This window comes from Hibiscus syriacus, unplaced genomic scaffold (assembly GCF_006381635.1).
Source record: "Hibiscus syriacus cultivar Baekdansim isolate YM2019G1 unplaced genomic scaffold, ASM638163v2 tig00110328_pilon, whole genome shotgun sequence".
NCBI lineage: Eukaryota > Viridiplantae > Streptophyta > Magnoliopsida > Malvales > Malvaceae > Hibiscus > Hibiscus syriacus.
Window position 1 is genome coordinate 6127593 of NW_024062685.1, and position 144179 is coordinate 6271771.

Sequence of the window (144179 nt, forward strand, 5' to 3'; positions counted from 1 at the left end):
ATAAAATAGGGACATATACATAGTTCATTTAGATTTTATTGATATGACTTATTTATGCCTAATTGCTAATGATGAACATGATAGTTGGTTTTGGCATAGGAGACTAGGATGAGTGTTTTGCAACAGTTAATTCAAGGAGACTTAGTAAGAGGGTTGCCAAAGCTAAAATTTGATAATGATAAAATTTGTGATGCTTGTGCTAAAGGAAAACAAAAGTGAATTTGTTTTAAATCCATTAATGACGTATCAACTAGTATAGTATTACAATTGATCCATATAGATCTTTTTTTGGCCAATTAAGACTACTAGCTTGGGTGGAAAACAATATGCGTTTGTATTGGTAGATGACTATTCTAGATAAACTTGGGTTTTATTCTTAAGTATTAAAGATGAAGCATTAGAAAAATTCATCACGTTTTCAAAAGTAATCCAAAACGAAAAAGGTTACTCTATAACTAGTGTTATGAGTGATCATGGAACTAAATTTGAAAATCTTGGATTTACTGAATTTTGTAATTCTAATGGTATTAGCCATAATTTTTCAGCACCTAGATCCCCTCAACAACATGGAGTTTTTGAGAGGAAAATCGAACTTTAGAAGAAATGGCTAGAACCATGCTTTGTGAAAACAATTTGCCAAAATATTTTTGGGCGAAAACCACAAATATTGCTTGTTATGTTATTAATCGAGTAATGATTAGGCCTATTTTGAAGAAAACTCCATATGAACTTTTTAAAAATAAAAAGTCTAACATTAGCTATTTTCATCCTTTTGGATGTAAATGTTTTGTTTTAAACAACGGTAAAGACAATCTTGAAAAATTTGATACTAAAAGTGATGAAGGAATTTTTCTGGGTTATTCCTTAAATTCTAAAGCTTATCGAGTATTTAATAAAAGAACTTTAGTTGTAGAAGAGTCTATACATGTTGTTTTCGATGATAATCTTCTTCGGAGGAAGGATTCTTGTGTTGATGATGATATAGGCATTATACAAGGAAATGAAGTTAGAAATGATGTTGGAGAACCATCATTAAAGGAAGAAACAAAAGATGAGGAAATTCATGATCCCCTCGAGAATCCAACCATTGAAGAAAGGGAAGTATCTTACCAAGAGAGTACAACTATGTCAAGGATGGTGAGATTATAGGTGATCCATCCAAAGGGGTAACAACTCGATCTTCTCTTAGAAATATTTGTAATTATGTTGCATTTATCTCATGCATAGAGCCTAAGAATATTAAAGAAGCATTAAGGTGGTGTTTGTTTTTGCAGAGGTAAAAGGTCTGCAGTCTGCGGACCACATCTGCAGCAAAAGAGGTGGACCAAAAGTTTAAGTCTGCAAGAAGAAGACTGTTTGTTTTTTAACGTCTGCAGACAGCTAAAATGAACTGAAATATAAATAAACTGATTTTTTAAACTTAAAAGAGTTTTGCAATACTGAGATTTAAATAATTTTTGTTTTACAATACTGAAATTTAAATAATCCATACAACTACAATAATAAATTATTTAAAATAAATCAATCCATATTTTAAAATAAATCATCCATACTAATAAATTATTTAAAATAAATCAATCCATACAACTACAATAATAAATCAATCCATATTTTAAAATAAATCAATCAATCCATACAAATAAATTATTTAAAATAAATCAATTCATACTAATACATTATTTAAAATAAATCAATCCATATTTTAAAATAAATCAATCCATAATAATAAATTATTTAAAATAAATCAATCCATATTTTAAAATAAATCAATCCATACTAATAAATTATTTAAAATAAATCAATCCATACAACTACAATAATAAATCAATCCATATTTTAAAATAAATCAATCAATCCATACAAATAAATTATTTAAAATAAATCAATCCATACTAATAAATTATTTAAAATCAATCAATCTATATTTTAAAATAAATAAATCCATACTAATAAATTATTTAAAATAAATCAATCTATATTTTAAAATAAATCAATCCATATTTTAAAATAAATCAATTCATACTAATAAATTATTTAAAATAAATCAATCCATATTTTAAAATAAATCAATCTATACTAATAAATTATTTAAAATAAATCAATCTATACAACTACAATAATAAATTAATCCATATTTTAAAATAAATCAATCCATACTAATAAATTATTTAAAATGAATCAATCCATATTTTAAAATAAATCAATTCATACTAATAAATTATTTAAAATAAATCAATCCATATTTTAAAATAAATCAATACATACTAATAAATTATTTAAAATAAATCAATCATACAACTACAATAATAAATCAATCCATATTTTAAAATAAATCAATTCATACTAATAAATTATTTAAAATAAATCAATCCATACTAATAAATTATTTAAAATAAATTATTTTAAAATAAATTATTTTAAAATAAATTATTTTAAAATAAATAACCTTATTAAATTATTTAAAATTATTTTAATAAATAACTATATTTTATAATTGTTCTTGAAGAAGTTTGAAGACCTTTGAAGACATAAAACCATGTCTGCACCAAGAAGAGCTCGCGCAGACGTTTGAAGAGCTTCTGTCTTCTAAAAACAAACAGTTTGCGAAGCCTAATGTCTGCGCGTGGTCTGCGTGACGCAGACATAAGTGGTTTGAAGAGCTTGCACAGTGAAAAAAACACCACCTAAATGATGAACATTGAATTATGGCTATGCAAGAAGAGTTAAATCAATTTGAGAGAAGTAAAGTATGAACATTAGTTGAAAGGCCTAGTAATAAGTCTACTATAGGTACTAGATGAGTATTTAGGAATAAGCTTGATGAAAATGGTAATATAGTGAGAAACAAGGCTAGACTTGTTGCTCAAGGCTATACTCAAGAAGAATGCATAGACTATGATGAAACATATGCTCCGTAGCTAGAATGGAAGCAATGAGAATGTTATTAGCATTTGCATGTTTCAATGAATTTAAATTATATCAAATGGATGTTAAAAGTGCATTTTTAAATGGTTTTATAAAATAAGAAGTGTATGCGGAACAACCTCCTGGTTTTGAAGATTAAAAATTTCCAAATCATGTTCTTAAATTGACAAAAGCGCTTTATGGTTTAAAACAAGCTCCTAGAGCTTAGTATGAAAGATTGCCAAACTTTTTAATTAAAAAAGGTTTTTCAAAAGGGAAGGTTGACACTACATTGTTTTTAAAGCATGAAGGTAAAGATTTATTAGTAGTTCAAATTTATGTTGATGATATAATATTTTGTTCTACTAATAATGTTCTTTGCCAAGAATTTTCTAAACTAATGCAAAGTGAATTCGAGATGAGCATGATGGGGGAGCTCTCATTTTTCTTGGGACTCTAAATCAAGCAAAGAAAAGATGACATCTTCATCAATCAAGCTAAGTACGTCAAAGATATGCTCAAGAAGTTTGGACTGGAAAATAGGAAACCTCATGACACTCCAATGAGCTCATCTATAAAGCTTGACAAAGATGAAGGAGGTAAATGTGTGGATGTTAAATTATATAGGTCAATGATTGGCTCTTTGCTTTATTTAATCGCAAGTAGACCAGACATTATGTTTAGTGTTTGCTTATGTGCTAGATTTCAATCATGTCCTAAGGAATCACATTTACTAACTGTTAAGAGAATCTTTAGATACCTTAAGGACACTCCTAGTTTGGGACTTTGGTATCCTAGAGACTCTAGCTTTAGCTTGCATGCCTTCTCTGATGCGGATTATGGAGGATGCAAATTAGATAGGAAAAGCACCTCCGGTACTTGCCAATTCCTTGGAAATATGCTAATTTCTTGGTTTTCAAAGAAACAAAATTGTGTTGCATTATCTACCACTGAAGCGGAATACATTTCAGCCAGTAGTTATTGTGCACAAGTTTTATGGATGAAACAACAACTTTTTGATTATGGAATTGAAGTAGGTACCATTCCTATCAAGTGTGACAATACTAGTGCTATTTGTCTCACTAAAAATCCCATTCAATATCTAGAACTAAGCATATTGAAATTAGACATCACTTCATTAGAGACCATGTCACTAAGGAAGATGTAATTCTAGAATTTGTTGATACTTTGCACCAATTAGCGGATATCTTTACAAAACCTTTAGACAAAGAAAGATTTTGGACACTCAGGAGAGAATTAGGTTTAACTAACCTATCTTCACTTAGTGTTTGAATTAATTTTAGAACTTTTAAGAATAAATAAAAAATGCTTATAATAATAAATAATTTTTATTGTATTCTTTGCTATTAGTTAGGGGGAGTTTATGATTCTTAGTGAAAATTAATTTTATGTTCAAATGTAGTTTAAGGATAAAATTGATTGATTGAACGTGATTAATTTTCAATATATGAGTTACTAATACCACTAGAGCAGATTAATTTAACATTTTGAGTGTTTAAAATACAGATTTTTGAGTTTTAGTGCAGGAGGAATCGATACCCCCTTGAAGGGGAATCGATTCCCCCTTTGAATGGGAATCGATTCCCCCTGGAGGGAATCGATACCCCCATGGGATTTGTTAATATATGCCAAAATAAACCCTTTTTGCCTCAAACTCTTTATTCTCTCTTTGTCGCCGTTAACTCTCTCCATCTCCCTGAATCTTTACATTGCTTCAAAACATCGATTTCTAGTCGGAATCAATTCATATTTCATCTCCTAAACCTGCTAGAATCATTAAAATCATGCAAACTTCATCCAATCTCACTCAAATCCGAAAATATTCAAGATATTTTTCTAAAACTTCTATTTTATCAATTTTTGATTTTAGGACTAGTTTTAATTAGTTCTAGGTTGAACATTATATCGGACATTGATTGTTTAGTGTTTAGAAACTAGATTTTACAAAAAATTGTAGGTTATTCTTTCCATTCCGACTATCTTACGTCATGTCTCACAAACGTTCTAGACCTTCCTCTAGTCGATCAAACCAACCACCAAACTCACCTCTAAATCCACCTCCTATCCAACAATTTCCTAATCCTAATCCCGATGATCCAAATATGACCATTCGTAATTCATGCTTCAATGAACCCGATCGTAGACAAAATCTTTTCTTTAGTGAGTTATCATAAACACCGTTCCTTCCAAGAATATAGAAACTTTGGTTTATAGTTGTCTCCTTAGTAATTTGTTTATCAAACCCGGTCTTAGGATCTCTCCTGATATTCTTATCCCTCTCCAAAACCAAATCAATCTTACTTCCTTAAAGAAAACGAGGTGAAAAAAGGATAAGGAAACGGGCCAATGGGTTTATCGTCCCGAACTCAGAACTTTGAATTGTGAAATATTTTAATGTTCATGGATTGTTTTATTTTGGATGTTTGAATTTGTTGGATGATTGGATATTTGAATTACATGCTTATATATTTGTTTTGGTTTTTAACTTTCATTTTGAGCTTAATTTTTATTAATTTTTGCATTATTTCCATATTAGTTGCATTATGACCAATTTACCATGTGACATTGATTATGAATATTGATTATGAAACTAATGGCTAACATTTCTCTTGATCTTTGATCTTAGCAGCTTAAGCTATATTTCTTTATAATCAATTGGCTATGCTTTTCAAAACCTTGTTTAAAAATGTTTTAGTCTTTTTGGTTTAACAAAAAGGGGAGAAGTGTTAAAGTAAGGGGGAGTAATTTCAAAACTTGATTTTAAAATTCATTTTCAATTATAAAATCTTAAAATTACTAAAATGTTTTGTTATATCAAAAAGGGGGAGACTGTTGAAAACATTTTGATGTTTCGATATAACAAATTAAGTTAAATGAATTTTAATATTTTACAAAAGATTTTCTAAGTATATTCGATATAATTATTCGAATATCAAAATATTACTCCAAGTCTTTCAAAGTTCATTTTAATCCTTACTAAAGTGTAAAATTGTGTTTTATACTTAAACTATTTTTGAAATAATTTCACAAAGTATTTCGAACCAAAATAAGCCAAAAATTACATATTGTCCAGAGGGAACTGATTCCCCCCAAAGAGGGAACCGATTCCCCCTGAATGGTTTTAGCTCCGAGAAATAACAGATTACTCGGAGGGAACCGATTCCCCCTATGTAACGATCAAATATTTGAATTTTACACTACATGAACCGATTCCCTATGAGGGGGTACCGATTCCCCCCACGCTCCAAGTTGTTTTATTAATTGTTTTCACACAATAACGACTCTATTGACTCCACCAATGATCCCCCAACGTTTAGAATTGATCCAAGGAGTATTTAAACAATCTTAGAAGCCATTGATCAACAACAAGAAACAAGAATTGAGAGAGAATCAAAGAGAAAGCATCAAACTCATTTTTTGAGCACTTCAAGCCTATTTTTCATTCAATATTCATTTTGCTTTCAAGAACACCACTTGTACTCAATTGTATTCATTCTTGGGTGTTCTTTATTTTTTCTAGAATTGTGCAAACAATCTACCTTGTGAGGTTTTCCGTGTAAGTTTCCAAATTTGTGTATTTCTCTTTGAAAAAGAGTGTGCTCAAGAATTTGGGGTATAATTCTTGAGGGAGTTGTAAGGTTACTCTTTGTCCTCAAAAGAAAGAACAAATTAGTGAATTTTTTGGGAAATCCTTAGTGTGGATAGCTAAGGTAGTGGACATAGACTTTGGTTGAGAAAGTCGAACCACTCTAAATCGTTGTGCAAATATTTTCAATTTTCTGCAGAAGCTTCCACCAAAATTTTAATTGCCAATTCACCCCCCTTCTTGGCTATTTCGTCGATCAATTAACTCAACAATTTGGTCTCCCTTGAGACAGTTTCTCTTGAAACATAAACTTTGAAAACATTTCCCTTGAAACACCCACATTTGAGATTGTTTCCCTTGAAACATGTTTTGTCTAATGAGACAGTTTCTCTTGAAACACCAACCTTTGAGATTGTTTCCCTTGAAACAAATTTCGTCTCACTTGAGACAATTTTCCCTTGAAACAAGAAATTTTATCTCACTCGAGATAGCTTTTCTTAAAACAGATTTCTTATTCATTTTCATCCAGATGTTGAATATTTGACAGGAATTCTAAAGGTAGCAGAAGTTTCATTACACAATTCCATGTTGAAGTAGAAGATTTCAGCAAAGAATCAATTCACATCTTCATTTTTTTTAAAGAAGTGGATCTCAACAAAGATTCGAGAACCTTCGGGTCAATACCTTCGGCTGCTTCAAACACAATTATTACTGACACATGATAATCTTTTGCATGTTTGAAAATCTTTAGAGAGAAGATAAACCGATCAACATTCCCAGTAGAGAATTCATAATGAAGAAGATTGTTTAACTTTTGCTTGATTGCATCACCGAAGGAGTTGGATCAACATCAACTACTTGCTTGATTCATCACATATGGAGTTGAATCAGTAACACCTCTCTTGAAGGATCAACCATTTCTGGAAGAAAGATCACGATGAGAAAAAACCTGCTACTTGAAGAATTGAAGATGAAGACTCAACCAAGAGAACGAAGCAAAGATGACATCATTTGCAGCAAAGAATCCACGATTTTAACTTCACGACGAAGGATATCGTGCTCACCAGCAACATTTATCTTTAGATTGGATTTCAACTTCACAACGAAGGATATCCAATTCATGGCTCAACTTCATAGCGAATGAGCCATCCTACGATTTAAACTTCACAACGAAGTATATCGTACCCAAAAGATGGAATCGACTTCGCGACGGAGGAGTCATCCACAACTCAATTCAACAAGGAGTTGTTTTAATTGAAATATCAGAGTCAATTTTTAACTCCACCGAACGAAAATTCGTGTCTTTTTATCTTTGTCCTATTTTTCGTTCCACGAAAAATGACAAAGAGGGGCAGCTGTAGACATATATTTTTGTCCCACTTACTTAATTAGATTGGTTTATTATATTATATAGTATTAATAAACATGTTATATATACATAAATATATTATACTATATATTATAAGATTACACATATATTACATATAAGTATTAACTTGTTTTTTTCGTTTACAGGGCCCAATACACAACAGTGAACCATTACAAGCCCAACAACGTACCCAAAACTATCCAAAGCAAACGCGAACCAGGTCACTGAAACCAAGACCCGACCAGTGAACAATTAGGGTTTATAAACCCTAACTTTCTCATCCTCAAGCATCAGCCACCTCAACCGTTTCATCCCTCCAACAGCGCTGCACGTCCTATTCCCGGAGAGCACCCTTCACGCAGTCAACATCAAATTTCTCGACAACCAACGCCGACCGTTTCTATCAAGACAACAAACAACAAACGTGTTAGGAGTTTCATTCGGGATTAAACTCCCAAAAATAGGTTTTTGTACACACTATAAATAAATCAAAAGATTCGAAACATGACACGATTACACGCACACAAAGCCACAAGAAAATCACACGAAACACTTAGAGAGATACACAAAAAATCACACTGAAAATACAAAAAACACAAAGGCATTACACAAAACCGAACATTTGTAACACTTCGAAGAAAAATAAAAAGGGTAAAGGCCCTACCTTTTTCTTTTTATTTCAGTACTTGCATGTTGTTTGGGCTTTCGATTTTCTTTTTTTGATTCGAAAAACAATGATTTTTTCAAGCCGAAGACATAGGGGGAAGATCTTTCGAACTTTCGATCTTAGATCTACACCCCGAGGCTTGTTTTCCTAAAAAACTATTTTGGTTTTCGTAACGTGGAGGAGATAAGTTCTTGAAAAGCAAAAAATATATATATTATGCTGCCGGTCAACGATGGCCGGCGAGGTGGCGATGACCGTGATCTGGGTTTCGTGCGGTGGAAGAACAACCTAAGAACATTTCAGAGAAAAGAGGGGGCGTTTTGATCTAGTTTGGGGCAAATGAAATTGTGTTGGATTGTTTGTGAGTGTTGGGCTATATACCCAACTCAATGGGTGATCCATAACCCGACCCGTCCATTACACGACCCGCGTGTTTCTGCTTTAAAGTGGGTTAATGCCCATTTCGGTCCCTCTGATTTCAAGTACAAGCAGAGTTGCATTTTTCTCTTCGATTGGCTTTCAATTTCGACCCCTAATTTATTTTTCATTCCAATTTAGTCCCTAGTGTTTAGGTTTTAATTATTATTATTTCATTTATCTATTTTATTTTATTTATACGTATATATTTCCTTTATTATTTATATTTTTTTATTTTCTTTTATTTTTTATATAATATTTTTTTAGATTTTACTATTTTTAGAAGTTATACATATGTGGTATTTTTTTATTTATCTATTTATTAATATTCTAATATATATATATATATTGTATTTATTTATTTATTTATTAATTATATATATTATTATTTTGACTATTATTTTCTTTATTCCATTTATTTATTTTGCTTATCTTTATTTTTATTTTCTTTATATTGTCTTTTTATTTTCTTTTCTTTTGCCTTTTCTTATTTATTTTTACCTTTTTTTACTTTATTTATCTTACCTACCAGTTTATCTTTGTTTCACTCTAATTTTTTTACCAGTTTATCTTTGCTTCACTCTCCTTTTTTTTCTTTTATTATTTTCTTTATTTTATTTTTATTTAGTTATTTCCTACCCCTTTTTTATCTAACACGTTTCTTGATATCCTAAAGGGTACACTTTTAAAACTGTCAGAGGTGAGTAGTTAGGATCATTATTTTACCTTTTAATTTGAAGTTACAATTTTTTTAATTAAAGAAAATTGGAAATTACGTAGTATCGAAAGGGCAGTTCAAGGGTGCTAACCCTTCCTTGATTGTAACTGACTCCCGAATCCGACACATCTTTGGAAAGACGCAGATCAAGTAAGAAATAAGGTATCCGGTCAACCTATTTATTTTTACATGAATGATCGGTGGCGACTCCAATCCATTTTTTCATAAGTCGAAGCCCAATTCCGAATCCATTCGAAAGACGGTTCCGACATCTGCTCGACCATCTGTTTTAGCATAAATCTCAACATTTGCTCTCTCATGTCCTTCACCTGCATATCCTTTTTAGATATATTAAGCTTTGCATCCTCTCTTTTATGGCTTTATTTTTATTATGCATGTTACAAAGAAGGTCACTCCATTAGAACCTCTCATATAGGGATGGACCGAGTGGGGAGGGTGGAGGCAATTGTCCATGAAAATTTAAAATTATCATATATTTTAAATTTTTTTATGTATTTCCTATTGAAAATCTGTTTCGCCTCCCCCTAAAATTTTAGTAATCCTGAAATTTTAGTTCATATCTCTTAAGTTTATATTCACCCCTAATATAAAATCATATGTCCGTTCTGCTCGTGATTTGGACCCTCATGCAAATAAGTGTTTACTGTGAGAATGTGATACAGGAATACATAAGAAACTGATACGCGAAACGACCCCAGAAAACAGTTTTTTATTACAATAACCTTTTATTTAAAACGATCGTTTGTACATTTGTCATTTCTCATTATATACCATGAATTTCAACTTATTGCATGGAAAAGTAATCAACCGGGTACCCATAACATCTGGGTCGGTGATTTCTCGGCCTGTGTCTCGACACGGATGTTACGGGTACCCGGTAATCAGGTATCCGGATTTTGAGGGTACCCGGTAATTGGGTACCCAGTACTCGGTTTTTTTTTTTCATTTTAAATTATTAATTTAAAAAAATATACACAAATTTAAATGTTCGAAACTGCGAATTACATACTCCAATATCTAAACATAAAATTTAAAAATTTAAAATATAAAATCTAATAACCCATAATATAAATAATTCATTATATATTATATATTATATATATAAATTAAAAAATAAAAACTAACCGGTACCCGGAAAAACTAGATTTTGTGACCCGGGCCTGACCCGGAAAATATCAGGCCGGGTACCCGACCTGACAGGGTATTTTTTTTAAAAAATTATTTGGTTTTTTTAGGCCCGGGTTCGGCGGGTCGGATAATTTTGCATACCTCTAGTAAGAAGATAGGAAGCACTGTAATGTTATTTTCATTATATTCATATTAGAATACAAGAGTATTTGACCTACGTGAACAGCACATCAAGAGTCCATGACTAAGTCACATTACTAACTCTAGTTATTTATCTGCGTAATTTAGGCTTAGTTTAACTTACCAAAATTGATTTAATTCACATAAGATGAGATTTTTTTCAAATAAAAGAATTCAAAAAATCGAAAAGTTATTTCAAATAAAAAATTAAGAAATCAACCAATAGACAAGAAACACTGTCCTTGGTGGAAAAAAACATCATGAGATGAGATTAACCTAATTCAAAACATATCTTGAAACAAGACATATAATGTTGTTTATTAGTATGAGATTTAATTTTATGCGAGGACATCTCGTGAGTGTGTCAAACATTATTCATTGAACCTTTCTTAAGAGCAATTTATGGCTTTATATACTTTTTTCGTAAAAATAAATACATATTTTTAATTCATTAATTTTTTTATCAATCTAAGATAATTACAAGATAATATTTATGTTAAATATTTTTAACAATTTGATAATAAAAACTTATCATCCTTGCAGTGATATAAAATATGAATAAAATAAAAATCATATAGAATTAATAAAAATTTAGGTTTATATATATATATATATATATTAAGGAAATTGAGGTGGGTAAGTTAGAATTGTGTAGATGTTTTAAAGTGAGTGGTGGTGGATTTAAAGGAGGTTAAAAGAAGTGAAATGAAAAGGAAATAAATAATTTTTAATCCCTACTTTATTCAGATTAGAAACCATTTATCCACAACTTGGGAGGTAACAGCCAAACAATGTTTTGAACGTGATATTAATCCTTAAGAACCATTTCTTTAATCATTCAAATAATTTAATTCGTACATATTTTTTTACAGAAACGGAACCAGAATTAAATATTAGAAGGGATAAGATATTTAATTTTAAAATAATAACTTATTATTATTTAATTTAAAATTTAGAAGAGACTTCATTTTACTTAAATTCAAATTGATAAAGACCTAAAATACTATTAAACTAAAAATTTGGAAGAGTTTAAAACTATCGTCGTAAACTAAATATATAATTTGATTTTCTTATAACATATAAGGACCATACATGGAAAAGATTGAAAACACAATCAAAAGACTTGAACAAAAATAGATACGAATAATCTGGTTGCATCGACAAACGAACCAAAAAGAAAATTAAACTAATGAAAGACCACCGAAAACAGCAAATCAGAGCCGAGCGCCGTGAGAAACTATCTACAAACGCATCCAAATTCAATATGAAGGTCTATAACAGGGAATATCAACAAGATTCAAAATAAGTGTCATCTTGAACATTCGTGGTGTCGTCAAATCCAACCCTGATAAACTATAAATAAAAGAAGGAAAACAATCACAAAGGCAGATATAAACATGCCACAAAGGCATAGTTAAACGTGCAATAAAACAAAATTATTCTTATTAAATAAAAAGAAAAAAGAATCGACGGTTGGCAATCAATATCAAAACCGATACTACTAAACAAAATCAAAGAATAAAAAGTTAATATGATGTATAAAAAATAATACAAACTCAACGAAAAAAATAAAGGGGAGAGCGGCTACGACTAGGGTTTTGGGGTCCTCTTTTTTGTTTTGTGGTTGTAAACACCGTCTAGCACCGTTTATTTTTTATTTATTAATAATAAGAACAGAAAAAATTACTTAAAATCAAATCCAAAATCTATATTTTATTAGAAAAGATAATAAATAACAATATTTATTTTTCATTTCTACCCTTATGCATCACACTCATTTATATTTATTAAAACAAATCTGTCAAATCTATTAATCGCCTTTTATGAATAATTTTATCATTTTTTGATTAAATATTTCTCTTAAAACTATGTGCATAATCAACGTAGACATAAATTATGAAACAAAGAAACATCAATTCATACTAAGATAATTTCTTTTATTTGACTCGTCATAAATTAAATTTAAAAATAAAGATAAACATCTTTAACAATCAATTTATATAATTATATAAATGAGTAACGCACGAATTCACACAACCCCCCAACAAAACTCGTAAAGAATATAAGGAGAGGAGATCCTGAGTTGGGATAAAACGCCATCCTCTTTTCTAAACGAAAAAAAAGTAATATGTCAACAATTTCTAGAACATATGATTAAAAATTTTCTGTTAATATATTTTTTCTCTTTTAAATTTTGAGTTCACTAATGTTTGTAAATGAAATAAGTACGTGTGATTAAAATTGATTATTTGCAAAATAAAGTTTGTCTGATTGATATTGGCAGTAGTACATGAAAAAAGTGAGCAATTATATATAACAGTTGTCCGATTCTAATATTCTAAGGTTTTGTCCGAAGATGTTGGAAAAGTTCGATTTCCTATGTTGCAAATGTTAAAATGTTTTATATCTAAAAGAATCTTATAATTAAATTAAATTGAAAGCGTTCTATATGTTAAATAATAATTTATCCTTAATATCGATATGAATTTAGGAAATATTTATTTTAAACTAAATTTTATTTGGATAAAATGTATAAAATCAAGTGCATAATGTGTATATTAATAGATGAAGTGCGAGGTGTTGGTCCTGTTGGATAACCACTTATTGTGGTTGGTGGTGGCAATTCCACTAAGGGGTTCCTGATGGAATCGCTTCAGCATTTGAAAATCAATCATATGTAAACACTTTTTCGTCGTCTCAAGTTATGACAAGTTTATGATTTTATGGGAAATTATCGTCATTATAAGTATCATTTAGTCATTCGATTTTTAAACATAAAAAAAACACAAATAATTTAAAAAATAGCATAATAATTTTATAAATTTAGGAATAGTAAAAAAAGCCTAACACCTTTCTTCCTCCTCCTCCTCCTCTTTCTCTTTCCTTTTTTTTTCTTCTTTACAATTTATATCAATTTTATTGGTCAATCCAACTTTTTATTCTTTAATTTTGTTTAACATGCGATGACATTGGTTTTGATGCTGGTTGCCTCCCACCAGTTATCTTTTTTTTTAGTTTTTTAATAAGAATAATTATGTCTTTGTGACATGTTCTTTGTCTTTATGATACTTTTATCTGTGTCTTTATGGCACGTTTTTCTATACCTTTTGGTAGCTTACGATTTTTTGTCCTTTTTTCGTTTATCTTTTTTCACAAGGGTTGTATTTGACATCGCCAAGACTGATCAAGATGCGCTTATTTGTTATCTTGCTGGTCTTCCCTGCTTTGGACCATCGGATTGATTTGGATACGCGTTTTGCGCTCGTGGATAGTTTTTTCATGTCGCTTGACTCTGATTTGCGATTTTTCGGTGGTCTTTCAGTAGTTCCATCCCCTTTTGTAATTCGTTTGCGAATGCAGTCAGATTTGTTCGCATTTTTATTTTATTTGAGCATTGTTTAGGTTTTTTAAAATTTTCCTTTTATGGTACATGTGTGATCTAGGTGGCTAGTTTTTGTGTTAATGATTATAGAAAAATATCTTAATTATAATTTAATTTACGTTTACGATTATGCTAGTAAATCTTCATTATAATTCTGGATATTTTCTATTTTTAATAAAACTAGTGACTTTCTATAAAAAAACACACACAAATAATTTCATTTATTGAAATTTTGTATTGTTTGATGAAAACTTCTAGTATTTAAAAAGATGGTATAATATTAAAATTAACCTTCAATATTTATTAAAATATTTATTTTAGTTTATACTTTTTAGAATATTTTGACATTAATATTTTATTTTAGTGTAAAAAATATCTAATATTTGATCGAATAATCACTTTAACATTTATTCTTTATTTCTAGAGTATTTTGGTCCTCAATGTTTTATTTTAGGATAAAAAACCCTCTATTTTTTAGATAAGCCAATTTTATTTATCCAAAAGAAGCAATAAAAATTGCTACAACCATCATAGTACACAACCCCAAAATGGGTGGTCTTAGTGAGAAAGACTTGATGAATTTATCGATTTTAGCTGAATATCTATTCTTAATAAGTTCATAGCCTAGAGTTGAGTAGTTAGTCCTAATTGAGAATGACAATATGAACTTACCGTTAGAAAAAAGGTTGAGTTTTATGAAAAACTCTTAATGAATTCAAATCCAAAGTTTGGATGTCCTAGTGAGAAGGACATATTGAATTCGCCGACTAAAGAGGCTGAATATTTATTCTTAATGACTTCTTATCCCAAAGTTTGAGTGATTCATTTATAATGAACTTGAAGAGAGTCATCATACCCTCTGTGAGGTTGAGTTGTTGTATAAGCTATTAGTTGTTTCATAGTCTTGTTAAGGGTAGTTTATATCGAGATAAACTTGATGAAATTACCTGCATAAGTGAGAAGGGTTAGCCACCTTCTATGAAAAATGTTGGGCTATTTTTCTAGCACACTTACTAGAATCTTGAGGTAAGATGGCCAAATATATACTTTTGTATATATATCTTAGAGGACTCAGGTGGATGAAGGGGTTAGTTGTGTGTTATGAGTTTACCCCTGTCTTAGAAAGTTCAAGACTAGTTTTACTTGTCTAAGAGAATGATTGTTCATTATCACTATGTACTAGTTCAAGATACGTTCACTAGTGCTTAAGCAACTAATCTCGCTATTGCTCTTCTGGAAGATTGTTTTTGAGTTTCAGAAGAATTTTTTCGTATTAGTGGAGGAATGTTAGCAATGCTCAATCCCACATAGAGTGGGAAATACATTGGGATTGAGTATTTAAGATTTTCATTCTCCACTCCCTTGTTGAGTGATATAGAACAAGGGGATTTCTCGTGCACCGCCGCCGCTAGCGTCCGTCCGTCTGTCCACTCGATTTGGCTCGACTCGTGCTCGAGGATGTGATCATGCCATGGCTCGTATATCTGTTTATAGGCTACTAAGCCAGATTCCTATGTTTAATTCAGCAGTTTCATTTGATTAAAGATGACAATTACATAAATCAGATTTATTTCTGATTTGTGTTGGACAAAAATTCTCCTATATCTAGCCTATAAATAGAGAGCTCATTTGGCTTCTCAACTCATCTCACAACTCTCTCAAAGCTTATGAGTCTTTTCGACGATCAGAGGAGTTGTACCACCAGTAGTCCACTCCAATTTTGGGTGTATGGAATTTGGAACGGCCGTGTTAACCTCGAGGGACAATCCGCCTATAGGAGTAATTACACAGATCAGGGCGAATTTATTTCTAAGGAAGTGGTTTTTACCACGACATGATTTCAGTTGATCAATATTTATTTTTATTTATTTTTCTAGCCAGTGCTAACGGTGTGATTTTGCAGTCAACTTTACCAACATATATTACATTTAATTCAATATATCCAATAACACTAAATTTAATTTTTTTAAGTTATTTTTCAAAATTTTGATTGCACCGTTTTTTAGCCTTATATTAGTCTACATTTCCTTTGACCGACGCATCTCTATATAATTGCAGCCATTAATCATGATTCATGACTAATAACATTTGGTTGTCCTTTTGCCCCAAAAAGCATTCCTCCTCAACACACATCTCATTTAAAAGAAGCAATTTTGTTTTCGACAATGAAATTATAAATATCACTTAAAAATCATTTTAAGATACTATTTTTAAATTAATTCTATAAAATTAATATATTAATCTAATGTTTATATCGCGGTTACCTTCCATTGCCCATCCCTCCACTCTTCAACTTATATATAAACCCTCCTTCCATTATTGCATGCACTTCACACTCCATAACTCTCTCTCTTGAAGAAGAAGAAATTAAGAAAGAAAAATGGAGAAAAAGAAGCCGTACCTTGCAGTAATTCTGGTACAAGGTATTTATGCAGGCATGTTCTTGGTCTCCAAGGCTGCATTCAATGGCGGTATGAACAATTTCGTCTTCGTTTTCTACAGACAAGCTGCTGCTACCCTTTTATTGGTCCCTCTCGCCTTCTTCTTCGAATGGTATTTCTCAAACTCACTATATTCTTCAATTTTCTCTGATAATATAATTATTGCTAGTTTCTTTTCAAACTCAAGGAAAACCGCGCCACCTCTATCATGCCGGACTTTCTGCAAGATTTTTATGCTATCTTTAATCGGGCAAGTCTACTTGAAATCACACTCCAAGTTATCGTTATATAGATATGATAGCATGAGATTAGGGTTTTCGCTTTAATTATGTGTTTTCTGGAAATATTTTAGGATAACTTTGAGCTTGGATATCAATGGCGTCGCCCTGGTTTATACATCTGCAACTCTAGGTGCTGCAACAACGAATTGCCTGCCCCTCATCACTTTTTTCATTGCTGTCTTACTACGGTAAAATATATTATAAATCCGTCCTTTTACATAAAATCTTATGTGGTACTGGGGAATTTGGTTGTATGACAGAACCTGAACTATATACCGCACTAAATTTATAAGAACATTGGAATCTGTGTTGCAGAATGGAGGCATTGAGACTGAAGACAACTGCTGGGATGTCAAAGCTTGTAGGAATATTAATTTGCTTGGCTGGTGCATTGACCCTTGCCTTTTACAAGGGTCCCCATTTCAAACTCTTTTGCATCCATCACCTGATGGAGGACCGCCGTAGCCGGACGCTTCCGAGCCCAACATCCTCCGTTGGGGAGACATGGATAAAGGGTTGTCTCCTCATGTTGCTTTCCAACATTTTTTGGGGCTTATGGCTGGTTTTACAGGTAACCAGCCATTTATCCACCTTAATCAGCACATGCAATACAATATATGATAAAAGAGGGACAACATTTGTTTGTGACACAGGGTCTGGTTTTGAGGAGTTACCCTTCGAAGCTTCTCTTCACAGCTCTTCAATGCCTTTTAAGCACGTTCCAATCATTTGCTATTGCTATCGGTGTGGAACGAGACCCTTACCAATGGAGACTGGGCTGGAATCTCAGACTTCTTGCTGTAGCCTATTGTGTAAACATCTAGCACAACTACCATTGTTATCAATATCCTACATAGAAACGCACTTTAAACCATATATTGGTAGGATTGTGCAGGGGATAGTGGTGACAGGCGTCACATATTACCTACAAGCATGGGTTATTGAGCAGAAGGGGCCAGTGTTCTTGGCCATGTCCACGCCATTGAATCTCATCTTCACCGTCCTCTGTTCTGCCATTCTCTTATGCCAGATTATAACTGCAGGAAGGCCAGATTCTCTTCTCTTCCTTGTTATTGATATTATAAGTTCAAACCATCTGATCAATTCTTAATTAATCTTTGCAGTCTGTTAGGGGGGCTTTTATTGATCGTAGGGCTATATAGTGTGTTGTGGGGGAAAATCAGAGAGCAAAGAATTATGGAAGATGAACATCGTTTACCAGCGCATCATGTAGACAAAGGTTGCACGGACTTGGTTGTTTAGGGCTAGTTTGATATTATTATTATTATTTTGTGAAAAAATTCGTACATTGTTTTTTTTAGTTAAGTGATTATAAAATAATATTTATTTTAAATATTCTCAATCATTTAACAATGAACTCTCAAACACTCTTTTACAATCGTTGTTGCTTAAACTCATAACTTCTAAAAATAATAATATTTATTTTTAACCACTGAAGTATGGTCGGTGCAATTCATACAAGTTTATTCATATAAACCTGTGTAGAGTATTTCTCACTCGTGTACCTCATGTTCATTTGGACGTGGGTGGAGTAATAAAATAATCTTTGTAATTTTCATTATAAGCAGGGACGGACACATAAAATTATGTCGAGTGCGAACAGAAAATATTATATTAAAATTTTATAGATGCAATATTATAAAATCTCAAGAGGTGTAAAATTAAATAATTCATATAAAATACAAAGAAAATATATAAAAAATTAAGTTTCTAGGAAATGCGACCAAACCCCCTAGCACCTCCTCCATCCATCCCTAATTACAAATATCTTTTATTTCAAGCACTCATTCGTATATCTACATCTTTCCATTATATGTCGACATGAATATGATGCATAATGAAAATCACATTAGTACGGAAATAATATAAAAACGGACAAAATTGTAAACATGAGTCCTACTATAGAGAAAGTGGAAAACACGTGTATTTTGAATGTTCTTCATTGCTCAATAACTGGAAGTACAAGTGTTTATATACAAAGTATCTAAGCTGCTAGTAACATTGACAAACTAACTACCAATCATAACAGAACTAATTACAAACTAGCTTTGTACACCGACCATTTCACATTTTTCAACATGTCATGTTTTAAAAACTCCTACCCATTCATGCATCACTATCTATCATGACCACTGGTCAAACGAAGAAGGAAATAAAACAATCGTGCTTAGTTTACATAATGGAATATAAAAATGAGCAAAGACGAATAAGAGTTAGAGGTGTTCTCTACGTGTACTTGTATTAGTAACCATTAACGGGTAAAATTCAACATAGCTCTAATAAGATGGACTCTTATTGTATACTACATGAGGTTTTGTTCTAAAAGAGGATATCTGAGTTGTTTTTACTATCGATTATCAAGGCTAGTAAGACTCTCAGTCCTCACCCGTTAAATGTTTATGTAGTGTGAGTTTAATCTGGGATGATATATTTCTCTATGCTTACATTGAGGTTTACATCTCAAATACATAAGACATATGTGTCCCAGAAATAACTTATTATCTTGCAGGAAGGTTCACCTCACGAATGTATAGTGTTTACTCATACCTAAAAAAAGGAACATGGTTTGGGTAGGAACCTCGTGTTACGTGTGCACAATGAATGTTGATACGAGAACTTACAACTATAAAACAACTTTCATAACTTGTATATTATAAGAACCTTTTATTTATGGATGAACTTCCTTCTATAAAGATATCAAGTGAGAGAGTAGGTCGGGTTATTGTGACTGTTGTCTGGAAAGTCTAAGTAGTTGATTGCCGAGGCAACTCGATTACCATGACAACTGAAAATGATTCAATTGGAGAAGCAACTGGGTTTCCTCCTTCAAAGCCCGACAGAGCATTCTTTAATGCCTTCTTGTTATTCCTAACTTCAAAGGAATGATCAATTGTGCATGCCTTGATGATACATCCCTACGTTAATCATGAGTGAACAACAACTGATATTGCACTCATTTTAGCCGTTGAAATCCAAATCTTATCCCTAAGATGGATTAACCTTCACCAACGTTCGTTCAAATGAATATCATGTTCATTCGTTTAATGAATCTAACTCTTCCGATATTAGATAAATGGATAAACTCTCGAGATCCTCTCCCAATTCACTCGAAGTCAATTAAAGAACCAAGAATGAACAAACTTTGAATTAAAAAGACAATCAAGAACTTAAACAAATCCAAAAGTTTCACAACCACAAAATCCTAATAACCCAAGGCAAATTAATTCCGTCTATGGGTGGGTGCAAAAAGATTACAAGATAAAGATTTCCCAATCCCATGAAAAGAAAAATAAAGAAGAAATAAAGAAGAAGAAGATCATGCTCCTTTTTCTCTCTCTAGCCGCCTCCCCCAACGTATCTTTTCTTGTGCTTCTTCTCTTCTCTTTTATAGGAGATACGTCAGTTTGGTTCTTGTTGGATTAGAGTTTTAATTCTAATAAAAGAACTATTTACTCTCTTTTAAATAAAGAGATAATAAATCTCTTTTAATAAAATAATTAAATCTCTTTTATCTTTATCCTTAAATCTTTTACAATTAAGATTTCTTTCCTTCTTTAAACTCTTCTTGGAAATCCAAACTTTTAGGAATTATCTCCTTGTGTTATGATTATCTCTAATGAGATGAATTATCCTGTCAACATTATCGTGCACAAAATAATACACACCAACAACATTTTTTCACAAAGTAACAGTTAAATTAACTAGTGTTGAGCCAAGAAAGATCCACTGAGTAAGAAACCAAAAGTGTTGGACCCAATTCGGGTCGAATCAGGTACAACAAATACATGCTTATAAATTGAATCTAATAAAAGCACACATGTCCATGTGAACAAAATATAGAAAGCAAAAAATCACAAACTCAGATGAAAGAAAATAAAGATTTTAAGAGCAACAAAAATACGTCGCTTAAAAGCCCTGAACACTTGATTTCTATAGGCAAAATGTGTTTGAACATAAACGTTGCAGCTTCACTTTGCTGTTTCATCTTCGCCTGCTGCTGATGTTTCCTTCTTTTCTGTCTCAGTCACATCCACTGCTGCCGTGGCTACCGCCTCAACTGGTTTTGTTTCTGTCAGCTTCAACGGCGGTTGATCATCGGTCTCAGCCTCGGTCTCACCGGCTCCCTTCTTTTCAGTCTGCAAATGATGCTTTCGTTTATGGTCCTTATTGTGTACCGATTATTAATGCAAAATCAATAGGAAAACATATGTGGAATTATTATTTATTCTTTTCGAATCTTTCCCTTTAGTTTCACTCCCTTGCCAACCAAAAGGTAAAAGACAAAAGCAGTCATGATCCATTGAAACATACAAATGATATTGCAAAGACGGGTATGAAAGTGATTAATCCCTTTATTTCTGGAAGATTTTAATACCATCAAAATGCATTTAAACGTAAACAGTGTTGTCACGGATTCAGAAAGTGATACCCCGTTCAACAAGTTACCAAGAGATTCTCCCTTGTTGGTTGCTTCATCGTCGACGGCTACATCAGCACCCTCCTTTGCTTCGGGAGCCGCCGACGCAGAAGGTACGCCGCCGTCGTCACCCTTTAAAACCTTCGGTTTGGTGGCACAACCTCCCATATTTCCTGAGCTTTCAGAAACCAGAGAGAACCGAATCTAAACAATTTGTGGTGAAGAACAGTAGAAAGACATAAAAATTTATATAAACCGACGACGGGAACTAATTGACAAAATTTCCATAAATGTTTGTAACAATATCGATAAGAAGAACAGGTGGCTCAAGCTGTAAAGCTTTCGAATCATCTAACGTTGATTAAGAGAATTATTTTGTTTTTGGATTTATTTGTGGACAATTAAGAAGTTATTAAATGGCCATGAATATTGGAGCCGAGTGGGACATGTCAATGCACGTTACATAGTCCACTATCTTGTTGTAAAATAGGAATTATTATGCAAAATGAAGAAGAAAATCTCTTGATTTCAATTATCAAATGCATATGGATCTCAAGGAATAAAGAAAATGAGAGCCAATGACAACTCACGTTAAATAATTCAAATAAAATAAAAATTAATATTTCTGAAATGAGACTTGTTTCGATGCGCTGAAATTATTTATTTTATGTGTATAAAATTTAGAAGACTGGACAACATATACTTTCGAAATTATATTGATCCAAACAAAGTTACTTCTAAAACAATGATTTACTCTGTTATTTTTATTTATTATTATTTACTAGTAAATGCTAACATTTTTATTTTACTAATGGATTATTGTAGTTTCATAAAAATAAATATGTTTCTCTTCATGAAAAGGGTCAAGTTATAATCGATTATCGATCGTCTTCCTAAGCGTAACTTGTAAGTTTGAGCCGTAATTTATTTTTTTTATCCTTTTACTTGTTTTTGAAATTATTTACATATAAATAGTTGTACTCATGTGTGCTTTCAATGATTTTAAGAATTCTTTTTTTGAAACAAAAGAACACTCGTATTTTATTTCATAAGCTTTATACCTAAGCTATGTTCCCATTAAATAGGGTAAAGTGACGCATTCGTGAGAATCTATTCTTCGTGTCAGGCTCAACGAAGTAGTTTCAAAATTTACATACCCTATATATTTTTTAATAATTTTTCTATTGTACAAATATAAGAGAATGTATTATCTCGAGTTTAACAACCCTATGTAATTTATGACCTAATATTGCGTTAAGTTCAGGCTTGCATGTTTTAGTATATGCTTATGAGAATGGATTATTTAACTACAAAGCCCAACTAATATTTTCTCTCAAATTCTTAAATCTACACTTTTAGAACCATCAATCAACAATCACTTAATCTTTTATTCGAATGAATTCAAAATATAACCACTAGATGATTTATCGTTTCACTTATTGTTGACTGTCGTAATCAGCAATAGATTCTCTTTAAGGAAAACATTGCATTGACTATTCAAAACATCTAAAACAACGAAATGACATCTGAAACAAACCAAATATGAGCAACACAACTAAATTCCCCATTGAGCTAAAGAATAAGCTACAACATTATCAGCTCTCCTTTGAAAGTTAACCTTAAAAAATGGGATTTTCACCAAGTAAACGACGAGCTTAACCATATGGTTGACAACAGTTGAGTTCATTGCAGGGTTAACCAGTCTATTACCAATGGTACAAGCATCACCCTCAATAAACATCTTTTTCCAACCATTTCAGCATTAACAGAAATGTCCTTAAGAATAGCTCGAGCCTCAGTCTATTCAGCCTAAGGGAGACTTCTAATCTGCCAGTGTGGCCTCCAATGACTAAATTGTTTGATCTCTAGTCACAACTCCAATTGATTATAATCATCAAACATAAATAAATAAAATTAAAAAACAAAAAAATTCAGTAGTTGAAGTTATTTTTAATTTCTTTAACAAAACATAATCACAAAATTGAAAGAGTTGTGTTTTTAACCTTCATTTTGATGTGTTATCATCACATCAGTTTTTTATTAATGGTGGAATGACTAAGACACGAATAATGTCAAAGTTAACGATCAAATTAAAATGTTTTATACTTTAGTGAAAATTTAGGAGTGAGAGGAAACCTCAGTGTTGAAAAAGATAATTTATCCTTAAAACGTACACGACTTCTTACCGTCCCTGTCGAATAGAAGAGAAGACGAGGAAGAGACCCTCTCGGCCTTTTTTCTGTTTCACCGCAAAAAGGAATCTCCTTTTTGTCATTTAAAAATAGTTAAAAATCAGTTTTCTTAACTGAAAAAGTAAAAAAAAAACCAGAGCTTTGATCGGTGTGTGTTGGAAGAATGATCGAGTGCAAACTTAAGCATGGCGTGCATGGAGAAGATTCAAGAAGTTGTAATTAAGCTCATAGTTAGTAGCGTACACTGTGTTGCAGGAAATCAAATCTGTAGGCTGTTAGGGTGCTGTTATACGATTAAATTTTTGTTAAGCATATTACTTCTTAGCTCAGCAATCAAATGCTATATAAGTCATGTATACTTGCACTGAGAAATATATGAAATGGCAGTAATCGTTTTTGAGTATATACTAAATTCTTAACATGGTATCATTCGTCGAAGGTCCCGAAGCCGCTGCTTCCGTCACAATTATCATCTGCTTTTAGTTTTCTTTGCAAAGAAAAATAACAGAAAAAATGTTAGCAATTTTCGAGAAATCGATTGCCAAGAGCCCCGATGCTCTTAATGTTCCCAGCGACTCTGGAACAGATTTAGCACTCAACAATGGCTATTTAGCTGCCCCTTTTGCCTCTATTCATCCTGGCTCCGTCACTGACAATCTTGGTTCTTCGGGTTTTATGGCCTACTCTCTCGAAAAGCAAAACCCACTTCTCCCCAGAATCTTTGTTGTTGTGGATGACATTTTCTGCTTGTTTCAAGGCCACATCGAGAATGTTGTTGTTCTTAAGTAACAATATGGCTTGAACATGACTGCAAACAAGGGAATCATCATCATTGAAGCTTACCGAACACTCTGAGACAGAGGTCATTACCCTCCTAATCAGGTTGTAAGAGATATCCAAGAGAAGTTTGCTTTCGTTATCTACGATAGCTCTTCAAAAGCCACATTTATAGTTTCAGATGCTGATGTAAGTGTACCTTTCTTCTGGGGAACTGACGCTGAAGGCCATCTTGTTCTTGCGAATGATACGGAGACCCTCAAGAAAGCTTGTGGGAAGTCTTTTGCTCCATTCCCGAAAGGGTGCTTTTTCACATCCTCCGGAGGGTTAAGGAGCTACGAGCATCCTCTGAACGAGTTGAAGCCGGTGTCGAGGGTGGACAGTTCAGGTCATGTATGCGGTGCAACTTTCAGCGTCGATGTAGAGGCGAATAAGGAATCTACTGGTATGAAAAAAAGTCAGAAGTGTTGCAGATTGGTCTGCAAACTACTGAGCATCGAAACTTCTCCTGCTCGGCACAATGCTTGCTATTGCTTATCGAGCATTTAATCGGGTTCCCAGTCGACAATCCCTTCAATTATTTCATTGTCCTCTGTCTAGTTGCTACTATTTTGTTGGTTATGCATTTTTCGTTCGGTTCTCAAATCATACAGAAGCTTTAAGGTGTTCATAGAGTATCTTTCATCACTTGTTACTTCTTCTCCAAAGTTTGACATGGAACTTTGAGGCTTAATAGCCAAGTTACCATAGAAGAAAATCTCTGGGGAGGGTTAAGAGTTTAACAATCTTGCCTTCCTTAACCAGACAAAATAGGATGTTTTCTTGCCCAATAGAGGCTTCAGATTGCATCCGGGAGCTCGTAGCTTAACCGCCTTGCTTCCAACAAAAAGAAAGTCCTAATAAGGGAAGAGGAAGAACAGTGAAGATGAAAAATAACTCTTGAAGTAGAAGAAAAGCCGAGGAAAGTTGAAGAAAGAAGATGTTTTAGGTGAAAGAGAATTTGTCCGACAAAATGTTCATCGAGACGGCAACTGTTGAATTCCAGCTTATTAAGTTTGCATTCTTTGTTTGATCAACTCTCTAATAGCAAGTTCATTTTGAAGAAAATTAAAAGGTGGAAAAGTAGAGTGAATATTAGAGTGTTATTAGTTGTTATTAGTTTGTTATGGTTGTTGGTTACTTGGACTATATAAGTCATACTTGTATTAGATTGTATGCAAATTATTTCTTCAATGTGCAATAAAAGCTTCATTATGTCATCTCTCTATCTTTAAGCCTCCTCCTTCATTTGTTATCTTAGTCCATCAGCTTTCATCACTCCCAGCCTCCATGACAGCATTCTCACATGGTATCAGAGCATGATGAAGGCAACTTCTACCAGTACACCAATGGTGGTTTCAAATAAACTTCAAAAGGATGCTGGAAAACTTATTGAAGATGCTCGAGAATTTCGAAGTATGGTTGGTGCACTGCTTTATGCATGTCACACAAGACCTAACATAGTGTATAGCGTGAGCAAGGTTGCTCAATTTATGCACAAACCACACGAGACTCATATACAGGCTGCCAAGCGTATTCTAAGATACTTAGCTGACACATTTGAGTATGGTTTGCTCTTCAAGCCCTCAAGGGAAGCGCTAAGAATCGTTGCTTCTGCTGATGCGGATTGGGTGGTTGTGTCGATGATCGCATATCGATGTCAGGACATTGCGTTCTACTTGGTGGTAACCTGGAGTACAAATAAACAGAAGGTTGTCTCCAGGTCGACCATGGAAGCGAATATCGCAGCCTTGCAGATGATATTGCAGAGGTTACCTGGATAGATGCATTGTTGAATGATATTGGAGTAACTCAGCAGGAAAAACCAATCATTTGGTGTGATAACACGAGTGCCATATCGTTAAGTGCGAATCCGATTCATCATGCACAATCTAAACATGTTGATTTAGATGTGCACTTTGTCAGGGAAAAAATTGCTAGAAATCAATTATGTGTTAGTTATGTCCCTGTTGAACATCAGCTAGCAGATGGATTTACAAAGCCCTTGTCAAAGATAGCCTTTGCAATTTTTCGAGAACAGGTGAATGTGTCTTAAAAAGGAATGAGGAGAGGAAAAGCAGGAGGAATGTTGGAAGAATGATCGAGTGCAGACTTAAGCATGGCGTGCATGGAGAAGATTCAAAAAGATGTAATTAAGCTCATAGTTAGTAGCGTACATTGTATTGCATGAAATCAAATTTGTAGGTTGTTAGGGTGCTGTTATACGGTTATATTTTTTGTTAAGTAGATTACTGCTTAGCTCAGCAATCAAATGCTATATAAGTCATGTATACTTGCACTGAAAAATATATGAAATGGTTGTAATCGTTTTCTGAGTATATACTACTAAATTCTTAACAGTGTGCCACTTCTTAGGGCAGGTGGTTTGACATTTTTTTATTCGATTATGCAAATTTTCAGATGCCGAAACTCCTTTCTACTCAAGAATTCGTTGATTCCACCTTTCTTAGCTGCAAAACAAACTGCTGCTGCTACTACAGATGTAGGTTCATTTCATTCCACGCCTTTTACCTGTGAAAATGGAAGAACAAATGGAATTTTGTGTCTTTTCTTCTTCTTCTTCTTTACCTTGATTTTTTTTTATGTTTTAAATGCCACGGGTGAGCTTGAACTTGGGTTTTTATTTTCATCGAATAGCAAGTTCATGAAATTGTATTAGAAATATTGATGGGATCTCTTCAATGGAAAATGTAATCTTTTTAACAAGTGCTCTGTGAATGACTGTGATAACATCAAAATTAGACATGTTAAAAATGTCTGCTCGGTTATTTCTAGTATTTAGTGAAAGAGAACCTCAAATCATCTAAGGCTGAATCAATTGATATGTTCAGCCAATGGAGCAATTTTCAACCTTATTCCCCAAATTATTTATTCCTAGTTCTGATCAAAGTAAGTTGTTTTCTCTGAGAACGATTATTTCTACTCTTTCTCCCCTCTGGACTGGGAACATAGAATTGAGCTTTGGATTTTAGTAATGTGGTAAGGAATTTCGGATAAATCTGTACTTTTCCAAGAAATTTTGACAATCAACACCGTCTTTTACAGGATAAAAGAAGCACTCAACAACCAACTAAGGTATGCAGCTTTCCTGGCTTTCTCAATTGCATATGAATCTCTTGAATGTTGATCCTGTTATACGAGATAGGTGTGTCTTAAGATTGATGTTATTCTAGGCCTGGCATTTTTGGCTCAGTCTGTTGGTGCATGATCTTCATGTTCTAAGAGCATTGTTCGAATCCTCCTTTCCCCAAATGAAATAATAAAAAGAAGATTGGTACTTCTACAATACTTTCGGACTCTTGGTAGACTAAATGCAAGTCCGATTCTGAAAACTGAGCTATACTCGTCGGATTTCAAGGTTTATTCTTTCGGTAGACTGGGAACTTTTCTATAATCATTTAGTGTAAATAGAACCCTAATGCATCTCAAGAAATTATTCACCATGGTTAATTTTAATGTTTACAGTTGGTCAGGGACTCATCTGCTAATAGGTTAAAATACTGGCTATTTGTTAATTTCATTCTTCCTAAGTAGCTTTGTACGAACATTTTGCCTTCTTCTGTCGGTTTACTTTCTTACTTTATTTGTAGTTTTCAAAAATAGAACTTGTGTGGTATTTCAAATATGAATGCAGAGTTACGAAAGGTATGCAGTACGCCAAAGGCGTGCTGAAACAAAGAGAGCTTTGAGAAACCTTTTCTCTAGTGACCGTGCCTCGAATATTTCATTTCAGGTAAGCTTTTCCTGGACTCTTGTTTGATTTAGAACACTTAACTTATTGGAAGTGTACACTTACATTGTCCTCATGCACTGTTTACGTTACCGAAATTCGAATAAGTAAAGCAAGCTGGAACATTGCTTGTTTTTCAACAAAAGTTCATGCCTTGGAATTAATATTCGATTTTTCATTAATATTCGACACTTTTGGAGGTGGCTATTGACAACTTCGATCTCACTTTGTTAAGACTAAAGGTCATTTATTTCCCAAATAAACTAGTGGTCTCAAGTGTACGGCATCGATACCTTTATCCTGCTTCTCAATTACATTATACCGGAGATTGGGCTTGTGCTTTTCATTAGTAGCTGAAATGACATTATTGACTTACGCATGCCTTTGGCTTCTACGTAGGATGAAGATCCAATATGGAAATTTGATGGGACAGGTGGCCGGGATTTGGATGGCTCTGTTAAGAAGAATCGGTTGAGGTTTTCTGGACGACGTGCTGGGAAAATCTAACGGGAGGAAAAGTAAGCGTGGGCTTCAACATTTTCTCTCTTTAAATGATTTTTTAAAATTAACAATTCCGTATTTTCTGCACTATTTTCATAGCTGAACCGGATATCTTTTGATGACCTGAATTATCTGCAACGTTAACTTGAGTTTCATGCATGGTTTTCAGAACCGGACCGGTTAGCGAACCGGTCATGCTACCGATTCACTGGTTCAACCGGTCGAACCGGACGACGTCATAATTATTTAAAAAATTAAATAAAAATACCAAAAATATTTAATAAAAAATAATTTTTTATATCACAAGTCATATTCAAAGCAAGTCATAACATATAATTAAAAACCATAAAATCAAGTGAAACAAAATGATTCAAATTAACTACAACAATATTTAAGGTAAAAATATTAAATAATAAATATAATTATATAACTATATTAAAAAATAAATTTGGAGTAAAAAAATCATAACAAAATGATATTGTTTGGTTTAATTTTTTTTTTAAAACAATCCCACATGGCTAAGAAACATAGAAGAGCATCCCAAAAGTCTAAAGAGTAAAAATATGAGAACAAAACAATCACACATTACTAAGAAACATAGAAGAGCATCACAACTAACTTCTATAAATAATAGAGGTAATTTGGCATTCAAAATCATGGAGCCTTTTGGTGAGCATTGAGTGAACTATTATTTCACTTCAATCAAGCTCGAATTTTAGGCTTCAATTGAGCTTCTAATTTTTTTTTAGTTCAAGCCTTTTTGAGTTCAAGTTTCAATATTATATTTCGAGTTTTGAACTTTTGTCAAGTTCGAGTCGACCTCAGCAATACTCGAGTTCGACTTGGCTCGTTTAACAAACGACGTTTGGTTTAATTTTTTTTTTAAAATAAAATTTTGTTTTTTCCGATTTTCAGCCGGTCCGGTTCGAACGGTTCAACGGTTCTGGCCGGTTCACTAGTAGTTCAACCGGTTTAAATTGAACCGGATTAGACAACGGTTCCCGATTGAACCGGCCGGGCCGGTCCGGTCCGGTTTTCAAAACAGAGGTTTCATGTTTATATAATCTTCGTGCAGTGTACAGTGCCTGATTTCAACCAATTGTTTGAGTGCTTTCCCTCATGTGTGATTAACGAGTTAGATGTCTTTCTTTTACATGCACAGGACGGTTTAGAAGAGAGTTTCTCGGAGTACTTTGATAATCCCGAGACTATATTTGAATCTGCATTTGGGAACAAGTGGTATACTCGGTCTTTCAGGGACGATTTTACTTTCCGAAACTCAGAACCTGGATTTGAACTGGAGAGCAAGACACTCCTAGTGAAAGTGAGTCCGAGGACGAGGCATATGCAGGAGTGGGATCATTTTCTGATAGAGTGATCCTTGGACTACCACCGACTGGCCGTTTAAAGCTCGAAGATGTTAAAAAGGCGTTAGTATTCAAGTGCCTTCATGTTCAGTTTTTCCTTTCCTCCACAGGTTAGTTATATCCTTTTCAAGAACAATAAGCTAATGCACTTGACTTAGTCGTGCCGATCAGTTGCGGCAAGTCCCATGATATCAATATATTTACGCAGGCAATTGCTGAAGAGAGATTTAAAGCATGTGTTGCTGCATACGAATCATTATGTCATGCTTTATCCTGAGGTGATTAGTGATTAGTGATTTAGCGTTCCTTCAAATTTAAGCTCCAAGTAGAGAACAACTACAACAATAATGGATACTTTTTTTTTGTAATCTTTTTCATAAGCAATTCTCATCCACCCACGTTGTCTCTTCCAAAGCTATAGCTTTTGGCCTCATAATTAACAATGGGCCATATACATGTATTTGTAAGAAGGGAACAGAGATCTTATAACTTAAATAAAATATATGCATTTTGCTATTGCAGGCGCACGAGTATATTAATTACTACTACATCAAAAATTTCAAACCTTGTTAAATGCTGAGGTAATTCTACACTGAGTCATGCATTACAATCACAAGCAAACCAATCAAACCAAACCATTTCCCACTTTGTTTAGGGTTTAAAACAAGTTTGTTTTAAAAACACAGTTTATTCCACTCACTTTGTCCCACATAGTTTATTCAAAACAAATGATGTTGAACCTATACATTTATGGCCATGCTGTATCAAAAGAAACTTCTCAAAACTCAAATATGCCCTCCACACAACTATTTTACAGACGCTACACTATGGACCCTGACTCACTATAACAAAATTTAAGCAATCGGAAAAGGAAATTTCACTATTTGTCTAACTATCAACCAATATTTGCCATTGGAGAAGGATCATTACCTAGGACTCGATAAGCATCTCCTTCTCCTCCTACTCCATCGGTGTTTCTGGTTTCATCCCGAGTTGATCGCGTTCGCTTTCACCATCCCTGTTGTGATTCTTGATGCGGCGTCTTCTTGGGCACCATCATGTGCATCAAAAGTTCCTCGGGCTTTAAATCATAATTAACTGGCCATCAATCCTTTTAGTTTTTTCTGTATAGAGCATCTAGCTGGTCAAAGTAAGGACATGTCTTGGAATCCTCGGGGCGTTTCTTATTGCTTTCTTTCACTCTTTGAAGTACTTCATATTCTCCCATTTCTCTTTACATTTCTTAGCACTTCGGTTGTAGCCGTTTTTCATAGCTGTTGATATCTCCCCCAAGGGCTTTGGGACCATTGATACTGCAAAGCAAGAGTAGTCGTCAATCTTATCAAAGCCTCAACTTCTCTTGGGCCAACGAGAATTACTAGGTGCATATAACTCTCGCTACCATTGCTATTTCTTGCCTATCAACGGCTTCTCGACAGGTAATGTGGTCTCGGGCAATTGCACAGGGGTTGATTGATCAGAAAACTTCTGTAGGAATGCTAGCACGGCAGCATCTTTAGCCGCTGCAATCGATCTCTCTTGCACCAAAAACTCGCGCTCCCTCTTAATCCGAGCCAATTCTTGTTCCTTCCATGCTCCTCTAGCCATCCTATCCTGTTCAATCTTCTCTATTGCCTCTAAAACTTCTTCTGCAAATTCTCTTGCTTCTCCATCATCTCCCTCATAACCCTCGAAAGTCGGTCAGTTTCCTCTTTTCTTTTAGTCCCTTCCGATTCATCCGGCTCCTTACCGGAAGAATAAGTCATAGAGGTAGAGGTTTCATTGAAATTCATAGCCGGGTTCTGGACCGAAAACGGAATAGCATCATGGATAACATTCAAAGGCTCTACTGGGGTGTTGAAATTCCCACAGGCAGGTGGGAGCAAAGAAGGTTGATGATCCAATGCTTCTAATTGCTCAAAAAACCTATAATTCTTCCCGTTTGATTTCCCGGACCGACCTCCTTTGGTTCTCCGGTGGTATTTGTAGATATTCTCAAATTTCTCTTTACATTTCTTGGCACTTCTAATATATCCCAGCTCAGCCATTTTCCTGATCAAAAAAATCCCATTGTTGCACCTCAGGGTTAATTACTTTAACTTCACAAATTAATGCAATAAACTAAATTGAAGTAACTAAAAATTTTAAAGATAGTTAAGATTATTGAACCTAAGAGTGAAATTAAAACAAAATACAATAAAAAAAACTTTTTTAACCCATAAAACTTTTTTACTGTATTTACAGCTCTCTGAGTTCTTTCAAACCAGTGTAATTAAACTAGATGGAATTCAATATCGCAACAAAAGTAAACCCCAAATGTTTCCACATTTTCCGTGTAAAACCCTGCATTTCCCAGTAAATTTTCTCAGAGAAAAAAAATAAAGAAAGCAAACCTGGAAATTTCTTCCCATAGAGGAGACTTTACACTGGAGTCTCTAAAAGCGACGTCCATTTCAGACCTTATCTTCAGCAGAGCTAAAGTCTCTTGCCTCGGCCAACGGCTGCCTGAAGAAAAATTCCGTCACTCTCTTCATTCTCTAAGCTGACGTTGTCAGCGACTGTATTATTTTCTGGGAAACTTGAATTTTCCATCATCACTAAACAGAGCACTTCAGTAAATTAGTTTACAGCTCCCCAAGGCAAAAAAAATTGTGAAATTTTAATTGGGTTTTGCTTGAAGGTGTTGAAAAAGTAAATATTTTTAGATTTAAGGGATGGGTTTTTCATTTTCTTCTGCCTTAAGAATTCTACCATTTTATTGGGTTAAGTAGGTAAGAAGGGTAGAGGTGAATTAGGGTTTTTTTTTTTTTTACGATAAGATAAGATGGAGAGTTGTGTGTGGGGCTGAAACCAAGCTGACATTTTTATTATTGTTTATAATTATGTTAAAAAGGGTAATAATTCATAACTTTTGATTTAATAATATTTTTATATTTTTAAAACATTTATATTGTTTTTAATGTATTTTAAATATATTTATATATATATATATATATATATATCTTAACATTGTCATTTGTTTAATTTTATCTACCATTTTGTCTTTGACTTTTTGAATGGTTGGATTCAAATGATTCTGAAATTTTTGGTCAACGTTTGTGTGCTTTGGGCAATTTGAGCACGATTAGATACTTGGACTCTTGGCAAGCCATTTGTAAAATTGAAAATTTTCATTAAATTGAAGATTTAAATATTTGAAAGGAACATTTTGTCATTAAATTTTCATTAAACAATTGCGTTTGTGGGTGTATAATCGTTATCGATAGCTAAAAATATTTTAATATAATACTACCTTATAACCATGCTATACCATTCAAGAAAAAAAACTTCGATTGATACTTAACGCGGAATTCATATTATAAATAATTTTTATCCCTTTTATAATTATACAAAAAGTAAAATAAAATTGAGGCAAAAATAATAAAATTAAGGATTGGTTGTAAGAAAAAGCTAAAAAAAATAAGATAGCTTTGAACCTACTAATGGTCTCGTTAATAAAAGGAAATATTATTTTTCTCGGGATTCTAAGTTCAAACAAATATATTGTATGTTATTTATCAATTAAAAAAATTATAAACAAATATCACCGCTCGTAATTACTCAAATTATTACGAAATCGTCTGGTATATGGAGATGTACTAGCTAGCATTATTTTTTTAATGCAAAAGTCTGAGCTTTCAAGCATGGTTAAAAATTCATAATGTGGTCTTAAACTAACCAACGCATCTGCATGGGACCGATTTGATTGCGACCGACGCCATTCATAAAACTTACCTTATTGTTTAATGAAACAATGCTGTATTTTTATTATTATTATACCATAAAACTTCATTCATAAGATGTAGGTTTTAATTAAGCCACCTCATATGTTTTAATCAGTAATTAAACCAAGTTTGTAGTAAAATACAAGTAACGCAACACATTATTGGTTCACTGCTGGAGGGACAAATAAACCTTACCTTAGATCAACTCTCCATCTCTAATTAATTACATTTCGTTCAAATTTTAGTTTTTTTTACTAGTAATTGCAATTCGGATAAATCTACCGGCTCGGAGTACCGCTGAACACTATTAAAATAAAACATTAATTATATTTTCAGACCTTTTTTAACAATAAAAAATATAATTATCTTTAAAAATATTTAATTTTTTATTAAAATTATGGAAAATAATATAATTAACGTTTTATTTTAAATAATTTCTCTTTAAAATTTTTACTAATTTATAATTATGTTGATCCTACACCATTTTAATTACGAAAGACTTTTTTTCAAATAATGTAATTAATATTTTATTTAGAATTTATATTTTATTTTAAATGTCTTGCAATCTTTGGATCGTAGTAAATGTTTATTATTACGAAAGACCTTTTTTAAAAAACAAAAATCTTCAAGTCTTGTATAAAAAAGATAAATTAAAAAACTTTTTCAAGAACCATGTTAATATTAAAAACTTTTTCAAGTACTATGTTAATGGTGATATCGGATGTAATATTTTGAATGAAACTTTTATCACAAGTACAACTAAAGTAAAAAAAATGGATTAAATATACGATTGTTTCACATTAAGAGAAGGTTGTGAGAGGGACATGAAGTATTATTTACTATTGGTCTAATGTATCTAATGGAGAACAAAAGAGAGATTACGCGTTTAAATTCATCAGTGCATATACTATTATAAACATTCCATAGATTTCATACTTCGTGAAGATTTCACAGACATATTACTTGTTTTTTGTATAAAAGATGTTTTATTATTTGGAGTCCGAGCTCAAACAGGGCCATTCATTGGGTAAAGTGGGATGTCTTTGTAGACCAAAGATGCTTGGTGGATTAGGTTTCTATGATCTAAAGCTCAAAAACCTAGCCTTGTTGAATAAGTGGACTTGGAGATACGGTAACGAGCCAGATAGCTTATGGAGGAAAGTGGTAGACGCCAAATATGGTTTTGATCGAAGATCATTGCTACCAAGTCGCACTCAACCGAGGAATTCATCATGGGTATAGAGGAACATAATTGAGCCGTTGTCTAAGGAAGAGGACCAATTCTTTAAAAATATTTCTTGTGTGGTAGATGATGGGTTGGAATTGGTGTGCTCTTGGAATATAAATTTTATTATGTCTGATAACTCAAAATCGCTAATCATCAGTTGGAATTCTTTATTGACAAAGAAAACTCTCAAACCAATGTGGGCATTGGCGTTTTTCGGGATAGCATGGACGCTATGGTTATTGAGAAACGAGGCGCTGTTTAACAACAAAGTTTGGGAGAAGGAAGTAATTTTCGAGTTGGCTCTTCTAAGAATCGGTCACTGGTGCAAGAGCAAGCGGCCTCATTCTGTTATCTCAAATCAGGATTTCATGAGACTTCCTTCGGGTTTTGTTAGGTTGGCTTTATTCCAGTCATACAGGGAGTTCGGATTTGTTTTAGGGACATGGGTTGCTGGCACGGTCTATTGCAGGTGAGATGTTTATCTGAGCAGGTGCTTGGTGTGGGGGCGGCATTGGTGGTCAGAAATTGTTATGCACCTAACAACCGTTCCAGAGGTGGAGAAAGTGCTAGAATCGGATCCAGTATTTCTGGGTTTGGTTCTAGTGGTTTCGGCCTGTCTTTCCCGTAGGCTCTTGCTTTCGGTAGTCAGCTAATGGCGTCGGATCAGTTGTTGTCTCGGATGCTTAGTTAAGAAGACCGGAGTCCACTCGTTTTGGTTTTGAAAAGGGAGGTGGTCAAAGAGTGATATCAACCCTTGAGTTTTGATAGGGGTTTCGAATGGTTAACCGTCTGGGTTTGGCATTGTTTATAGCGTGTGCTATTTGTGGAGATTGGCGAGTAGAAATGGGAGATTGATCCCTGGATGATGTAGTGATGTTGAAAGGGTGGTTTTGGTTATTTGATGCGGCAGTTTTGGTTTCAATGTTGGGTGTCTATAAGTCATTTCCTGTGCAGCAGATGAGTGCTCTTATGCCACCAAGTTGAGTAGCTTTCACCTTAATCTGTGCTTTGCATTATGCATTCGCTGCATTTTTGAGGTGGAGGTATTGCAAATTTGGGCAGCGAAGGCCCCAGGGGTGATTGGACTGGCTTTGGGCGGCAGTGGTAGTGAACAACTGTGGAAGGGGTCTTCAGTTGGTTCCTATACGAGATGGAATGGGTTATGGTAGTCGGTCAAGTGATTTGGCAGACTTTTGACTGGTGAATAGTTTGTACCAGCTAACAATTGTTCTTGTTACGCACTGATACTATAAATAAAATGACAGGATACTCTTTTCCCCTTCCGCTGTCTTGATTAAGTTTCGACTCAATTGAATTATGAGGGAGGTTTAACGAAACCAGATTCTCTTTTCAAAAAAAAAAGTACATTAAAACTAATTGTACATAAAACAGATAAAAATTAACAGTAAAATAGGTCATCGCATGTGTTTCTTTTTCAATAATTTTCTGAACTACTTAGAGTTGGGATCAAATTGATAAAATTTATAAAGATTGAAGTCTAAATGCATAAATGTGGAAAGCCAAACTGATCGAATTTATCAATGTGAGACGAAATTTGTTGGATTATTTGGAATTAAGATAAAATTAATAAAAATTTTAATGTCAAGATTAAATTGATTGAATTATTTTTAAAAAAGTAAAATTGGTAAAATATGTAAATATAAAAACTAAATTTTTTAACTATTTAGAATAGGAACAAAATTGATAGAATTTATAAGTATAGAAGATTAAATGAATAAATGCGAAGATCAAATTGTAAAAATTTATAAATGGGAGGGCTAAATTTGTTGAATAATTGAAAATTAATATCAATAAGTGTTGAGGATTAAACACAGAATTATATAAGACAAACAAGGTACCTGATAAAGTCACAAAGCTAGCTCAAAAAGACGATTTTGTTGGGAGGAATTTTCAAGAAGCCCCAACAGCAATACAGATGCTCCTCTACGAAGATAGTGTAGGATTACGATGACGATGACGATCAGGATCATAGGATAGTTTGCTTTTACTTACCCAAAAAAAATGGATTTTGTTACCAGCTCAACGAGGACTAAAATGTATCATTAGTGACTAAATTTATAAGATTTTTAGTTTGTTGATCAAAACAGGCCACACTTGGTAGTTTGATGACTTAAATTAAAATTATTAAATTTGGCCAGCTAAAAAAAGCATATTTCTAATGGCATCCCATAACAATCACAACTTTGAAGCAGACATGTTGCCATTTTTGTGGCAACCACAATTACAGCAGACGAATTCAGATAAAATGCATTCCCCATAAGATTTCAAAACCAGGTATCAAATATAATTTCCATCAAAAGTTTATGACCACAAGATTGACACTAATTCAAATCTTACAACAGCTATTAACATTAATGTTCTCAGGAGCATCACAATCACCCTACTACGCAACATGTTTGAAGGATGCATGGAAAGGAAGGACCAGAGAACCAATTCTCTGCCCTCCAAAACATATCCGGAAGGCCTGCCATCTCGAAGCATCACAAGTCGCAACAGATGGAAGGCCTGTATAATACATTAATTCCAGAGAACTCCCTCGAAATATCCCCGCTTTCAATGCTTCCCCACATGAACCAGACACAGGACACGAAAAAGCCAACTAAACCGAAAATGTAACTGACCATTAAAGCACTTACAAAGCCTTTAGAAACACTTCCTGTGGACAATGGATGGACCAGACTCATCGTACTCGCCCTTGGAAATCCACATCTGATGCAACGGGTAAAGCAAGATATGTCAGTCTCGGGCAACCAAAGTAAATGGAAAGAAAAATAGAAGCCATTTATATGCAAAATTATATTTCACCTGCTGGAAGGTGCTGAGTGATGCCAAGATAGATCCTCCAATCCAGACACTGTACTTTCTCTCTGGTGGTGCAACGACCTTGATCTTCATGCTGCTTGGAGCAAGGGCGGTGATTTCCTTGCTCATACGGTCCGCAATGCCAGGGAACATAGTTGAACCACCACTCAGCACAATATTGCCGTAGATCCTTCCTGATATCCACATCACATTTCATGATAGAGTTGTATGTAGTTTCATGGATTCCAGCAGCTTCCATTCCAATGAGAGATGGCTGGAACAGGACCTCAGGACAACGGAATCTCTCAGCACCAATAGTAACGACTTGTCCATCAGGTAACTCGTAGTTCTTCTCTACAGAAGAGCTGCTTTTGGCAGTCTCCAATTCCTGCTCGTAGTCCAGAGCAACATATGCAAGCTTCTCTTTCATGTCACGGACAATTTCCCGTTCGGCGGTGGTGGTGAACATGTAACCTCTCTCAGTAAGGATCTTCATCAAAGCATCGGTAAGATCACGACCAGCAAGATCTAGACGGAGAATGGCATGTGGAAGGGCATATCCTTCATAAATTGGCACAGTGTGAGAGACACCATCACCGGAATCCAGCACAATACCTGTTCCAATAGGTAGATAGTTCACTATATTGTGGTGGATTGATTCAAAACAATCTATAGAACTATGAAACATTTAGAGGGATTTAATGAACCTGTTGTACGACCACTGGCATACAGAGAGAGAACGGCCTGGATGGCAACGTACATGGCAGGTACATTGAAGGTCTCAAACATGATCTGGGTCATCTTTTCTCTGTTGGCCTTGGGATTCAGAGGTGCCTCAGTGAGAAGAACAGGGTGCTCCTCTGGAGCAACACGGAGCTCGTTGTAGAATGTATGATGCCAGATCTTTTCCATATCATCCCAGTTGCTGACAATACCATGCTCGATGGGATATTTCAAAGTAAGGATACCTCTTTTAGATTGTGCCTCATCTCCTACATAGGCATCCTTCTGACCCATCCCAACCATGACACCAGTGTGACGTGGTCGACCAACAATGCTGGGAAAAACTGCCCTGGGAGCATCATCACCAGCAAAACCAGCCTGAATGATGAACAAAATCAGCTCAACCAAGACAAAGTTAAGCTCTTCATCAAAGAAATAAACAATAATTGAGAGAATAACTTAGGTCTACAAGTCAACTAACCTTCACCATTCCAGTTCCATTGTCACAGACAAGGGGTTGAATATCCTCGGTATCGGCCATCCTTTAAAATTCTACAAACAAGAATGAGATAGCAACTTGAGTTCAAGAAAATAACTATCAACCAGGAATCTTTCATTTCAACTAATTAGAAACATAACCCAACCCAGAATCATAATTTACAATTAGTTAACTAAAAACCCAACCAAAAATCTAAACCACCGTGATGTAAAACGTTTCTATCAATATCAGTTTGAGTTTACTCAACCCCCTCCCCTTACAAAATCAGCCGCAACCCAGAGCCACCTATCCCGTCGTACGGAATATCTAGCTTTAGATAAAAAGAAAAAATCTGACCGAACCGAACGAAGGATTATCTCGGTTATGACAATGGTGGACCGGATAGGTCAATTTTGATATATTGATCGACTGATTCAGTTTTTTATATATAAGAATTTAATTGACCAATTTACACCCCTTTAAGAAAGAAAAAGTTTTGTTAGCCCACCAAATTCAAAATTCTAAACTAAGACAACATTCATGAACGGTTAAGCAAGCTATGGACAAGAAACATAATCACTCGTTCAAAGTAATAAAAATAAAAATCAGAGCCTCCAAATAACTTCAGAATAAAACTCGGGAAATTAATTAAAATTACAACATGAAAATATTTACCAGAACAAGTTGGAAACCAACATGAATTTTCTCATGAAGATCTACAAAGAAATCGAAAATGCAATGCAGCAAACCTAGCTAAGTAAAGATCCAATAAAACAGAGAAGCGGAATCTATATCAAACTCTCTGGAAACTAAAATCACTTTAGATCTCAGTTTCATCATCGGCAAAACATCAAAATCTACAGATCGGTTGATTTTTAAAGTAAAATATAAGCAAACTAAAAGATTTACCTGAATGAGAACGGAAGCAAGGAGAAGTACTAGATGGAGAAAGAGGGAGACGAAGACGGAAATGAAGACTGAATGGAGAGAAAGACGTATATATTAGGGATGGCAACTCAACCCGAATCCGACGGGTTCCGACCCGATCCGACCGATCGGGTCGGATTTTTTAAAAAATTTCGGGTTCGGGTCGGGTCGGGTTTTTTTTTAAATGTACTGTTCGGGTCGGGTCGGGTCGGGTTTAGGGTGAAAAAAATCCGACTCGACCCGACCCGAAAAATATATATAATTTTATCCTATATATTTAGGGATAATTACAATAATGTCCCTCCATATATAATTTTTTCAATTAAGTCACTGTTTTCATTGAATAAAATTTTTTTATTATTATTTCGGGTCGAGTCGGGTCGGGTCGGGTTTCTAAGTCATATATTCGGGTCGGGTCGGGTCGGGTGAAACCTTAATTTTGTCGGGTCGGGTCGGTGGCCCAAAACCCGACCGACCGACCCATTGCCATCCCTAATATATTATATATTATATATATATATATATATATATATATATGAATAAAAATTAATAGACAATAAGAAATGTAACCTAAGGACTAAACTTAAAATGAAAATTCTAATATTCACCTAATTGATTTTTACTAGTTATTGAACGAATAATCGAAATGGTCCCTCGGGTATGTTAATGCGAGAGCCAATTCAGATTACTTCCTAAATTAAAGGACTAGATTGGAATCTAACCTAAAGTGAAGGCTCTAATTAATAACCTAATTAATTATGTCAAATGAATATCTAATTAAAGTTTTGGGACTAAATGTGAAAAGTCTAAAGTTAAGGGACTAAATAAGTTAAGGTTCTAATTATTAATCAGATTAATTATTTTGATCGGAAAGTCAATTTTAATACTTGGGCTTAAAAGCAAGGACCAAATTAAAAATTCCTCTAATCTTGAATTTAAGGACTAATGTGTGAAGAAACTAAGTCTAAAGAACTAAAATAAACTCAAAGTGTTAACATGCTAAAGTAGAATAAATTAAATTGAACTTTAAGGTAACATAATAATTTACCTCCGTGAACATACCTGAAAAAATAAAATTAGAATATTACTAAAATAATCTAAAAAAATTAAAAGAAAAATAAATAATTAAGAAAATAAAATAAAATAGACAAAAATAAATAATTAAATGAGAATAGCAATATAAAATAAATAAGTGTATTGTCAGAAGTTTGATTCGAATAACCTGATAATAAGATAAAATATTGATGTTAGTTAGATAATTTAAAATAAAGACCAAATTGAAATAAAATAAAATAAAAATCAAGGACTGAATCCCAATAAAATGAATCAATTAAAATTAGGGACTAAATTAAGATATATAGAAATGTTTAGGGGTTAAATAGTAATTAATCATATCTATTAAAGTTAGTGACTAAATTAAAACAATTATCAAATTAAGCATAAAATTAAATAAATAAACATGAATTAAAATATAAAAACATGGCTAATGTTGAAGGAACTGAAAAGAAATAAACCAAAATGTTAGTATTGAAAAATAAAAATTGTGAATAACAAAATCAAGACAAAAATCGAAATAAATAAGGAATTAAAAGAAAACATGTGACCAATTTGAAATTTATGAAACATATGATGGTTGAGGAGAGGATTTGACCCTTCGTCCAAAACACTTTAAATTCAATCGCTTTAAATTCAAAAACATATGTATTAAAAGAAAACTCTTGTTTATGAATTAAAGAATGAAATATTGTGATAGAATTGATCTTAAATGACGTGTGCGTCTAACCCTTTAGGCTTGACGGCGAGGGTGAGTAGTATTTGTAAACAGTAACTATCTAGTAAAGATTCAAGTGTTGATTTTACGACTTGATAGAATTATCTTTCAAAAATAAATTTAAAAAATGGATTGATTTCCCCTGCAATCATGATGTATCGCTTAAATATTGGCCCACAATTACATATCTCCTAATTAGTTTCTTAATGTCCATGTTTGATTTGAAATTAGACTTTTTCGATGCTGTTTATCATCGTAATCGAATCCTTTTGGAAATATCTTTGCAAACAATGGTTTCCAATTCTAGCCAAATTACCCGGACAAAATTAGGGTATGGCATTATTGAAGTAATATTATTTTTTAAATTTTTTTAATTAGTAGATTGTATGTTATAGTTAATTTTATTTCGTATTAATTTTTTATATGTTTTTAATTTTATGCATATAATTTGGGTAGATTTAGATAAAAGAAAAAGAAGGAAACAAGATTTAGAGCTTTAGTGGAATTTTTTAGAGCAAACAAGTCAGTTGATATAGTTTTTAATTAAAATGTTTGATATTATATGTATCCATTATTTTTATGATATTTAGAATCTTGAATTTAAATTATATATTTTATTTTTTGTTTAGAATATTTTTAGTGGTTTTTAAGCAAATGTCAAAACAAATATAGTGATATAATATAATTAGTATTTTCTATAATACGATGATGCTAATTCATTTAAGAAAAAATATATTATTTTGTTAAAATGAAGGGAAAAATATATTTTTAAGGGTATGTTTGTTTGTAAGTAGTTTATTGTTTTACAAATTAGTATATTTTATAGTATATGGTAATGAAAGAAAAAATAATTTTATAAGTAATATTATATTTTAAATTCATTGTTATTTATTAGTTAAAATTATGAATAAGATGTAAGTTAGTAGTATATTTATTTTGATTTGTGTGTTCTGATTCAAAATATATATGTTTTTGATCATGCATATAAAATGAGCAACAAGTTTTTGATGATTATCCATTGTAATGGACAAATTGTGAAAACTAATGTTGGGGTTGTATTGCAATCTAAAAGCCCTATAAACATGGTGTTTAAAAGGGGCATCACACTTCAAAAAATGAAGGAGAAGATAAAAATGAAAATTGGAGGTGAGATTGATTGTTTACGGTAAAGATGGAAGACATTTCACAATCCATCAGATATTATGCAATATGTAACACCCTAAATCCGATTGGGCCTAAAGTGTCACACCGGGCCACCAAAGCGACCCTTGATTTTCAAATTGATCATTTCTTTTCAAATGTACTGAAGGTATCATAAATACGACATAAAATAATTGTTATAAAATCATTTTACAAAACTAGAGCTCCGTGACACATAATTTAAAACAAATAGTACATTTGGAAGATTACAACTCAATTACATAAGTAAGATCCTATGAATTCACATGCCTACTAAGCTGCAAACAGTACTCTGTCGGAGATGCTGGAAGTCCTGCTATGATGGTGTTGCCGAACCGCGGATGCTAAAGATATGCCCACGAAAACATTTGAAGGCTGAGCTTACAAAGCCCAACAATTCAATTGCTAATCTAGAGTAGCATAAGAACTTCATAATCATAAGCATGCTGAAGACATGGTACTAAGCAACAGGTACATGCATTTCTTTCTTGGACCTACTGGTGTATGATGTCACAGGTATGCAAACATGTATCAAACAAACATAAGGTAGGTCTATTGATGTGGTCAGAGGAATTTTACATACCTTAGGACAACACACTAGCCTACCTTGTATACCCAAGAGATTATGGGTAAGATCCATAATTTACATGTATGGGAACTTATATCCCTAGCTTAGGGTAAAAACTGAAATCTATGTGCACCAAAACTTATAGCCTTAGTCTATTTTGGTTACTCGAGAGGTCGGGGTGATGACCAAAATTTATGTGCATCGAAAGCTCCATTCCGAACCTAGTCAAGCATAAGGTACGATTTCAAAATTTATGTGCATCAGAATTCGTACTAGTATGACCCATAATTTACGTGCATCAGATGCGTACCATTAGACATTATCCGGATATTTACAAACGAAGGGTGATCATCAAAATGCTAAAGTAACTCGGGTGTCCTAACTGTTTCCTGAGCGTCACACAAAGGCTAGTTTTAAGAATTCTTATCTATAACGTTCATATGGTTATCATACATGTATTATCTTATCATTATTATCTTTATACCAAGCTTAACATATCAGACGTACCAGATTGATGGGACTAAACATGCATGACTGACACAAACGAACATGGGATAGGTCTGGTGGTGTGGTCAGAGGAATTTACGTGCATCTAGGAGCAACACCCCAGCCTACCTTGAATATGAAATAGTACAATTTACGTGCATCGAAAACTTACCCAGTAAACTGACCTGACATATTAACCCACTTCTCGTGAATGTTTGGGTCTCGCACCCTAGTTAGCCCCTGAAGTGCCTCGCGCACTGGTAATGCCCCACTAGGAAATTAAGGTAACCTGGGTATACCTTAACATACTGGACTCACTAAGGTAAAGTCAATGTCATACTAGCTGATATCTCCCTCGTTCTCTCATCTAGAACATTAGACATAGGCTTACTTATTATCTGAGGAACTGGATAGCCCGATATCTATCGCGGGTTCGTTTCTGAAGTATCGATACCCTATGAGTTTCGGGTACCAAAAATGCATTCTGCCACGAAATTGGGGCCTCAGTATCGATACTGACACCTGAGTATCGATATTGGCCCTGCAGTATTGATACTCCACTTGGCAGTATCAATACTCTTCCCCTATAACCATAATATTTGCCCTAATTTAACCAGTATCGATACTGTTCATCCCAATATCGATACTTGAACCCTGAAACTAATATTTGAGTCTCGAGAAACACTTGAAAATCATCCTAAAGGCCATAGTTTGATTCTAAACCATGTACCAATGTTATGGGTAGTTATCTAGGGTCTTAAGGTGTAATAAAACATATATTAAACAACAAATTTGTGATTTAAGGCATGAATCAAATATGAAACCCTAAATGCTCAACTACACAAATCTTAGTAATTTCTTGTGATTTATACAAACTTAATACTCCAAATGATTAAAAATACACTACCTTGATGTTAGAAACCAGAAATGAACCTCCTTGCTTAGCCATAATCCTTTTATTGGGTGATTTGGATGAAAACACTCACTTTTCTTGCAAAAACAAAACCCAAAGCTTGAATCTTAAAAATGATTTTGTTGGGGGGCATTTAGGACGAAAATGTAATAAGAAAAAGGTTCAAGACCTTACCTTAAAGCTATAGTTACTTGGAGGAAATGACAGAAGAAGAAAAAAAAGAAGATGGAGAGGAAAATTGAAGGCTCACGTCCAAAATGGTATAAAACCCCAAATCTTATTTTCAAAATCCAACAATGTTCTAATTACACTTCTAGTCCTTGGTCTTTTATCTCATATTTAAAAAACTCCTTTTTATGGCTAATTGGGCCCAAATCCAAACCCAATTAAGACCAATGACTTTACTTATGAATTTAACTATGTCCACTTACCTCTCGAGTAAACCCGAAACTACTAACCTGAAATTTGGGGTGTTACAATATCTCTTCGAGATGATAGTGAAGTTGGAAGCATAATTGCACATGAATTAACAAATACTCGAACTATTGAGTTTATATGTTGAGGTGAGCGGAATATATGATGTTCTCGACTCATCTAGAAACGTTTTTAAAAATTCATCTCAATTAGTTTTGGTAGTGGGATTGAGGGCCTAACATATCAGTTCAAAGATAGTTTTGTCACAATTCCATAATAAAAAACTAATAACTTAATAGTTTAGGGGTATAAAACTAAATATGTTCCTTATCCAGTACCTATGCTCAAAACTCTACTTTTAAGACAAAAAAGGGTATTTTCTCTATTGAAAACAAGATTGATATCTATATGCTTACAGATAAATAAAAGAAATGGCATATACTATAATGTATTATAGTATTGTTTTCACATTTGATAATTTCATCGAACAACAATATGAACTGTCATTACAGTTATTTCACGAATTAATCTACCTCAGTGATTAAAGAAATGTTTGTAATTCCTAGAGGTTTTAGGTTCGAACACTAGAGATTATAAGGTAATTGAGCGTTCATTATTAAATGATTGAGACTACCATAAATTAATAGAAAAAGTTATCATTATAATTGGGGTATATCTTATCTGATAGGTCCAACTTATATTTAGGAATTGCAAATTCTCTATTTTTATTTTAGAATCAAATTAAGTTTGAATATGAATCTACGTAAGTAATTATATTGATTAGGACAATGAATATTCAAGAGTATTTATATGCATTTACTCTAAATTCATAAGAAATAATAACTCGAATATTTAACTAAAAGAACGAATCGAATATCCGAACATCTAATCCTCAATTTATATGCATTTACTCGTCTCGTTGCTCGTGAAGCTCGTTGCTAATCAAGCTCGTTATCTGTTAAGCTTGATGCTCATTGCTCATCAAGCTCGTTATCTGTTAAGCTTGATGCTCATTGCTTGCCTCGTTGTTCATTAAACTTACTGAATTTTTTCCTTATCTTCTTAATTATAAGTAAAATCTATTGATACGACATTAATTAATATAAACATAAATTAATAATTTAATCAAAAAAATTCAAAAGAGTATGAAGTAAATTTAAAGGTTAAACTCTAAATTAACAATCCACAAATATATTAAAATAAATAAAAAAATGTTTGATTTTCTAGTGTATGAAATAATTTTTTAAGATAACTAGTAAAAAATTATATAAAAAAATTAACGAGCTGTTTGCGAACTTATCGAGTCAAGTTAACTTTACTCGGCTCAACTCATTAAGATCTTGAGTCAAGCTCGAGTTTGAGTCGAGTCAATCCGAATCGAATTTTTACTGAACTTTAACTAAATCGAGTTTGAATTATTCACAAGTTGTTCTGCTCATTAATCACCCCGAGGATGGCCTATGGACATTGGAAGACAATTTGAAAGGTGAATATCCCACAAGTGTGTGTTCCTATGGTTTAATCCTGATTCTTTATATCTATATCGAAAGCGAAAAAATTATTATTATTATTATTATTTTAAATTTGGACTTTGGGTTATAAAAAAATTCAATTGTAATCCACTATTACCCGGAAAAAATTAAATTTTTTGACTCGACTCAACTCAAATTGAATTCGAGTTATAATTTCATAAACTCGATCAGAATTAAAAAAGAAAAACTCAAATTCAATCAATTATAAATACAAATCGAATAACTCAAATTTTTTTAAAATTAATTATTGATTTTCAAGTGAATTATATCCCTCAACTCTGTATAACATATCGCATATGAAAAAAATAAATTATACGATTATAAAAAATTTTCAATTGAAATCAAATATATTAAAATATTTATCAAATTAAATAAAACTTGAAAACTCAATTCAAATTTTATAAACTCAACTCAACTCGAAAAATTTCAAATCAAGTTTGAGTTAAAATAGGACTTATCAACTTGAATAACTCAAAATTTGTAGACTCGATTCATAGAACACCTATCCCTATGACGGACTGATAAAACATACCAAAACCAGTCATTCGTTCATATGAAGCAGCAAGCAACTGATAGCCTATTGGATGGGCTTAACTAATTAAGCACACACATCAACTAATTCGTGCATTCCCACCCAAAAATCAAGAAAATCATGGCACCGTCAAATCACTCCACTAAAACGAGACAACGTTTTTGGAAGGTGCAGCTTAAAATAATGCCGCAACAATACTTGAGATGCAGGTAACCCCTGAAGCTCAATGTTAATCATATCAATTCCAAAATGCATTATTATTATGATGTCCCAATCAGCTCGGCCTGAAATCTGATCAGACATTACAGATAATTACCAAAACAAAAATTAAAATCCTCCCTGTCTCGATGCTTTGATGACCAAACTTGCAAATCATTCAGGCGAATCCGTGCGGAGCTGATATTAAACCAAGAAAGATACAAACAAAACATTATTCTGAGAAGGGATTAAAAACTATAGCAGGAGACCGATGAGAGTAATAGTCTACAGATCATTGAATCACATGGTAAGCTTAAAATCACACATGACTTCACACTGGCATGATCCAAGACAAATGAAGATGTTGTGTGATCAACTTTTGATATAATTGTTCTGATCAACTTTTCGCAAACTATGTCAAGTAAACCCACAGATATGAGCTTTGTGTGATCAAGCAGTATATTAGAGAATCTAATCACAGTCCACTGCAATAGTTATCTTTTAATCAGGGGAAGTTCCCCAACAAACAAAGAATTTGGCAGATGCAAAGCACAAATTAATTTGCTGCAAAAACCTAGCCAAACTAAACATATCGCATCACAACTTAGCTAAAGAAGGCATAGGCTGAGTTAGTAAAGTTGTGATGGCTGTTTAGGGTTGTTTCTTGATTTTCTGTGTTTTGTAAGGGGATTACTATTGTTGTTTTCGTTGTAATTTATTAATGAATAATATATGCACTCTTTTCCCCCTTCCGCTGATTAAGGAGCTCCATACAAGATTCATTAATCAAGAAGGGGTTTTTAACTAGGCCTATCATTCTTATAAAAACATATTGCATCACATTGATTCCGAAAGGAGTAAAAAAGTATAACAACTTAGCTGTAGTTACGGATTGCACTCAGGTAATTATTTAATTTTATTTTAAGAAGCAATTAGAGAAAGTAACAAAAGAAGAAAAAAACCCAAATTTAAAACATTTTAGGGTTTCAGTTTAATTTCAATCTCGAACCTCTTTTCTCTTTTCATTAATCTTCTTTTTGGCTACAAAAGTTGACAATCAAAAGCGCAAGATTAAACATATTTCAAATATATAAGACACTAGATATAGAACCATTTGCAATCATAAAGAGACCAGTTAAACCTTTTATTATACAATATAGCAACGAAATTATAGAAAATGAATCAGAAATGACAAAGAGAAAACCCAGATCTGAGATAATACGAAGAAGATGGTAAAGAGATACATACTGGGCTTTTCAGGCTTGCCATCGGTCCACTTGGAGATGGAGAAATGGACTTTCTCGCGAGTAAGGGCTTCCGTCTTGTAAGGTTCCTTCAAGCAGTTCCTCACGAGGTTGGCGCATATGTTGGAATAGGTGATGTAAGTCATGCCGGCTGCACGCCAGAACGGCACCGCCGCATTGGACGCCATTTTTCTTCTTTCTTTGGCTGTGTTGTGGCCGCGAGTACTGCGAAACTGTGGGAATTTGGAGAAATGTTCGATTTTCTTCTTCTTCAGTTTCTAACAGCCGATGCCCAATGGGGGCTATTTTATTCCTCGGTTCTGGGCCTATGAGCCTGGGCTTCTCTATCCCAATAAACATTTATCAATTGGGTTAATTCAAAATTGCACTTTTGATACCTCAACTATCATTTTTGTTTCTTTTCGCACATAAAAATTCCCCCCCCCCAAAAAAAACACAATTATACCTAATATATAGTATTGGTGTTGTTTTGATCACCCACCATAAAAATTAACAGAATTATTGATATGATATTTTTAAAAATATATCCAAAGATGACGTGACATCATTTTATGATGACAAGTCAGCATCACTACTAATTTTTTAATTATTGGTGACCAAAATAAAATAAAAACTAAATATGAAATATGATTTTGAAAAAAAATAGTTGGACGATCAAAATCGAACAAAAATAATGGTTAGGGTACTAAACATGTAGTTTACCCAATTTTAAATTAATGAAATTGAATTGGTGAACTAAAATCAAATTTAAACATGTTAAAAGATATTGAATAGAATTTTTCAAGGGTTGGCTAGATATTTGAGAGAATTTGTGCAGAAAATATTAGATTAAGAAAATAAAATTTAAAAAATAAATATTATTTTTTAAATATATTATTTTATTCCCGTAAAATATGTTTCATATGTATAAGTGCCCAGTTTGTTAGAATTTGGTTAGATATTGAGTATGCATATAAAGGTTGTATCTGTACCCAGTTTGTGATATAATGATTAAGCACTATTTCTATACATTTTATTTCAACATAAATTCAACATGGTATGACCGGCTTAATCAGGGGTGTGCAAATAAGAATAACAGATTTGATCTGAAAATTCGAACAACTGAAATATAATAAAAAGTAAAGAAAAATATAATAAGTAAAATTATAATTAAAATATAAATGATAAATCAATCTAAATTATTACTAATAAAAAATTATCAGAATATAATGATAAATTAGTTTTAAATTTTTCATCTAGAATAGTTGAGTTGTTAATATAAAAATTGAATGACTAAAACGCCAACATTTAAAATTGAATAATCAAAATATAAATTAAAATAACTAATTTGTAAGTTACTTTTACCAAAACATTAACGCCCTACAAATTGAGTGACTGTTTAGGTAGTTTACCTAAAATATATTTATTTAATTGATTGAATAAATATTGAATATCAACTTGGAAGGTGGTTTAAGCCATTTTCTATATATATGGAAACTTGAAACAAGCAGGTAGCTAAAACCTGAAACCATTGATCTCACGTGTATTCGTTATTTTAGGCTGCCCTGTGGGAGAGCTCCTCGATAAATATAGGGTTATTGGGCTTAGGGTTAAAGGCCCATTTATTTTTCGGATATTCGGATAATCCGAAATTAGAATTTATCTGATCCGTAACTGATTCGATCCTCAAATTTTTATCGGATAACTAGAAAAATCGAATCAAATATCCAAATATTCGGGTCGGATCATCGAATAAAAGGATCAAATCATTCAATTAGATATTTTTGCACACTCCTAAACTTAATCACTCGATCCATTTTTTTCTTTTGGGCTATGCTGGCCCATTTAGCTTTACTAGAGTTGGTGGAGTTGCCACAGGAGTTTCTTAGTTTGAGAATATTTTGTAATTTCTAGGGTTTTTCTTCTCCCTTTTCTTCTTCGTTCTTTTGCGTGCAGCCATGGAAGCTTTGGATTTCACTCATTCGCTGTATCTCCACCAACCATATACTCCAGGGACGATGCTTGTCGTCTCTCATCGCCTCGTTGGATTGGAGAACTATAATATTTGAAGCCAATCAACGAAGATCGCATTGTTTGTAGTACTCCAAAATTTTAGCAAGTGACCAAAATGTTTACCTCTTTTATTGTTCCTACTTGTCACGTGTGCCCCTTTGCTAATTAAACTCGATTGCCTTTTCCATAGAGTCACTACAAAACCCTTTGCTCTTTTACACCTTGATTTATGGAGATCGTATCTCTGTCTTTAGTTAGGATGAGTAAAACTTGACTCAATTTGAAAAATCGATCCTTTCGACTCGATTCGAATCAAGAAAATCTGACACGATTAAAAAAAATTCAAGTTCAAATCGATTTGTAAAATACAATTCGAATAATAACTTGAAATTTTTAGTAATTAGTGAATTAATTCTTAAGTTTGAGTCGAGTCTCTCAAATTTTATGATATATTATATCACATATAAAAATATGAAGAAATATGTTTGTATTGTATATGATTATAAAATATTTAAATTTGAATCAAATAATATCATAATATTATAAATATTTACAATTAAAATTAAATAGAAACTCGAAAATTGGACTCGACTTGACTCGAATTTAATAAACTCGACTCTACTTAAAAAAAAAATCAAGTCAACTATAAGTTGTAAAATAGGACTTGTCATCTTAAATAACTCAAATTTTTTTATTCAAATCGACTCGGTCGAATGCTCACCCTTGCCCATAGTGGTCATTGGTCGTTTTTAACAATTGTATACGATGTCACACGCATGAGTTGGGTTTTTCTATTGAAGCATAAAAGTGAAGAAATCATTCATTTAAAACAGTTTCTTAGTTTTATCAAAACACAATTTTCTGCTACTATGCAAATAATTAGAGAGTGGCAATAATGGTGAAATTTTAGCAATGAGTGTTTTTTTTTTTCCCTTGCTTGGTATCACTCATCAAAGCTTGTGTATTCACACTCCTCAACAGAACGGTGTGGCATAACGTATGCATCAATATATTTTTGAGGTGGTTCGTGTTTTACGTTTTCATTCAAATATTCCTGTAAAATTCTTGGGTGAATGTGTTGTTGCTATCATGAATAGGTTGCCAACAATCATTCTTATATGGAAAACTTCATTTGATCTTTTTGTGGTAGACCGCTAATCTGTCTCACTTGGTGCGTTTGACTGTTTGTGTTATGCAACTAGGCTTAACATTAAGGATAAGATTACCTCTAGAGCTTTACCTGTTGTTTTTGTTAGATATTTTAGTACTCAAAAGGGATATTTGTTGTTCAATCTTAAAACTCATGCTCTATTTGTCAATGTAACATGGCTTATAGTATCATTACCTTCTGGTAAGAAAACTACTTGGTGTAAGTGGGTTTACAAAGTAAAGTATAACGCTTTCGGAGAGGTTAAATGCTTTAAGGCTCGCCTTGTTGCCAAAGGTTACAATCAATGAGAGGGTGTTGATTTTGTGAAAATCTTCTCTCCTGTGGCCAATATCATCATGGTTCGATTTATACTTGTTGTGGCATCCATTTTTCACTGGTCTTTATGCCATATGGATGTGTTGAATGCCTTTTTTCAAGGCGATCTTCATAAAGAAGTGTACATGGATTTGCCTCCTAGTTAAGGGGTGTATGATTTGTCGACTGCAAAAGTCTCTTTACGGATTCAAACAAGCTTCGAGACAATAAAATGTGAAGTTGACTGAAGCTTTGTTGATTGTTGTTTTTTTACAAAGTAAAAATGACTATTTGTTATTCACAAAGAGACAAGATGATAAGATTGTGGTTGTTCTTGTCTATGTGGACGATCTATTCATTACGGGTAGTGATGAAGGACTAATTGAGGAAGTTAAAAACGCATAACATAATAGCTTTAAGGTGAAAGATCTATGGGAGCTGAAATACTTCCTCGGATTTAAAGTTTTAAAGGCCTCAAAGGGCGTTGTTCTAGGCCAGTGCAAGTATGCAGTAGAGTTAATTGCTGTACAGGGGGAGAAAAACCTAGTTTAACACTGTTGAAGCATAATTGTAGATTGATAACGGTGAAGTATGATGAAGGACATGAATGCTAGTGAAGCATTGCTTGATGATGCGGGAATGCACCAAAGGCTTATTGGGAGATTATTTTATCTAACACGTACTTGGCCTGATAATTGTTTGTTGTTCAACATCTAAGTCAATTCATGCATAAACCTAAACAATCCCACCTTGATACTGCCATGAAAGTAGTAAGGTAAATTAAGAAGAACCCAGGACAAGGTATTTTATTGAGAGCCTCGAGTAGTAAGCAATTAATTGCTTATTGTGATGCAGACTGGACAACCTGCCCTATGAGTATAAAGTATGATAGTGGTTTTTATGTCAAACATGGAGACATTATTAATTTCATGAAGATCGAAAAAACATACGACAGCTAGGTGTAGAAGTGTCGTTTAGGGTAGTGGTAATGTTGAGGTTTTTTATATCCAATCGCACAGGCTGCTATTAAAAAAGTCTTGCACTCGAGTAGGGGAAAAGATGCTCTGCCAGAGACCTCAGACAGCTAGGCGGTCATGGAGTACATGAAGGATCGACTCCAGATTTAGTCTACACATGGGGCACATAGGATTGAGGATGAGGTTATGTCTCTTACATTCTTGATTTGTCATTATTCTCCCTCGAAAGACAAGCCAAAAGAAAGGTAAATGCATTGTGGAATCAGAAGTAACCAAACTGATTTTTAGATTGGATCAATGGGATCCCAGTGAGTCTCGACGAGCTTGTAATAGGCAGACTCGACACTGAAGAGGTGTATGGAGTCTCATTTCCAGGCACAAGAGTCTTCACTTGTAAGAGTATCAAAGGATTTGACACTCATAATATGCCACAACACATTTTGCGGAGCAAAAAAACTCAACTTCGCGAAGTCTCAATTGCCATCAGATTGGGTGAGATCAGGGAAAGTGAGAGCAGATGTGTTTGCAGAATGGGTGAGGAAGGCACGCAAAGGACAAAGGGTAGGAACCCATGCATCAACCCAGGTTATAAAGTTTGTTTTCTTAACTTTGTTTTCTTCAAGTATATAAGCATATGAAATAGTCAAAAAAATCACATGGATATTAAATGAATACTTTAATTTTTTTACTAAATAATAGAGATTTTACCAATATTTTTCCACCGACTTCCAAACAATGTATCTTTAAGAGACTTTGATTCGCGTAAAAGATTATTACTAAGGGGAATAATCTTTTTCGGAATTACATTCTCAATTTTGGTTCACGAAAAATATTTTTTCAATAGTAACATTTTTTTGTTAAAATAGTGGAAATGTCATTATCTCCAAATTCTTAGGTATTAGACAATTTCTACCACTTTGGATAAGAATACCCTAGACTAATGAATTCTTTTTATAATGATCCTTCTCATTGCTTATTTTTTTGAACTTTACTAATAATTATAAAATTAATAATAGTATACAAAGAGTTTAATTTACTGAAGTATTAATAAATTTGGGTATTTAAATTATTTTTTATTTTTAATATTCAGTATATTATTTATTTTTAATTTCATGAGGTGAAAATATATTATTATAAAAATATAATTATTTAAAATAATATCTAATTTTAACTTATTAAAAATATATCTTATATATTAAAAAATAATATGTTTGGCCTTTTCCCCTCGAGACCATAATCTTATTTTTTATATTATATTATATTTTATATAAATAAATATGATACTTATGAAAATTATTTAAAAATATAAGTTTAATATACTAATTATGTTTCTAAAGCTTATCTATTCTTTAAAAGCTTATCTAATGATCGACCCCAATCATCCAGTCGCACGTTTTTGTTCCTGTCCCACTCGTCTACTATATAAAGACACTGTTATGGTCTCCTATGAACCATGTCCTGGTGAAGATCTTCTATCTCTGGAAGATGAAGACTTTGATTTACTTGAAGAAGATGTATGCGTAGGAGAATCTGATGGCATCACTTTCATTAATTTTTCTAAACATATTCAAGCTTTAACGCTCAAAAGCATGGAGCAAACCTTGGTGATCAAGGTTCTTGGCCGACAGATCAGTTATAATGTTCTACACACTCGTTGAAATTAAGAATTATCACTTTTGGATCAAATTCCCTAAATCTCGAATTAGTAGTTCGGGTCAATCCGAAGCCTAAAGTTGAGCCATTGGATCTTATTATATTAGTTGGACCAAGTTGTTGTTAGTGGGCTTGAGTTGGGTCCTAAGAGAGTAAATGAAGGGAGATGATTAATTCATGATAATGAAAGTAAAGGGACTAAAAGTGTAGTTTACCCATAGCTATTTTGGAAGCTGAAAATCCCTCATTATATTATGTTTTCACCTTGAACAACCCCCTTACACAACTCACCAAACACTCTTATTATCTTCTCATATTTTTTTCTCTTCTTCTATCTTTCTTTAAGTAAGAATCTCAAAAAAATTCAAGCCTAGTTGGATCCATCAAAAGTAAGATTATTAAACATCATCCTTCTAGCTTCATTTTGAGCTCCGTTTCACTAGTTTTTATCCATAGAACCAAAAATAGGTCTTGTGAGATTTGTGGGAATTTATGGATTCTAGCTAAGTTTTGAGTTATAGGGAGTTTGTTTAGATGTTATTTAACCCCTAGATGGATTGGTAATCCATTTTCTGCTTTTTTTTAGTGAAGGAGATGTGAGAAAGCTCAAGAGCTAAAGGAAAAGAAAAGTTAAATATTGAGTGAGTTGAGAAAGTTTTTAGCCATCCAAGAAGCAAGGTAACACCTTTACAACTCTTCCCTACTCTTAGTGAGTAGAAGTTCAAAATAGTTTAAATAGTTGAGTTGAGCATGATAAGCATTTTCAAGGTGAAATTTTTGTTTTAGAGTTATAAATGTATTTAAAGTCTCTATTATGACCCTTGTTGATCAAATAAATCTTTAAGCATGCTTGGGGACCTCACTAAGGTCTTTGGGATTGAATTATAGCATTTTAGTATGTGTTATATGATTTCTGCAGGTAAAGTATCGATACTAGTTCTTCGTTTTTCGGGAAATTCGTGAGTTTTTGGGCAAAAGTGTCGATACTCTTTCAAGACTATTGAAACTTTATGTCATATTTCGAAACTCTCATAAAGTTTTGAAACTAGGAAGAACATAATGTTTAAAAGTATTGATACTTATTTAAAGTATCAAAACTTGTGCAGTAATATCGATACTCTTGGGTTAGTATAGATACTTTCAATCTGTTTTTGGGTAAAAATGTCAGTTTTTAAGGGAATTAGACTCGAGGTACCTACACACTTCTTTTTATCATCAAGTAAGACTACAAGTGAGAATATTAATGATATTAATTACACTTAAAAACAAGATTTATTAGGATGACATAAAAATAGCCTTGGATGATGCTCGGAAAACGACTAGGACACCAGAGTTCCTTTAGAAAATGCTAGTAGTATAGATTCAGTCCGGATATATCCTTAGGTAAGGCCGAAGCCCTTCTGATAAACTATGTTTGTCGAGGACTTAACACTCTTTAGAAGAAAGGGTGGATTAGTCAAGGGTATGGTTTCTGATGCAGAGAATTCTAGGGGTCATATCCAAGGTAGACTAGAAAGGTATGTGAGATCTGAGATGCAGAATCCTCAGCTGCACCATGATGTCTATCATAGCGTAGAGAGTGAGTATTCGATAATACTCACTAAAAAAGTTTTAAAGCATACTAGCTTGGACGCAAGGTCCAACACTCAAGGAGTGGACTAGTAGAACAGATAGCAGTAGACTTGATAGCTTGAGCATGTCATGAACACTTTTAGTATGGCTAAGTTGTTACTCTGGCACTGGGCTAGTTAGCCCAGCGTTTGGAATTTGTTTCCTTACACAGGTTAGTCGATGAGCAGTTTGAGGACTTTTTGACAACAATGATCTAGATCCAGCTTCATCTTTAGAGGACATATATATTTGTAAACTTCGATATGTATATTTTTGTATGAGTCGTAACTAATTTTAAACTATAGTCTTTATGATTTAAACATTATTTTGGGAGATACTAATGTAAACTATTTTATTTAAATTGTAACTGATTATTTTAACATGAGTGGTTACAAATGATCATTTTAAAAGAAGAAAAAAATTGGTTAGCCACTCCGGCGGTTCCATATGGTATTTTGATCGGTCGACTGTATGTTGTACTGGTTTAAACATTTTAATCCCCGCACAACATCATCCAAGCAGGAATTGATGGCATGGATACGTCTCCCAGGTCTCCCAATCACATGGTACAAACAGAGTTTACTCGAAGCGATTGGCTCCCGTCTTGGTTCTGTTTTAAACATTAACTACCAAATTGACAGTGGGCGATGTGGTCGTTTTTTCGTATGGAAGTTTCCATCAACTCACTGAAGCCTTTAATCTCGAAAATTGTAATTAATGATCGTACGTAGCTTATCGAGTATGAATCTCTTCCGGTTATTAGTTTTAATAGTGGAATTAATGGCCATACCAGTACTTCTTGTCCCCAGAAAGATCCTTCGAATGATGTTGTTGGCAAGCATGTTGATTACCAACATGTGCAAGAAAGAAACCCTCTACCCTCTGATCTCTTTGGGCTGTGGATGTTAGTCGAGAAGAAGAAATGACGGTAGAACTGTAAAGAAACTAACAATCAAGAGCCTCTGTCTTCAGCTACTGAGACTCATCTGAACACGCGGTTTGATCCCATTGCTAAAACTCTTCTTGATTCTGTGGAAATTGCTCCAACTGAAGCTATTCAGACCCCACAAGTTGCTCAAACCCCTCCTAGTCGTTCCTCAGTAAAGACCAAATCAAATCCTGGAAAAGAAAAACAAAATTATTCTACTGTTTCCACTAAGTTTAAAGGTAAAACCCCGATCCATGTTCGAAACAAACCTATGGTTATATTAGGTGCTCGCAATCCGATTGTACCAGTAGCTAATAATATTGGACACTATCCAGCAAGTTCAAGTATGTCTCTTGGAAAACAGCAACACTGACCTTTGATGGATCCTACAAAACATATTACTGTCGAAATTACGAGGGATGCTGGTCCTGCTCTACCCCATGCGATCTCTGGTAATGATCGTTTCTAACCATCCATTGCCTCAAAACCTCCCAATAAACAAACTGTTATTGTTACTTCCGTTGCTATGTCCATTGATGGCAACCATAACGCTTAAGTTTCAAACCCTAATGAGGGCTCGACTACTCCTGGAGTCCTGGTAACTTTGTGGATGGTCCTACATCCATACATGAATGATCTCTAGCCTATCGGCTTTCTCCTTTTCATTCTGTTTTATGGATTTAAAGACTTTCGTTTGGAATTCTCAAGGATGTGGTAATCAGAATTTCATTCGTGTACATGCACTACCTACGTGACCATCACCATGTTTGTGTTTTTCTAGAAACTCAAATTCGTCGTGTGTTTATACAGACCACGTTATTCATGCTCTTATTTTTTCACTCGTATAGGGTTGAAGTTGTAGGCTTCTCTGGAGGCATATGCGTCTGCTGGTACGATCACATTCAGATTGATATCGTATACTATCATTTTTCAGTTATTATTCACTGTCGGATCACAGACAAGAGGCATCATGGAGAAACTCCTTTCCTAGTGACTTTTATTTATGCTAGTCCGAATTCTACTTCTCGTAAATCTTTATGGCATCACATCTCTTCTCTCGCCAACAATATTTATGATTCTTGGGGTTATTCTTGGTGACTTTAATGTTGCACTTCATCCTGAAGAACGACACGATTGTGCTCCTTTATCTAGCTCGGATAATGATTTCCAATACATTCTGTTCAATTGTGGCTGACATGATCTTAGTTTTCAGGGTCTGAATTTTACTTGGTATCGTGGGTTTTGTTATGTTTGCCTTGATCGTTGTCTTGGGAATTCGGTATGGTTTGAAGTTTTTTCCCAATTCAGCTTTGCATCATCTCCTGCGTATGAAATCTGATTATAGGCCTATTCTTCTCTCTTTGGATGATTCTGGCTCTCGGCGACGACCTCATTGTTTCAAGTATTTATCGAGTTGGTCGTTTCATCATGATTTCCAACATTTTGTCCGTGACAACTGGACTTCACCATTCCCATTTATGAGGCAATCATTTCCTTTACATCAGCTATTTCGCACTGGAATGCTGAGGTTTTTTGTTCCATTGGGCGCAATAAAAAACCTCTCATGGCTCATATCCGGGGCAATCAGCGGTGTCTTGATCAACATCGTTCCCGTATTTATTAAAGCTTGAGTTCAAACTGCTTGTTGAACTTGAAAATGTCCTTGATCAGGAACAAATCTGGATCCAGAAGTCTCGTTCGGATTGGATAACTTTCGGTGATCGCAATACGAAGTTCTTTCACTCTACAACTATCACTCGTCGTTGACAAAACTCGATCCATAGCCTCAAACTCTGGAATGAGGAATGGCGCAACGATGAAACTACTCTGAGGGAGGAAGTTGCTCTTTTTTTGGCCAATTTATTTACTTTGGATGCTATCTCGTCGGGTTCTTATCAAATTTCAGGCAAGTTCCCTCCATTCCTGACTCGTATGCTTCGGACCTGACTGAGACGCCCTCTGAGGAGGAAATTAAAGCTACTTTATTTGCTATGGGTCCTCTCAAAGCCCCAGATATTGATGGGTTGCATGCTCACATTTACCAAAAGAATTGGGACATTGCTAAGCCTTCTATATGCACTGTGGTACGTTCGGTCTTTTCTCACCATGCAATTGATCCCAGCCTTCATCACACAATTTTGGCTCTTATTCCGAAAGTTAAACATCATGAGCTTTTGTCGATTTATGCCCAATCAGTTTATGTTCGGTCCTTTATAAGCTCACCACGAAAATAATGGTTAGAAGACTCCAAAAAGTCATTCCTAATTTGGTTGGCCCTCACCAAACAAGCTTCATCAAATGACGAATTATAACAGAGAATGTTATTATTAATCAGGAAGTGATACACACTATGCAATCAAAGAAAGGCAAGGTTGGCTGGATGGCTATAAAAGTTGATCTCCAAAAGGCTTTTGATAGAGTTCAGTGGGACTTTATATAAGAAACTATCTTCGATACAAGTCTACCACGTCCCCTGATTGATTTAATTATGCTTTTATCACATCTTCTAAAATGCAGGTTCAATGGAACAACATTCTAAGTTCAGAATTCTCACCTGAGCGAGAAATATGTCAAGGGGATCCTCTTTCTCCGTACCTCTTTAATTTGACTATGGAAAAGCTTAGCCATACCATTAATCACCGTGTAGCTTCTAGAGATTGGTCGGCAATCAGACTATCGCATCATGGCATTCTTGTTTCCCATTTATTCTTTGTCGATGACCTGATACTTTATGTGAATGTTGATTTGGCAAATGCAACTGTGATCGAATCCACTCTTGAAATTTTTGGAAAGCATTAGGGACATTTAGTCAATAAGAAGAAGAAAACAATATTTTTTTCGCCTTCTACACCGAGTGATTTACGAGGCATTATTTGTTCCAGGCTGGGGTTTCGTGAAATCCCCACTATAGGCAAGTACTTGGGGTGCCTATTCGTCACTCGGGTGCAACCAAAGATTTATATCGCTCATCCATGATAAAATCCAGAGCAAACTTTGTTGGGAAATAAACGAGTAATTTCCCTATAACCAGATTAGTGAAAATGTGAAATAAAAGTTGAAAAATAATACCCGAAATTGATAACGGAGTTTAGCTAATTTTGCTTACGTCTCCGGACTACTGCAGATCTTTTACTAAAAAGAGAAAAATTACAGGTGTTTACAAAACACTCACAACTCACAAGAAAACTCTCTAAACTCTTTAGTATAGGGAGAAAGAAATGATTTGAGATGATTTTGAAGCTCAATGGGTTAGGGTATTTATAATTGAAGCTTAAGGACTAATTTTATAAATATCCTAAAGTATAATGACTAAATTTATGATTTTACCATTTCTAAATTATCAACAATTTCTCCTGCCAACTTGCACCACTGAAAATCTGCTGAAATGCTACCGAAAATTGCTTTGACAAATGCAATGTGCGGTGCCTCATTGTTTGGCAAAAGCCATGTAAAAGCATGACTTTCAACAATCTCCCACTTGAAGACTGATTTTAATCTGTCTTCACACCTCAATCAATGCAGCATTATTTCTAGTTTTGTTATTCTAGCATGTCAACTGAAGCTGAACACAACTTCAGTTTGTCTGTAGTCACCGTCCTGTAAACCCACTTATTATTGGGCAGTCTTTCCGTAGTTGCCTTGTCCCTTAACGTCTTGGCTCCCTTCGACTCTTGTCCACTATTCTTTGAAGGATTGTTCCTCACTTGAACATCCTCGGCAAGCCCTTGCTTCGACCATTCTCTTATGATGGTCTTTGAAGCCATGTTCTCTACGCGAACATGATCGGCAAACTCCTTGGACATGGACAACTCCTCCTACACTTGGTTTCTACTCGCCTTGGCAGAAATGAAGCTTATTGAGCCAACTCTCAACACCTCTTCGATCCTGGGTTCGTCCTCTTCTCTGGACTACTCGATCCTGGGCTCATCCATCACCTTGGATGACTCGGCTCCCCTCGGGTAATTTTACAACACTTCTGGCATCTTAAGACTACTTGAGAACTTGTAGTTGCACCATGTCTTGTTCCTTGCTTGGCCGCATTGATCCCCTCAATCGGACCAAGTCTTTTCCCTGGCTTGGCAACTTTAACACTTACAACCGCACCAATTCCTGCTACTTCTCCTTCTCTCATTTTCTTCATGATGGTTGTAAGGCGACGCTTCTTGGGACATCCTCTAATCAAATTAGGACCTTCACAGAAGTAACACTTCAATTTTTCCTTGTTCCCCTTCTTTTTTACACCGGACTTAGCCTTGTCATTATTTCCCGATGGCTTTCCTTGGCTACGAACAGTCGATGACTCACCTTGTCCATTCGAAGAGCTTTCTCTACCATCTCCCTGTTATACCTTTTCCCGGTCTCCCCCATTATTACCACTCTCTGGGCATGGGACTAGACGACACATCGCTACTTGGCTTGACACCTACAAGCTCAATCAGATTTCCGGCTACAGCTATGGCCTCCGAAAGTCTTTGGCATCACTTTGCTCTCCCTCGAGCATTGCCCCTGGTCTAAGTCCTTCCAAGAAGGTCTTGAACGCACCTCATTCACTCATTTATCCCTTGCATATGAGCAGCTCCCTCTTGAGCTCATCAACTTCGTTTCTTAAAGTCATTGCTTCCACTCGAATCTGGCTTCTTTTATATCGTTTCTGACAATTTTCGTGAACCACCGTGTATTAGATTACCTCCATCGACAAATTCGTATCGCCGACCAAATTTCACTATTCACAAAATTCACTATTCACATGAATAGTAACCTCACAGAAAAATTGACAAAATTTACAACCAAAATCTCTGATACCAATTGTTGGGAAATAAACGAGTAATTTTTCTATAACCAGATTAGTGAAAATGCGAAATAAAAGCGGAAATAATACTCGAAATTGATAACGGAGTTCAGCCAATTTTGCCTACTTCTCCGGACTACTGCAGATCTTTTACTTAAGAGAGAAAATTTACAGGTGTTTACAAAACACTTATAACTCACAAGAAAACTCTCTAAACTCTTTAGTATAGGGAGAAAGAAATGATTTAGGATGATTTTGAAGTTCAATGGGTTAAGGTATTTATAGTTGAAGCTTAAAAACTAATTTTGTAAATATCCTAAAGTACAATGACTAAATTTATGATTTTACCATTTCTATATTGTCAACAATTTCTCCAACCAACTTGCACCATCGAAAATATGTTGAAATCCCACCGAAAATTGTTTTGACAAATACAATGTGCGGTGCCTCCTTGTTTGATAAAAGCCCTGTGAAAGCATGACTTTCAACAAACTTGATAGGTGGTCGGCTCGAACCCTTTCATTCATGGGAAGAGTTACTCTTGCTAAGACGGTTCTTCAAAGTATTCCGACCTATGTTATTCAAGTTAGTAAGCTTCCGAAGTCTCTGTGTGATGACAATGAATAGGCTATCCGTCGTTTTATTTGGGGTTCCACAACCCACGCCTCGTCCATCTCTTTAGTCCGATGTGCTACTCTTTGTCAGCCATTTTCGACGGGTGGTTTAGGACTAAGGAAGATGGAATTTCAAAACGTTGCATTTCTTTTTAAAGTTTGCAACGCCATTAATCACTCACCATCTGATTTTTGGATACGACTTTTTACGGGAAAATATTGGGATGCTGGGGTATGCCCTTTCTCGATTGCTCGCTCTCCTTGCTCTCTATTTTGGCGTCAATTATCTAATTTGTGGGCTTCTTTTCATGCTAATCTGGCCTGGTCTGTGGGAAATGAACTTCTGTTAATTTTTGGATTGACGTATGGCTGGCTACCCGAATTGGTCCTCTCATAAATTTTGCAACTTCCGATCGACCTCTTGATATTTCGCTTTAAGTTGAGAACGTTCTTCATCCTGATGGCTCTTGGAGTTGGGATATGATTGAGTCTTTCTTATTACCTGCTGTTATTCCTCAAGTTAAACGCTGCCTTGATCCATCTGCAACCATAGGACCTGATGTGTGTTACTGGTCAGGGAATGCAAACCGGGTTTTTACAGTTAAAGATGCGTAAAGAACGTTATGTCATTCGTCTTGGGGAGAAAAACGACCTTGCTGGTCTGTCATTTGGAAACTCTCGATTCCTAAACGGGTACGTGCCTTCTTATGGCTGGCCATGCATGATAAAGCGCTTACAAACTCCTTTCGATGTATGCAAGGATTTAGTCAAGATCATTCATGTGTCTCTTGTTCTGGTGTAAGTGAAACAATGCTTCACGTCTTAAGAGACTGTCAAAGCGCTCATTGGATCTGAAACTTTTTACTCGCGAAGTATCCCTCGCCTTCTTTCTTTACGTGTTCCCATGATGACTGATTGCTTGGGAATTTGAATTCAACGCTCTTTTGTTATGAAATTCAAGGCCCTTGGAATGTGTTGTTTGCCTCTCAAACCTGGCAGTTACAGAAAGATCGAAATTTTGTTGTTTTTCAGAACCAGAATGTAGCTGCAACATCTATCCTTCATCTCAGTCTTCAGTGGAGTAAACTCTACCTTGGATGCAACACTAGTAGAGGACCTAGAGTTGTATCGAAGCCAGCTTATGTTCGGTGGGAACGACCCGCTAATGGCTGGATTGTCCTAAAAACAGATGTTGTTTCCCGCTCTACCAGTCACGGCTCCATTGGAGGTCTATTCAGGGACCACACCGGTTCTTGTCTGGGAGCCTTTACAAAATATTTAGGCCTCACAACAGCTTTCTGCGCAGAACTATGGGGTGTTTTTGAAGGTCTAAAACTCGAGTGGACCTTTGGTTTGGAAAAACTGATTGTTCAGACTGATAATGGAGACGTTTACCATCTGCTCTCCCTGCCTTCAGAGACCAGCCCTTTTGCGGCAGTCCGTATGATTGCATCCTACAATGCCAAAGCTTGGTAAGTCGATTTCCTTTGTATTCCACGAGAAGCAAACATGGCTGCAAATCAGATAGCAAAGATGGCATCGACAAGTAACTCTTCGCTTGTCTCTCTCGAAACCCTGCCAACATCTCTTCATGTAGTTTTGTATAGGGACTTGCATAGACCACCTTATATTCGTGTAAAAGCCTAATTTATGGCTTCCTTTTCCATTAAAAAATATTAATTATGTAATAAATGTATTTTTCTCAAAAGTAAGATAGTATAACAATTAAAATATTGCTATGAATTTTTATTTAAATATTTATAATTTAATATTAAAGTTTAACTTTTGAAAGAAAAAAAACATATATCAAAAAATAATTTGGTGAGATAGGCATTCAAGTAATTTTATATTCTTTCAACCAAAAATTGTAATTTTATATTCATGCTAAATAAACCAAACAAGATAATATAACATGCACAGTAATATTAGTTCCGAATGTAATCTTACATTCCGTGAACTAAATTACTTCTTAAAATCTATCCTGCCAAAATTTCTAAAGCGGAAGATATAAAGGAATCATACTATATATTTGTGGTTTTCAATTCGACCAAAAGTCACATTGATTTGAACACATTAGCTATAAATGTAAAAGTTAAGCAAACTAACACTTGATTTGTAATCTAACTAATTTACTAAATAAACTTCACACTTAATCAATATATTCCTTTTGTTTAATTAAAAAGTAAGATTTCACCCTAAAATTTCGAAGTCAAGCGGTCATATTATTAGTCGAATTATGAGCTAAACCTTTGAATTTATTATGAAATGCTTTTAGGTATGTCGACTAATAATAAATTTGATTTGATTTTAATAATGGAAAATCCTACTCAACTGGAAGTACCCTTTTTTTTAAGAAGAAATTTTGAAAATTTTCAAATGTTGAGTCGAATCCAATTGTACCTTTGAATGATGACTAAAAACCCCTTTGGATCCATCAACAACCCCACCATTGATAGAAGCTATCGAGTTCTTTGCATTTGTTATGGCAAATGTGATGTGAAATGCGCTAAAGAAAAACCTTGGGTGGCCCTCTTTCTTGCTCTTCCCTTGGATTACATTACTCAACTTCAAACGAATCATGCCCCGCAGACCCAATTGCTCGACCCTGAATTCTCTATAAATATGCAAACACAACATTCTCTTCATTACTAAGATCACTCAATGAATTTAGATATATATATATATATATATATATATATTTTTATTAATGTGGAGAAAATACGACATAATATTTGTTCAAAAATAACTCTCATCCGCTTAATATTAAACACTCACACCTTTGACATTCAAAGATATCTACGTTACGTAAACATAGATATAAGAAATGTCTAGAATAATACGAGCGTACATGTAACTACATGCAAGTATATCATGTGTGTATATAATATGATGAGGCTATTTGTGAAAAGATATTCATTAATTTCTATGACATAACAGGTCGAACAAAGTCTTCAACCACTCTTGAGGTTAATCGCGATTGTCTAATCTGAATGCATGGTACGAGCTTGCGGTTATCTTACCTAACACTGGCGATAAATATGAGGCAACTTCATATTTTCAAAAAGGCACTTGATTAATTTAAAGTTTGCAGTTTTGACTGCTTCAATGACTGTTGATTTCTTCCGATGAACGAAAATGTTCAGAAACAAGCTGGTAAATGAACAATATAAACTACATATTATCCGTAACTGCTTCATATTTGATGTGGGGAAAATGAAAATTTTGCCTCTATTAACAATTATATATATACATACAAGATTTCTTCTCATACAAGCAGAGGATATGGGAACTAAAACAATGGCCAGTAATTAAAAGTCCATATACATCAGTTGAGTATGCCACCACTCCTCGTATTCAATTCCAGTAAGAGAACTGAAAATGAAGGTAAAAGAACCCAAAAAGAAAAAGAACAAAGTAATCACCACCTTTCTTGTTTATAAGAAATACTGATCCTCATGGTGATCTCCAACTATGTAAGCCGAGGTCATTGTGTCTCCTCGAAGGACCCGAAGCCGGAACCGGGAGACGTCTAGGCAAGAATCCGATGAAATGGCCTACGTAAGGAGATTTCGGGCTGATTTTGAAAGCGTCGGTGGTGGTTCTTGAACCATGGCAGTGGCTAACAACGAATATAAGCATTATAAAGAGACAGAGTAGTACTAGTGGAACCAGCTGCCTTCTACAATGAACCGTCATGCTGCAGCTGAAGTGGGTACCGAACTAGGGAAAATTAGGTGTATTTTGATGAGAGAAAAAGGTGGTAAGCAGGCAAGGGAGAGGGAAGAGAGAACAAAAGGCACTACCTTTCAAATAAATTCATGTGCCTTCTTACATGTAGTACATTTGAAGAGAAGAGAAGAGAAGAGAAGAGAATCGAGCGATGAATACAGATTTGGGTTCAAAATTTTGACCTTTGATATCAACATATATAACAATCTTATTACTCAAATTATAAGAAAAGAGAAAGTATGGGAGCAAAACGACTGGGAAAATAAAGTTTGTGGGGACGGTGGGGGCAAGGGTTATGTTATGTCATCTCCTTTTTCCATGGTTAGGTTGGAGTTTGGTCCTACTCCAGCAAGGGAATTCCATCTTTTCTTACTGTCCACTCCCTATTTTTGTAGGCCTCTGATTTAAAGTTTACCTGCATACTTACCATATTTTGTACATATAAAATAAACAATCTATTATATATGACGGAAAATTTGTGGTTTAAGTTCAGTTAGGATCCTTTTAATTTAATTTTTTGAAAAATATTTTTCGTAAAATAAATTATATTTTTTAAAAAATATTTTTTGAAAAATGTTTTACGATATTTGAAAGATGTTGTTTAAATTCTTTTTTCACTAGTTAATGATTTTTTAAAATTATTTATTACAAATATTAAATACAATAAATAATATTATTTATCATAAAACTTAATATTATTATTTTTAAAATATTAAAATAATTTATTTATTATTAAAATATTATTTTTATAATTTTATTAATAAAAATATTAATATTGGTATATTTTATTGAAATAAAAATATTATAAATTAAATTATTTATTTAATAAAGTAATAGTATTATATTATATTTTAAAATATTAATTAGTATATTTTAAATATCTTTATTAAAATATTATTATATTATTATTAATATATAAATAATATTATTAATTATTAATAATTTAATAATATTATTTCTATGAAATTAATAAATAATATAAATTTTAAAAATAATTTATTATATATTATTAAAATAAAAATATAATATCTTATATTATTATAATAATTGATTGTTTTATTATAATATTAAAAATATAATATTATATTATTAGAAATATTAATAAATATATTTTAAATATTTTAATAATTAATATTTTGATTAAAATGATATTAAAACATTTTATTAATATTAAATTCATAAAATAAAATTATTTTGAGTATTTATTCTTTGAAGTAAAAAGTTTGGAAAATGACTTACGAAAAATCAGACCGTAAGTCATTTTCTAGAAAACATAAAGGAAATTCTGTTGACTAGAAAAATGTTTTACATTGTCCAATCAATTTTTCTCCAACCAAACACTGAAAATGAGGAAAATATTTTCCGGAAAACGTTTTACGTGAAACAAACATACCCTTATTTTTTTGATTTAGGTGAAAAATTGTAATCATAATATTAGGAAGAAGGTTAAAAGTAAAAGAGTATAGGAAAATAATGAATAGTTAGAGATTCTTAATCTTTTTTCTTCTATTTTTATATCGTAATTTATATACTAACCTTTAATATTCGTATAAATCTAAGGTTACAATATTCAACTGATGATATAGAATTTATCAACATTTATTCGTATAAATCTAAGGTTACAATAATTATTCGTAACTTGATAGATTAAATAGATTTGATTGTCGGATAATATATTCAACCGATGTTATAGACTTTATCAGCATTTATGTCAAAATTTATAATTATCTAGAGAATACAATACTATGAAAGTTTTAAAGAACACCAGAAGATGCAAGACTGATAACATAGCAACGAAAATATAACAATATTTAATTTCCCTAGTCAAACTCGAGGTTAAACTATTTAATATTTCACTTGATCCATCTTATTTTTATGGGGTGAATAGGTGTTTAGTGGTTTAGTTAATGAACGAGTCCAACAAAGTAGTTGCACGTGAGAAACTAGGGATTATGGATTCGACCTATGATCTTATCCAAGAAGACACCGCTCTTTCACATCAAATAAACAAATATTTCAAAGTCCTTTTCTGCTCTCCACAGTTTCAGTGTACCCTACTTTCCCCAACAATCCACACTGTTTGTAGTCCCTCTTTTTTAGGTAACAAATTACTATCTCACAAGAGTTCATCTTCCCGGATGCCACTTGCTCTTTCACAGAAATATTACCCTCGGATCTATTAATTATTTGTCAAACATCTTCTCTTTTAATATTATCGATCTAGTATCTTAACGGTCTTGAGATCAAGTTTCATAGAGGGCATTTCATAATTCGGAGATCTCCTACGGAAGCTGCTCTCAATTAGTGTTGGGGGCAGCCTACTATCTTACATTCCTCTTACCCCATTACATATGAGAACAAAGGACAACCATATATTTTGATCTAGTATCTTTTCTTAACAAAGAGCGGATCACCATTCGCGCTTTCGCAAGGTTTTGTCCGAACTAGCGCCATGTAAGGAAAGACGCGGATCGTCATCTGCACCTTCGTTGAACCTTTGACATATACGGAAGGTGCAGATCATAAAACGCGCCTTACATAGGTCTACATAATCTCTCAAAGCATTTTAAAAAAATATGTTTTAAAAAATCAAAAAAATAAAACTATAGAGACTAACATCGTAATTTAATACATATTAATTTCATGAGTTGAAAAGTTTAATGGGGTTAGTTTATACAAGCATATTAGAGAGTGTTCAAGTTATGTTTCTTGACAATGTAGGATAAAAGTTAAAAGGTGTATTCTTTAACTTTTTTATCTCTATATCTAATGAATTTACTTGTACACTATTTTTAACTCATTCGGGATATCCCTTTAAAATTGTTGAAGCTCATATACCTTATCAATTTTTTGGTTAGTAGAAAACAACAATCTTGATTATCATAAAGCGAAAAAAAATACTTTAAGGTGTTTCTTACAAATGTATTAGATTCTTAAGCTCGCCAATTTCAGAAGGAAGAAAATCTTGTAGCTTATTTCATCTCAAATTACTACAGCAAAAACATATAATTAAATAAATTACATGAAAATTACCAATTATCTCATAATCTATATTTAAAACAAAAAAACATATAGTATTTTAAGGTGTTTGAGTCGCCCGAATATAATTAATTTTATATTCGATCTTACATGAGTATATTGTTTCCCCTTTGATATATATCAGCTTCAAAATTTAATTTAGTATAAATCTTAATAATAAATATTAACCTAATGTAATTATTTAAATATATTAACATATAAATATATATAATCTTAATTAATATAAACCTTAATAATAAATATTAACCTAATGTAATTTAACAATAGTGTATAAGTAGATTCATTATATATAAAGATAAAAAAAGTTAAGGAATACACCTTTTAGCTTTTATCTCACATTGTCAAGAAACATAACATAAACATTCTAATATGTCTATATAAGATAACCCCATTAAGTTCTTCAACTCATGAAACTAATATATATTAAATTATGATGGTAGTTTCTATAATTATTTTTTTAATTGTTTTAAAACATTTTTTTTAAATGCTTTGAGGGATGATGTGGACTTATGAAATGTGTGCTTCATGATCTGCACCTTATGTATATGTCAGAGGTTCCGCTAAGGAGTGATGACGATTTGCGTCTTCCTTTATGTGGCGCTAGCTCGGACAAAACCCTACAAAGGTGCGGAGGGTAATTTGTGCTTTGTCAAAAAGTGTGCTAGATTAATAATATTAAGAGAGAGTATCTGATAGGTAATTAATGGGTCTAAGGGTGATATTTCGATAAAAACACCAAGGAATCCATCCATTTTAATATCGATGGTAAATTACTCCATGTTTTTGTCTCAAGAAAATTGGATTTGAGAATGCAAAGGGAAATGGATAGGAATATTTTTCACTTTTCGACATTAAAACTTAACTTGAATGCAACCGTCAGGTTACTTCGGGTACACTTGTACCAATTTAACCTAATAAACCTATGAAGGCTCGTCAATAACCCTTCGTCTCCACCCTCCCCCGTCTCTTCTCTTGATTTGTAGGACTCAATTATTCGCGTTAGTTACCTATTATTCTTTTTCAAATGTTTGAATATATAAATATATATATATATATATATAACGAATGAATGATCGAATACAAGATTCGTATACTGCGTAATTGTTATCATCTAGTTTGACTCATGCTCGTGCTACCAAATCCTACCTTTGTTATGTATTTCACAACATATTAGCATGCGTCAAATATTCAGGCTTTATCCTTTCTATGTGAGAGCGAAGTGGCATGCATTCGTGAACAAATCTTCGTGCAGGCTAATGGATTGCTTCTCAAGTACATATACTTTTTGTGAGTAAACCTTGTACATGCACAGAAAAATACATTCTCCTGAATTAAATTCGCTTCATATAATCATATAATGAGTGAGCATGGGGGACCTTACGTAATATTGATTTTTAAGCTCTTAAATATAGCCTATAATAAATCGTCGAGTTAGAAGAATGATTGTTGCATGTTAAATGTTGATTTTTTAAACTCTTAAATTTAAGATTTTAAACATATATTTATTAAATAATTGAAGACAAAACTTATATCGTCGTCCGATCCCGCTCGTGCTTGTTCTAACACGAAATATCAAATGGCAACAGAAAGTTACAATCATTGGAGCTGTGGGGAAGAGTCCACGTGAGTAACATTGCTGTTCAACTCTGATCATGTGGCTTACAATATTCCAATATGAGTTTTATAATTTAGTATTATCCTCGTATTATAGATATATAATCTAAAATTTATATATAATACACGAATTTGAACGGAATTCCACATTGGATTAGTCATTGTACAAACCATCTAATCCATGGAGGGAAACTATTATCCCCTAAATATTTTAAAATTATAAATCTATATCCATAGTATTATAAATTGATTTTCTTAAATATTATAAATTCTAATATTAAATTTTGCATACGTTCCTGAATTCTAATCCAAAGATCTAAGTACGAGGGAAAAACAAGAAGTTGATATGGACTATCCCGTGCTTGGTTTTTGTTTTTTAGGGTAAACTACATAAATGACCACATAACTATGGGTCAGGTCGCGAAATGACCACCATCAAAATTGTGACAAATATATCACTGAACTATTTAAATGGGTTCAAAATGGCCACACGACGTTAACATTTAACGGAGGTGTTTACGTGGCAGTTAAAAAATGATATAATTAGGATATGAGTCCTTGAAAAATTATGTATTTGCGACGTTGGCACCCTACTTTGTTTTCTTCTATTTTGGTCACTACTTGTAATTTGTCTAGTGCCTTAATTTGAGCATTAACTTTAAAATCTTTTATTCTAGTCATTTATTAAATTTGTAGATTAAATCCCCTAGATTTTATAATTAATCAATTTGATCACCAAGATTAACTTTAATTCTTAATTTTTAATTAGGTCCTAATTTCAATTTAATGAAACAAAATGTTGCTTAACCGGGTACCCGCATACTCAATATCCATTTTATTTATATATATATATATATATTATTTTTATTTTTATTTTATATTAAATTTTTATTTATAATTCTCAAATTATTTCACTCTAACATTCTAAATTCTTAATTTCTTAAATTTTGCCACCATAACATTCTAAATTCTTAATTTCTTAAATTATTTCACATTAACATTCTAAATTATTTTTTAACATATTTATTTTAACTTCAAAAAAATTGAAATTTAATTATAGTTTTTTTAAATTTTAAATAAGTTTTTTTCAATTATGTAATTTATTTTTTTAAACTTTATGTGTGAATATATATTATAGACCTTTAAATTTTAAACTTTAGAATTTCTATATATATTTTTTAAAATAATATAATTCTAAAAAATAAGAAATTATAAATCAGGTACCTGTGACCCGAAAATACGGGTACCTGGATGTAATGGGCCGGAACACGGACCAAAATTTTGGGTACTTGGTATTTTGGATATCCAAAAACACAGGTACCTTGTTTTGAACACCCCTAGTGGTAGGACTTTAAAGGAGTAAAGAGAGTGACTAAACTATAAAATGTACAAAAGATAAGGACCTAAATGTAAGAAAATATGTCATTTGTCAAACGAATAAAACATGAATTCAAAGATACTTTCACAATCATATTCTTCCTCTCCTATACGTACTTTGATATACATGAGTTCGCGATTTATACTGGGGAGTGCTCGTGGTGAAGTCAGGTAATTTTTATTAATTATGAAATTAGTGTGATGTCAAAGAGATATAATTGACATAATATAGTTAATAAATAATATGATATAATTAATGTTTCATATTATTAAGTTAATTGAGAATATGAAAACACTTAAATTATTAAAATAAATCTAATAGTTTATTTATAATTGATTGAAGAATTTAATATTTTTAAACTAAATTTACTGTTTTCATATTTATTTATTTTTTATGATTATATATATGAAATCATTAAAAATAATTTAATATTCAAATTATATATTATATTAATTAATGATATATATATATATATATATATATATAATATTATAGTTAATATTCAAATTATAATCATAATATTGTGACATGTGTCACAATTTGATTGGAGAAATAAACTTATTAAATTAAATCAAAAATAGAACCTAATTAAAAATTGAGAATTAAAGTTAATCTTGGTGATCAAATTGATTATTTCTAAAATCTAGGGAATTTAATCTACAAATTTAATAAATGACTAAAATAAAATATTTTAAAGTTAATGCTCAAATTAAGGCATTAGATAAATTAAAAACAAAATTAGGATCAAATTGGACTAAATGAAAATCCAAGGAAACAAATCATATACAAGTAGTGACCAAAATGAAAGAAAACAAAGTATGGTTTTAGTGCCGCAAATATGTAACTTTACAAGGATCGCACCCTCATTATACCAATTTTTTACTACAACGTAAATACCTTCATTAAATATTAACGTCGTGTGGCCTTTTTGAACCTATTTAAATAGCTCAGTGATATATTTGTCATAATTTTAAAATTATGGTCATTTTACGACCTGATCCATAGTTATATGGTCATTTATGTAGTTTACTCTATTTTTTATTACTATTATTATTTTTTGTGTAGGTTAGGTTTATAGATGCCATAAACGCATACTATAAACTGTAAACTCATAAAGTGAGTGCATAGTCTCTGGAATGGATATAAATTAGAGAAAATAACCTCAGTGACCAAAAATACCTTATAATATACGATTTTAACTAATTTTTTTTTGGATTTGTCGAAATGATCAACTAAATCGCAATGCGATCGATAATTCGCAACGCGATCTCCGGTATCGCAAATCAGTTTCCAGATTCGCAACGCGAACTTCGACTATCGCAATGCGATTTTCCAAATTCGTTGCTATAGTCCAAGTTCGCGTTGCGATTTATTCCAAATTCGTTACGATAGTCCAAGTTCGCATTGCGATTTATTCCAAATTCGTTGCGATAGTCCAAATTCACGTTGCGATTTATTCCAAATTCGTTGCGATAGTCCAAGTTCTCGTTGCAATTTATTCCAAATTCGTTGCGATAGTCTAAAATCGCAATGACTGGTGGTATTGCATTTGTTTCTTAAGAATTTTCTCTAAAAAGATAGTATTCGCGTGGACGTGTCGAAGACACGTATTACCACGACCACGACCCGACCCGAGACGGGACGAGACGGACTGCGGCGGTGCGCGAGAGTCCCCCTTGTTCTCTATCACTCAACAAGGAAGTGAGAAAGCCAAGCCTTAAATACCATTCCCAATAGTGTTTCCAATACTATGTGGGATTGAACATTACCAACACTTGTTTCCAATACTATGTGGGATTGAGCCTTAAATAGTGATATTATTTGTGAATTATAGTTAATGACTTTAGTATTTGTATGAAAAGTATTTGTGGTTCGTTTAGTTTTCATGCAATTCTAATTTATTTTCAATTGATTGTAATTGCACGATAACAATTTTTTTTATTCTCGCGAGTGATGCAATTTTTTTGAATGTTTTGCTTAAAATTGCAATAATCACGATTGATTGTAGATTAACTTTTAATTATGACATATTTAATCGTATAATACTAATGCAATTGGTTGATGATTCAGTTGTTTCAAGGTGCATGATTGTTAATTGTTTCCTGAATAATCACATAGTATTGGAAACAAGTGTTGGTAATGCTCAATCCCACATAGTATTGGAAACACTATTGTGAATGGTATTTAAGGTTTGGCTTTCCCACTTCCTTGTTGAGTGATAGAGAATAAGGGGGACTCTCGCGCGCCGCCGCCGTCCGTCTCGTCTCGTGGTCGTGGTCGTGGTCGTGGTCGTGATCATACGTGTCTTCGACACGTCCGCGCGAATACTATCTTTTTAGAGAAAATTCTTAAGAAACAAATGCAATACCACTAGTCGTTGCGATTTTGGACTATCGCAACGAATTTGGAATAAATCGCAACGCGAACTTTGACCATCGCAACGAACTTGGACTATCGCAACGAATCGCAACGCGAACTTGGACTATCGCAATGCGAATATGTAAATCGCGTTGCGATAGTTGAAGTTCGCGTTGCGAATCTGGAAACTGATTTGCGATACCGGAGATCGCGTTGCAAATTATCGATCGCATTGCGATTTAGTTGGTCATTTTGGCAAATCCAAAAAAAGTTGGTTAAAATCGTATATTATAAGGTATTTTTTGTCACTGAGGTTATTTTCTCTATAAATTATTTTGATGTGTCAGAAGTGGTGTAATTTAGATTGTCCTATTGATTTGAAATTAGGGATGAGTGTTCAATCTAGCTGAGGCAAGTTGAGTTAAAAAATTTTGAGTTATTTGATTTGATGAGTCTTATTTTATGAATTGGAGTTTACTCTAGCCGAGCCGAGTTTATAAAATTTGAGTCCAGTAAAATTGAGTCATTTTTTCGAGTTTCTGTTTAAATTTTATTGTAAATATTTATAATATTATTTGATTCTAATTTAAGTGACTTTCTATAACCTATATGTAATATAAATATATTTCTTCATGTTTTTTCATATGCGATATACATGTCATATACAAAGTCGAATGACTCAACTCAAATTTGAAAATAAATTCACTAATTACTAAAATTTTTGAGTTATTCAAGATTTATTTTATAACTCGATTTGAACTTAAACATTTTTCGAGTCGAGTCGAGTTTATGAAATTGTAACTCAAAGTCAATTCGAGTCGAGTTTTTTTTAATTGAATCGTGTCCAAAAAAATCAATTTTTCAACTCGAGTTAGAATTTTACTCTATTTGAAACTATGCTTTGGATTTAGGCCCCCATTTTTTAGTGTCAAAAAGGAGAGTTGGAGCATACATACAAGTAGTTGCATCACATGGTTCCCCCCTTTTCTTCTTTCATTATCTCCAAAATCTTCATCTATTCCTGAGAAGCTTCAGCTCCCACAAAGTCACATCCACCTTTGGGGTAGACATGCTAAAGAGGTGTGGATTATCTGTTGAATTGTAAAGTTTTATTCCCATATTCAACTTTTCTAATAAATTATTAAACTCCTGATTTGACTAACATCTGTATTCGAATAATAGATTTTAATAATTTATTAAATATTAGTCGATTAATATGAACGCTGCAGTAAGCTTTATAAATTTATTTATCAGTTTAGTATCAAAATTCATTTTTAATGTTTGTTTGAATAATTTATTTCTAATTAAAAATCATTCAATGATAATTAACGGCAAAAGTGTCCAGATAACGTTATAGGGAGTGTTTAATTTTCAAACTGACGTGTTGATCCGATCAATTCCCTAAATGTGGTGTTCTCTACAGTAAATTTGGGATCTCTCGGCGTCTTCAGGGTTGAACCAGATTTTTTTGGCTTCTTGTTTGGGATTTCCCGACGTCTTCAAATGTCTTGTTTGGAATCTAGTCTTGAGGGTGTTGGATTGTTTATGGGGATCTCTAGGCGTCTTTAAGTTATCAAGGAAAACATTTGGCTTTTTTACACAAATATCACCTTAACATAAATTAATTATTTGTTAGATACTGTTTAAGAATATTTTACGGATATAGTAAATTTTTAAATACTTTCTATAAAAAATTTATAAATTTTATATAAGTTTACTCAGTATATAATTCACCTAAAATATCACTGGCACACCACTTAATGATGTTTCCATTGTAGTCCATTCTCTCTTCTTTTTACAATAATATTTTAACACCAAAAAGTATCGGTAAAAAATATATCGAAACTTTAGTATAATGTATGATAAAATATATAAGTTTTTAGTTTTGTACAACTTAATATTAAATTTCAATTTAATTTAATATTTATAAATCATTAAATCGTTATTGTCGTGCTATTATTTTATGGGTGTCTAGGGAAAAAATATCTCAAAATTATATACAACTTAAATTAAAATTAAATAAAAAATAGTTAACATATATTTTACATAAAATATATCGAGAAGTGTATTTTACACAAATTTAATGAAAACGAAAGTGTCTTTTATCATGAATCTCGTACGTTGTAAGATCGAAGTTTATAAGTTCATCCTAAAAGATGTGTATGTCTTGTGTTATATTTTAAAATAATATTTTTTTAAATATTATATAATTAAATAAATTTATAAAATATCAAAACTTTTCATATTATTTAAAATGGTATTCTTAAAATTTTGTTAGATCCGTAAAATATTCTTAAACAGTGCCTAACAAGTAATTATTTTATATTAAGGTGATATTTGTGTAAAAAAGCCAAAAAAATTTCTTGATTTCACTCAAAGACCGGTAGAGATCCCATAAACAATCCAACATCCTGAAGACACCGAAAATCCCAAATAAGACGTCGGGAAATCCCAAGCAAGACACACAAAAATCTGATTCAACCTTGAAGACGCCGAGAGATTCCAAATCTACTGTAGAAAATACCCCATTTAGAGTAATCGAATGAATACGTTAGTTTGGGAATTAAACACTCCCTGAAACGTTATCCGGGCACTTTACCGATAATTAACTAATGATAAGTGCTAATGTGACAATGTAATATATGTCATGAACTACTAGTGATTACATAATTTCCTTGTGCATCTCAATGATCGGGCTTAAGCCGTGAAGCTCGAATGGACTCGATGTCGAATAGTCTTAAAACGAGTCAAAGCAATGGCGGAACGTCATAAGGCTAGTGGGGAGCCATGCCCATATATATTATTAAATTTGGTCCCCTTAAAAAATATTTACTATACGATATTAAATTTTATTGCTCCAAAAAAATATAAATATTTTTTTAAATTTGGAAACCACTTAAATATTATTCATTAATAAAAGTTAGCATTTTTATTATTATTTTATTTTTAAATAAATAAAAATCAATTTTTATTTTTAATTTCAAGATAAAAAAATCTTTATACTATTCATGCTTGGTTGTTCATCTTTTTTAAGTTGAAAATTCAAACAAATTATCAAGTATTTTATTTCAGTTGAAAATATTTTTTTAAATATTTTTAAATATAATTTATATTTAGTGTTTTATTTCAAATATCTTTATTTATTATGCATATTCATGAATTTGCATCTCTAAAAATAAACACACATATATATATATATATATATATATATATATATATGTATGGGCATGATCTGCTTAAACTATATAAAACTAATAAATTTTACACCAATTTATAACTATTAGATTTAAATAAATAAATGGTTTATATTTAATTAAATTATATAACCCATAAATAAATATATTTTAACTCATAGTAAATAAGTATCTCTTTTAACTAAACTTCAAACCTTAAATGCTAAGCCCTAAATCTTAAACCCTAATCATAAAAAAAATATTGTTTTATTGTGAGTTAAAGAAATGTTTATTTATGTAATATAAATTATAATTAGATCAAAGTCATTTATTTATTTAAATCTAATACCTATAAATTGGTGTGAAACTTATAGTTTTATATAGTGTAACTGAATCATAATCCACCCACCCCACACACACATATATGAAAATATTTTAAAATGTCTCTAACTTGATTATATAAATATAAATATAAATATAATTTTAAAACTTTATTGATTGGATTTGTATATTATGTGAATTTATTATAAAATTAAATTAATATATTTTTATAATTGTAAGTTGTGTGATATCATCGGCAAACAAAAATATATAATCATAAAATTATTTCAGAGACACAACAAGAGAGGCATGATGACCTGCATAAAACCTAAAGAGCTTGATCATGTCTTCATCTTTTCTTACATTTTTTTCGTCAACCATGCTTCTCGGCACCTCCACTTCCTTAGGTGTTACTCATATATAGGGACGAACAAGATTTTATGATAGAGCCCGAACTTCTAAAATTAAAAAATATATATATAGAATCATAAAAATGATTAAAATAAAATTTTATTAATAATCTTATATTTTGAAAGGATAATTGTTCTTATTCATCCCTCCGTTCATCCATGTTCCTACCATGTAAAAAGAGACGCTTTTGCAAGCGCTTGAACTCACCCAGTTTCTCGAAATACGTCTTCCTCATATCACATACATCTCATTATCTTTCGCCGTACACCGTAGATAAAGGATTTGTCTCACCACTCGACACCATTTGGTGAATCAAATCGCTGACTTTGGTGATTCGCCTTCAACAGTAATATCTTAATTTTGTGATAGATCTATCATCGGCAACTTATCTCCCCAATTTTTTTCCCTTTCTAAATTATGATCGACGTAAGATTTATATCTTTTGAAATAAGAGTTAAAATAGATGGTCAAGAGTATTAGCCGTGACCAGACGGTGTTAACCGTACAAACTTGATACAATAAATTTATGTGATTGTAACCACGATTATAAAACTCAAGTGATCAATTAATTATAAATTAATGATATTAATAATTAAATTAATATCTTTAAAATATAATAGAAAAAAGTAATATTTATGTAATTTATCTAAAATAAAAAAGTGACAGAAACAAAAAGTCACTTCACAAGATCAAAGGTGCACGAAGTCCTGAAACTACAAATGATGCAAAATCAAGACCGACCAACTGAAGCCTCTGCTGCCCCACACCCCCACACACACTTTACCATCCTTAATCTACACTTATATTTACCTTGGATCTAATCTCTACCGTTCATTGAATCTCGTGATTGAGTTATTAATTTTCTGACGTTAATCCCACGGCTCAGAACTTCAACACTAAAATATGAACTTAAACGCGCGTGAAGATTCCCTCCCCCAACCTAACTCTCCTCTGACCAATGCCTCATAAAAGTGGAGAGTTCTACTTATTATAAGACTAATAAAAGATACGGTCTAAATTATTATAAAATAATATAATATTTTAAGTTATATGTAATTTAAAATGTTACAAAAAATTTATTTTTTTATTTAAAAATAAATTTTAGGTTGTAATTGAAAATATTAAAAAATATAATCTTTTATATTGAGCACAATATAAAATATTATGTTGTTTATAATATTTTAGATTATATTTTATAATATTTTAAATTATATTTTTCCTTAATCTTTTATTAGAATGTCGTACACAAACTATTCTATAAAAGGTAAAAAATAAAAAAGGAAAGAATATTATTTCTTACAAAATATGAATTTTATGACGTCAGGTATCCTTTGACCAATCCTCTCTCATCTTTAAACCCGCACCGTTCCCTCCCTCTTCGATCTCCCCACTTCTCTTTCTTCCACATACTCTGAAATTTTTATTTTTCTCTCGTTTTCTTTCTGTCCAAACAAGGAAAGGAGAAAACTTATATGGGAAGAAACGATTTGTGCATTACGGTCCCGAATATTTTTCGGTGTCCGATATCGTTGGACGTGATGAAATCCCCGGTGAGCTTGTGCACGGGAGTGACCTACGACCGAGCCAGCATCCAACAGTGGCTGGACAGCGGCAACAATACGTGTCCGGCAACCATGCAAGTTCTCTTAAGCAAGGAATTCGTCCCGAACAGGAATTTACAACGACTCATTCAGATCTGGTCCGACTCAGCCACTCGCCATCAACTGGAGGCCAATTCACCTGTTCCTTCTCACGATCATATCAATCTATTGGTCAAGCAGCTCGACAACGAAAATTTCGTTTCATCGTTGCAGAAGATCGTTTGGTTCGCGAGAGAATCGGAGGAGAACCGCGAATTCCTGGCCAGGATCGACGGTTTTGTGAACGCGGTGTTCGATTTCATGATAAATGTGGAACCGGATATCAAATTAATCGAACAAGTGGTTGAGATTTTGAATTTGATGTCTAGTAAAATTTTGGAGAAGAAGTCGTTATTGGAATCTGGTCCCTTGTCGATGATTCTTCTGGTTATACAAAGAGGAACTTTAGCTTCGCAAATCCATTCAATTGAATTACTGAAATCCATTGCGGTCGATGGGGAATCCAAACTCAAAATAGCCGAAGAAGAGGCGCTACTACATGAATTAGTAAAATCATTAAGCAGAGAGAAGGATCCAAGCTTGATCGATGCGAGCCTATCTTGTTTGATCGAAATCACGATGCGCAAAAGAGTAAAAATCAAAGTGATCCAATCCGGAGCAATCCCAGAACTAAAGAAACACCTATCCGAGCCAAACACGAGCGTTTCCATAATCGAGAAATCATTAAGACTGCTGGAAACGTTGTCGTCTTGCAGTGAAGGAAGGGTTGAGATATGGCACGATTCCATATTGCTACAAGCGATTGTGCAGACGGTGCTGAAAGTGTCGAACAAAGCGACGGAGCACGCGGTGACGATACTCTGGTGCGTCTGCTGCTTGTTCAGGGACGAGAAGGCGCAAGAAACGGCGGCTATTAGCAATGGGATGACCAAGTTTTTGTTGCTGATGCAAAGCAATTGCTCGGCTGCCGTTCGGCAAATGTCGGCGGATTTGCTTAAGATTTCCCGGGTTAATTCCAAGTCTTGTTTATCAAGTTATGATACTAAAACTACCCATATCATGCCCTTTTGATGAAGAAAGAAAAACAAAATCCGTTAGAAAAAAAAGGAAATTAATCTTTTGTTAGTGAAATATTAAAACAGAAAATTCATTCGAATGCTGCAGTGAACGAATCTGTTTGGTGTTTGTATCATGATGATTACACTGTTTTGGACTAGTGAAATTGTTTGATTCATTTCCTGCTCGCTTTTTTTCAGATGGTAAAAATTAAAAAAAAAATAAATTTTGATGTTTATTTTGAATATATAAGGTTGCGTTGGTTCACAGAATGTAAGATTACCGACGAGAATAGGATTATCGGCAGAAATAAGATTATTGGGAATGATGCATTGTTGTCTTTGGTTGTTTTGGTTAAAAGAATAAAATATTATTGGAATGTATATTTTATAAATTGTCCTTATTATATATTATTTTTTAACAAATTGAATTCTACTATAACTTTATTATACTTAATTTATCAATTTTCTTTAAAAATTTAAATTCATAAAATTTATATAATTTTTTTACAAAGTTGAAAAAGATAAATAGGTTTAATGAAAGGGTAAAATTTATTTTAACCCATGAACTTCATATAAAATTCTAATTATGAATTATTTTTTTGTAAATCTAAAATAGTTTAAGGATAAATTTGTTTTTTAACATTCGTAAAAAAATTTTATTCAACGACAAGAGAATGATATTTTTTTAAAAAGTTAAAGGTATTTTAGTCTAAAACGTCGGGAATGTAACAATACCTAAAAGAATGAGTAATTACATTCCCGATAATATACCCTCAAAATACTACTGTTGGGAATAACTTATTACCGGAGGTTGAGAATGTTTGTCAAACAAACGGGGAAATAACATTTCATTTCTCCCGCTAATCCAATATGACCTGAACCAAACGCCCCTAAGAAGATATTGCGTGTGGCCATCTACCAAGAACCCAAGGCCTAGAAGGAAAGGAATGTGAGTTTACTTGTGAAAGTAAAAGAAAGCAAAGAATCCAGGCAAGGAGGGATTAGAGGCAAAGAACTTTGACAAACAGAAAGGCCAGGCGTTCGGGAAGCGGCTGGGCTTAATCACAGAGGAAGCAACAACAAGAGGACAAAGTGTCCGCAATTGCTGAAATGGAGTCTGCTTTGCTGACTGTAATCTCAACACCCAACCTTTAATTAACATAAAAACAATCAGTTTTCCCATTGAAAAGGATGTGGAATCCCAAATCTGAAAAGAGAAATTTGTTTATAATTCAGGTATGAGGGAGATGATTTGACCCACTTTATTATAATCTTAAACAAATACATATGAGAGGCGAGGAAAGAGAGGTGTTGAATGCACTGAAACGCTAAATCTACGGAAATTCTAGGATACGATAATATAATATACGATTAAATTTTTTTATCAGTTTTATTATTATTTTAAATAATAAAACCGATAAAAAAATGATCGAAAATATTATTATTTCTATCGATTTTATTATTATTATTAATTATTGATATAGTAAATACGGTAGAAAAATCGGTCAAAAAAATAATATTTTCGGTAAAGCGTTACCTAAAACATTATTTTTTGAGCGAATTTTTTACGTATTTACCTATATCGGTAGTTAAAACCGGTAAAAATAATAATATTTTCGGTCATTTTTTACCGGTTTTATTATTTAAAATAATAACAAAATGATAGCGCCTTATTTTAATCGTATATTAAGGCGTCTCAGTGAGCATTTCCCCTAAATCTAACCAAAAGAACTGTAAACAATGGCCGATTGATTCAAAAGTTGGGAGGGAGGGAGGGAGGGATTTGGTTCTTTTCCCACCCCCTTTTTTCTTATGGGGTTCGCCATTATTCGTATATTTTATTGGATTTTCGTATCTTACGATTGAGATTTTATTAGTATAGAACTTCCATGAGATATGTCTATGTTTGATTCCTTTAATGTTTGAAATTTCATAGCCAGATTTAGGACAGCAGATCGACCTATGCTTCGGGGTGGACACTTAAATTTTAATTTCTTCTTTCAATAATTATATTTATCTTAAAATTTTAATTTATATTAATATGCATAAAAAATTACATCATTAATAAATGCGTGTCCATCCTAAAAAATATTTTACGTGCTTGATAATCACAGTACATAGAAGCAATGGTATGAATCAGAAGCATCGGTTATATTTCTCTTGAACCTTAATTAAATTGATATTGAAAAGATAATATATTTATGTGTAGAAGCAATAAAAGGAATCACTCTATGTCTCATTTGTAAGATTTTAGTTTCTAATTTTCATTCAAATACTCAATTCAACTCTCTTAAACCAACACTTGGCGCTTTAATGCTTTTCTTTGTTTGAAAGCAATTTAGGGTAAGTTTGGTTATGGGAAATATAGTTTTTTTTTATTTTCTTAGAAAATAAAAATATTAGAGAAAATGGGTTCGGTTGTAAAATTAAAAGATGATTTCTAGAAAATGAAACAAAAATAATTGAAAAATATGAAAACATAAAAAATATGTTTTCAGTATTTTCATTAAAATTATTTTGAAAATTTGAAAAACGAGAAAACATGGGATCTTGGTTTTTAATTTAACTTACATGAATTCAAATCATTCTAACAATAATTTTTTGGCTTAATGGTTCCTAAAACTTTCAAACTTTTCTAAAAATTCATTATGGTCACTAAACTTTTTTATACTCAATGTGATCTTGAACTAACTTTTTAACTAATTTAATTTTGTAGTATTTTAATATTTAATACATTGAATATCTTAATAATTATTTATATTTTATATTTATTTTTAATTTTTATAAAAAATAAATAAGTGATAGGGAAGCGGTGGCGGATTGATGAACGTTGCTCTTGTTGAAGAATAAAACCTAGAAAAAGATCTAGACTCAATGAAGAACAATAAGGGATGAATGGGGAAGGTGGCGGTAATAACTAAGGTTCTTTAGGGTTTCTTTTTGGTGCTGGAAAGAAGGTAAGAAACAAGATTAGAACAAGATAAATAAAATATAAAAGAATTGAAAATAAAAAAAATAACCAAGAAATCAAAAGATCTCCCTTATGAAAGTGAACGGTAAAGATGATTGATGGCGTGGATGGATATGTGGAAAATTGATGGATAATGTCCTATCGAGCCCTCCTAGTCGCAATGAAAAGGCAAACACGATAATATGGCTCTAACCAACCCTCCTAGTCGCAATGAAAAGGCAAATTGGAGTGTGAAGATTAATCTCCCTCACAAGAACTTGAAAGAACTCCAGGAGAAGAAGCTTCGAAGGCACAAGGCAATCAACACTTGCAAAAACAAACTCTCGTTGTATTATTGATCAAAGATATCTTCTTTTCCAATGCTTGGACGAGTGGATCATTTGGAAGAGTTATTACTTCTTCCTTTGATGTGAGCCTTGTGATGCATGTATCATCCTCCCTTTCTTCAAAAAGATTCGACCTCGAATCTGAAACATTAAAGGGAGAAACATTAGAATCGTTTAATGATTCATTCACATTATACTTACCGAATAGATATGCTTTGAATCTTCGAGACTTTGTTCTTCTAATAGGTTCGAGTAGAAACATTAGTCCAAAGAAGCATGTATTATGGACTCTGGTGCATGTATCATTCCCCCACTCCTAAAAAGGATTCGTCCTAGAATCTGAAAATCCAAGAGAAAGAGACTTAGATATGTTGAAAGGAAAACTTGTGAAACATTTACCAGGATCAATGTGATGTGTCTTTATGCGTTTCAGTCGAGGTTTCTTCTTTGTAGGAACTGATTTCTTGTAGTCTTGAAATCTTCTTTTGCATACAAGTCTTGTAATATGATGTTTAGGTTGAAATTCAACATGGTGTCGACCACTGTTTGCTTTCTGTATGATTTCTTCAGATAATTTCTCCATGGTTTTATTCGTGTATGGTGAGAATGAGTGTTTAAAAACCATGTCAACTGGTTTGTTAAAGTAATCCCTTAAGTCTCCTAAGTGTGGTTCATGAATTAATAATTCTCGACAGGAGATTTGTGGATTGTAAAACCTATTTAGTTGGCAAGGAAACTCATATACAAGATAAAACTCATTAAAAGTACTTTTAAAAGTATGGGTAGAAATATCAGAAATATCCGAGTTATCGTGATATACATTTTTTATATGTTCAATTCTTGGAATAGTAGCATGCTTAAGAGTATACCTTCGTGGTAGTGCATCGTCTAATGTGTTTTGCTTACCTCGGTCAGCTACGCACTTAAAGGATTTGTGTTTAGTATGGATGATAACTTCACGAGCCTTACCTTGTAAGAAGAGAATAAGTATGTTACAATGTCATAAAATGAGTAATAAAATACTTACCTTTGGACTCCCGTAAATCATGACTCTTCATTGATATGGCATAGTGATTAGGGTTTTCAGGTGGTAACCCGTCAGGAGGCTCACCTAATATTATTCGACAACTCTTGGCTATGGAAGATGGTGTGGGCCAGTCTCGTGTTGCATTTACTATTTCATCATTTATTTGGATTTCCTATGCACGAACTATAAAGCCTGTAGAGTTGTTCAAATCATGTTTCGTCATTAAGATGGCGTTACGACTAAGGCTTTCCTGGATGTAGCCTTTTTGTAACAAATCCAACTCTTTGGTTTCTTCGAGATTGTATGTTTGACGAGGTATGATGGAACCTTGAATTAGATTGGTTTGGTGTTGTTTTCTCTTTTTAGTGGTAGTTCGTTAGGTAGATCACCTAACACTTCTCGAAAATCCTGTAAAAGAGATGAAAACACACTAGGCAAATCCTTGTTAATGTTAGAAATCGAAACAATTGATTTCCTAAAGTGAACAAGGATGCAAGGTTGTTTGTAAAGAAGGTTCTCTCTTAATTGTTTTATGCTCACACATAGATTTTGAGTCATTATTTTCTTCTCACATTTAGGTTCACTCACCTCCCATGGGTCATTATTCTTTTGGCTTTTATAACTAGTGACCTCTTTTGCTTTTGCCTCTTTCTAAACTTTTTCTTTTTTTGCTTTCCGTACCTCCTCACAAATTATCATTTGATCTTTAAGGACTGGAAGTGTGTCATTCTTTGCTGGTCGTTCTTTCTCCTTGTCAGGTTTGTCATCTCTTGGCTTTTTTAGTGAAGATGGAGTAGAAGATGAGGAAGGATTTGAAGGATTACCTTGGTAAGAGGATTAAGTACCTTGGTAATGTTCACTTAATCGAGATCTCCTTTGGATTTGTGCTTCGATTGTCATTGCTTTCTTTAGTGCGTCTTCAAGGTTTTCGTACCCTTGTAGATCAAGAAGATCAATGATGTTTGAGTTTAAGCCGACGATGAATCTTGACACGGTGACCTCTTCTTTTTTCGGTTATGTTAGCCCTATTGAGTAAGGACTGTATCTCCTTATAGTACTCTTCAACTGAACTTCTACCTTGTCGAAGTCGGTCTAGTCGTAGTTTAACTTCTCGTGTATAATGTGTCGGCAGGAATCGCTTCCTCATGGTTTGTTTGAGGTCAGTCCAAGAAGTGATTGTTAGAATTTGGAAGTTCTGGGTCTTTTTCCTTGTTTGCATCCACCAAGTTCGAGCATATCCTTCAAATTGTGTGGTGATAAGGTGAACTTGTTTAGCTTGGGGGCAGTCATGGTATGTGCATGAGATCAACTTTTCCTTCTCATTCGATGTACCTGTCTGGATCATTGTCTCATTTGAAAGACGGGATCGTGAACTTTGGTTTTACAAAGAGTTTGGGTGCTTGAAAATGTGGTTGTTCTCGCCCGGTACAAAAGTTCAGCATTGTTTGGTCTTGGATTCTGGTTTGGTAGATCCAGTTGTGGTTTTTGTCGTTCTCTCACGATTTCATCAAATCTTTCAACTTGAGTCATGAGTCGGGTAAGTGTTGCTAAGATAGCCGTAAGTGTCTTGTTGTTATTGTCGCCCATCCTGAAATCATAACACTCAAAAGAAAAATTTAAAGTAAAATAAAAATAAAAGGAAGAAAATTCAACAAAGCAAAAAACCTCACAAGTCACTCCAAGAAAGTAACACAACGAGAGGCAAGTAATCCGATCTTGTACTCTTTAAAACTCACTTTACCAAGTAGTCTTCCACAGTTCTTATCGGAGTTTGATTACTAGCAAAGACGATAAGAAAAAACTTAAAAGTTCTAAGAGGCCAAACAAGGGTTAGACTCCAAGAGAACGGGAATGCAAAGAAGGAAGAAGTATGCAAACTCTTTAGTCCTACTAACACAAGAAAGATAATGTGTTAGATAATGCACAAGAACAATAAAAAGAAAAAACAAAAGAACTTAAAGCACTAAGAGTCAAAGAGAAAAAAAGAACCAACCCAGAAACCTGGAAAATGCTGGATCAACTTGAGTAACGTTTTTGAGGGGGTTTCCGGTGTCCAAAAATTTTGGGAAAAGTCTTGAATGTCTTTCTATGCGTCAAGAAATCACCTGTAAAATTTCAGAACCAAATACCTTCAGCAGTATCCAGTGGACTCTGTTGAACGGTGAGTCCTCAAACAATCTATTTTTCTTGATCGCTTTGTTCGAATGTGTTCTTGATCTCCAAATATTCTTCTTTTTTTGTGAAAATGATATTAAATATATGAAGTTTCAATCTGGAAATTTTCACCACGAAATTCCTCCTGTAGAATTTTCAAGAAATTCGACAAGATCCTAGATCGAATCTACCGATGAAACTTGAAGAACGCATTTGAAGGCTCTAATGAACTCCGATTTGGGTGAATTTTGGACTAGATATTTATATTAGGATGAATATGATATCTGGAGAAAATCATCCCTAAATACATTCGTTTATAATTTTTTTGAAATTTTGGGTTTTTTGTTTTTTTTACTTTTTTTTGTTTTTTTTAAAATAGCAAACTAACAAGAAGAATTTGAATATAAATTAAAATTAAATAAAAAGAACCTGAAACGATGAATCTTTTCTGGACTAGCTCCTTTGGGATACCTTGACGGTTTTGTGTGCAAGAACAAGCAATATTGCTTTCTTCTTTCCAAGAATCGGCCCAAATCTGATACCAATTGATAGGGAAGCGGTGGCGGGTTAATGAACGTTGCTCTTGTTGAAGAATCAAACCTAGAAAAAGATCTAGACTCGATGAAGAACAATAAGGGATGAATGGGGAAGGTGGCGGTAATAACTAAGGTTCTTTAGTGTTTCTTTTTGGTGCTGGAAAGAAGGTAAGAAACACGATTAGAACAAGATAAATAAAAGATAAAAGAATTGAAAATAAAAAAAAGAACCAAGAAATCAAAAGATCTCCCTTATGAAAGTGAACAGTAAAGATGATTGATGGCGTGGATGGATATGTGGAAAATCGATGGATAATGTCCTATCGAGCCCTCCTAGTCGCAATGAAAAGGCAAACACGATAATATGGCTCTAGCCAACCCTCCTAGTCGCAATGAAAAGGCAAATTGGAGTGTGAAGATTAATCTCCCTCACAAGAACTTGAAAGAACTCCAGGAGAAGAAGCTTCGAAGGCACAAGGCAATCAGCACTTGCAAAAACAAACTCTCGTTGTATTATTGATCAAAGAAATCTTCTTTTCTAATGCTTGGACGAGTGGATCATTTGGAAGAGTTATTATTTATTCCTTTGATGTGAGCCTTGTGATGCATGTATCAATAAATCCTCAAATTTTCTAAAAAATAATTAAGCTCTCGAACTTAGCCAAAAATCAATTAAGTTCATCTATCACATCATTGTCCATTATGAACTATCACATTAACATTTTAAATTACCATGTAAGCTTTGTAAATTACCATGTAAACGTCATGACATTCAATATTTGATTTTGTTGGTCAAAATATTATATTAGTTTTTTTTCAAATTAAGGATCATATGGGCTACACTAATTCCCCAAGTTTGAGGCTTTAGGTACTACTAAATATTTTTTTCATTTTAACTACATTTTTGTATTATCTTTCTTAGAACAATAATTTTTTTATGTATTTTTTTGTTTAATTGGTGTTTGATATACAATAACATTATATTCTTATTATAAATTTAAATATTTTTCGTATTATAAAATTTCTTATAAACTTTATTATTTTATATTTACATAATTCACCTGTTCAATTTATGTAATATTTTTTTACTGATTAAATTTTATTTAGTTATTTAATATATATTTATTTATTATATTAAAAACTTGTTTTTTTAATTTTCAAAAACTGTAAATAAAAATATTTTATAAAAAAAATAAAAACAAAAAATATTTTCTGAAACCAAACACAATCTTGTTATTAATAAAAAAAATTACTCATACATAGATATGAATGCCCACAATAACGTTGCTTGGCAGCTAACGAAAGCAACGCGTCGAAGATCGGGAAGAACCCGATCGACACAATTTCTTCTTCGGCTTGTCAAAGATTCCAGGTCCATAAGTAGAAATGAAAATCTCCACACCAAAGGGAACTGCAGCAATGCGAACAGAGTAATCGGCATACTAGCCAGCAAGCTGATCGGAAACGAAACCCACGCTATTCTTTCACGCAGAACAATGTGCAAAGCCACCCCAAAGCTTATCATCATGGTCGCCAGCGAGAAGAAAAGAATGGAAAGTCCAGCCATCAGCTTCGTCGGCACCGTCGTCAGGAAATCCTCTTCCCTGTATCGAGACGTCAGTATTCCCAGGAACATCAGCAACGACGTCGTGGAGCTGAAAAGCGATAACGCGTCGGATATTATGTAAACCAAGGAGGAGTTTCGGTTCAAGTAGATCGGTACGCCGGAGTTATGGTATCCGCCGGGGGCCGTAAACACAGCCGAGAACATAATCGCGACAATGAGGGCGGTGACCACGGTGCATGATTCGGTAGTGTCCTTGGTCCATTGCTCCCCTTGTTCCACTAGTTTCTTATGATGATCCGAGAACAATGCTCGAGGTGTTTTGAAATGGTTGTTGATCATCTCCTTGTACTTGGGCTGCACGACTCTCTCCACTTCCTGCAAGTTAAATCAATCCCATGAAAACTATATAAGAAAATCTAGTGTATACATGTAACATGTTTGTTGAATCGACCACCTTGAACCATTGAAGCTCCCTTTGCATCTGCAGAGCCGCACCCGAAACACGATCGAGCAGAGACGAAGGGGCTAAGAACGCTGCCTGATGTAACATGTTGTTACAGTCCTTATCCCAGTGAGTAGCCAGGGAGTGTTGCTTGGCACCCATTTTATATATAAGGCTGAAACGAAAAATATGTGCCGGTCTTTGTCGTTGTCGAACCATACCACTTCAGGATAATGCTTCATAATCTCGGTGACAAACTCCACAATCCCTTGCTTGATGGCTTCGAATAGAGATTTTTTCACCAGAGCTTCCAGTTTTATCACGCTTTCCAAATTCGATACCTCTCGGCAGATGCACGTTAGAAGCTATTTGGCTTGAAGGTGCGTAAGCTTTAACTCATATATGCTCGTAAAGCCCGGTACTGATGGCGAGAACTAGATTAGTCAGACTAAATAAAATACGAAAGGTGTAGGCATGCAAAGTTGCTTGTTTCTTACCAGATGGTTTTAGGCCTTTCCAGAAAATTTTTGCTAGTTGGTGACGAACTGCAAAAATGAAACCAGAACTTCAACACATGAACAAACTTGTTGATGTTGTGGATCTAAAACAATAATGCTTTTACATAATAATGTACCTCGCTTAGTGAAGCTCCTTCGATGGGGCGCACCCCAGTGGGGCCTTTCGATGTCTCCCGAAACGATGAGAGATGCCTTTTCCGGATTTAATGAATACCTGAGATCAAGATAGTTTGATCAATGTAACGACTATGTATCAGAAATTTCCGTATCGTTTGAACCGACGACGATTTACCAAGTACCAACATTTATAAGTCCAACGCAGCCAAAATGAAAGCTGAGTTCCACTCGGGAATGCAGATGGTTTTTGAGCCAATATTTGCAGGGTTGTCTTTATCAGTGTCTTTGGCTGACGGTAGCGCTGGAGTAGATCCAAAGCAATATCTAAAGATAGGAACAATTAATGAAACAGTGTTTTCGGACAAAGGGTCGGAGGCTACGGACGTTCACCTGGAACATCTATCTCGAACCTCCGATCCTCTTACTTGTATCACAAGTATTCAATAGAGATGATGGAAAAAAGAAAACAATCCTGTTGTTTTTTGCATACCATAAAATTCATCCATAATGCAAGCAGTGAGAAAAATAACTCCATGGTTTGTATTTATGGGATCAAGCTCTTCAATGGGATCTCCAAGTAAAACTACTGCACTAGATCTCTATGTCCATAGAGAGTAACAACAACAAGGGATCTGATCATAATCATTCGGAATCGTAAGCAAGTGTCTATTCTTTTCCGCCAATAACTTGGCAATCTCCGTGACTCCTCCGATGGCGGCGAAATTAAGGGCGGTCGCACCAAGTCTCTGTTTAACTGCTACATCTTCTGCCGACATGCGCCCACCAACTCCTACGGCTAGACCGCGATGTGAAGGGCGGTGTCTCCATCGGGCGAAAGGCTACCGTACAATGCGTTGGGATACTGGTCCAGGAACCTCTTGGTAGCTTCCAAATCACCACTATCCACTGCTTTGTACAACGGGAGATGTTAAGTGGCATGGCTCGTTGATCTCACATAAGGAGGGCCAAATCACCATGGGTAGCTACCAATGGCCTCATTTTCTTATGGATAAACAGCCTATTTTTGAAAAATTGAAAGTTCTTAATATTATGTAAGAACAATATGATGAAAACACAAAGCAAACCAAAATTTTCATATCATCATGTGCAAAGAAAAATGTATATGCAACATATGATTTCATTTATTATCACTTACAGGCTATATTTTCCAGGCCTTTTGCACTGCAAGCATGAACTGAATGCACTCAGATATTGGACAACCCAAAAGCATACATGAAGAAACAAGGATATAATCTCAGTAGTATATTTTTATTCCTCCAACGATCCAAAAAAATTATACATCGGGAACGTATCACGTCTAATCCCCACAAGCAGTAGCTTCTTCTACTTTTCTCTACAAAATGCTAACATTCTTGTTGATGAAATTGCTTTTGTGCCATACAAGTACAAACAAAGAATAAGTAATGGGAGGGTATTGAAGAGTAAAATGCTTGTGGCTGAAAGAAGGTTCTTATTAAGTATGAAAAGGAAATAATAATTTGGCAGAAAATAAGAAAATTCTAATGGCATTGACTATTCTTAATCTTCGTGTTTTCCAAAAGTCAAAAAATGTTTGCCCCCAAAGTGTTCACTTCATCTACCAAGAATTTTGGTCCTCACTTTCACTTCTCCTTCCCCCGCAAAAAAATCTCCCCTTTCTACGCCGCTCATCATCCGCCATGGATTCTCAGTTTCCAGCCGGCGGAACAACCCCAAAGCGTCCGCTACAAATCCAAGGTCCGCGCCCAACGCCACTAAAAGTCAACAAAGACTCCCATAAAATCAGAAAACCGCCTCACCCACCACCGCACGCCGCAGCTTCCGGCCCTCCACTAGCCGCAGCAGCAGCAGATCAACGCCGTCAGCCTGTCATCATCTATGCCGTCTCACCCAAAGTCATCCACGCCGAAGAATCCGAGTTCATGTCCATCGTCCAACGCTACACGGGACTTTCATCCGGCAATTTCTCCGGAGCCGGCGACGTATCCCCTGCGGCGAGGTTGGCAGTGACGGAAAAGGCGAGTCCGAGTCCGAGAGAGAAGATACCGGACTCGTGGATTATGGGGGATGGTGGGATGGAAGAGGGTCTGATTCGACCGCCGACGGGGATACTCTCACCTGCACCGGAGACGTTGCCGGCGGTATCGACGGGGAGTTTCTTTACACCAGCTTCGGAAGCGAGAATGATGTCGCCTTGGCACGGTTGGAGCCCGATGATACACGGAAGCGCGTTCATGGCTAGCCCTTCAACATTGCTTTCGGGGCCTTTAATTTCTTCTCCAAATTCCGACATTTTTGCTCAAATTTGGAACTTTTAGCTATTTTTTCCAATATCCGAATCAAATTTTGGGTTTACAAATTTGGGGGTTCTATTATTAGATTAGATTAGATCAGATTCAGGGGCTTCCTTCAAATAGTAATAATCTTAATTAATAATATCTCAATGTACCAACTTTTTTTTCCACATATAGTATTGTAGAGAGAATTAGGGTAGGATGACTAATTTGATCTCAAGGGATTTTGTGTCTCTGCAACTCATTTTATTTTTTTGTGAATTGTAATTGTAGGATATGGGGATTTCTTGGATAATGGAGACTGATTTTTCTTTGTTATTTTATGTTCACAGGATGATTCTGCTCAACCATATGATTGACGGCCTTTAATTTGTTGTATTTCCCCCATTTTAATCACTTTTCTCTAAAATTACTAATGCTTATGAACAAAATTAACAGGCAGTTCATGATACTCTACCATCGAGTAGCCAAAAGGGAATGTTGTTATTCGTAAAAGATCTAGGTTTAAGTAATTATGTATACACGATGTATGTGTGTTGTCAACGAATAAAAAAATTTTGGAAAAATATCTCCAGATTCCAAATTCCAAGCATAGAAAGATTTTCTACAGTGATGACATTGTGAACAAATCACTGCATTTTGTCCAACATGCTGCCCTAAAGCTTGCACCGACCCAAAATCTGGAATGTATAGATAGATGTAGACATATAAAGATGTGTACCTTTCTCAAATTTGATCCCATGCCATTGAGTGCAACCTGGTGGTCCATTTCTCAATTATCATGTTGGAGTTTTCTTCCATTTTCCACAAAAACCTAAGATACTTTCTTTGACATAAACCATAGATGTGAATGCCATTTGCAGAGGAAGTAACGGCAGCCGAGCAATGTCCGCTATCGAGTAAATGACCACGTTTATGTTATGGTAAACATTTGTACAAGTTATGCCTTTTTGCCACCAATTTCTGGAACCTGGGAGAAGAAAACATACGAAGCATTCAAAATCGACGACGACATCATAGGTAAATACAAGCCAGTCTTTCACAGTAGAAAATGTCGAGAGTCGAAGCAGCTAGCATAATGAAACAACCAGGAGGTCCCTTGGCAACTAGGGCTCCAATGAACTCTCTAATTTGTCTTCTTTAAACCTTGGATCTCTAGAACAAGTAAATGTACTGATAATATAAGAACAGAAATAACAAGCAAAAATATAATACTTTTATCCCTTGTGCCCCTCACAACTGCTTACCACGAGCATTAAACAAGTTCGGTTAAAAACATGCCAAAAGTCGTTGAAGAATCGCTTGTTCGTTTGAGATTGCTACAAAGTTTGAATAAGACGACATTCTACATATTTTTGTACAAAATCAGCTACTATGATATTCTTAATCGGTCGAAAGAGTGGACCTGAAATTCACACTTCATGGTTTTCATCTCGGTTTTCGAACGGAAACTCTCAGCATGCTTAAGCAATGAAAAACAATCAAATACATTCTTTTTTCTCTTGAAAAATGAAAAGCAAATTAGGAGAAGTCCCTACATGTTAGGAAACTGCAACAGGTATCTTCATGTCCTTGCCACCAACGAGTTCCATGTTCCTCCGATCAATGTACCGACTCTCTCTCCCTTTATTGCTTTTGAAATGTTACCGGGTTTGTTTAGATTGAAGACGACAACTGCATTGAAAGAAAGACAATTAGATGAATTAACTCCTATTCCGTGCAGTTTACTCACTCGACCAACATGCAAATCCCAAATATAATCCACTTCTAAGTTATACCTATGCAGATTACAAAAGTTTAAACATACCGGGAATGTTGTTTTCTTGGCACAGAGTAATGGCAGTCATGTCCATGACGGAGAGATCTTTAGAAGTCACTTCATAAGTTAATGTATCGTGAAGACAAGCACTCGGATTACGCCTAGGATTGTCGTCGTAAACCCCATCAACATTCGTGGCTTTTAGCACAACCTCTGCATTGACTGGGCCAACAAATAGAAGTATAGAACAGTAGTTCTATTCCAAACCATAGCTGTATCTTGGCATTAACAGAACATTTATTGGAAAAAAAAAAGTTAAACAAATTCATATTTTAAGTCTGTTAACACCATTCCAACAAAATTAATCGCCGAGAGATTTATATATAGTATAGTTCAATTCAATAGTGTCAATGGCGTTGGAAATAAAAAATGAATTCAGTTGAAGAATTGTCGAGTCAAGCTCAAGCAGCTCGAGTTATTGAGTGAGCCACCTTACGCATTCTAATACCCTGCTTAAGTAGGTTGAGAGAGAGATTAAACCAGAAGTTTGTTTCTAATATTTGAACTTTTGCTTGAACACCAAAAATGGAGATAAAGTTGGGAACTTGAGCAGTTCAATATTTAGCTCCATCAAGCTCGAGATGAGTTTTGAGCCCCTAATTCCGAATGAAGAAAAAATTACTTACTTTCTGCACAACGAAGGACTGCAGCAGTATCTGTGGTGAAAATCGGATTACCAGTTCCAGCTGCAAAAATGACAACCCTTCCTTTCTCCAAATGCCTCACAGCCCTTCTACGTATATACGACTCTGCAACTTCCGACATACGAAATGCAGTCTGGACACGAGTTGGGATGCCAATACTCTCCATTGTTGCTTGAAGAAATATAGCATTCATTACGGTTGCTAACATTCTGGTAAAACAATGTGGCAATAATACACATAAGAAAGCGAGAGATAAGATTATAGCCATTTAGTTATGGTCTTCGAATTAAAACAAATTTGACAAACTACAAAAAAGGAGTACCATTAAGTACTGTAAATGGTCAATTAAGGAAATAGAATCTCGGTAAAAAAAAAACAGAAAGACATCTCAAACAGATAACAGAAACATCAACTAAAATTGCATGGTTTATACTGTCTGCTTTGCATCATAAACCGTAAGAATGGTCAAGCCCACTCGATCCAAGAAAAATATCACCCCCACCAACTACAATAGCGACCTGTGGACAGGTACTTAAAATGATTGACATATAAAACAAATCAAACAGCGTTGTTTCTAATCTCTTTCAGTTGGCAAGTATATAAATGAAAGAAGAGAGTTCAACTGGCCTCAATGCCCAAGCGTGTCACTGATGCAACCTCCGTTCCAATAGCCATTGTAATCTGTATCCAAGCAGATACTTCGTACTTCAATCATTATAGAGAAAATATAATACAAACTAAAACAATTTATTCACAGCACAAACTTCGGGTCGATGTTTTGCGACTGATCGCCTGCAAGTGCTTCTCCACTTACTTTAAGCAAAACCCTTTGCCATTTATAAGATGGTTTGTCATTCATTTGCATTCCGAAGGGATCCAAGGATGACAAGTGATTATGCCCGCTAAAACAAGGTGATAAAAATGTAGATAGAAAGCGCTTTCAAGGATGTTGAGAACAAAAATGGTGTGTGGGAAGGCTGGAGAGAAGTTCAAGCAAATGTTGAGCAAACCATGGGACCATATCCCACGTATGAATCAAGAATTTCAATTCAGTAACCTTCAAAACAGAAATGAAAGATTGAACTCTCAAGCATAAATGATTATAATAGCATTCTCAATAAGCTAAAAAAAATATGAGGAGAAATCAATAATTCTGCTTCATTAACCACAGAATTATCGAAGGAGATAATCAGTCTCAAGTATTAATTATGAGATAAAATGATTTCTTATGCACGTGAAAGCATCCACCAACATAGCTCAAAACTGAGAATTGTTTAGATAAATTTCTCTCTCATATACCTTTCCCCCCGACCATAATTTATTCACGCTCAACATAAAATCTTGCGTCCGTCCATCCAACTTATACAACATGACTCCAAAGTCCAAATACTATTTTATCGCTCTTGAGAGAATAGTTTTACTATTAGGTATTAAAAAGACAACGTTGTACACAGCTAAAGTCCACCATAAGTTGATAGTTTCCTTATAACAACAATTACATATCATTTTTTTACGTTAGACATAGTAACCTCAACTTTTTATAGAGACTGCAACTGAAAAGGGATTAACGAAAATTGAAAAATATTGTTCAAAGAGCAAATCCATTTCCACTATTTTCCGGTTTCTACTTACATATGTTACACAGTGCAAGAATCTTGGAATTTCCACTTTTCCTCGAAATTAATGTCCACTTATTATCAGAATTATAATAGAATTACCAATATAAGCACATACCATAGAATATTTCGTCAAATTATAACAATACGACTACAAGACCCACACTGAGCATCAAAACTCAAAATACATACCTTCTGTTCATGGGGTCTGGGGAGGAACCCAGCTCAGAAGAAGCGGAACAGTTGATAACCATCCGTCTAAAAGAACGCAGCTGAGTCATGATTAAGCTATCTTGATGATGGGTTTTCACAAGAGCCGCCGAAGTGATAAGCTTTGAAGTTGGGTCATAAACCAGAAGAGAGAAAATAAGCCTACTTTTAGCCGAGACCAAAAAAAATCTCTCCTTTATTTACGTTCATGGGCCAAAAGCCTTCACAAAGAGTTAAAAGCTTGAACCCATAAAAGAACTTAAGAAAGAGCTCGAATACCCTTCCCCCGTCTCACTCTGCACCTCTCTTCCTCCGAAAACAGAAAGCAAAACCCTAGCAGCAATGGCATCCATGCTGGTAACTTCACTTTTCTTCACTCATTTTTCTTGGTGTGTTGAATTGCTTTTTTAACTCTACTAAATCTTCTCTTTTATTCATTTCAGCAACCTCAAATCATTCTTTTGAAAGAAGGGACGGACACTTCCCAGGGGAAGGCGCAGCTAGTCAGCAACATCAACGCTTGCACCGCCGTGGCTGATGTGGTTAGAACGACCCTGGGTCCCAGGGGCATGGACAAACTCATCCACGATGACAAAGGAAATGTCACCATTTCCAACGATGGCGCCACCATCATGAAGCTTCTTGATATTGTCCATCCTGCCGCCAAGATCCTCGTTGATATTGCTAAATCTCAGGACTCAGAGGTCACTCTCGTCGTTCTTTTTCTTTCACTCCTTTTTTTGTTGTAGATTCCGAATCGTTTTCTCTAGTTTTAGTTGAATTGTAGTTAAAATAGTTGCTTGGACCTTGGGTTTTCATTACAAAACTAATATTTTAATTTGAAGTTGGTTTTGTTCAGCATCATGAATCTGCTTGAAGATATTGGTGTTATCGGGATCCACTGTTTTTCATGCTATTTAGTTTGTTTACTTAACTTTCTTGTGTCTTGCAGGTTGGTGATGGTACTACAACTGTTGTACTGCTAGCTGGAGAATTTTTGAAAGAGGCCAAGCCTTTTGTTGAGGATGGAGTCCACCCTCAAAATCTTATTCGCAGTTATCGAACCGCTTGCAATTTGGTGAGTTTGTGTTTTAGCCTCCTTTCATGGTTTAGATGTTGCAGTAGTTTTTATGAGTCTATTTATGCTGAATTTTTACCTAATGGGCAGGCTATTGAGAAGATCAAAGAACTTGCTGTCAGTATAGAGGGGAAAAGTCTAGAAGAGAAGAAAAGCTTGTTAGCTAAATGTGCTGCAACTACACTTTCTTCAAAACTCATTGGTGGAGAAAAGGAGTTCTTTGCATCAATGGTTGTGGATGCTGTTATTGCAATTGGAAATGAAGATAGATTAAATATGATTGGAATTAAGAAGGTAGTCTTCTGTTTCATGCGTCATTGTCAACCTTTTTTTGCCGTTTTTCTTCCCCCCCCCCCCTGATATTTATACTTGGATCTTTTGAAACGACTCCTTAAACTTTGTTAGGGAAATGATGTTTTGGACCCAGTGTGTCTTATATTGCACTATCTTACTTCCTAGCTGTGTGTGGCACTTGGCTGTTCTTTATGTTTAGATTCTCATCCATTAGGGATTTAGCTTCATGTAAGTGTAACTGTTGCAATGTACCTTTAGGAAATGGGGTGGGCATCAATTTGACTTTGATTTTTATAAGGTTTAAAATATGGGTTCAAGTTTATGTCTCTTGTATTAAATACCACTGCAACATCAAAATTGATTATTATTCTTCTTTTGCAAGGTTCCTGGAGGTAATATGAGGGACTCTTTTTTTGGTTAATGGTGTTGCCTTTAAAAAGACATTTTCATATGCTGGTTTCGAACAGCAGCCAAAGAAGTTTTTGAATCCCAAAATACTTCTGTTAAACATTGAGTTGGAACTGAAATCTGAGAAAGAGAATGCCGAGATAAGGTAGTTGTTTTTGCAATCTCTGGTTTGAATTATTTTTCCATAAGTCAGTGTTGACTCTTATCTTTTGTTTTATATGCTACAGACTTTCAGATCCATCACAATATCAATCAATTGTTGATGCAGAATGGAATATCATTTATGACAAGTTGGATAAATGTGTGAAGAGTGGTGCAAAAGTTGTTCTCTCTCGGTTGGCTATTGGTGATTTGGCAACACAGGTGTGAGATTTTGCCTTGATTGTAAATGCTGTATTTGTATTTCTTTAAACATGTCCCTTTAGCTATTCATAACTAACACAATATTTATAAGCATTTTCCTTTTGTGGTTATGTTGCGACTAAATTGAGTTGATACATGTTTTTGGTTGTGAAAATAAGTTTTATCTGGTGACTGCGGAAGACTTATGGCATTCTTCTCTCTTGCTACTTTGCTACCTGCTTGTATGAGTTCTTTTGTTGGACCTTGTAAAAAGTTTATGTAGCCATATTTGGCACTTCGTTATTATGACATATCTATTTATTTCTAGCACCTATGTTATCTATATTGATAGTTTTGCTTTTGCATGGGACTTTGAGAAGTGATGCTTGTCAGTAACTATGACTTTTTATTCTCTCAAGTTTTATTGACCTGAATGTTTGTTGGCAGTATTTTGCCGACAGAGATATTTTCTGCGCTGGTCGTGTAACTGAGGAAGATCTTCACCGGGTGGCTGCTGCAACTGGTGGAACCATACAGACATCCGTTAACAACATAATTGATGAGGTTTATATATACTTATGGAAATGCGGCCAACTCCTCCCCTCCCAAGTTTAACCTTTCCAACTTTTCAGTGCTTATTGAACTTCTTAAATTTAAATTTATTCTTTGTTGCTTTAAAGGTTCTGGGAACATGTGAGGCTTTTGAGGAAAAGCAGGTTGGAAATGAAAGGTTTAATATATTCAGCGGTTGCCCGTCAGGACGGACAGCTACCTTAGTTCTACGTGGTGGAGCTGATCAGGTTTTCATATTTTTACTAGTGTTACATATTAATGTGCATTACTGTTTCATACTGATGTTGGAAACTATATGCATTATTATTTCCAGTTCATTGAAGAAGCTGAGAGGAGCTTACATGATGCAATTATGATTGTTAGAAGAGCTTTGAAGAACTCTACTGTAGTTGCTGGAGGTGGTGCAATAGATGTATGTATTTACAATAACTAGTGAATTGCTAAACATATTCGAAGACAATGTTTGATCTCAATATGTGAAGCTTGCCTTTGCTGGCAGATGGAGATAAGTAGATACTTGAGGCAGCATGCACGCACAATAGCTGGAAAATCTCAACTTTTTATCAACTCTTATGCAAAAGCACTTGAGGTAGGTGTTTCCGCCCTTTGTTTTTTCTTCTTGGCTTAGCCCAAACTGCCACCCATCTTATAGGTTCTTGCAAAGATGGGTCTTGTCCCTAGAATTTGTGAATTTCTCTTCCCCAGTTTCCCCCTAGACTTTGGCCTCCTCTGTACCAAAAAGGGGGGGGGGAGTTATTTTTTGAGTTTTTATGCAAAATAAGTCATTGCTCGACATGCATATACACATGTAGACGAGCCACGACATTAATTTTATGCTAAAGCCTCACGTGATTTTGCTGAACCTTTTGAATTATCATTATATTTTTTTTGAATATGGATGCACAAATTTGAATTTATATATCTTTTCAAAGGGGGCCTGTTGTGTGAATAATTTCCAGAAAAAAAGTTTATTTGATATACCTGTGGGAAGATTTTATATATACAGTTCATTTTCCTTGCTTGTGTATGCTTTTGTTTGGAGATCACTGTATAATGCTGCTGACGTAGTATGACTTTATCAATTCAGGAATGTATGAGAAAACAATTTTTATCACGAGAACAATATATTTGGGAAAGTAGGATGTAACATGGCATTCTATCAAGATAAAACTTCTGCATTTAACTATTGGGAAAATACGTGACATCTTGGTGTTTCTTCTCATCTTCAGGTTATCCCACGCCAGCTTTGTGACAATGCTGGCTTTGACGCAACCGATGTGCTGAACAAATTAAGGCAGAAGCATGCACTTACATCTGGTTTTATTCTTTTCAAAAAATTTCTTTTTTAAAATTTCTTTTTTATCATCTATTCCCTATTGTTATCAGTGAAAGATTCTCCTTTAAACAGTTTGAGGTTCTGGGCAGGTGAGGGTGCACCTTATGGAGTGGACATCAACACTGGTGGAATAGCAGATTCATTTGCAAACTTTGTGTGGGAGCCATCAGTTGTAAAGGTGGCTTGACCAATTTCAAAATCACCCTTAATTTATGTTCTAATCTTAACTTCATAAATTTTGTGTTGCCTCTGGCATCTAAAATGTTTGCTTGACAGATCAATGCCATCAATGCTGCAACTGAGGCTGCATGTCTTATTCTTAGTGTCGACGAGACTGTCAAGAATCCCAAGGTAATGCATTGAAATGATCCCTGTCTAGAAGTACATGCATGCTTTTTTATATTCCGTGGTTTGTCATTTGCTCTTTTTTCTGTGATCCTTCCATCTCTATATTGATTCAATCAGATTGACTTGCGTATACTCTTAGTAGACACAATGAGAAAAAAATTATGATAATGAAACATAGATGAAACTACATTTAAATTTTTGGTTATGATCTCCAGAAAAGTTTAGTTGTTTTCTGCTCAAAAGTAGACTAGAAAGTGCAAATGGGAGTTTTAGTTAGATAAACATTTAATTATTTTCTTTTTTGATCACGTGAAAATGTCCTTAATGAGTCTTGAATCTCAATACAATTAAGAAAACTGGATGATAGTTAAGATGTTGAATTTTTCAATCACCAACGATATGGGTAATCTTCTTGAATTTGAAATTACAGTCGGTCCTTTATTAATGAAAAGAAACTGAAATTGGAAGCATGCTTTATTGGGTTCCTTTAGTAGTTCTTGTGGAACTACTTGTAGGCCTTGTTGTGTTCCCATCCATTTACAGTGTTGTAAAGCTCCTTTATTGCTCTGGTGTGTTTAATTTTGCAGTCGGAGAGTGCACAAGGAGAAGCTGCTGCAAGTGCCATGGGTGGCCGAGGGCGCGGAGGCGGTTTCCCTGGCCGTGGACGCGGAATGAGGAGGCGGTAGAGATTCTCGACACCCCCGGGTTTTTGTTATCAGAATTGGTCTGCCTAATCAGAGACTCAGAGATTTTAGTTAATTTGGCTTTTGTTATTTATTCCTTTGTATTCGGATGTGGGATTGAATGCTTAGCTGCTTCTGTGAAGTGTGGCTGTAGGAAACTATACTCCTTTCATCTGTTTTTCGAAGGGATTTTTGTGTGGACATGAAACCGAATTAAAATCCGATCCCTTTACTCTACGCTAGCATTAAATGTCTTGATCAAAATGTGATTTCAAATTTTGAAAATATTTAATATTTTCAAAATATATTAGATCTATATTATTTATATAATAGATATAAAATTACAAAATTTGGTTCATATAATTTGTCAGATTTAAGTTGGTATTCAAGCAAATGGTGAGATCAAATAGAAAGATCTAACAGAAATAAGAGTTTAAAGATTTGTTAAGTATTTTTAAATTTCAAGACCTCATTTTGAATTTGATGATTCTTTGGGGTTGTGTTATGTTACCACTCTATTTTTTTTTTTAAAATTAAATTTAATTTGGTATGCTTTTCATCGTGGTCTCATTAAATTGAGGAAATATTTATATTCAGTTATCAAATTGAAAAGATATTTAAATAATAAGGTTCATATAGAACGATAAAAAAGTAGGTTTAATGTAAAAATAAGTATTTAAATTATACTTAAAATTAACTTTTTAGTATCTAAAAATTTTTCGTTAAAAATAAGTGTTTAAAGTTTTCTTCCTTTGAGTTTTTATCATTAAAAAAATCAAACTATTAAATGACACATCTTACGTCCAAAATTTTTAAGATTTATTTAAATAATATTTTATTTTTTAAGAAAATTTAAACATGACACGTGTCACCTATAAATGATGTAAACTTTAGACACTTGCTTAAAATGATGTATACTTTAGACACTTATTTTTAATGAAAAATTGACACTTACTTTTAACGAAAAATTGACATTCTTCAAGCACTTATTTTTGTATTCGAAAATTTGACATTCTTTAAATACTTATTTTTGTATTAAGCAAACTTTACACACTTAAAATGATGTAAACTTTAAACACTTTTAATTCCTTATTGTAATGATTGTCTCATCCCTGAAATCTTATTTGTGTCTTACTCTATTAAAAAATTATGTTGTTAACTTATGTTTGTCCATACTGAAAAATATTTCTAAATCCGTGATTAATCATCCGTCACATAATCTGAATCAAAGAGCTTACAATTTCGTTGTACCCAAATACACCACAGAACCGATCCAATCATCCAACGACAGTCTAACAAATCCATTAATCCGATTAGGTCTAACCAAAGCAAGCCAACTTACCTGAGTACTCGGACACACTCTAAATACGTGGGAGGCCGCACAAGCCACATCTCGAGTTGAGGTGGCTCCGAACTCTCTTCATTCGTTAGAAGGGATCCTTTCCAGGTGAGCCAAACTGCTCGTCGAGCATACGCACTTCGAGTCGTGAAACGCCTGTTCTTATCATACTACTCACCATGAATAAGGGGGGACAAACCGCATCAAGGGAAACGAGAATTGATAAATATTTTTAATGATTCTTTGTAATTTATATATTAAAATGAATAAACTTGTCCGTAGTTATTTTTTGCGATTTTATTTCCACGAAAGAACTAGCATTCTTATTATTAAAGCAATTTATACTCTTATCTCAAGTTTGTTAATATTTTATACAGGAAAGGACTTGTCAAGCTTTTTGATGAGTTGGAAAAAGGAAAAACAAGAATATCCCCTTCCTCCGGACTTGTGTGGCAGATGCACAGAAACAGGTAGGCCGTGGAAACTTGTACAAATTAAGTACTAAGCGATGTGTGATTAAATATCGAAGGTATCTTATTGCAGTGTTCAATGGAATGGCATATTTTTTTCTAATGAATTTTGATGTGTGAAGAACAATAATGTCATTATGATACAATCAATCATCCTTTTCTTGTTGAGAAACTATACGAGGGAGAAATTACACCCGACAAACTTTACTTATAGCATGCATTGCCATCCATCATTTGATTGTGCAAATGTATCATCTTTAAATGTGAATGTCGCATGTATAAACTCATATTATCCACGGCAAACTGGTGCAACTTTTGATGTAACTGCTGTTTCAACCTCTTAAGGCCTCATTTCAGAGCCATCTCTTACCTTGATGTTTTTTTGTCCATGTTCGAATCACCCTGTACAGTATGCAATGTCCGAGGACGGTTAGACACATTCTAGTGGAAACTCATAGTAATTTGATCACCAAGCTCTGCTAGGGAAGAGTTTGCCTGCTAGCTTTCCTAAGTTTATATACGCCGATACAGTTACAAATTCCTCAAACCGAGATGAGACAGGCCACAAACTGGTATGAACCATCCTTCTCCCTCCGTAAACTCTTTTTTATCTTGTAGAAAAACTTTGAAGTCGATGCATTGTGAACCATCCTTGTATAACACGAGTATCTTTTTCGTATGAAAATCTTCACTAGTCTGATTTTAGCAAACATGTAAGAATGGGGCACCAAATGAAAATTTGTATTCACAATATACCATTCAAAACCCTTTGATAATAATCGTACTGCCGAGTCCGCCATGCATCTAAACTGTTGCTGATCAAGGAAAGCACCAATGACACACATTGCTGCAAGAAACAAACAGATAATCATTATCAAGATTAAATGCAGGGCAGTATTAAAAATGGATAAAAAGGTTACTAAAACAACAAACCTCTTCTGTCAGACTTAAGTGGACCACCTTTGAAGCATGGGTAACCAGAATCCTAATACAAACAACGAAAATATGTTGAGCATATATGTTCGATCTACAACCTTAGATATTATTGATGTATCTTTCCAGACAGCTCAAACCTTTTCTTTTTCCTAACAATATTATATATATTGTGTGTTAAGTCAGCGAGAGACAACCAGGTTCAATGAACTGTGACCTACAGCCATGAAGAAATACAGGCTTTACCGACTCCATCATTCTCTAATTATCATGATTTAAAGGTAGTTGTTACAAGATCAATGGTAAAAAGCGTAAACAATATAACCAGGGGACCCTTTGTGTGTTAGTCAGTGAGAGACAACCAGGTTCAATGAACTGTAAGTGACTGACAGCCTTGAAGAAATACAGGCTTTACCGACTCCATTCTCTAATTATCATGATTTACAGGTAGTTGTTACAAGATCATTCGTAAAAAGCATAAACATGATAACCAGGGTACACTTCGGAATTTTTCAAAGATCAGTAAGAGAACTACTAAAATCAGGTGTTATCATGTTGTGATTATGTAAAATGATATAGTATTACCACCAATAAACTATAGCATGTTACCTGCAACATTTCAACAAGAAGAATTATGCGCTCTGCATGCTTACGGCAGGTTAGGAAACCTTGGATGCATAATACCTGAATTTAAGGGGTAAAAATATCAGAATTTAGCATAAGAATAATATTTACCAATTAAAAGCTGGAGTTTCAGTTTGTACAAACCAACTCGGTTTAAGATCTATGAAATAAGAAAGACTATATAATTACATTTATTCTCAGTAAGCAAACATCTTCCAACAACTTCTAATTTGCTATACTTTGGTGTGCATGAGGTCCATCACAAACTTATGTAAAAGAGTGAACAAACCACAATGGTCTTAAACAGAGAAAAAGCAAGGGCTTTAATACCTTAAAGTAGTCAAAAAATTCACTTGGAACTCCCTCGGCATCAGAATCCATGACCTAGCACACCCATTGATCAAGCATTTAGAGCAAATCTGAACTGACTGATAGAATAATATCGAACAGACAAAAATTGAGCTATAAGATAGAATCTCTCGTTCAGCAGACTTACCTCAAGAAGTTCACGGGTTAATTTGAATGGTGCACTCTCAAAATTTACACCACCAGGTGAATTGGAGAGCATGAAGCCAAAATCATTATGTTTTATGTGACCCTCTTCATCCAGTAGCAGATTTCCATTATGCCTATCCTTCACCTACACGTGGATAAATTGTCAAATTAAAAAAATGGAATAGCTCATCAAATTCATAACCACCAAGAATCAAACACTGTTGTAATAAGCTTTTGGCACAGAACAAAACCATCAACACTCTTAAAAGTTTATATTACATGATGCTCAATTTTTGCGTTGAGTTGATAAACAGAACGAGAAAAAACTATACATACCTGCAGTAGATAGCACAAAAGAGAATACCCAGCCATACTTTCAACAAAATTTCTCTGCAATAAAATTAGCTTAATGTGAGCAATAGAAACATTCAACAAAAGTAAATCTACGCACCTTCTACAGAAAAAATAACATCACAATTTGACTGATTAAAACATTAAGGAGACACAAATATGAAACACATCGAAATTTTTAAGAGCACAACCAAAAATAGCAAACAACAAACACCTTCTAGTGCATTCAGTAAACACCAAAAACAAAAAAGAGTGAAACCTAGTATTTCATGAACTTTAGCTAATAAAATATCGGACAGTCGCATTCAAGATAACAAAGCGTGTTAGCAGATAACTGGGTAATTTCAATTTTTTTTTTTATAGAAGTTGGAGGTCTCATTAAAATCTCCCTTCGAATTCGTTCACATACTAAGAAGTATGTTAACAAACTTAGGAAGGAAGAAAAAAATACCTCAAAGTTTATTAATAATAATACCCGATACAAAAGATAACACGAAATATCCTCCTATGGTGATATACACCATTACAACAAACACCTTAACCTCATATAACCTTATCCAAAGTCACATTCGAATCACCTTATTTCTAATTACACCTCCAGCAATAGGATTAAAACAACGCAACAGAACATAAAACAAAAGAGAAGCAACACCTGCAACCATAAAAACTAAATCACACCACAATTGGAGAGACGAGATCTAATGAGATTCGTCTTCTTCAGGAGCCCAAGAGTTTGGCTTGAATGAAGGCTCTATCTCATGCACCATGATCTTGAAGAAGTTGTCACCAACCTTCAATTCCAATGTCGCATCAATTTTCGAACCAGCCTTTACGAGGACTTGAATTTTTGCCCGATCAAAGGATAATGGTGACTGACATCTTTCATCGATTGCTAGTAACTGACCCCAACTATCAACAATATTCTTGAAAGTATCCCAATTTCATGCGTGAAACGGAACACCCTCGCAAACTAACCATACTCGGCGACACTCCATTACCAAACTCTCTGACCAAGCTTCGACTATGGAGAACCACTCTGCGAGAGTCTCTAATTTATCGTTCTTCACACTTCTCAATGAAGCAGTCTTCGAAAATCAATAAAACCACATTTCCAGCAGCTCTCATTAAGGAGAAGCCAGTGAGGCCCTTCGCATGCATTTGTCTAGCGAAATGGCTTATTTTGATAGTCTTTGCACCACCCCACTAGACAATTGCTCAACCCCTGAAGTTTTTCTTCATCTATAACGCCTTCAACTTTATAATGATTCTTGCTCGAATCATCTTCCATCCCGGACTTGCGTAGAACACCTGTCGAAGACTTTCTCCAATAGGAATGACGAGGTTTGAATTTAGCGAAAGAAACACCAATTTTGCTGCCGTCGATATAAGAGCCATTCATTTTTGAGGTAGCTCTCCTTGCTTCTTCGATTGAAGCGAAGCGAATGAAACCAAAGCGAACTCCTTTTGAATTTCTTTTATTTGGAATAAAAGCATCAAGTACCCGACCTTAGGAGCAAAATAAAGATCCAAACCTCTTCCAATGGATCTTCTCTGGTAAATTATCAACAAATAACGTGTAGCATCCAGACTTGTCATTACTGCACTCCTTTGTGGAAGACTCCCTTGTTCCCTCGTGAACACCTTCTACTGCAGACTTTTCGTCGCAACAGCCAGTTTTAACTAGCACATGAATACTAGGAGATGCTGCAGAAGTTGGATTTGGCAATGGCAGTACTGGAGGAATAGGAAAATGTCCATACTTGTCAAAAGCATCATAATCAGAAATAATTCCTCTTTTAACAACAAGATTCTTCCTTGCCATCGAATGTGCAAAAGGGACTTCAACTTGGCATCAAAAACTATTTTCTGAAGGACATCCTTGGCCGCAACTGCAAATTTTGCATTTGAGAAGAGAGCGAAACCCTTAGGCTTATCTCCCTCATAGCTCAATTGAGAATCTTCAAAACCTGGTAGCCATCTTAGAAGATTCTGCAGCTCTCTCTTTGACATCTTCAGGCAGACCCATAATGAAGATAGTACAAACCTCGTCATGATGAGAAAGGTGAGATGGCGGAGAAGGCGCGGCTGCATAGGGTGGAGGAGCTTGGACCGTAGATCTCTGCTGGAGAGAAGGGGGGATTCCAACACCCGGCATGTGAAGAAAAACCATTGAAGAGAAAAACCCAGAGACTTGACGAAACTATCCTGGTTGCGCGCCCGGCGATGGTGAAGGCTGTGACTGCCGACGAAGAAAGAAGGGTGGAGGTGAAGAAAAGAGTCCAACAGGTAGATCTAGAACATGAGGACAGATGAAACTCCGTAGATGTCCTACAACCAAAGCCTCAGAGGTGGTTTAGATCGGGGAGACAACTTGGCAGAACCATTGTTTATTCTGTTTTTGTCTAACCGGTCAAAGACTGATACACATAGAAAGGCCACGAGTCTGGACGGTAGGATAAAAGGGATTTGTTCACGAGTTTACTGCGAGCCCAGTGGAAAGAAGAAGTACTGGCGACGGACGCCGGCGTTAATCGGTGAACAACGGCGTTAAATTTGCGCCAAATGAAAGACCTTCTCAAAAATCTAGTCTCGAAACAGGAATCAGAGTGGGGAGACGATCTTCCTGATGAAAAACGACGGCGAACGAATGACGGAGTGTGGCGGCGGACGGCAGACGGTGATGATGAACGTCGGCGGACGGCGATGGAAAAGATGAAATGGTGGATGAAAGCAAAATCACCTTGAACCAAGAGAGAAGCTCCAAAAACTAACTGGGTAATTCAAAATAATGAAACTAACTGGGTAATTTCAATCAAATCAGCAAGCCACAGAAACGTTCATCTTTCCAAAAACAAATGTACACATTACAGTATTTTAAAGAGGAACAATTGGTTACCATCCAACAGACCACTGCAACTAAAGTATCTTGCTCCTACATCCCATTATCATATAAGGCTTTGAATTGACCAGAGCAGTTAATCAAGAATTATCTCATAATCACAAATTTTACTACCAAAGAAAGATACCAACAAGAGTGATCCGCCTACTTATCGGAACCCAGCACATCAAGCAATAAACATATACTAGGTAAATATCATAAGATAGCAAGATTTGTCAGTAATCACAGAAAACCGGTTACCATGGGATGGTTGGTTCAAAATGGAAGTAACTCAAAAAAAAAATTAAATAGCATAAAATAAATCACACTGCAGCTTAAAAAAGAGTAGGAAAATTTTCCATCATGACGCAAACCAAATTGCTGTCTAACTCTAAAATTCTATATAAGTGGAAAGGAATGCTCCTGTCTTCTCTTATTTAACAGCAATCCTTTCAATTACTAGAGCATTAACATCATAGTATCTGCAGTTATACAGAAAAATATTTTTCTAGGGTAAAAAGAGAAAGAGAAGCAAATTATGACTCCTCTTAAAGGTCCAACCAGACTCCTAAAACCTTAAATATAAAGCCAAAATACATAGTAAAATGTGACTAACTATTTGAAGCATAAAAATGAACTTGCCTAACAAACAAATAACAGGAGAGACCTGCGTCTTTGCTACTAGATTACCTGTGCCAATTTAAAACTAAGAGAATTTTCCTGATATTTAGTGACAAAGAATTCACGTAAGCTTAATACATTGGGATATCTACTTTTGATAGAATGGAGCGAGGCCTGCAGAAAACAGCAAAGCTATAACCATTTAAACAGCCAAAGTTTCCATTATAAATACAATCCAGACGGTTGAACAGAAAAAGTTACGGTACCGTATCTGGAATTGTTTCAATAAAAGCTGTATACGAAGATGTAACCAAAACTTCATAAGGGCGCAACCATAGAGGAAGACCTGCTTCTTGGAATATATCTGGCATTTAAAACCATAAACACACTTCAACCAACCATCATAATGAAACAATGAACAGGGGCGGACCATGGTGAGGGTCAGTGAGGGCCCTGGCCACACCAACATTTTCAATAATTTTAAAAATTTTAATTTGGTCCCTTCAAAAGTTTTAGAAATTCTTATTATGTTTCAAAAGTTTTGAATATTTTTAATCAAGTCTCCTAAAACTTTTAAAAACCCTCATTAAGTCTCAATTTTTTAAATGAAAATAGTTAAACCCTTAATTTTTTTTTTTGAAAATTATAAATTAAACTCTTCAAAATTTTTGAAAATTTTTGAAAATTTTAATTTAGACCCGTATTTATAAAAAAAAAAAGAATAACCCCGCCAAACTATGTTGCCAAGATCTGCCACTGATAATAAATCAGTTATGAGTTCACTAACGTTTGACATCATGAATTCATGATTGAAAATACATATACATTATACACCCATGAATGTAATTTTTACAGTTTATCCAACATAACGCATTCTTAATCATCTTTGTGCATGCGACTTATGTCACCCTTTCTAGAGGGGAAAAATGATATTCACTGCCTTGACATTTTCTCATATCATTATTAATAACATATGATGTAGGAAGAAAATTGTTTCCCTAATCTCGGAGAGGGAGATTATTGTTAGACACATACCGAGGAGCTGCAATTGAAAGGCTTATACTCTAGCTAAACAGGGGATTGGATGATTTTTTTTGTTGCTTTAGAGGTTTTTCAGTAGGGTCATGGTGGCCTATTGAGGTTGTTGGGGCCGAGCTAGTTTTGTTGTTTAAGGGAGGTCTGGTCGTATTGGTGGTTTTGAGTTTATGTTCTGTAATTTTTAAGGTTCTGTTAGTTTGTCTTATGGTTGTATTTTATGTACTTTGCCTTGATTAATAAAATCCTAAGGCACTCTTTTCCTCCTGATTAAGGAGCTTTCCTAAAAGATCCATTAATCAAGAAGGGGGTTTTTAACGAGGCCTGAAATTCTTATAAAAAAAAATGTAGGAAGAAAATGTGATTCCAAAAGTTGAAGCTTATACAGAAACTAGATTGGACACAGAGCAAACAAGCAAAGAATATTGGGAGAGAAGAAGCAGAAAAAATTGTAATAAAGGGACATACCATAAAAATGAGAGATAAGCTGCACAGCAAGATGCTCTTGCCTACAATCATCCCAACTCTTTACAATAACCTTCATGATACAAATAACAAAGGGGACATTTACTTAATCCAAACTAAATAGCACATGATAGGAAGAAAAAGGACTACAGAATTAAATAGCATTCACCAAAAAATTCAGCCTTGCACCAAAATGATAATATCAAATACCTTTAGCAATCGAACTAATGCCAAATTCATAGAAAAGGACAAAAAAGGTTCATGCCAAAGCTATGAATGCCAAATACTAGAAACCTTTGTAGGACCAATAAATTATTTCTTGCAATCGAACAAGCATCTTACAAGCTGCATCAATGGGATTATATAAACAATAAAGGTTGATATTATCATTTTCAATGGCTAGCTGTTGACATGGTGCCGTTTAAAGGCAACAGTGAAATGAAAACAAATGAAACTAAGGTCTCTTTGTTAAGTAAAATGGCTTCCATACATTTTCTTCAATATTATCTGATTTTTTTCAACTCTCTCACAGCAAAGCCGACTTACTCTTTACCTTCAGCACCTGGTCAAAGCCAACCCATTAACATACAATCAAATACCGCAAGCGGAACTTTTACCTCTCCTTCAATCTCCCTCTTCACTTAAGAAATATCCACTTTTCCACTTCCCCATTGGCATTCCCTTTCACAGACAGCTGTTCTCTCTGTCTCTCCCCCAAACTGTTCTTCCAGTGACACCTCCCTTGCTTCACTTTAACATGAACAGATCCTTTGTCTTTCTCATCACCACTCCAAATTGTCCCTTCCCCCTTTCTTTTACAAATTAAGACTGTCCCCTGTTCTTTTCTCCTTTCTCATCTCTCTGTCATTATCAACCCCAACATATTAAAATTTTTTGTTCACAAAATTCACAGACCCAAACCCATGCACTACATCTCAAGTTCCAAACGCATCATCATTTTTTCAGTTTATTTTGGGTCCAAAGAAGAAAAGTTTTAGTTATTTGATTGAGCTTTGCAGGCGTGGGGGAAATTTTGCTGGTTAGAAGGTTCACAGCTAGTCATTGTAATAGTTATGGTAAATGGTGGATTGAAGATTCTCTACTAAAGACAAACAATAGAAAAGATCTGTTAGTGATCTTACCAAACAGAAATCCATTTTTTTATACAAATAAAACCATTGTGAAACTAATTAGGCACATACCACCACAATTCTAAGGCAAGTAAAGAAGCAAAGAGAAATTGCTTTTGAGCGGAACTTACAGAACGCAAATCCCAACCAAGTAATTTCCCATATACCGAAGCTTTCCGTATTCTTTCCTTCTTCATCTCCCAAAGCTCACCAGATAATGCATCACCAGCTTTAGGCACACCCCCATTAGCCTAGTGGAAATTTACAAAGTTTCAAGGGAAAGTAAAAAAAGAAAAGAGAGAAAGAGAGATCTTCAGTTTCACCAATAGTACCCTTGGTTTTGCATCTGATGAATCCTGACCAGCCCCTTTCAAAGGGAGTCCAGGAGGAGCTTCTCCCTTTGCAGCAGCTGCCTGCACAACAATTTTATCTTTCAGTAGTAGCATCTAAAATGGGACATAAATTAAGTAAACTTATAATGGAAACTCATTTCAAATTAAAAATAAGTCAAAAGACTGAATCAAAAACATTTTTTCCTCTATTAAACTTTATACTTATGAGAACTTGAAATAGTCTTTAAAGCAAATAAACATCTACAGAAACTTTTACAATAAAACCATGATGATGATAAGTAGACACACCCTTGACAACGTTTGATTAAACTGTTACTGGCTAAAGCAACGTATCTCCCAAAATTTAACTTGATATCAGCACATGGGAAGGAGAAAATCCCCTTCTAGACTATTGGCATATGCCATGCATATTATAACATACTTTAACTACTTACAGATTATACCTTATACATATTCTTTAGTTCATAAAATCTCAAAGCCAACAGATCCTAGAGAATTAGTAAACCCAAAGCTAGGATTAAAAGAACGAAATTGTATGAGCATGCTCCCAGTTAGAACATGTCACTACTGATGAAATGGTCATGCTTTCATGTCAAACTAGGATGCAATATCAAGTGGACCTTTAGATTGAAAATAATTCACCATGAGGTCAGACAAGCTAAAAAGTACCATAAATAATTCTATAGTCAAAATCTTGTTCACTTCTAAGACTTCAAGGACTTAACTATGAATCTACAGAGAAGAAAGTCATAACCGAAAACTGAACAGTCCAAGACAAATCAAGTTTAGATATCTAGGTATGTGTATTGACAAGCCCCAAAAATGCTCTAGCCAGGCACACAGAACTCTAGGTTAATACCTTAATCATTAGCAAAAAATGTCAAAAAAAAACACCTGCCCTTATTTACATGAAAACATGCACATAAAGATTGGACTTAATATTTTAACCATGATAGAATAATGTCATCTACTTCAAGTGTTTATAATCTGATGCCCACCTTCACTTCCTCTATGGCAACTGTACTTGGAACACGACGGTGCTCCTTCCGATGTATCTCTTCCATTCCGAGCCCAGGTTCTGCAGTCAGTAGCACCCTTACCCACTCCATGTCACTAACATAACCATCGTCTATTTTTTGAGTTAAATGTCGTCCACCCTGAACTGAAACAGCACTCAAATTGCAATGATTCACACCACACTGTGAATCAGCTGCATCAATACTCCCTGATTGGCTGATTGATTGCTTTTCAACAGAGAAACTCATATTGACAAATTTCACTTTCGCATCAGATTTATGAGTCATTGCTTGGTCAATGGCTTGTTCAGTGGAACTTGACATCCTATCACTACTATTACGATACGCCTCTTGAGCAGTCCATAAAGGTTAAGCCCATGGAGGCGGCTTTTGGAGTAATGCATCACCATTTGCTAGAGGGATCCCACCTCTAGAAAGTTTCGGAGCATTAGATGAGTCCTTTGTACTGCTAAAATAAGATTCAAGAAAAGGATTTAGAAACCACACTTCGCTCCTTAAAATATGTACACATTTCCTTAAGTAAATTGAAAAACCGAGACTGCATCTTAGGTCATATGGACAACTAACTCAAAACTTACCTCGGCAGTTCACACTTCAAAACTTCAACGCAGATCAGGTAAGGTGCTTTTTCCCTAGAATTCAAAAGAACAGCTTCATCTTCAGGAATATGAACCACACGATACATCCCTTTTCCCATTGGAAAGCAAACTCCTAAAAGTATTCCCAGGGATACTCAAATAAGGGTATGGAGCAATATATTCAAGCAACAATCCAATTTATTCAATAAATCAAAAGTAAAGTAACAGCGGAAACAAAGGCTAACCGCAAATTAATAATGCGGAAATTTTATCATCACCAAAAATAAAGTTCGAATGGCATAATATCCCAGAAAAGAAAAAGAAAAATTCTCATTACATGGTAAATGCACAAGCATAATATCACTTAGCAACTAGTGTCACCAAATTACAAACCAACAGCAATCACAGAGTTCACTTGACACAGCTATTTAATCACGTTAATATGGCTTGGCCGGGTACATTCGTGTTGTATTTTCTACCTAAAACTAACAAAAGAAATAAATAAAATCTTCACTTCCTATTTCCAAACTTAGATTAACTACTTTTACATATACATTTGATTGAATCCAAGTCCTGCAACAATTTCAGCACAAAAATCTCCTCTAAGAAACTTGTACTAGCAAAAATTATCATTACATGAGCATTCGTAGTTATTTTTCACCATAAAGTTGATTTATGGCTATATGATGACAAAAATCAAATAAAATTAAAATGCTCAAAAAGTATATTTAACATTCTTTTTTCAATTTACATAAGCCGAAAAGTTAAACAAGATCAGATTGTATCACCTGCAGGTTGAACTGAGATTCAACCCCACACACAAAGCCTAGGAACTAAGATAGACCCAAGTATAAAAGGGGCAACCCAACCCAACCAACCCAAATTGCATAACGTACCAACACAACTCGCACCCTCAATTTTAGATATTACATGTTCACAACCAATATCACCATTTGCAGAATGCACATCTTCTCAGACATTTACCCTGCTTTCTAATTTTAATGAAAGAAATAGATGTACTCAGAAGGAAGGAATAGTACAATATGGAAGTAAAAGAAAAACGAAAATATATTTCAGGAAACCAAAAATAAATTGCTTCCAACTGAATGAAATACTTCACACATCAATTAAATGATGCATTTACTTGACAGAAGATTTTTTTTGATAAGATTAGAAAGCCTCATTAAAAACCTCTTTCTTGATTAATGGATCTTGAAAAGAAGCTCCTTAATCATTGGAAGGAGGAAAAGAGCGCCTTAGATTTTCATAAAAGAAAATAAGATTACAACCTCGATAAATCTCTTCGAAATAACCCTTACAACAATCTATAAATCCCACCCGAACAGGAATCAAATGCTAAACTGAAACAGCAAACAACATAAAAATTAGTCTATTCCAGTCTTTGCTAAAGCATCGGCATCCATATTAGCTGACCTAGCAACCCAATTTATAACCCCCAAAGATCTAAGATTGTCAACTATATCACTAACAACGAAAGCATAAACAACTGGGCATGAATTGACATTGTTGATCCAGTCTACTACAACCCTGCTATCACTCTCAACAATCAGCCTATCTTTGAGAAAGCAAGAACCTAAACTAATTTCAACCTCAGTAAAAATGTCTATCACTCCAATAGAAAGAAGATCCCAAAATCTTAACATTGTTACATAGATTTCCTCTTTAATGGACAAGACCCTGCAGCAAAAACATTGTCAACAGAAGCCAAAAAAGTTTACCCCTTTCGAACATATTATATGAATACACAAATGAATAAAACATCTTAAAATTTCAAAGAAAGCAAGAACCTAAATTAAATTTCAATCTCAGAAAAAATGTCTAGCACTCCAACAAAAAAAAAGACCCTAACATCTTAAAATTGTTGCATAGATCTCCTCTTTAATGGACAAGACCACGCAGCAAAAACATTCTCAACAGAAGCCTAAAACTTTACCCTTTCAAACTGATCATATGAATAGGCAAGTGAACATAACAATTAAAAACTACAAAGAGGATTATATATCACAAAAGATTTTATGAAGTCATAACCTAATTGACTAGTAAATATATAATGGTAAATTCTAGTCACAAATTCAAGATCCAAACCACATTAAAAATCATAAGTAAACTTATTAAAGACAATAAATAATGCCACTCAATGCCATTGCTTTAATCAAATTCATCGTAAATAAATATGTACCTCCATTGTTTTGAGCCTCAACTAGATGCGAATTAATCTCTGCAAGTGACTAAGAAGCAAAAATGACAAGAACAATTAACATGTCAGATAACAATCCTAGAAGAATATAAATTAAGTGAAGCATTGGTTAAACTTTGAAATGAGCAAACCACCTCACAAAGAGCAGTTTTGCGATCTTCAATTGGAAAAACATCCACCAAGCCATATGATGTGTCACATAATGACAATACAAAATCCAATGAATCATGATAAGCCCCTTTCCGTAATTGAGATACAGAATTATGTGGAGGCGGGGGTTTGGAGTTCGATCTATCATTCTGTTGCTTAGGTGAACCAGGATGCTTCTGTAAAATTGTGGGCCCAGAAAATTAACATAAATTTCCAGGAGCAAGTCCAGTAAAAAAACACTAATAATGAAAAATAAAGAGCAGTAAAATCACACAAAACAGTAAAACTCATGCTTCAAATCTTTCTTCAAAAATAAACAAAGGAAAATTTTTCAGTATCCAAAAAACTATCCTTCATGGTTTTTCCATCATTTAATTATATTAGCACATCTTATGTCACTCCAACTTTTCTTTATTTTCCTTGAAGTACCCCTGTTCGACACCCATGTCAAATGCACATCTGGATATAGGTAGGAGGATATAATCCTCTAAATACTTGGAAAAACTTGTTTTAATACACTTTTTAGACATGTTAGGATTCTTTAGCTCTATCCTCTTCTTCAATGTTATTCAGCTTATCAATTACTACAGGGGATTACAATTTATTTCCTTAACAATGTGAATCTATTTCATCAAGCCCAGTGTTCTAAATCTCAATAAAAGACATAATTTACCGCCAAGCTCTAAGTAGGCCTATAAGTTGGTTTAGCCAAGCCAAAGTAATCTCCAGTTACATCACACAGATTTCAAGTTCAACAATTTCAAAGAATAGGAAGCAGAACAATTATCCATCCCTTATGTTCCTAAGAGGTTTCCACAACCTTTTCTAATCATTACATATATTAAAAGATGTTAATCAAGAGAAGAACATCCAGATTTTAAAACCACATAATCTAAAATGAAAAACAAACAATCTTCACGGTTATTACAGATATATTCTCAATTGCATTCAATAAGCCTAATGCCTAAACCTTAATTTAAAAAAGCAAGGCAGTTATTTATGAACCAATCTACACCAGTACAACCTAATGTCAATAAAGCTTCACAATTTTTTTGACCCCTTTCATGATTAACGAAACTTGAAAATAGTTCCTTAATCAGCGAAAGGAGGAAAAGAGTGTCCTAGGATTTCATTAACCTTAAATAATAACAAAGTAATACAAACTAATCTCCCTCAAGAGATACAAAACCAGAAAGAAACAACCCTTAACATAACATAATTCATCCAATACCAGCCTTAACTAGGACATCCGCCTCTATATTGGTTGTCCTACTAACCCATCTAATAAGACATTCATAAACACTAAGCTTTTGAATAATGTCTTTAACAATTTGAATATAAACGACAGGACAAGAAACAACATCCTTAACCCAGCCAATTGCCACCTTACTATCACTCTCAATAATCAATATATCTTTAAACCTATGGCGAATAGATTCATAAAAATCTAAACCCTTTAGGATAGCCTTCAATTCCATCAAAGTTGGGGGGCCCGGACCAGCAGGCTCTTTGAAGGAGCCAAGAATCGAACCAGACATGTCTTTCAGAATACCACCTAAACCACTCCTCTTCCAATCACTCGAAGTAGCCGCATCCACATTAAGTTTAATAAAACCCTTTGAAGGAGGGGACCAAGGAAACTTGGTTGAAATCCGATTAGAATGGGACGAGTAGGAATCCACTAAGGAAGGGTCAACAATAAGATCATCCTTGGAAATAGAAATCTGAGTTTCCTTAGCTAGAAACCATGAAGCAAGCCTGCACCTTGCTAGAAAGAAAATTTCTGCTCGATCAAGCTTCCCTCCTTCGAACACTATAAAATTCATGGTCTTCCAAATTGTCCATAAAACTGCTCCAGGGATAAATGACCAGATAAGAGAGTTGGTCTTCAAGTCATTCCATGCCAATAGGAATCTTTTAGCATCTGCATGAAAAACAGACTGAAAATTCCAATAGCCCAAGAATTTCGTCCATATTGGCCAAACAACCGAACAGGAAAAAAATAGATGCGATGAAGACTCTTCTTCTAGATTACAAAAAGAACACAAAGTATCATTTATGCCCTGAACACCTCTCTTAACCAGAGCTGCCTTCACTGCCAACTTCTTTAAGATAACTTGCCAAAGAAAAGTCTCTACTCTTGGGGGCAACAGGCCCCTCCAAATAATAGACTTCCAAAATTTAGCTTCCTCCGAATCGAAAGAACCCGAATAAGATAGATTGACACATGATTTAACAATGAAAACCCCTTCTCCAATCCCCTTCCAAAACAGTCCATCAACAGCATCAACAGAAATAGAAAAATCAGAGATAACAACCATCAAATTTTCCCATTGCTCAAATTCCTAGTCATTCAACTCCCTTCTCAACTGAACATTCCAAAACCATCCCCCTTAACTGTACTCCCTAAACTGAAATAATCTTCCAGTTTTGTTCACTGCAATAGAGAATAGTCTAGGGAACATAATCATCAAAGGATGATCCATTGCCCAATTGTCTTGCCAAAACCGAATGTTCCTCCCATTACCAATTTTATAGCTATATTTGCATCTGATACTACAGCCCATTGAATCAGCTTTATAATGATTACTCACCATATATCTCTATATCCAAGAAAATTTAGGAGAAACTTTACTATCAAATTGCATCAAGGAATGGTCCATTTTATATTTGATGTAAAGTATTTCCCTCCAAATCGCCTTCCTCTCAATAGCAAACATCCAAGCCCACTTTTCTAAAAGTGCCCTATTCACCACATTTAAATTAGGAACCCCCAGGCCTCCTTTAATTTTTGGATTACAAACGTCGGTCCAGCTTACCCAATGGATCTTCTTTTTCCCATCTCCACCACCCCATAAAAAATTTGACATAATAGAATTGAGGGTCTTGTAAACTGAAGCTGGAACCTTGAACATTGACAAAAAGTATATAGGGAGTGAGCATAGGGCTGATTTAATTAGAACTAGCCTGGCTGTCAATGACAGAGAGGAGCCTTTCCAGCCCGCTAACCTCTTATTAAAGATTTAAACCACTGGATCCCATAGAATGTTGGAGTTTTTGTGTGGACCTAGAGGGAGTCCCAAATATTCTGAGGGAAATGAACCCACTGAACATCCAATCATAGCTGTCCAATCCTTAATTTCCTCTTCCTTTAAGTTCACCCCAAATAATTTACACTTCTTCAAGTTCAGCTGAAGTCCAAAAATAATCTCAAACACTCGAAGCACCCTCTTTACATTCAAGATCTGTTTTTTCGACGCACCACAGAACATAATAAGGTCGTCAGCAAATTGCAGATGTGTTAAATTAAAATTCCTCTCCTCATTTCTAATGACTAAACCCGAAAAAAGCCCCCTGAAACAGCCTTAAGTATTAATAAATTCAAGAGTTCCCCAACTATATTGAACAACAATGGAGACAAGGAACAACCCTGACGAAGACCCTTCGCCATTGGAATTTCCTCGGTAGGAACCCCATTCACCAAAACTGAAACAGTTGCAGATGTGATACATTTCGAAATCCAACCTATCCATCTAGAACCAAATCCCATTTTCTTCATTATTCTGAATAAAATAGGCCAGTCAAGAGTATCATATGCCTTTTGAAATCAGCTTTAAAAACATAACCTTTTAAACCATTATTCCTCCAAAAGTCAATCCCTTCATTGGCTATAAGGGAACAGTCTAGGATTTGTCAACCGGGGATAAAAGCAAATTGACTTGGACTGATCAAATATGAAATGCAGCTCTTAAGTCTCCTTGACAGACATTTAGAGAGTATCTTGTACAAACCACCAACTAAGCTTATAGGTCTAAAATCGTCCAGACAACCAATGTTTGAAATCTTTGGAATAAGAGTGATAAATGTGTGATTTATTCCATGTTCCCAATCCTTCCCCAAGTAAAAATTATGAAAGAATTTCATAATATCTTCCTTAAGGACCTGCCAAAACCTCTTGAAAAATCTCAGATTAAAACCATCAGGACCCGGAGCTTTGTTACTACCACAAGACTTCACAACATCCCAAACTTCCTCCTCAGAAAATTCCTGCTCTAAAAATTGATTCAGCTCAAAAGAAATTTTGGGAAATCCAGTTTTAAATCATCAATTTCTAAAGTAGTTCGGTCATTATAGATCTTAAAAAAATACTCTTTTACTATGGCCTTAATTACAGTTGGATCTTCAACTGTTTCTCCTCTGAAATTTAGAGCAAGCAGAGCATTCCTCTTGTTCCTAATCATAGCACAGGTATGGAAGTATTTAGTATTACGATCCCCATCTTCAATCCATTTAGATCTCGAGTACTGAAACCATATCTGCTCCTGAATCTTGTGAAGCTTCCATAATTCTGCTCTATAATTTTTCAACTCTGTTAATACCTCACTGTCGACAGCACCTTGCTTCTGTTGAATATCAGCCTCTATCAATGAAATTTTCTTCTCTAACTCAGAAATCAAGGCTCCTGGATACTTATCTCTATTTCCAGACCACTTCTTAATTGCATGTTTGGTGTTCCTCAACAGACTAAAAACGTCTGCCTTCTTCTGACTTTCCTTACCACTCTGAATAGAAGAAACAACCAGATCCTCAAAACCCTCCTCATCCATCAAATAATTGAATAATCTAAATGGTTTTTTACCCTAGTCCACTCTTTTATTCTCCAGAACTATATCATTATGATCTGACAATGATCTTGGTAGAAGATACTGCAAAATGCCCGGAAACAACTCTAGAAAATGACAATTAACCAAAAACGATCCAATCTTACAAAAGTGGGATTCTCTTGGTTATTACACCAAGTGAACCTACCCCCATTCATAGGAAGATCAATTAAGCCCGTATGAAGAATGAACTCATTAAAGATCTCCATTGAACTCCTACTTTGACCCTTGCCCATTTTCTCATCTTCTTGTAAATAGACATTGAAATCCCCTCCCACACAAACGGGATAATTCTGTCCACTAAGAAAACCGCTTAATTATTCAAAAAAAAAACCATATTTCTCCTCCTCCACTGCTGGACAGTAAACATTGATGAAACCACAACTGGAATTATTATTCCGAAATTTACCAAAAGTAGCTATAAATCTCCTGCTAATAAACTGACTCTCCAACTCAAAAAATTGTCATCCCAACAGCACAACAGGCCCCCCGCTGATCCAACTGAAGGAGATTCCAAAACTCCTTTTAGCTTATTAATTCCACTTCTCCTAAAAAAAGACCTAAATTTCTCAGTCTTGGTTTCTTGCAGCCAAAGAAAAGTAGGATTAAAGCTAGTGACTAAATTCTGAACATCCCTCTTTTTTTTCGTTTTTCCCCAAGCCCCTAACATTCCATGAGCATATTATTAACTTTGTCATCTTCATAAAAGGAAATAGGTACAAACAAAACCCTCAATGAACCAAACCTTAATTAACTCCATTCAAGCCTTTCTCTAAAGCTATGATTTTTTCCAAAAAGGTTTCATTCCATTCCTTAAAAGACACCCCCAAAAGCTTGCTAACCTCCCAAGTTTCTACCGCTTCTTTCAATAGAATCGAAAAAGCTGAGGAGGATGTTGTATCAATGCTCACCTGGTCAAGGGCTTCTCGATACAAGATCCTTTTAGTTCTTCTCTTCCTTCTAATTAACAAACCAGATTTGGACCTTAAGCATTCGCCTTTTGAAAAGTAACCTTCAATCTCCCTCTCTACATTCCTACCCCCAGATCCATTATCAAGGAGAGGAATAAGACTCCCATCAGCAATGTGCTCTGCTGATAAACAAAGCTGCTTTTTAGTACTGGAATCCACATCCAGCTTCCTCTGCGTAACTATGGTACCACCTGTTTCAGACGAGATGTTCAACAAATCCCCATACCAATATCTTCTTTCCCTCGACCTGCTATATACCCTTTTGCAACTGCTCAAACTTCTAGTTTCCAGCACTTTACTCTCTGTTGTGAACTTTCTTCTAGAGCGATGTAACTGCCTCCCCCTTGAGTTGATTCCTAAATTAGTTGAAACCAGTTCAGCCGACCTTATGTTTTCTTCTTCGAGCTCTATTTCTGCACTAACTGGCTTCTCTACAATTGGGCTCGTCTCCAATACATTAAACACTTCCTTATTTTTTCCTGGTAAATGAAGGTTCTCAACCAATTCCCCAAACTTATTAATTGTAAATGTTGACCCAAAAATGAAAATCGAAAAGTCTTTTGACCCAGACTACCCAGAGTCTTCAGAATGGGCCTGAGATCCATCAGCCGAATAATTTTGATTTCTAATCCCCAAACCTGCATACTCACCAACTTTTAAATTCCCAACAGTCTGACTTTCTAACATACCACATTTAATATCTTTCCTATCTAAGGAAAGTCTTGCTAGCTGTCTGTCTTCAGTAGCTCCTCCAGAAACACGATACACTCCCTGGTCAATCCAATTGTCCACTGACAGACGAATTTTCCATGCTGCACAAGTCTTACCTTCCCCATGATCTGACAACAATCTGTCTTCATCATTCTCAGACATAATCTCTTTAAAAAATGCCTCACCGGAATCCTCCACCGGAAAATTACTGAAAAACGAACTTGAATACTCACTAGCTGATCCAATCTTGATACTTACTTTGAATGATCTTCCATACGATCCAAGAGTGATCACCTCTGGAACATCAAAGGGACTTGCCACCTTCAATAAAATTCTTGCCATTATGAGGTCTTCTCTTTTCCTTGTACTATCATGAATACCTACCACATTGCCCCATCTACCAGCCAACTTCTCGAAGAAAGATACATTCCAGCATAACAAAGGAACCCCTTTTAATTCTTCTATACAGAAGGCCATTGGAACCCCGATTTCATTCAGTAAAGGTTCCACTCGCTCAAACCACTGTTTTAAAACCTCTTCCTTGTTGCTCCATAACTCCAGCATCTCCTCATGAGATTTAAGAACCAACACACAAGAATTCCAGACATAGCCCCATCTAGCAATTTGAACATCATAGCCTTCTTTTAATAAAGCATTCCGAATGAACTCAACTTGAAAAGAGTATTTGATAATCCCTGTTAACGACCTCTTTACCCAGTTGGCACTTTTTGATGGAATATGCATCTAAAATTTATTTTTCTTGACATTCCTCCTCTGGATATCCTCAGACAATAGTTCTTTGTTCCCCCTTGTATTCCCATTTAACAGAATGAAGGGCAGGAAGAAGAATGTTTCCTGAAGCAATCAAGCATCCTAGTACTAACGTAATAAAAAAAAAGGTTGCACGCGGAGTGGAAGTTGTTATTAAGTGCTTTTTTATGAAAAAATAACAATGTCAAAAGTTGAAAATTTTTCAGTACATGTCATAAGCAATAGAAAAATAATCTAGGAAAAATAGATAAATACAAATGTAATAATCATATCCTAGAAGTTTATACAACCCATTATCCAGAAGGTGAGAAAAATATCTCAGTGAGATTGATCAGAATCCATAATAATCCTATTTCAAACCAAATCGGGTACATTAACCATTTAGCAAATGTTATCCTTCCATTCATGGGACACAAAGTAAAGGACGCACTGGTTATAAGGATGAAAAAAAAAGATTTATTTTATAAGAAAAAGGGCCTCGTTAAAAAAAACCCTTCATAACCGTCACGCTACATAAGTAACCCATCGGACATTGGAAGGAGGAAAAGAGTGCCCCCAAATTTTATTGTTACTAAAGAAAATAGCTTCACATGGATAACATTTCTACAGTACCAATACTAATAGGAGCAATTCAGTGAATGAACAGATTTAACAAACATTCGATGTAAAATTAAGGAGAAAAATTGCGCACACAGAAATAGTTAACATTTTTTTAATTCACAATCTCACAAGTAATGGTATTGAACCATTAACTCATTAAAAGAGGTTTAGTTTATTGGATGGCATAACTAGATTACATACCATTGGAATGGCAAAGAAGCTAACAACAGAAAAGAACCATATAAAGAGCTATGTGAAAAAACTAATTTCAGATAATTTCCAACTTTTTGTCCTGCTTCTAGCCCTGGATTTTTTGTGCTTCTTGTCCAAGAGATCGAAGCGGTGGTCAAGGATCGTGCTGTTATTCTTCGCCTCATCAGTCGGTGTGCAAACTCTAGGGCAGATGAACTAGCTAAGTCAGCAATTGGATGGCAGTTATATTTTTCGCTTTTAGGGTGTTTATAGGATTATTTTCTGGTTTTTTTTGTGGTTCAATGTTTTGGGTTGTATTTTCTTTCTTGGTCGAATTATGCTTTGTATGATTTAAGTTCTTAATAAATTGGAGGTACTATTTTCCCTCTTCAGCTACCTATCGACATACCTTTTGGTGTGCCGAGAAGTATGAACAGGGTTTTTAATGAGGCCTCCCCTTATTTTTTTTAAAAAAAACTTTTTCTGTCTTGTCAAAAAGCAGGATAAGTTCATGCAATTTACGGATATCTAGATGCAAGAAATGGGTTTCTGAAGTATGCATTCTCTGGAGTGATTATTAGCCTAAAGGATCTCCAATCTCATCCACTTGAAAGATTTGAAGGCCCTTAAAAACATGATTAGGTTGAATAAAGACTTGTAACACTAGGGATTATGAGTGGTAAACTGTTGAAAAGCTACAAGGACTAATAATACAGTAGGAAGCAGCATTCACATATAAGCATATGGTAAGATTTATAATGATTAAGAGCATTAATTCCTTCACAATTTTCAGCAGATATTGGCAACTAAAGAGCAAATGGTAAAACTGAAAAGTTGTGTTTTTCCAATTGTGGTCCCAATATAAAACAAATAATCTGATATTTATCTTTCATAATGTATATTGCATCGAACTAAAACCACAGAGTTCATAAAAGACCATCCATATGATATGATGAGAGGATTGTTTACAATAGACCGATGGAAATGTGTATTTCAGGATTTTTGAACAAATGGTAAGAATGTAACACAGAAAGTTGATGTATCATGGGTGCACATATTGGAAACCAAAGGATAAGTGAACAGACCTCAAAGCAAGAAGATAACATGTCAACAAAAAAAAAAGGGCAAACAAACCTCTTTATGCTTCCTTGAGTTGAATAGCTCCGAATCTTCAATTGAACGATCCTGGTCCCTAAAGAGTTTGCAGAAGAAGTTCTCAGTCCCTGGAATGCTCTCAAACAAACTGTCACTATTGTTGCATTCATTTCTAGTACTAGGTTTATTCTCTTCAGGATGCACTCGTAACAGTCTTCTAAACAGTGAGAAATTTGAAGAATCTTCTTCCTCACCATCATCATTCTTATCATTCCCATCTTTCTTTCCCTCAGATTTATCCTTGAAAAGTTTTAGAAAAAATCCCTCCTTTTCATCGTATTCACCTGATTTTGAAGCTTTTTCTGCAGAGTTCACCATTTGTACATCATCACTTATGTCATTTACATCATCATTCGTATCATTCCCATCTTTCTTTTCTTCAGATTTATCCTTGAAAAGTTTTCGGAAGAAACCCTCCCTTTCATCATCTTCACCTGATTTTGAAGCTTTTTCTGCAGGGTTCACCATTCGTGCATCATCAATTCTATCATTTACATCTTTCTTATCCTCAAATTTATCTTTAAATAACTTCTTAAAGAATCCCTCTTTCTCATCATCTTCTGCTGGCTTAGAAACCATTTTATCATCAGAATCACTCTTACTATCTCGAAACAGTTTCTTAAAAAACCTTTCAGAACTTAAAGTCATTTCTTCCTCCTTTCCTTTACTATCCTTCAGAAGCCTCTTAAAGAACCCATCTGAGCTTGATGTTAACTCCTCATCCTCTCTCCCTCTGTTGTCCCTCAAAATCCTCTTGAAAACCTCATCATTTTCATTCTCTTCTTCATCCTTCTCAGCCGACTTCCTAAAAAACAAGGCATCTCTGACTTTAGGACTTGGAATAAACTTTTTAAAAAATTTATTCTCTTCTGGGGACAACAATTGATTACCATCTTCCTGTAAATGGTTCCCTGAAGAGAGGGAGGACAATGATATTGATCTCTGTGAAGAAGGTGAAGTCAACAACAAAAATAGTTGTTTCGAGGATAAGAATCGATTCAAAACTTGATTTTTACTCCCTGGACTTGAACCCGCATTGGGTGGTCGCACAAGGGGAGGCCACTCACCCATCAAAGTAGCAGCAATTTCACACTTTTCTTGAATCCTATTAATCCCTTCATTATCATCAGAATCCTCTAACTTGGCCAAAAAAAACCAATGCACGTGCATTGCCATTTTCAGAGATTTTGAGCACATATCAATAACGAACTTATCCAATGAAGGGTTTGGCTTATGTACCATCATGTAACAGATCTGGAAGAGATAGCTTTCAATTCCAGATAATGGAAGCTTGTACATCATGTTACAGAGATAATCTCCTACGCCTGCATGGTCATGCTTATAAAGATAGCTAACGGCGATCCACTCACAGAAAAACGCCGAGTCAAAGAATCTGATGAGCCACCCGTTTTCACCTGAGTTGCTTGCTAGAGTAGTCCTCGAGGTGGTTATTTCACGAGGTGACTCATCCGATTCTCCTCGACTCAGTCCTAGAAGCTTCACCATAGCTACCGCCAATATACCATCGTAAAACCTAATTTTGCTCTCTAGTTTGGTAGATAGAAACCAAATTATCAACTAGAAAGTCTTCAAATCTAGGACAAAAACCTAGAACCTTCTAAAAACTTCAATAGACACTAATTCCCTCTCACCTGAACGAATCCAGAAGCGCTTCGCTAATCCATTGCCCGTATTGATCTCACTGTTGAAACCCTCTTTGGGAATCACAGTGGCAGGGAAGAGAAGAAACCCTGATTCAGAAGTGAAAAAAGACAGGAGAGTATAATTGATAGTGGTTTTCCCACAGTTGTTTGGCTGTCAGGAGAAAAGGTCAAAATGATCGGGGAAAAGGGGAGAAGGTTTGAAAAAGTTGATCTTTTAGAGAAAGAGAGAATTTTCGGAATTTTCTTCTTAAAGAATAAAGAGCAAAAAATTCTGAGGAAGATTAGAAAAAGTAAATGGTATATTGAACTCCCCCGCCGACGCCGTGAAAACGACGGACGTGGTGGCGATGCTGGCGGTAGCGGTGACCCTCTTTCTCTTTGCTGTTGTTGGAGAGAGAGAGAGAGAGACTGGCGAGGTAAGTACGTTTACTTTTAGTGGTATTTTATTTACTTTTTTTTAAAAATTCAGATGAAAATACAATGAATATTACATTTTTGAGAGATGAAGGCTCTGCTAGCTTGAACGGAAAGAACAGCGGCGTATTTTATGAAATTTCATTTCGTTTTCCCTCCAACCACGTGATTAGGACGGAACGTGTTTTTTTGGTAGAATTGCAAACAAAACAAATCTAGCACCAAATTGTGTACTGTGTCTAAATATTAGGTTCGGATCTAACTTATTAAACATAATTTTTTAAACCTTGCTCAACTCGACTCAATTAAAACTTAAAATCAAATCTAAAACTCATCGAGCCTAACAAGTTCAAACTATAGACTCAAAAACTTAGAACCCACTTAATCTATTTAAGTATCTTAAAATTTAAATTCGGGTCTAAACTCGTATCTAGTCTAAATAACTTATAGAATTTTATAAGTATTTTCCTCTTAGAAAAACACTCAACATTTTTCATATAATCTCTTTTGTTATGATCCCTTAAGGTTCGTTATTAAGATCTTGTTTCTCCTTTTGAAAATGGATAACCTGCAAATGGTCAATAATGTTTGGATAAGTATTTGTTTTCATCATTGATGTTTGAAAAATTACAGATCAATCACTAACATTATCGTTTGTTCCAAAATGATCGTTCGACGATAATAGCTGTTACTATGGGTGACGAAAAGTTGATGTGGTACGTTAACCATCGTTAACAAGTGACAGAATACTCGGTTTGACCTTTTAAAGCTTACTTGGTTCTACCTTTCCTCAAATTTTGTTTTCCCCCATGTTGTTTGTCTTTTCTTCTACCTTCACTCTATAAACACTCTATTTTTTTCTCTTATTCTCTGTACAATGGATGCTTTAAAGTTTCCTTCTTTCATTATCTCATTATGGGTTCCCTTTTGTTTTAGTAATTTGTTAGTTCTTCATTACTTGATTCTTGAGATTTGAGTAAAACCCGCAGAAAATGGTTCATACGTGGTGGCTGAAGGAAGAGAAGAAAGGGACGTCGGTGGTAGTGAAAATGGAGAACCTGAACAACTCGATGGTGGAAATTGACGATCCTGATGTTACATTCCAGCTGGCGGAGAAAAGTCGAGACAAAAACGCGAAGCAAATAACTGGTTTTGCTCCTCAAGGCTCATCGTGCAGTCAGTTATGTCATCTGGATCGCTTCGCTCTTCTGGGCATTGCTCAGAGCCATCAAGAAAAGCTGATCATTAGGCATGATGTTACAATGACGAGTGAAAAAAATGGGGAAAGGGAAGCTTCTTTTCATTGTCATCAAACTCTTCCTAATAACCTCCCTTACAATTATGAGTTTCGAACTTGTTACTTACATTAATTGATGGCATTATTTCAAGAATCCAAGTTTGCATATTCCAAGGAACATTGATATCTGGGGGATGCTCCACTTGGTTTATGTCACTTGGTTGTCGGTTTTGTAGATGTCTATGGGTTTGCCTTGGAGGATATCTTGAGTCAAAATGAAATACGCCATGGGCTTAGTCCAGTGAGAGAGAGTCCGTGGATGTGGTTATAAGTGTGAGTGATTTCCTCGGCGGCTTTCTTCGTGGCCACATAAAGTCTCACCGATTAATTAGAACGGTCGCGTTTGGAGAATATGTTCTCAGTGTTGAGCATGTAAACCGAGCTCGACGAAGCCCAAATAATGGCGGATTACGGATTCACCGCCTTGGAAACTTCAAGCATATTAACAAACCCCTCAATGTTCGACCTCATGTACGACTGTAGGTTTTGTATGGTGTAACAAATGTGGGCCTACGCCGCCAGGTGAAGTATACGAGTGAACTAAACAACGTTGAAAAGCTTCGTCGCTAGTGCCTCGTCATTGAAATCTCATTTGATGATGAAAATATGGTGCTTGCTCAAAATATTTTGCCTCGCTCGTTTCAAAGAATGATTGTAATAACCATTGAAAATATCCAAGCCGAGAATCCCTATTGTCGCATTTCTTCAAAGATATGGAGATGAGAGAGTTGAGATGGAAGATAAAGAGTATGTCAAAATAACAGTCAAACGATGCAAAATCAGTAGTTAACATGCCACATCAACTTTTCGTCACCCACAGTAACGACTGTTAACATCGAGTGACCATTTTGTAACAAACAATAACGTTAGTGACCAATTTGTGATTTTTCAAATATCAGTGGTGAAAACGAACACTTACCTAAACATTAATGACCATTTGCATAGTTTATCCTTAATATTATTTCAGTAAAAAATTAATAAAATTATTGTTATTCTTTTTTAATGATATGTGACATTTATCTCTAGAAGATAGTCGATCATACTATTAAAAATTAATTATAGATGAAAAATGAAATCAAAATTAAATGTTAGTATGAGTTTAGAAAAAATAATTAAGAGATTAAAATAGAATAAAAAATGACAATTAAAATACCAAAAGTCTAATTTATCTTAAATTAATTCATATCATATTTTTTTATTAAGCCTAGATGATTACAAAATGGTTCCTACGTGGTGGCTGAAGGAAGAGAAGAAATGGACGTCGGTGGTAGTGAAAATGGAGAACCCGAACAACTCGATGGTGGAAATTGACGATCCTGATGTTACATTCCAGTTGGCGGAGAAAAGTCGAGACAAAAACGCGAAGCAAGTAACGAGTTTTGCTCCTCAAGGCTCATCATGTAGTCATGTCATCTGGATCGCTTCGCTCTTCTGGGCATTTCTCGGAGCCATTAAGAAAAGCTGATCATTAGGCATGATGTTACAATGACGAGTGAAAAAATGGGGAAAAGGAAGCTTGTTTTCATTGTCATCAAACTCTTCCTAATAACCTCCCTTATATTTATGAGTTTCGAACTTGTTACTTACATCAATTGATGGCATTATTTCAAGAATCCAAGTTTGCATATTCCAAGGAACATTGATATCTGGGGGATGCTCCACTTGGTTTATGTCACTTGGTTGTCAGTTTTGTAGATGTCGATGGGTTTGCCTTGGACAATATCTTGAGTCAAAATGAAATATGCCATGTCGAGTCTTCGCCATGGGCTTAGTCTAGTGAGAGAGAGTCCGTGGATGTGGTTATAAGTGTGAGTGATTTTCTCGGCGGTTTTTTTCGTGGCCACGTAAAGTCTCACTGGTTAATTGGAACGGTCGCGTTTGGAGAATAGGTTCTCGGTGTTGAGTATGTAAACCGAGCTCGACGAAGCCCAAATAATGGCGGATTACAGATTCACCGCCTTGGAAACTTCAAGCATATTAACGAACCCCGCAATGTTTGACCTCATGTACGATTGTAGGTTTTGCATGGTGTAACAAATGCGGGCCTACGCCGCCAGGTGAAGTATACGAGTGAACTAAACGACGTCGAAAAGCTTCGTCACTAGTGCCTCGTCATTGAAATCTCCTTCGACGATGAAAATCTAGTGCTTGCTCAAAAGATTTTGCCTCGCTCGTTTCAAAGAATGATTGTAATAGTCTTTGAAAATATCCAAGTCGAGAATCCCCATTGTTGCGTTTCTTCAAAGATATAGAGATGAGAGAGTGTTCACTTGTTGTGAGTACTATAAATTATACGCAAATAATGTGCAAGTATACACAATCTCTCAAGTAATATAATGATGAGTGAGTATCGTCTCCACAGGGATTGGGTGAAATTACAAAAGTCTAACCAAAGCAATGCACTATTCTATCTTAGTATAGTTAGTCTTGATATATACAAATGTTACGGCAATGTAAATATGTATGCTGGTGGATATGGAGTGATGGTCTGATGGTGTAGCAAATGGAAATGCAATGGCAATGATAGATGTTTAATGTTGAGTATGGTGAAATGTTAAGGCAATGAAAATGGTAAAAACAGTAAATAAAAAGAAAATAGAATGAAAAGAAAATAATCCTCACTTGACAAGCTTCCAAGAGAATGAATGGTAGGGATTGATCTAAGGATGCTAAACTTATTTCTCAAGTATATTTAAGCTATATGGTCTTTACTTACTCGACAGAGCTTTCCTAAAGTGTTCAAAAGAACCTAACAGAATAGGATGCCAAGGCATATGCTCTCACTCAACGATGTTGGCCAGCCTACCCCATTGATAAAGACACCCTTTTTAGTCGTTGAAATCCTATCCTAGCCTCTTCTGAGATCTAAGGGATTAAGTTATAATATTCCTAGGTCGGTTCAAAGCCCCTTGAAAATACTATAACCCATTGCTTATAAGGATCTTATCTTGTGTTTCTTCCGAATACTTACAAGTATTTTTAGTCTAGGATTCTTCCGAATACCTAACCTTCATCTAAGAAATGAACATTTCCATGCCTCTTACAAGCCTAGATGGTGAAGCATTCATAATCAAAGCAAATAAAGAACCAAATTAAACTTAAATACACCATTAAAAATAAAGTTCAAATAACCATTAAATCAACCACCACCAAATAAGTTAGTTCATGGTGGGGTTCAAAATATCCAAACACAAAGTCATGAAAATATTTGTTCCAACAACCCACAAATAAATATAAAATAGCAGCAAAAAGGGAAGTTGAGAAGAAGCCTTTGACACACCACTGGAGGTCTCCTCTCGGCCACCGTGAACCACCTAGCTCGCTAGCTCCTTTCGGCGCCTAGCTTGCCACTCCTTGGAGCTTTATCAATGGAGAAATATCCCAAGGAAGAAGAAAGGAAAAAGAAAATAAAAATCTGATTTTTGCTACAGTATGCGTGTGCGTGAATCCTCTCTTCCTTTCTCCCATGAGGTGTCATATATAATAAAAAAAATATCTAGGGGTAATGATGATATTGTTGGGTGCAAAATACCCCTCATACCCCTAGAATCACATGTTGAGTGTGAATCTTATCCTCCAAGTGGCAGTGGTCCTTTGGCAGCTCTGGAGGGCAATTACAACAGTCCTTCAGATGTAGAGACAGTTGTCTAGTGCCAGTTGTCCTTGTGCAGAAATATCGTTTTTGTCTTTTTCTGCGCTAGAAATGCCGAGGCATTTCATTCTGCTTTAGCAACGTGTGATGCCGCGATATTGCTTCCCAAAGAATCCTTTTTCTTGCTATTCCTTGCACACCACAAACAAACTGCACCTTTCCCTCAAGCAGCACCATTAAAAAATAAAATAACACTACATCCACAAATGCAACTATATGCAACTACATGATCCTAAAATGCCTAAAATGAGCTTTTAAACAAACAATAACTTAAGTGAAAAAGGCCTTAAAAGTAGCCTTTTTAGGAAGTTATCACACCCCCAAACTTAAGCTATTGCTTGTCCTCAAGCAATGGATAGCAGTTACATAAGTAAAATGTCATGGCAATGTTCGACAGTAAGACAGTAGGATAAAATTGAATTTCAACCCTCAGGAAAAAAATATAGGTTTCAACATGCTAGACTTAACAAGAATTCAAGTACTTTTCCCTAGGTCAAGATCCTTTGTGGTAGTGTGTGTGCGTGATTGTATACAATCTATACTTAGCAAACTTAGACAATTTCTAATCTAGTCCTCTAGTTTTTGCCAAGGCATTTACTTATTCATTAAGCACATTTTTTTACTCCTTTTTTTAATTACTTGCTGTTATGAAGGGAGTCAGCTCATCACACCTACTCTCCCACACTCTAGATGGAAGGGAGCATACCTTCCACCCCCGAGCTAGTTAAGTAGAGTCATCTCGTGACTACTTTCATTCACTCATATGCACAAGGCTGCCATTTATTAAAGAAAGTTCCAGGCAATGCCACGACAAATAGGAGTGTCCCTCTACAGCTATGCCTAAGCATTTATTCACAGTTTCATTTCCAAGAGAGTTGTTTTTGATTTTTTCTTTTAAGCACAAAACTATATTTCAATGCCAAAACTAACTAGAGTTCTTTCATAAAAAATTTTCTAATTTTTCTAAGTATAAAAAGTATACAAATTGTGTAACATTTTCACAAAGCATCAAGCCATAGAGTGAGTTCTATTATTCTCAACAGTCATTTACATTCAGAATCTAGCCTAACAAAAATCATCATCATTGGGTATCCTAAAAACATTCTATCTAACTATCCTACCATTTACTGATGCCATGACATAATACTACACTAATGTTATCATGCATATGACCTACCAAGAACAATACCTCCCCCAAACTTAAGGGAAGCATTGTCCTCAATGTTTATACTAAACTAAATGTCATACAATGAAATGCAACTAAATTATAATGAATGCAAAGGAGGTACCTCAATGTTTTCGTGGTGGTGGTGCCTTGGAGGTGCTAGCAGCTCCTTGCTTGGTGCGCTTGCATATTGGTGCTGGGCTGGACTCGGAAGAAGTGGAGTAATGACGCGCAATGCGTCCAACCGTGGTCTTGGTGCGTCGACCACTAAGTGGTGCAGGAGAAGGATTGAGTGTTGGGACAGGGCTGGGTGTTTCTTCGACAGGGACAGTGGGCGGATATTCAGGAGTTTCAGAACGGTGCGGAGAAAGAATCGGATCATCAGCGGGAGGATCGGCTGCATCTTGTTCGGGCTCTGGAGATGCCTCAGCATTAAATGCCGGCAGAATTTTTCCTGGGAAGCCAGGGAAATTCCGTTGACCGTAGGGAATAATTTCTTGAAACATTGATTCCACCACAACATCTCTATGCTTCACGTATCCAAAGAAGTTACGGATATCACCGTGTAAAGCATTCATGTGTGTCTGAGTCTGCATCACAGCTTCCTCGAGAGCAATTATCCTTGCCTCGGTATTTGATTGTGTAGTACCTGCAGATTGCTCATGAGCAGATTCTTTAGATTTAGGATTTTCAAGTCCTAATAGCAGTGGGAGTCTGGCTCTAGTAATGCCCGATAATCCAGGTAAAATTTCATCAATATCATTTTCCTCAACCTTTTTCTTACGACATAAGGCAGTAATTAAGTTAGGAAACACTAAAGCACTTACCTTTTTACTTAAGCAGTCATGAACTTGCTGAACAATAATACACCCAACATCAATAGGACGGGACACCATTATTGAATGTAAAAACAGTAAGCGTGAAAGTGATACCGTAGTATTGTGGGAAGTGGGCATGAGTTTATGCTTAAGGAAGTGATTCCATAACTTGGCGCGCGACTGAAGACGCTCTCGGTTAACCGAGTATTGACTCGTTTAACGCCCATTCCACTCAGTGTTTTCGAAACAAAGGTCCTCCAAGACCCTATCGTATGTGGTGCTATCAGCCTCCTCTTCGAACGTGGCATGCCCGTCTACTACATCCTGTAAATGAAAATATTGGTTAATCGCAGTGGGTGTAAAACGGATCTGCTTACCTCGGACGAAGATAGAGTGTTGGTTGTGCTTGGAAATATTCGCGTAGAACTCCTTAACCACCGAGGCATTTACCGAACCAGGATGACGGGCGAATTTCTTCCACTTGAGCGGTGTCACGATGTCCATAACATCGGGTCCAAAACCACCATCGGTTTCCTTGGTAAAAATAAATCCTAACTCAAAAAAGAGTTTTCGGTTCTTGAAGTTTTAGAACCGAGCCCTGGCCTCGTCATCTTTAAACTGTTGCCAAGCGGTAGTGTCGGTTGGAGCCGGTCTTGAACGCACCATTTTCGTGTGTGTATGAAGCAAGAAAAATGATAAAGGAAGAAACTTTTGAAAGCTTTAAAAACTTGGATGTATTTTGGCTATGGAGAGAATAAGGGAAGAAAATGAGTAAAAGAAAGAGAAAAAGTAAAAGTTAAAATGAAAGAGAAAAATTAATAAAGAAAGAGAAAAGAAAAAGTTAAAAATTTAAGAGGGAAAAGGTGTGATAGGACAATTAAGAGAGTATTGAGTGGGTAGAGGGGGTTATGTATATATGGGGAAGGAAAAAAACTGCCAAAAGGTAATGATGGTGATAGGACAAGTCTGTGGAAAGATAAAAAGAAATGTCAGAAATTAAATAAAAAGAAACAAATCAAAAGAATATCTCTCCAATTAATGCATTGTCCTTTCCTCCCTTTGGTAACCGCTCCTTGCATGGTTTGCAACACTGTGGTCCTTACAAATCATATCAAAAATTAATTACAAAATGAAATAAAAATAAAAATAAAGAAAAACTTAAATTTTAAATTTTTATTTATGCAGAGACACAAATTCATGTCGTGGTATCAAATTTTGGTTCTCCTCTGGGCACGCTTCAATATCGTGCAGACGTAACACGTCCTTGTTGTGTGGTGGTGGAACTCCATTATAGGCTTTCAGACGCTGGCCATTGACCTTGAAGATCGTCCAATTGTCTATTCTCTTGATGTCAACAGCTCCATGGGGACAGACATAATGCACCTCAAATGGTCCTGACCATCAAGATTTGAGTTTCCCAGTAAAGAGTTTGAGTCTGGAGTTGTAAAGCAAGACTTGTTGCCCGCCATGAAAATGCCGTGGCATCAGTTTCTGATCATGCCACTTCTTGGTTTTCTCCTTGTATATCCGAGCATTCTTATATGCTTGTGCTCTAAACTCTTTCATTTCGTTAAGTTCAAGTAATCTCTGCTCCCCAGCTAGTTGAGCATCGATATTCAATCGCTTGATGGCCCAATAAGCTTTGTGTTCAAGCTCAACCGGGAGATGACAAGCTTTACCATACACCAACTTAAAGGATGACATCCCCAAAGGAGTCTTGAATATAGTTATGTACGCCCAAAGTGCTTCATCCAACTTTGGAGACCAATCCTTATGCCTTGGGTTCACCACTTTCTCTAAAATCTGCTTGATCTCTCGATTAGACATCTCTACTTGGCCATTTGTCTGCAGATGATATGTCGTGGCAATCTTATGTCGAACTCCATATCTCTTCAATGCCTTGGCAATCAACTTGTTATCAAAGTGGGTTCCCTTATCACTAATGATAGCACGAGGTACTCCAAACCGAGTGAAAATATACTTGTGCAAAAACTTGAGTACGGTTTTGGAATCATTCATTGATGTTGCTATTGCTTCCACCCATTTCGACACATAATCCACAGTAAGCAAGATATATAATTTTTCTTCAGAAGATGGGAATGGTCCCATGAAATCAATACCCCACACATCAAACAGTTCTATCTCCAAAATATTTTTGCAGCGGAATTTCATGTCGTCTGGAGATGTTTCCAGTCCGTTGGCATCGATCACATCCTTTGTAAAATGCTTGGGCATCTTTAAATAGAGTTGACCAGTAAAAGCCTGTTTGCAGGACCTTAGCACCAGTCTTTGCTCCACCAAAATGGCCTCCAGTTGGGGCCGAATGACAATGGTATAAAATATCACTTTGCTCATCTTCAGGTACACATCGTCTAATGAGATGATCGGCACAATGCTTGAACAGATACGGCTCATCCCAAAAATAGTGCCTTGCATCGTGCTTGAACTTCTTTTTAGCCTGACTATTCAAATCAAAAGGCATAATTCCACTAACAAGAAAATTAACAAGGTCAGCGTACCACGGGATTGCCGTGGCATATAAAATTTTCTCATCAGGAAATTCCTCTTGGATATCTACAGTGTCATGGCATTTAGAATTGTTCTCTAGCCTAGATAAGTGATCATCAACTTGATTTTCAGTTCCTTTTCTATCTACCACCTCTAAGTCAAATTCTTACAAAAGTAAGATCCACGTAATAAGTCTAGGCTTGGCATCCTTTTTGTTCACTATGTATTTTATAGCTGAATGATCAGTGTGAACAATAACTTTAGTGCCTATTAGGTAAGGTCTAAATTTATCAAAAGAAAATACCACGGCAAGTAATTCTTTCTCAGTGGTAGTGTAGTTCAATTGTGCTTCATTTAAAGTGCGGCTAGAGTAATAAATAACATGAAATATTTTACCTCGGTGTTGCCCCAGAACAGCTCCTACGACATAATCGCTTACATCATACATCAGCTCAAATGGTGATGTCCAATCGGGAGGGACTACAATGGGTGCCGAGATCAGTTGTCGTTTCAGCTCAGTAAATGCGCCGAGGCATAATTCTTTAAACACAAAGGGTTGGTTTTATTGAAGCAATGTGCACAAGGGCTTAGAAATCTTGGAGAAGTCTTTGATAAACCTTCTATAGAATCCAGTATGTCCAAGAAAACTTCCTATGCCCTTGACCGAAGTTGGTGGTGACAACTTTTCAATCACTTCAATCTTCTTCTTATCAACCTCAATACCCTTGTGAGAAATTTTGTGGCCTAATACAATGCCTTCAGTCACCATGAAGTGATATTTTTCCCAATTTAAGACCAATTCAGCCTCCTCGCATCTCTTGAGAACTTTTGCTAAATTGCCGAGGCATCATTCAAAATCTTCCCCACAAACATAAAAATCATCCATGAAAATCTCCAGAAAATCCTCAACCATGTCTGAAAATATGGCTTGCATACAACGTTGAAATGTTGCCGGGGCATTATAGAGTCCAGAAGGCATCCTCCTAAAGGCAAAAGTGCCATAGGGATAAGTAAATGTAGTCTTCTCTTGGTCCTCTAGTGCAATGGCAATTTGATTGTACCCCGAGTACCCATCCAAAAAGTAATAGAATGCTTTGCCGACTAATCGATCCAACATTTGGTCGATGAAAGGTAGAGGAAAATGGTCTTTTTTAGTAGCTTTATTGAGTTTTCGATAGTCCATGCATATCCTCCATCCGGTCATAGTACGAGTGGGTAATAGCTCATTATCCTCATTAGTAACCACCGTCGTGCCTCATTTCTTCGGAACACATTGGACATGGCTCACCCATGAGCTATTTGAGATAGGGTAGATCACTCCAGCATCAAGCTATTTCAGAAATTCTTTCATCACCACTTGCTTCATAACAGGGTTGAGTCTTCTTTGTGGTTCTATTGAATTGTCGTGGCAATCTTCAAGTAGAATCTTGTGCATACAGATCGTGGGACTGATGCCTTTCAAATCGGCCATAGTCCAACCAATTGTTTTTTTATGCTGCATCAACACACTTAACAAACTTTGCTCTTGATTAGTAGTAAGGTTAGCGGAAATAATCACCGGTAAAGTCTCATCGCTACCTAAGTAAACATACTTAAGATGCCCTGGCAAAGTCTTAAGCTCTAGAGTGGGTGGATGCATTAATGAAGGCTTAGGAGGAATAAATTTATCAAAATTTAGAGGTTCCAAATTCATACCTGATCTAACTTGTAGTAAGCTAGATTCTTCCTCAAAAATTGGAAAGTTGTCGGACTCCACTAAGCTTTCATCATCTACCCAATATTCATTTTCTGCTAGCTGAATGAAATTGTTCTAGCAAAGATGTTCAGTCTCTTCTTCAATCACTGAGTTCAATTCAGAAATGCCTTGGCATTCTTCAGTGTCATCAACATATTTGAGCGTTCGAAAAACATTGATAGTCACACACTGATCAGCCACTCTCATGGTGAGTTCACCTTTTTCACAGTATATCAAGATACGTCCAGTGGCTAGGAAAGGTCTTCCCAAAATGATTGGTGCCTTAGCATCAACTTCGTAGTCCAGAATTAAGAAGTCGACTGGAAACACAAACTTATCCACCCTTACTATGACATCCTCGACTTTCCCTTCAGGTTTCACATGGGATCTGTCGGTAAGTTGTAAAATAACTGAGGTGGGTCTTGCATCTCCTATGCCATGCTTCAAGAATATCGATTTCGGCATTAAGTTGACACTTGAACCAAGATCTCACAGTGCCTTTCCAACGAAATTAGCTCCAATTGAACAAGGAATAATGAAGCTGCTCGGATCATTTCTCTTTGGCGGTAACTTACTCAATGAAGAACAAAATTCTGTTGCCGTGGCAACAGTCTCTACTTTCCTATTCTTGGTACATATTTCCTTCAGAAATTTGGCATACATCGACATCTGTTCAACAGCTTCCAAGAGAGGTATATTGATATGGAGCCGATCAAGAATGTCCACAAACTTCTTGAACTGAACTTCATCATTATGCTTCTTCAATCTTTGCGGGAAGGGTGGGGGAGGTCTAGCTTCCTTAGCTGCAGGAATAGAATTTGCTTTTGCCTTGGCATCATAATATGGTATCTTAGCAGAATCTTCCTCATTGTCCTTCTCAGTAACTCTATCATCATGTAATTCAACTTCAGTAGTGGGATTAGAATCATCATATTGTGGCCCACTATCCTTGACTTGTCGATTGATTTGTGTTCCACTCCTAAGAGTTAACACATTGCAATGCTCTTTTCCAGGTGCTCTAATGACTTCAGTATCACTTGGCAAACGTCCTTGCTGACGCTCTTGCAATGTCGTAGCAATCTGACCAACTTGACCTTCCAAAGCTCTCAGAGACGAGCTATGGCTTTGAAGTAAGGTGCCTTGACTATGAAGTAAAGCTCTTTGATTCTTAATTGAAGTAGAATGGTCTTGTAGCATTGTCTTCGTAGTGGATATGAACTCTTGAATTGTAGCTTCCAATGAACTCATGCTTGCTGAAGATGAAGCTCATTTGTTGGCATTATGACATGGCATAGCATTTTGGTAACCTTGAGGCTCATTGTGATTCTGCTGCCGAGTAGGTTGATTAACATTGTGGGATCCTTGATTTCCCCATGAAAAATTGGGATGCTGACGCCATCCAACATTATAAGTATTAGAATAAGGATTGTTGTTGCCTCGATTGTAATTACCTACAAAGTTGATGGACTCATGGTTGGTTGGGCATTCGCTCTCGTGATGATTACCTTGGCATAACAGACATGCCAAGCTAGTTGCTTTCACTTCCTTCACATCAGTGAAATGTTGTAAGTTCTTCAACATATTAGTGATGGCTGAGAGTTTAGCGGACACCGAATCCTTAGTATCTAACTCAAATGCTCCAGGTGTTCTCCTTCCACTCCCAAGCCTTGAGGAAGGAAACTGATAATCATTATTAGCAATTCTGTCCAAGATAACAAACGCCTCAGTAGGTGATTTATCCAGCAATGTCCCATTTGCCGAGGCATCCAATAACATCATCGTGGGTGCATTGACTCCATTATAGAACATGATTACTTGAGTCCAATCATGAAAACCATGATTTGAACACTTTCGAAGCAAACTCTTGTAACGATCCCAACACTCATACATGGATTCGTTGTCGCCCTGGCGAAAAGAAGATATTTCATTCCTTAGCTGCGTATTCATATTTGGTGGGTTGTACCTCAATAAGAAACTCTTGCAAATATCAGCACATGATTCCATAGAACCAGCTGGTACATCACTCAACCAAGCCCTTGCTCGGTCACGCAATGAATACTGAAAAAGATTTAATTTCAGAAAATCCTCATGCACCCCTTCTTGGCGAAAAGAATCACAAACTTCCAGAAAATTGCGAATGTGCTGCCTGGCATCTTCAGTTGGCATACCCCCAAACTGCCCAATAGAATTCAACATGTTGAACATGACTGGTTTCAGCTCGAAATGTGCAGCTTGAATTTCATGTGCCACAATCCTAGGATTCAGATCATCCAGTATCGGATTTAAGTGACCGCGAATAACGTGCGGCCTAATAGCAGGAGCAACATTGTCTAATGCCACGACATTATGATTTCCGTCATCCTGACCAATGCCTTGGTTTCCAATCTGAAACATATTTCTTTGAGTACGTCTTCTTATTCTAAAGAGTCTTTCAATCTCAGGTTCTATTGGTTCCAAAGGCTCTTCAGAATTTCTTCTAGGCATACACTAGATAAACCTGAAAATAAAACAAAAATATCAAGTAAACTATACACAAATAAAAATGCAAAACAAAATAATATGCTCTGGCAAAACTAAATAATTTCAGGCTGCCAATCCCCGGCAATGGCGCCAAAAATTTGTTCGCGTGTTGTGAGTACTATAAATTATACGCAAATAATGTGCAAGTATACACAATCGCTCAAGTAATATAATGATGAGTGAGTATCGTCTCCACAGGGATTGAGTGAAATTACAAAAGTCTAACCAAAGCAATGCACTATTCTATCTAAGTATAGTTAGTCTTGATATATACAAATGTCACGGCAATGTAAATGTGTATGCTGGTGGATATGGAGTGATGGTCTGATGGTGTAGCAAATGGAAATGCAATGGCAATGATGAATGTTTAATGTTGAGTATGGTGAAATGTCAACACAATGAAAAATGGTAAAAACAGTAAATAAAAAGAAAATAGAATGAAAAGAAAATAATCCTCACGTGACAAGCTTCCAAGAGAATGAATGGTAGGGATTGATATAAGGATGCTAAACTTATTTCTCAAGTATATTTAAGCTACTTGGTCTTTACTTACTCGACAGAGCTTTCCTAAAGTGTTCAAAAGAACCTAACAGAATAGGATGCCAAGTCATCTGCTCTCAGTCAACGATGTTGGCCAGCCTACTCTATTGATAAAGACACCCTTTTTAGTCGTTGAAATCCTATCCTAGCTTCTTCCAAGATCTAAGAGATTAAGTTATAATATTCCTAGGCCGGTTCAAAGCCCCTTGAAAATACTATAACCCATTGCTTATGAGGATCTTATCTTGCGTTTCTTCCGAATACTTACAAGTATTTTTAGTCTAGGATTCTTCTGAATACCTAACCTTCATCTAAGAAATGGACATTTCCATGCCTCTTACAAGCCTAGATGGTGAAGCATTCATAAGCAAAGCAAATAAAGAACCAAAATAAACTTAAATACACCATTAAAAATAAAGTTCAAACAACCATTAAATCAACCACCACCAAATAAGTTAGTTCATGGTGGGGGGTTCAAAATATCCAAACACAAAGTCATGAAAATATTTGTTCCAACAACCAACAAATAAATATAAAATAACAGCAAAAAGGGAAGTTGAGAAGAAGCCTTCGACGCGCCACCGGAGGTCTCCTCTCGGCCACCGTGAACCACCTAGCTCGCTAGTTCTTTTCGGCACATAGCTTGCCACTCCTTAGAGCTTTATCAATGGAGGAATATCCCAAGGAAGAAGAAAGGAAAAAGAAAATAAAAATATGATTTTTGCTACAGTATGCGTGTGCGTGAATCATCTCTTCCTCTCTCCCATGAGGTGTCATATATAATAAAAAAAATATCTAGGGGTAATGATGATATTGTTGGGTGCAAAATACCCCTCATACCCCTAGAATCACATGTTGAGAGTGAATCTTATCCTTCAAGTGGCAGTGGTCCTTTGGCAGCTCTGGCAGGCGGTTACAGCAGTCATTCACATGCAGAGATAGCTGTCTAGTGCCAGCTGTCCTTGTGCAGAAATATCTTTTTTATCTTTTTCTGTGCCAGAAATGCCGAGGCATTTCATTATGCTTTAGCAACGTGTGATGTCGCGGCATTGCTTCCCAAAGAATCTTTTTTCTTGCTATTCCATGCACACCACAAACAAACTGCACCTTTCCCTCAAGCAACACCATTAAGA

General features: G+C 34.8%; 5 protein-coding genes, 1 long non-coding RNA gene and 6 pseudogenes across 8 annotated transcripts; 6 read left to right on the forward strand and 6 right to left on the reverse strand.

Annotated features, from left to right (window-relative positions):
- Nucleotides 1-12028: 12028 nt before the first annotated feature.
- On the forward strand, nt 12029-25015 carry LOC120118563 (annotated as a pseudogene).
- Nucleotides 16668-39304, forward strand: LOC120118561 (WAT1-related protein At5g64700-like). 3 transcript variants are annotated; one of them, XM_039138590.1, is made up of 9 exons: nt 16669-16946; nt 17022-17084; nt 17187-17303; nt 17431-17686; nt 17769-17927; nt 18011-18184; nt 25672-25680; nt 29488-29493; nt 39292-39304. In XM_039138590.1, exons 1-8 carry the CDS (start codon nt 16774-16776, stop codon nt 29491-29493), a joined length of 957 nt encoding a protein of 318 aa, XP_038994521.1. In that variant the 5' UTR covers nt 16669-16773; the 3' UTR covers nt 39292-39304. The 3 variants fall into 3 exon arrangements, 2 of the variants coding, with proteins under 2 accessions (XP_038994520.1, XP_038994521.1); XM_039138589.1 differs by lacking the exons at nt 25672-25680; nt 29488-29493; nt 39292-39304 and adding an exon at nt 18240-18393 and having other exon boundaries at nt 16668-16946; nt 18011-18162; XR_005515764.1 differs by lacking the exons at nt 25672-25680; nt 29488-29493; nt 39292-39304 and adding an exon at nt 18240-18290 and having other exon boundaries at nt 16671-16946; nt 18001-18162.
- LOC120118564 lies at nt 20882-21784 on the reverse strand. The gene is made up of 2 exons (XM_039138591.1): nt 21566-21784; nt 20882-21272 (listed from the first exon to the last, which is right to left on the reverse strand). Exons 1-2 carry the CDS (start codon nt 21719-21721, stop codon nt 21105-21107), a joined length of 324 nt encoding a protein of 107 aa, XP_038994522.1. The 5' UTR covers nt 21722-21784; the 3' UTR covers nt 20882-21104.
- On the forward strand, nt 27074-28750 carry LOC120118565. Its single transcript, XR_005515765.1, has 4 exons — nt 27074-27123; nt 27628-27657; nt 28217-28315; nt 28712-28750. It is a non-coding gene; the product is annotated as an uncharacterized LOC120118565 (long non-coding RNA).
- Nucleotides 30733-32941, reverse strand: LOC120118559 (annotated as a pseudogene).
- Nucleotides 37434-40197, reverse strand: LOC120118560 (annotated as a pseudogene).
- Nucleotides 40198-80429: 40232 nt separating this feature from the next.
- Nucleotides 80430-81792, forward strand: LOC120118269 (U-box domain-containing protein 27-like). The gene has a single exon (XM_039138355.1). It carries the CDS (start codon nt 80506-80508, stop codon nt 81703-81705), a length of 1200 nt encoding a protein of 399 aa, XP_038994286.1. The 5' UTR covers nt 80430-80505; the 3' UTR covers nt 81706-81792.
- An 8192-nt stretch (nt 81793-89984) lies between these two features.
- Nucleotides 89985-92278, reverse strand: LOC120118327 (annotated as a pseudogene).
- Nucleotides 92279-92936: 658 nt separating this feature from the next.
- LOC120118567 (protein MKS1-like) lies at nt 92937-93786 on the forward strand. The gene has a single exon (XM_039138592.1). It carries the CDS (start codon nt 93030-93032, stop codon nt 93666-93668), a length of 639 nt encoding a protein of 212 aa, XP_038994523.1. The 5' UTR covers nt 92937-93029; the 3' UTR covers nt 93669-93786.
- A 579-nt stretch (nt 93787-94365) lies between these two features.
- LOC120118568 (uridylate kinase-like) lies at nt 94366-96344 on the reverse strand. Its single transcript, XM_039138593.1, has 4 exons — nt 96090-96344; nt 95452-95625; nt 95183-95318; nt 94366-94614 (listed from the first exon to the last, which is right to left on the reverse strand). The coding sequence occupies exons 1-3, from the start codon at nt 96313-96315 to the stop codon at nt 95209-95211; spliced, it is 510 nt and encodes a 169-aa protein (XP_038994524.1). The 5' UTR covers nt 96316-96344; the 3' UTR covers nt 94366-94614; nt 95183-95208.
- A 1820-nt stretch (nt 96345-98164) lies between these two features.
- Nucleotides 98165-103240, forward strand: LOC120118566 (annotated as a pseudogene).
- Nucleotides 103241-105462: 2222 nt separating this feature from the next.
- LOC120118569 lies at nt 105463-128245 on the reverse strand (annotated as a pseudogene).
- Between the last annotated feature and the right edge of the window lie 15934 nt (nt 128246-144179).

Excerpts from the sequence above, each read along its gene's own strand:
- LOC120118561 (XM_039138589.1), top strand. The coding sequence starts at position 16,774 with ATGGAGAAAAAGAAGCCGTACCTTGCAGTAATTCTGGTACAAGGTATT. Across the intron at positions 17,085-17,186 it reads TTTATGCTATCTTTAATCGG|GATAACTTTGAGCTTGGATA; the intron begins GCAAGTCTACTT and ends GAAATATTTTAG. Across the intron at positions 17,304-17,430 it reads TTCATTGCTGTCTTACTACG|AATGGAGGCATTGAGACTGA; the intron begins GTAAAATATATT and ends TCTGTGTTGCAG.
- LOC120118564 (XM_039138591.1), bottom strand. The coding sequence starts at position 21,721 with ATGGGAGGTTGTGCCACCAAACCGAAGGTTTTAAAGGGTGACGACGGC. Across the intron at positions 21,273-21,565 it reads TTGGTAACTTGTTGAACGGG|ACTGAAAAGAAGGGAGCCGG; the intron begins GTATCACTTTCT and ends CATCATTTGCAG.
- LOC120118269 (XM_039138355.1), top strand. The coding sequence starts at position 80,506 with ATGGGAAGAAACGATTTGTGCATTACGGTCCCGAATATTTTTCGGTGT.
- LOC120118567 (XM_039138592.1), top strand. The coding sequence starts at position 93,030 with ATGGATTCTCAGTTTCCAGCCGGCGGAACAACCCCAAAGCGTCCGCTA.
- LOC120118568 (XM_039138593.1), bottom strand. The coding sequence starts at position 96,315 with ATGTTAGCAACCGTAATGAATGCTATATTTCTTCAAGCAACAATGGAG. Across the intron at positions 95,626-96,089 it reads AGTCCTTCGTTGTGCAGAAA|TCAATGCAGAGGTTGTGCTA; the intron begins GTAAGTAATTTT and ends TTGTTGGCCCAG. Across the intron at positions 95,319-95,451 it reads CCAAGAAAACAACATTCCCG|TTGTCGTCTTCAATCTAAAC; the intron begins GTATGTTTAAAC and ends CTTTCAATGCAG.